Genomic DNA, 144,179 nt, shown 5'->3' on the forward strand with positions numbered 1-144,179 from the left:
CCTTGCCCAGGGCAGCAGCACTGCTGCCACTAGCCCAATAAAGGAGCTTTTTGCAACAAACGCCCTGTGCCCAGAGTCCTTCTGCAGCTGCTCTGCTAGCAGCCCTCAGCTGCCGACGGGGCAGAGCTCCTGCTTAGGAGGGCAGCCCGCAACCCATTGCCAGGGCTGCACTTGCCAGCAAAACCTTACTGAAGCTGCTCAGTAACAGCATGCTTCTTGCTGATGCTTGCCTCTTCCACGTTGGCGCTCATCATGAGGCCGTATGCAAAACCCGCTGGCTTTAAGACGCGCACCCTAGCTGCGCTGCCAGGACGCAATAGCAGGCAGCTGATGCCCTCCCGCCGGCACGCATGGCTACAGGGCTTGGTGACTCCTCCTCCTGGCGCTTCAGCTTGCTGCGCCTTGAGAGCTCCCTGCTCTCTTTTTAGGACTTACCTCTGCGTGCAGTCTAAACCTTGTCTGAATCCAGTCCTGGTCCCACTGAAGTTAAGGGGAGTTTTGTAACCAGTTTGACTAAGCCTTTGGATTTTATGCTACTGAGCACCTTCTCTTCTTAAGAAGGGAAGAGCTGTATTTTTTTTAAATGAAAACAGCTATTTTCACTTTCAGAAATGTATTGAAATAGTTGAAACGCATTGAATGATTTTCAAGAGGAAAATGTTCTTGATCTCCTTTAGAGATTTACCTTATTAGTGCTTTTTTGGGAATAACAAACTGTAACTGCTGGCTGGACAGGCTGGCTATTAGAGCCTTTTAGGCGAGAGGCTGAAATGGTGTTTTTCTGCTAAGAAAATATGACCAGAAGAAAAATTCTTAACTGTTTATTTTCTGTGCATCATTCTGTAAGACTTAAACATGCAAAATGATGTAAATTATTGTAGTCTTGTAGTCTAAGTTGTCAGTGTGACCAACTGTACATCCCGAAGTTCCAGTGTGTTACAAACAAAAGCAGGGACTGTGTTATCCTTCCGAAACATGGAGGCTTGTAAAGCTAATAAAGGATTTTTAAATGAGAAGCTGAAATTGCAACAATCCTGAATGATATTCAGGATCCTACACAAAGTGTGCTTTTATTACTCCCTAAAAAGGTCAGCTTTTTATGTGAAACGCGTTTGCCTTCAGCAACTCTGAGTTCTAACACTGAGTATTCCAGATGTGCAGGACTATGTCCTGTCATGCACGATTTCTGCACAGGGAAATGAGGATTGTCTCTTTAAAGCAGAGAGTATAACATGGTCCACATATTCCAGAAGCCCAGGGGCACAGGAAGCTGACGTCTACATGATGTTGCACTGGACCACACGTGTCCCTTGCACCCATATAATTCCTCATCAGCTTATACGAATCTGCAAAACATCTGCACCTTTCACCGCCGTACCCCCACGTTTCAGCTACCTAAAGTGGCAGAGGTATTGCAGAGATGTGTTCCCCCACTTCCCTTAACCGAGAGCTTTGCTCTCTTTCTTTGTAAGATATTTCTGTGCTTCTCCAGGAGCTGAACTAACAGCCCGGTGATTGATAGCAGCTAGTTATGATGTAACTCAGTTCGTGTGCAGTGCCACTTTGAGTGGTTAAAATACTGCCTTTTAAATACAGTGTAATCACTAATTCATCAAGGCCAACGCTCAGTTTTTCTGAGCAGCTTGTGAAGACACAAACTGCTTTTATAAATAATTCAGAGAGTTTGTTATTAGGTGCTTTTACCAGCTCTTTATATGTAAAAGTATGCACTTTTACAGACAGCTGCTAACACGGAGCAAAATGAATCTCTAATCAGGATGGTCTGTACATGCCCCCTTCTATAGGGATAGAGGGTTTTCTCTTTCTTTCTTTCTTTCTTTCTTTCTTTTTTTTTTAAGAAAAGCCCCAAGAACTGGGCAAGGGATGAGAAGAGAAAAAAATAAAGATGTTATTAGCAAGTTATCCGTAGCAGAGCCGTTCTGACAGGGCACTGCGAATGAACTCCCCCAGGATCACCCACTGCACCCACGTGGGGAAGTCACAGCGAGTCCGTCGTAACTAACATCACTCTCGCACGCTGCTGCCTTGTTCCAACAGAATTCATAACAATTTCTTACTTACTAAAACCTCCTCCAAGGCCTTTTGACAGGAAAGTTGGGGGTGGGGGGGGGGGAGAGCAGGGGGGAAGGACAGGAAATAAGCCAGAAGAGGAAAAAAAAAAATCCCTGCATCACTTTTTTCAGTCCTTTCGCAACTTTTTGCTTTGACAGCCTCATCCCAGCTTCGCCTGCACCACCGCTGGGAGCCCTGGCAGACATGCCCTTCTTGCTAGGGCGCTGCAGCCCTCCTTCCCAAATGCGTCCTAACACCAGCTCCAGCCAAGCACCAACTTGGGCTGCCGGTCGTGGCAAACGACCCCTCCTCATGGTTTCCTGGCACCGAGACTCCTCACCAACTTAACCTACAGGACCAAAGCTGACATGAAATGTAGGCTGGCCTGTTGTCATCATCTTTTAGTTTTAAAGAAAAAAAAAGAAAAAAAAAGTCAAGCCTTCACTTTGCCACAGGGAAATAAGAATTAAGTTGAGCCACAAATCAAGTGTATTTAGGCCCAGCGATTTACCCAATGGGCTAACACCCTCTGCACTGGACAGCAAATCTGAGAATTATATTTGCGGCACCCTTGAATGGTGAAAACAACCACCCCTTTGCCCCCACATCTGCTCGTTCAGGCAGGTTTCTGTGCAAGCACAAGAGGCAGCATCAGTGTGGTCTTCAGACCTCTTGGTTTCCTTGCTCTGTGCAGCCTAACAGCAGAGCCACCCTCTGGCCATGAGGCTTTCAAAAGCCCAGCCAAGGCACAGCCAAGGGAAGGACAGAGCTTCCCCGCTGCCACCCCTCTGGGAAGGGAAGAGCTGAGCAGCACGGGGCACATCCACAGCAGGGGAGGCTGCAAGCGAGCTAACCAGCTTACAGACGTAAGCGATGAAGTCGCTCAGCCTGGCTTGGTTTTCTTCAGCCTGTGCAAAACAGCTTGTCTTTGGCTCACTCACAGCGCAGGGTTGAACTCCACGCTCATTTCATGCTTCCTGTATCTCTGTGGTCTTAGCCCAGTCCTGGTGATCACCTTAGAGCACAACTGGTCATCTCTAGGAGCAAATCTTCGCTACTGTCCTTGGTTCACTTCCATGCAAGCAGGTGCTGTTCTTGCAGCAGCAATACCATTGGCAAGACAGTCTCAAAAAGCCCAATTCTGCTGCCAAGCTGCAATTTGTTTAATGTGAGCTAGTTAGACTGAGGTGACCTGGGTTTAGAGGTCTCTGTAGAGGGAAGAATCAAGGCTGGTATTTAAATATATGGAGTTTAAACTTTGGACCTTAACTCGGTAGAACTGATGTAATTGCACTGAACTGTGTAGAGCAAACTGGTTTACTTCGGAAAAACCCAGTCCGACACACGCTAGAAGTCCTGTGCCTTAATGGAGTGCCATGTAAAGTCATGTGAATTTAGGTGGTCAGCGGAAGAGCTCTACCTTTGAACCTCATACAGGTTACCAGGCAAGCACCTGGTGTAAAAGTCAGATCACTGAGAGTCTTTCACACCCTTAAGTGAAGGCTGAAGGCCACACTCACCCCAGTTCCCCGGATCCTCTGCGTTCCTGGGATGACACAGAGTTTAAAAGATTGCAAAGGATCTGGAAAAAGTCGAAAATAGAAAGAGATGAGAAAGGTTTGTGCCTGAACAAGTAGGTCTTTTCTTCTGTACTGGTTGAAAAGATGCCACACATGCACCTTGCAGAGAGGGGAAATTACTGTCCATGCCCATTATAGCCATTGCTATAACCTCTAAGGGCATGCACACCAGAGTCTGGTCACTCCAGCAAGCAATGCTAGCTGCCTGCTCAGGCATACAGACACACAGGGTCCCATGGGCAGGGACACGTCAACACATTTAAGACATGCAGGCAAAGTCCTAGGCAAGTCTCCTGAGATGATCTGCTGTGTGTTACTGTCTGCTACAGCAACTTGCTGCACATGCATGCCCCTTGAGATCGACTTTTCATTTCAGTGAAGAAGACTTCATGTTAACTCACTAATCTTATATGTACATTTACTGCTTTGCATTGCAGTAGGCACAGCTGTAACTCTGGCACTGGCCCAGGTCCTGTTCGTGAGAAGTCGCCAGGCTCCAAGAAAGTTGGAGCTCTTTTCATGCGCAGTAGCTGACAGTGATCTGGGCTACATCTTTCTGTGCTAACTGTTCCCAAATCTCGCTAGGAAGAGTGAGAGGATCCAGGAAAAGCACCTGGGCCCCAACCTCACCAGGACCTATTGGTATAGTTGCCTATTGGAATAGTGCTCTGAGTTTGAGAGTCCACAAAGGTAACAGTGCACAAGAAAGTAGCATTTGCATGGAGTTTGGGACAATGCCAGGTAGTGTCTGAGGAGCCTTCAGCCCAGGCTCAGCACGGGGGCCATCTGACCGTCTCAAAGCAGAAGTTCCCATTTCAGGTACAAGATTCAGTTTTTAAAGACAGCTCCAGACCTTTTTTTCTCCCTCTGGTCTGCTCTCCGAAGACTTGAGGGAAGAGGATGAGTTAGTGATGGCAGTAGCATATTGCATGATTTTGTCAGCAGCTGAAAACTTCTCCAAGCACAGAAAGATAATCTCCACTTAATATCTCCATGGTGCAGAGGGAACGGTGAACAGCATGTTTGCTTCTTGTGCCTGCGTGATGAAATGACTCTTCCCAGAGTCTGAGAGCGTGGCTACTTCAATCACACAGCAGGGAATATTCTCATCTAAGCCTGATGGCTGTAGTTTTCAAGGGGACATAAGTACCCCAAATCCATTCAATTTCACTGCACATCCTGAACCAAGGATTAGCACAGAGTTTTACTTGTTTGTCATAAGCATGGAGAGAGAGAGAGAGAGAGAGATAATGTCTCCCCAACTCTAGTATGCATTTAAAGTAGTTCTAAACAATTTGCACAGCTCCTAACATGGTTGCCAGAGGATGCTCACTACACAGAGACCCTGTATAATCCGGTTAAGGAAGAGAGGAAAGAGTAATATCCATGGGAATAAAATAGGTAGAACGGAGGTTGTTGCTGGTTTGGAGTACACTCCTGAGCAAATCTGGCTTGCAGAAAAAGTGCTGCTTACCAAGTAATTTCTGCATTGAGGAAAGCAGCAAATGACAAGTCAGAGGTGAGAATCAGATGATGTGTCTGGAAATAACATTGTCTTCCCGCTCAGGGCTCATGACTAAGCCAGTAGTTTGCAATGGAAAGATAACCTGTAGTCAGCTGGATGACCTGCTATGAGTTGTGGTGCACAGAGCACTGAAATGGATGTCTGCAGTGCTTTTCACCTTCCAGAAAGTTGAGTGAGGACAGGTCAGTTACCAGTCCTCATTTCTCTCCTTAATGCAGGCTGGATTTGGACAAAGGATTTAGAGGAAAGGACAGATTTTAAGGAGAGCTCGTTTCCCTTTGAGGATGGTGAGGAGCTCACCCTTCCCGCCTCGTTCCCTGAGAGAGGTGTCAAGCCTTCCTTTCCATGCCACTGTCCAGGACAAGAGGGACCTCTGCCCACTCCCTTTGGCTGAATTCGCCATGGGAATTATGGGAATTATTAATAGCCGGAGGCTAACACAGCGACAGCTGGAAAGTCTGCTGCTGTTCAAATAACAGCCTAAAGCCACAGTTTGCAGGTGGGATTGACAAGACTGCACACCATCTTCCCTAAAGTTCAGCTGAGACTATGTGGGAAAGAGTCACTGGTCGCTTTGATCCCCACCATATCAAGAGAGAAAATAAAGCGGTAGATTGCAAAGCACAGCTGGGGTGAGAGAGGATCGCATCTATATAGAAACCTAGACTTGTAGAATAATTCAGCTGGAAGGGATCTCCAGAGGTCACCTGGTCCAAACCCCCTGCTCACAGCAGGGACAACTCAGTTCGGTTGCTCCTTGTGCAGTGAGATGAGAAGATCTCCAAGGATGGAGATGCTACAGCCTTGCTGAACCCTTCTCTCGGGAGGTGAGCACCCTCCTGAGAAAAAAATTCTCCATTGGTCCCCTGGCAATGCCCCGTGTTGTGACTTGTGTCTGTTTGGCGCTGTCCCTGTGCACCTCCTGGAGGAGTCTGGCTCCATCATCTCAGTGCCCTCTCACACGGGAGCTGGAGAGAGCTAGGGGAGCTCCCCTTCACCTTCTCGTTCCCAGGCTAAAACCAAAAGCGTTTCTGTCTGCCTCTCCTTGGACATGCCGTGCTCCAGGCCCCTCCTCGTCTCCATGGCCTCAGCTAGACTCACTCCACGAGACAGTGTCTGCCTCCTGCTGCCCTGAGGAGCCCCAGTGGGACACATGACTCCAGAAGTGGGGGGGCTCAGTGGGGCTGAATATAGGTTGTCCGTAAAGGAGGTTGCTGCTTAGTGTTTTCTTCTCCTCTGAGACAGGAGGTTTGGGGTGAGGCGGGAAGCAGCCTAATGTAGGGGTTCATATTGAGTTTCAGAAAATTCATTCCATAATTCTTAGCCATCTTGTGCCCTTTTCGGAGAAGAAATTCCTCATCTTGAGCCTGCAGGGTGGTGAAACATGGCATGTGAGATGACGGATTATTTCTCCCTGAATATCGTGCCACTTTAGAAAAGTCATCAGCACACTCAAATCTAGCCTGAGGAGGAGCGGCTGGAACAATAGGAAGAGGAAATAAAGAATGAAAGAAATAGTTGTTAGGTGGTTTGCAGTTGTCCGAGTTTCAAGTTGAGAGCTTCAGAGCTGGCAAACAGGCAGCAACTTTGAATTAGACCCGTTCTTGTACAGGCATCACATACCATCGACAAAAGGGCCTAGGAATTTCAGGAAGTCAGAGACTCCTAGGCAACCCTGAAGGTGCTCCTCCAGGCGGGACAGAAGGAGTCCACATGCACGTGCACAGCCCAGACACACATGCTAGGAGCCAAATCACTGCACAGCTGTCACGGCTATCCATGTATTCCTAGGGCTCAGTTCCACTGTAGCCAGATAGAAAGCTAATTAAAAAAACCCTCTCCAAGGTCAAAATGTATCTATGAATTCTCAGAGAAACAAAAGCCTGGTTTGCCCTTGGATCCCGGAAAGCACATCTTGTAAACAAAGGAAGGGGCTTGCCAAATCACACAGCTAAAGCCGTCTCTCACTGCTGCAGATTCACTCCACTGCAGCAGATTTGGGGTTGAAGGAGCCACAGGATATCCAGGAAATTTTCAGTAGTCCACCCTAGCTAAGGCTAGGACTAGAAAGCATTATTCATGGTGCTTTCATGATTGCTTATTGAAAGCTTCAAGGTCCTCACAAACAACTGCGAAGCAGACCCTTGCCCTCCTCCCCAGTCCAGGCTCCTTCCGAGCTTTCCCATGGGCTTGATATTGGTGCTTGGGCTCATCCCTATGGGTTAAGTTGCCATGCAGTCGCTCTTCCCTGTTTCAGTTGGCAACACCTTCCCACCAAGCAGCTGTACGAGGTTTAGCCCAAGGGGGCTCTCACCCCCAGTGGGACCTTCCAGCTGATACCACAACACAAAGTTAAAGTATCTCACACATGCTAATTAATGGCAACTCCAGTCTAAAGAACTTGGTCAACGTATGCAAGGTACCCGGAATATCTGTGTCGATGGGAATTACAGCTAGGTTCTTCCAGCAGGCTTTCAAAGCTCAGGATTTATATTTCTGCACCAAATGAGGTTTTCTCCCGTTCTATCCTTCAACTCTGCCTTCAGCCGGTCGCTTCAAGGCAAAAGACATGCCTTTCTAAGGAAGCCAAGCAGCTACCCTGCAGCATACCCTCTGCAGCAGCGTTTTGTTCAAGGGCCAAGCTGACTGCCAGCCAGTAATGACACCAGCCTTTCGGGGACAGGAGGGCATGCAAGAGAGCAGGCCAGACAGCATGGGGCCATTTTTCACTTTTCAGGCTCATTCGGATCTCTTACAGCAGCAAATGTCTCACACGTGCAGACATCTGTTCCTGAATCACAAGATGACAGTTTTACTCCACCTGGACACTTGGGACACCAATTTTGTTTTGTTTGCACTGGCATAATTTCAGACTGTTATACTGGAGTTACCAAAGGTTTGATCCCAAGAGGCTAAAGTCAAGTCCAAATCAAGTTCTCCCATTGCCTGAAAGTGCCTTATTTTCACTGTGCTTCATTGCTCCTCTTGGTGAGGATCAGAGTCAGTCAGTCAATACCGGTTTGCCTGGCAGAGTACAGCAAGGAAAGCCATATGTTTCATACCCCCGCAGATTCCAGCAAAACCAGGACTCCAGGCTTGTACCTGAAGAAGAGGTAGTTGCTTCTGGCATCCTGAAAACAGGGGCAGATCAAAACTAACAAACACTCAGGCGTTATTAAGACCCCGTGACATTCAGAAACTGGGGGAAAAACAGCCCTTACTTCATGATACAGCTAATATTCAGCCACTAGATATGCACATAAGCTAATCTGCGCTGAATCAGCCAAAACAAAGCACTTCTCACAATTGTGAGTGCCCTGCGTCAGGTATCTGCAGACACTTGTTTGACTGGCCACAAGTCTAATTTGCTCCGAGCCAGCGATTTCACTCATCAAGACCATCTGAAAAGCAGCTTCCATTTTCAGAGTGAAATAAATTCAGACTCCCTGCTGGGAATTTTCACGCCTGTATTTAGACTTCCCCTTGTCATTGAAGACCTAGACTACTACAGCCGCAGACTTCTTAGAGAAGTCCCTTGATTGCAGTCACTTGTGCTGCCCAAAACCTCCGGATTGGCACCAGCCAGCCAGCAGCACAGCACCTGCCACGCAGACCAACAGCGCGTTAAGCCGGGCTCGGGAGAAGCTCAGCAGCGCTCCTTAAAACAGGGCTGAATGTGGTCCAGGGGAGTTTTAGGTAAGTTTTGCGCCCTGAGCAGGAAACCATTTCAGGTCTTGGGAAGGCGTCTATTCACATCTCCCAGCCCTCTCACCTTGCCCACGGGCAACAGCTGGGGCTCAGGTGACGCCGGAGAGGGCGGAAGGTGCCACCGACGAATGAAGAACATTTCATTCTGAGTACTGTTGCTGCTGAGGATGGCTGTGCAGAACAACTTGCAGGTGGACAAGGCTGCCCTTCCAGAGACAAAAATGCATCCTTCAGGAAGCAGCCAACTCCAGGACAACCACCGCTGCAGCTGACTGTCATGAAGAGGAGGGGGAAAGATCACTGCAACACCTTTGGACACACTGGCTGGTTGGTTTCTGCGACACGGCCGTTTGGAGCATTTTCACTCTGACCTGACATCTGCATCGCCCCGAGCTGTTCAACGCTATCACATCTGCCTCAGGAACATCACGTTGAGGCAAGGGTTTTGAGGCAAGGTCCCTCACCTGCGACTTGTGAAAAAAGGAATGGTTTTTTCTGCCTAGTAAAGGCAAGTCTGTGACGAAAGTATATTACCTAGGAGAACTGCGTTTGATTTTATGGTCTGTGCCATTTCATTTACTGCTCCTCCCCGCAAAATCCCAGCATAGCTGGCAAGGGTTGCTGTGACGTGTCTCAGCTAGGTGAGTCCCCCTCCGCTCCTCTGCTCCTCCATCTGCTGCTCCCATGCTGCTCTACGTCTAGTACTGTAGCACTTACACTCGTATTGTACGGAGCTAATGAAAAAAAGCAGTACACTAACAATACAGGTTTTTTCCCTTTCCGATTCTGTTCCAGAGCAATGAAGCAGTTTAGATAACTACTCTATATTGGAGAGGTATGCCAATGTTAGTAATAGCCTAACACACGTCTCTTCACCTCACACACATATCCTTGTCTTTAAAACACCTGCACCAAGCCAGCAGGAACCACTGAAAAAATAATCCGTTCTTTCACTATGTAATGGCCTACATTCTCTTCTTAGCACGTTGTCATGTGCCTCAAGTCTCTGAGTTGAAACCTTTTGTCACATACCCTTTAATACCCATTTCTACTAGGAGTCCTTTAACTGGTATAATCAAACAGAAATGGCCAATATCAGGAAGATTAGATACAATTTGCCTAGGAAAATATGGCATTTCTTAGATTTCTCTGGGTACCTAATGAGTTTTGAGCGTAAGACGCAGAAACAATCTGCACAGTGAGAACCAAAGATTAGAATCGAAGATTATGCAGAACGGAAGTAGATTAAAAAGAGGTTTTAAATGGGAGAAGTATTCAAATACCCAAACACACAAACATGCACCACACACACGGAGGCTTGAGGCAGCTGTTGCCGTGCCCTTGGTTCCCGTGCGAGTACTCTTCACCTAGTGTGATGGCATACGTTTTAAAGCCAAGGACGCTGAAAGAAATAATGCATTTGCAGCCCCAGACAAAAGCAACAACCCTGCACGTAAGAACAAAAGCAGATGGGACACATCTGTGTCTTTGGGGATTAAGTGACATATGGCAGTGAGATGCTTTACGTTCTCCGAAATCTGCAAAATACACAAACTAAGGTGAATGCTTTCTTATAGCTACCAAAGCAGTAAAGCACACCACGTTTTGGTAAGAGATACTGCAATTTCAACTATTAATGCTGATGAAGTTGCCTGTGAAATAACCTGCATTTTCAGTGATATTACCCCTGTTACTTCCCCCCATAATTGATTATTGCATATGCTGTTTATCTCTCTGTGACCATTCCACATGCATTCCCGAAGAAATAACTAAAATCCCTGTAAGAGTTCAGTGATAAGCTAAGCAGAGGTAAATAATAGAGGGTTAGTTACCTCATAAAAGTCTGCAGGTTTTTAGGAAAATATATGAGGTTCTAGGAGTTAGACAGCTCTGATGATACCCAAAGGTTTTCCTCATGCTTTTTTGCTGTGTAAATGTTCCAGTCATACTGAGATTGCAGGCATTCATTATACAACGAAACATAATAAGATCTATGAGTATAAGGACACTGGTTTTCAGAAAAGGCCAGAATTCCCCTCAATTTCCTTTAGGAAACAGTAATAAAAAAGAAAAGAGCAGCAGGAATGTGGCAAAAGAACAGTACAGAGAGAGAAACAAAGTATGCAGATGTGGTGGAGTATCTGCACAAAGTGCAAGGGGAGTGAATAAGTACCACAGCAATGATATCACAGGAACTGAGGAACACCATGAACAAGAGAAGGAATGATCAATAAGTACAGTTAATGTTGCTCAGAACATCTTGGGAATCCATGCCCTTCCACCCAACCCCCTGGTGACGTTTCCTTATTTAATAAATACTTGTGTGCAGCAAGCCATTTTGTGAGCCACACCAGTGACGCTCAGTCAAGGAGCAGACCACTTCTGGAACGAAACTGGGAAGCTGGCAAGAACTGGACTTTTGCCCCAGGGCCCAGGGAGGTTTTTATTAAAAAAAAAAAACAAAAAACAAAAAACAAACCAACAAAAAAAAACCGCCCCAAAATTGATTTTCAGCTGTGCCGCCAGATCAGATATCTGAGTCGCATCAAGATCATCATGCCTAAGCAAGCCACAAAGCATGCAGGCCAATTGAGACAGCTCTCCTCACCATCACTGGCGTCAGGGCATGGGGAGTTTGGTCCAGACTTGAGCTTGGGCATGCCCAGCTGCTGACTTGGAGCTGACATCAGCCAGCTCCAGCTTGACCTAATTAAACTGCACTGTCTCAGAGAATTCAAAACCCTTCATAGATAGCACGAAGGCTCAAAGTCACTGTGAAAAACTACCTGTGCAAGCCCCATCAGAGACACCTCTCTCCTTCTAGTTACTGATCCACACTTTACCCAAACAGCTGGATGCAAGTATTAACCTGCTTCCAGGTTTGCTCTAAGGAGGTCTCTGCAGCTCAGCTACCAAAGCTCTGCTGATTTTTTTTAAGACACAAAGATCCCATGTTTAACTCTTCCTCTCTTTGCCTAACCCTGGCTGGACATTGCAGCATGTCCGCATTTGACGAAGATGATGAAATCCCCTGTGCAGACCAGGCATGTGGAAGGAGAGACAGCCCAGACTGTAAGCTAACAGCAAGGTGGCTTGCTTTCTTTTCTGCCCAAATAATTCAAGACAGGCATGATGCAGGGGAATGAAGGAGGAGAAGGACAGCTATTCACAGGCGTGTAAAGCAGGAGATCTGCACCTCAGAAATAAGCCCACAGGGAAGCTGCCACCTCCTGCTTCCTTGTTACAAGTTCATCTTCCCTATCACAGGACTCCCTGATCCAGCAGAGGCCACAGCAGCATCCTCCCTGCGAAGTTCCCTGGTCTCACAGTAATACATTTGGAGGGGCCAAAATTTACCTGGTAGAGAGGAGAAAGTAGCATACTGCAATAGAGAAACAGTTCCTAGGAGGTTACCTTGCTGTGCTACTCACATCAACTCCGTGCTAGAAAGAAAGACACAATTCAATAATAGCACGTGTGCCCAAGAGATTTTGAGAGCAGTTTATCGATCATGTCGCTCAAACAGTGGGCATCACAGTGTGGGCTTCTTGCAGACTTCTTTGCGGGAGAGAGAGAAGAGATTCGAAGAGGTACCTAAGAAATCAGTCTGCTCCATGACTACCTCTACTGTTGATAAAGCTCTTCACACAGCTGTCTGGGGACCCCATTCCTGCCATGGATTAATTAATTGGCCTTGTGCCTTCCAGTTGTCTGCAAACTGTAGGAGCAGTTTAGGGGATCCACCACTCAGGTTAATCAGAGAGTAAAGCTGGAGGGACCTGATGCGCTGCCTATCTCAGGCCATTGCATGTCACCTAATCACCCCATAGCTAGTCCAGCAGCTTTTTGGTTTAAGCAAATTCTCAAGAAAGACATCCAGCAGCCCTGATGTGAGGACACCAAGATGGAGCAGCCCTTTTTCTAGATGTTTGCTACATTTTCTGCTAGAAATGAAATCTGTGCTTCATGTCCAGCTTCTTTTTTTTCTTTTTTTTTTTTTGATTTCAGCTCCGAGCCACAGATGGCTTTGATGCCCTTTCCACAAAAGTAGAGAGCCCTTTAGCATCCAAAGCACATTACTGCAGAGTCTGTCAATACTTGCTATTCTTCCCACTAGAAACAGAGCTCACCTCACTCTGTGACAGGAGGCCACTTTTGCACATGCTCATTACCTCTTAGACTTACTATAAGCAAACTCTCTGAGGATGCCCTCTGCCTTGGCACCACTGCAGCCATGCCGGCCATGTGTTATTCCGAGCACAGCTCCTTCCCCAGGCTCTCTCTGCCATCAGCAGGCTCATGCACCTTATGCTACCAGGTGTCCAAAAGGAGTACAGCAACAATCACCACCTTTGCCCAGAGAAAGATAACAGTAGGTAGAAGCCTTGATCAGACTAGATTTGTTCCTACTGAATGGCCTTCGCTGCTGTGATGTTCACAAGCATTATCCAAGAAAAAGATCTGTATTAACAGTCAGTTATTTCTTTATTTTAGGTAGAAGGTTACAGGATTGGGTTTCCACCCCGATGATGTTTTGCCAGGGGTCACTCTAGTTCTTCATCTTCTCTCTTTCAATTTCTCTTTACGTGCAACTTGTCAGACTTCAGTAAGCCAACGCTGATGAATCCCTCCACTGCAAGGCCAGGAACTCCAATGTGCAGAAGCACCAGAACTGAGGCGACTCCCATGGCATAAGGCTAGGAGACACCACCAAAAGAAAATTTTTACATAACCACAGATTGGCTGAGGTTGGAAGGCAATCCAAGGCTCTTCCAGAGATTGCCTAGTCCAAACGCCATGCTCCAAGCAGAGGCAGCACGAGCAGGTTGCCCAGGGCTGTGTCCAGTTGGATTTTGAATATCTCCAGGGATGGAGACCACAGAACCTCTCTGGACAACCTGTTTCAGTGTTTGATCACACCTACGATAAAAAAGCTTTCTTTTCCCTACGTTTAAATGGAATTTCTTGTGTTTTGATTCATGCCCATTGTCTCTTGTCACAAGCATCACTGAGAAGAGCCTTGTTCCATCTTCTTTATATTCCCCATCAGGTATTTATACACATGAATAAGTTCCCCCCTAGCCTTCTCTTCGCCAGCCTGAACAGTCCCAGCTCTTTCAGCCTCTCCTCATATGACAGATGCTCCAGTCTCTTCACCATTTTCATGGCCTGTCACTGTGCTTGCTCTGCTATGTCCGTATCTCTCCTGCGCTGAGGAGACCAGCACTGGACACAGTACTCCAGATACGGCCTCACCAGTGCTGAGTAGAGGAGAAGGATCACCTCCCTTGACCCGCCGGCAATGCTCTGCCTAATGCAGCCCAGGATGCCATAGACCTTCTTTGCCATGACTGCACATTGCTGGTGCATATTCAACTTGTTTTCCCACCGGGACTCCCAGGGGGGCCCCCAGCAAGTACTGGTGCCTGGGGTGATTTCTCCCCAGGTGCAGGACTCTGCACTTCCCTTTGCTGAACCGCATGAGGTTCCTCTCTGCCCATCTCTCCAGCCAGCTGAGGTCCCTCTGAACGGCAGCACAGCCCTCTGGCGTACCAGCCACTCCTCTGGGTTTTGTGCCATCTGCAAATATGCTGAGGGTGCCCTCCGTCCCATCATCCAGATCACTGATTAAGACGTTAAACAGTATTGCCTCTAGTATCAGCCCCTGGGGGACACCACTAGTGACTGGCCTCCAGCTGGGCTTTGTGCTGCTGCTCACAACCCTCTGAGCTTGGGAGTTAGCCAGTTTTCATTCCACCTCACCACTGTCCATACTTCATCTGTTTGTCAATGAGGATGTTACGGCAGACGCTGTCAAAAGCCTTACTAAAGTTAAGAGAAACAGCATCCACTCCTCTTCCCTGAATTTTTAATGAGATATAGTTTTTTTTTTCCTGCTGATTCAAAGCTAATTCAGCAATAAGGGGGGCACTGGCTGAAGCTGTGGGTCATAAGAGGCTCTCTGCTCCTCAGGGGCCTGCATCAAGCAAGCATTGCTTGCTAATGCCCACCAGCAGTTATTTGCAGGTAAAGACTCTCTCACAACAGACCTAGGCAGGTAAGTCTGGCATTGCTTTTGGGAGACTGACTTGGCAACCTTAAAAATTGGCTTCCAACTTCCAGCCTCGTTTAAAATTTCATATCAGGCACCAGGGAGCTCACAGTGCCAGGGACTGAGGTAGAGATTTCTGTGGCTGGGGGGCTGGCAGCAGTAATGCTTATCCTGTCGCTGCTCCCGAGAGGCCTCGGCTTCCCCATCACCAGCAAACACTCCACTTAGCACTCAGAGATGTAATGTCACAAAGCACTAGCACAGGCATTAGAGGGATAAAAAGCAGGAATCTCTCCGGAGTATGAAACACTAAGCATTTTAAGATTGAAAGAAGTTTATAAAAACACAGTTTTGACCTGTTGCCCTTCTCCATTCCTGCTCCAGAGCCACTGCAATGGGGATATAGCAGCCTGATTAGACAAGCGAAGCCTTTGCAACACCAACAGCTGCCCCGGCAATTTGCCAGGAGACCACAAAGGCTCCACCGCTTCTGAACCTACGCAATTTTGTAAACAAAACCAAAGAGCACACAAACATATGGCAACGAGCACCAGCTCAGCAGGCTCAGAACAGATCAGCTGGGCTATGTTAACAGTTGCAGATACAAGAGGTCACCAAGTAACAGGACCACGCTGCAGAAGGGAGAAGTGAAGAAGGGGTGGAGGACCGGGTGCAAACATCTCGTGCTGGGTTACTTCAGCTCGCAAGGTTTATCGGGGCAAGGGGCCCGGTTACAGCACGGCTGGAGCACACAGCGCAAAGTCAGCTGCCCGGGGTACACAGCAAACGGTTGTGCCCAAATCTCCCCCGTCAGCCCCCTGGGGTGGATGGTTTACTGCACATCGTCAGCGATGGTACCAGCTGCAGCGGCGACCTGAAGAGCCTGGCAAAGGGCACGTTTTGATAGTAAAAGCTGAGGTAGACTGTTTCAAAGGGAGGTTAAAGGTGAACACGACATGAGTGCTAAGGATGAGGGATGGTGCAGGCGGTCATCCTTTCCCTGAAGCACAGCAACGTGACATGGTGCAGGGAGAGAGAGGGCAGCGCGTTGGCTCAGAGCACGGGCCCTCTTTCCAAAGGAAAATGTGATGTGATCTTCACCGGTCTCCTTCCCACACAAGGACCTTGCAAGGGAGGCAGGGGGTTACATACTAAAATTATAACAGAGGATCTAAATAATTTCCTAGCAGGGAAGTTTGCCAGAGCTGGTGGAGTAGAGAAACTGTGGCCAGGGCTTGTCTTCAAAGAGAGTGAAAATGTTGGAGCAGCTCTGTTACATCTGCTTCTCTGGTTCTCCATGACCATATAATATATTATTCAAAGGCATAAAAGGCCCATGAAGATGACATGTTGGTATAACTCACCAAAATAAATAAAAATACCCTCCCTCCTTGCTAACTAGGCACCGTCATACTGGAAAGCCACAAAGATCCCTCCAGCATCAGGAACACTGAAGGGAACACTAATTAAAGACATTTATAAACTGAATGATATTATTAATTTTAAAAGGCGTCGCTGCTGTGGTGGAGAGCAGCCTGCCCCAGGCTTGCAGGGTTCGCTGAGCACATCAGGGGACCGGGGAAGGAGGAACTGGTTGTTACAGTTTGTGTGGATTGTCAAAAGCTATTCATCTCACCACTGTTAGAAGAGTCCCAGGGTCACTGTGAAAAGCTCTGCTCACGTGTTACAAAAAAGTCACACACAAGACTCTAGGAGCTGCAGTGCATTAAAAAAAGAAAAGAAAAAAAAGAAAAAAAAGCTTTGTTCCAAAGTAATAATAATACAAAGTGCAGATTCCTTGGCAGGGACAACTCAGGGAGTACACACTCGTGCTGGCAGGATGAATTTGGCCTCAGCGAACATGCAGCCTCTGAGCCTCACCCCGTTTGGTGCAGCTCTTAGGTAGAGCCCGGGTAGTCACAGCCCAGAGCATCTGCACCTGCACCCATTTTGGGGACAAACCCTTGCTTCCTGAACATGCACGGAGAAGGGCTCCAGGTACTAACAGGACCTGTCAGTGATGCTAGGTAAACACAGGGTATGTTCAGGTAATGACACCAGCTCCGGCTCCGTGGCAGCTGGTTTCTGGAAGCAGCAAATAAGAGCCCTCTGGCCGCTTTCCAAGAAGGTGCCCTTTGGCTTCAGAGCCTGGTCTCCCTGCACCATCAGCATGAGGGTTCCCGGTTGAGTCCAGTTTTTCTGTGTGGCTGACGCACGACAGAAAAGCTCTGTCAGCACCCCTATGGGCAGAATTACTAATCCTTACTTTTCAGGAAACCGGTTTCAAGTTAAAAAGACATTCAGAGACATTTTTTCAGGCAAACAAACAACATGGACTGTGTGACCATCTGAATGACAGATGTTTACCATCTTTCTTTTCCCTTAGTCTCTCAGCAGGGTGAAGGCCAGAGACGCTTGTACAGAGATCTGCTGAGAAACTACAGTCGTCTTGAACGACCTGTGGTGAACGACTCCCAACCTCTGGTAGTTGAACTTCAGCTTTCTTTGCTGCAGATAATTGATGTGGTAAGTCCCTGGCAGTTCTGCTCTCTATTGCACCCATTCGGCGTAACAAATCTCATCTCTGGTGTAAAGACCACGCGTTTCCTCTTGGCCAGACTATCAGAGAGAAAAGCAGACTGGATTTAGCCAAGCATCCTCCCTAAGCGCTAGAGTACGTGCTTTGACACTTTGGAGGAGTCAATATCCTTCTAAACTCAAAGCCATCTCTGATACAACATGAGCTGCAAGCAGATTAATTATGTAGTTTTTCCATTCATTTTAAACAGAAGAAAACCTCCAAACCATTTCAATAAATTAGAAGCTATGTGTTACTACAAATTAGTAATGGCATGTTATTCCTAGAACCGTCCAGGATGCAATAACTGGAGACTGCGTGCAGTCTGCAGAGCTACCAGCACTGCATTTGCACCTTTTCATTAGACATTACAATAGCGCTGTCCTCTTCATCCATCACACCTTTACCATGCACTGCGGTTGAAGGAGCCTGCCCTGAGATGAGGTTAGGAATCACAAGAGCGTGCACAGAGCAAAATCTGGAGGCACACCCTGACGATTGTCTTGACTGATGCCTCTGCAACATGCTTTTGCAGAACTGATGATCTGACCCAGGGAAAGTTTTAACACAGTGATCCAAGCCAGGATCCCCTTTTCATCACAAAGAGGATTTTATATGACAACTCATTATCTTTAATGGCATTTCATTCATTTCATTTCATTCAGTCTCACTGCCCAGGAGGGAAGAAGGAAGAGAGAGAATAACTTTCAAACTTTTGGACAGCTTCAACCCCATTTGACAGAGGACCCAAAGTTTTAAATTTCCTACAATCTTTCTGAAAGTCTGTAGGAGACCAGATGCTCTCCCCAGAGGGGAAAGCTGGCCCCTAAAAATGAAGCTCCCTAGCACTGGGTAGAGATGCCACGTGAGCACGAGTGGCAGGACCAGCTAGTTGTGGTTCTCCTGGCAGCAGGCAACAGCCACTCAGGCAGGACAAGAAGCTTTCTGCTTTGAAATATTAGATATCGCATGGAGCTGGAAGAGAGAAGAGTGCAGTAGTCCCAACCGAAGTCCCTCACATTCATGGCAGGAGCTCACAGTCCTCGACTTGAATGAAAGAACAAAGAAACCCCCCAGCCAATTTTAGGTAAATTTCACTGGGTCATTCCAGGGTTAGCAGAGGCTAATCTTAAATCTCAGCTCAAAAGGTCTTCCTCCAAACTCACTGTGGCATTTTCCTTTTTTGCTGTTATCTTCATGCAATAATTTGAGGGCTGGAGTAGTGTGGAGGGCTTTTTACCATTAGAAACGGGACTATGCATTTTCAAAGTCAGTTAGGAGGAGGAAAGAGCTACATAAAACCCACTTTGGGGGGGATGCTATGCTGGATCTACAGCTGGGTTTTCATGTTCCCGCATGAAATATTTCCTTTCAACAGACAGCATTTTTTAAGCTCTTTACCTCCTTTACGTCACGGTTGTCCGTTCCAAAGAATTAGATTTATCTTCTCCCTTTTGGTGATTCAGAGTAGGAAACAGGTCATCTAAATGGACATATGCACCTGCAACAATGCTTTGCTCCCCTCCACCTCTGCACACACCACGGATGCTAGAAGTTCATCAGCTCAAAGCGGTAATGACTCGTTCCAGACTCGTGGTCTTGCATACTGCGGTCATGGTGTCTTTAAAAGCCAGCTGGAGTAACCTGGGGTGTATATCTTACACTACGTAAAAAAAGGTGCTTCTCTCCTCAGGGCAGTGACAGAAAATCCTTTGTATATGGGCTAAACTACAGCTTCCTCCTTCATGCCATACAATAGTAGTTTAATAAGGAGCCCATACCAGGGACACTTCCAGTCCAGCACAGGTTGTTCAGCATCACCTGAGCTATATGGGCACATTTACAGGGGAAGTGTAGTGTCCTGGACAGCTATCTGGTCTGGTGTGGGACATATTTTAGTTTGAGGCTAACTGAAGGACGCGTTCCTCTCTCTGCACAGGGTGTTGCACGGGCTCTTTCTCCTTGTTGCCATCCCAGCAGGTGCACCATGCACCAACTCCAGCAGTGGAAATGTTGTTCAGGACATTCGAGCCAGCGCTGCTGGCAGTCAGTAATCTCTATTAGCTGACAGACGGGGAGGGAAACCAGACGGACAAATTTTCAGACAGACACAGATCTGAGGCAGGAGCAGCAGCCTGCGGGCTAAGTGTAGGTCGGGCAGAACTTTTCTGAATTTAACTTTATCAGAAGCAGGAACAAACAGAGTTATGATGAGGGTAATGGTTCAAAGTGGAAACAAACTGCTATTGCCTGTCTAAGGAGGCACCTTCTCCAGATCCTACCTGTGTTCCCCAGCACTGCAGGAAGTCATGCAACTGGGGAATATTTCCTGGTGGTGCCAAGGAGAGCGTTACCTTGCAGCACCACAACAGCACAGGGTGCTGGGCAAGGTCCCAACCTTATGGGACTTCACGCACCATGCTCCCTGGGGAAGGAAAAAAGAATGCCACACTGAGGGGAATACGGATATTAAGGTCTAAAGAAGACATGATATTGTACAACGTTACTGCTGGACTCACGGGAATGTTTTACAAGTACTCACCATGACAGGTGCGAAAAAGTGAGGCCTGGACTATTTCCCTGTGAGAGGAACCAATATAAAGAAGAAAAACGTAAAGAAAAAAAGCAGTCCCTGCTTGCACAGAGGGACTCACTCTTTTCTCTTCACACAAACAATCACTCTTTACTCTTGCCAAGGCCTGAAATCACATCTACCGTACACAAATCTAGGACAGGCTCCATGAAGTGGCTCCAAGAAGTCTGTTTCCTAACCATACTGTCTCATAACCTAATCAACTCTGAATTCATCTTCTGCAGCCAACCAGCTGAAAACAGCATTTATGACAATCCAGATTCCTTTTGCTGCACAGAGAGGGAAGGTACCTCTGAGGTCCCTGTAGTTTGCTGAATAGCAATATCTAGTGACATTACCTAAAATTCCACCTCCTCTTCTCCCCTCCATTCAAAGCAAATTTCCAAGCATGGCTTCCTTAGGTTACGTTTCCTGCTGGCACCTGCCTGTATTGGCCTGCATGGGATCCTTTTTTGCTTTTTAGTGCTCAAAGCCAGCCATCACACTCAAAACTTTGAGGAACAAGTTCTCTGCTTGTCAGATAGACCCTAGGCAAAAAGGGTAGATGAATGGTAGGTGTCATTAGAGGTAGAATTGTTTCCAAAATTGTCTTAATTCACAACTAGAGCCAAGACAGAGCTCTCACTTCCAGTAAGCTCAGGGAACAAATGAGCAGAAGGGGGGCCAGTATGACCAGCTCTGCCAGAACTCCCGTTTCCAATTCCTGCTAGATACCATGCTCCAGCTCTTGCTGGAGAGGTATGTTTTAGCCAAAGCGTGTGACAGTGTGAGACACTTGCATCCCATTGAATAGCCTTCATTGCTACAAGAACTCCTGCCAGGTCACAGAAGTGCAGAGGTGTGCTTTTTCCCCCCCATGCCTTAAGAAAGTATCTAGACAACGATCCTCCTTTTAAACCCCAGCGGCATATGGGAGCAGACACACAGAGAGCAGAAATGGCTTGTGGCAGTCACCCCACAGCAGGGCTCAGCGCAGTTTGCCTTGTCCTCTAAGCATAGGTCAGCTTTGTCTGGAGCTGTCTCACGCGTACACTGTTGCTGGGGGCCGTTTTTGCCTAAGGTTTGTGCCCTGCCCCTTCCTTGCCTGAGCAGGGATTTGCCTGGTGGTCCCTCCCAGAGAGCCCCATTGAGCCCTGATGGCCCCAGCAAGTGTGCAGCACCTCCAAGAGCACCAGGAATGGGACTCCTGTTCTTGCTTTGAGAGCCGAGCCAGGCCATCAGGCTGCAGTAGTCAAGAAACGAGGCATGACAGCAGGCCATTTTTCCTTGGTTCAGTGTGATAGCAGCCTGCTAGGTAGCAACCATTCGTCATCATGAATGATGGCTTGTTTGCTCCTCCTGACATTTGTAGGGGAGCTTATACGAATTGGTTTATATCCCTTATGTAGAATCACTAATGAGGAATTAAAAAAAAATACAGTTTTCATTTTCCAGCTTTCTTTCTTTTAGGGATATTATTCACTGTTACCTTTGGGTCAGTGCCTCAATAGACACCGCAACAACAGTCTTACTGCCCTTGATTCTCCGCAGGAGAAAGTTTGACTAGTTTTCAAGGCCACAAGTCTCCCCAAACTGCAAGCTTAAATCTACAAAGAGAAAAAAAAAAAGCCAACCAGCCAACCTACAGAAGAGTATCAAGAATAAAACCCCAGCCTGACTGTGAGTGTATCGCATGTTTTTAAAGACCCCTCTAAATAAAGAGCCTAATTTTAAGAAGATGGCTGCACCATGCTGCAGAGATAATAAATTCCTGAAAAGCCCTTTCCAAAAGCAAACACGTGGCTGAGGTTTCCAGTAATTGCTGCACTGTCAGTGTTGCAGAGACCATACTCTGACAAGCATGCTCGTTAGCCTGGTGCCCTCAGTGCTTGCAGAGTTCAGGGACGAGGGCAACGCCATCTCTGCCCAGCAGAGGTGGTGGCTCCAGGGCTTGCTGTGAGCCCAAGCACAGGTGACATCCCCCGCACCTCTGGCACCCGGCCCTTCACCCACGGCACCTCGGCACAAGCTGTGGCTGCCGGTGTCAAGAACAGCTCAGCCAGGCAGCGAATTCGGGCACAGGGTACCTTGGTGCCACCAGTGGCAGGAGCACCTCTGGTGCGGGAGCTGGACCTGCTCAGGGGTGGGAAATCTCCAAGGCTGAAAAGTGGGGTGGGCAGAAGGGAGAGCTGAGGGCACAACTGGGAGAGGAAGAGAGAAGTATTGGCCTGACAAAATCATAGCAAAAAGGGGGCTGAGAGAGGCGACAGGCATCAGCAGGCGTCCAAGCGGATGCAAAGAAAAGGATTCTGCAGGTGAAGAGGGGACTGCACAGAGCTTATTGCAACCCAGAAAGCCCCTGAGCAACCTGAAACTGATCCAGGAAACAGGAACCCGCCTGCAGAGACACCGCGGGTGAGGGGAGATTCATTCATAAACCCTTTCTATTTCTGTCCTCTCTCAGCTGGTCTCTTTGAGTTCTCTTTGGAAAGATTTATTCCAGTTTATATTCTATTGAGACCTGCTTCTTTGAGCTTGAAAGTCCTTTTGGTCTATTTTGCTCATGAGACGGAGGAGGCGTGGGCAGAGCCACCCCAGAGGTCAGGTTGTGCATCTCCCCTTGCACGGCTCAGTCCCGTAGCGCTCTTCTCCTTCCTGCTCACCTCCCACCCCGCTGTACCCCAGCGGGTGCCAGGCTGCCCAGGTACCTAACACACCATAGTCGTTCAGGCGCTTTTGTGGGAATTTCCTCCTGTTTCAGAGGGAATCACAACTACAAAAAGGGACTGCAAGTCCCCAGCGGGAAGCCACAAGAATACCAGGGGGAAAAAAAAAACAAAAACCAGCCACCCACAGTAGGTCATTTTGCACTTCCAGAAGCCCCAAACCCTCCCATTATTTTACTGTAGCAACAACCCCAAGGCAAATGCTATATCTGGAAAATTCAGCGTGCACTGTTTTGCTTTGATTACACAGTGGGTAACATGATTGCACATCCTACTGACACTGGGATTATCCCAGATGTGATCACGTGCTTGCAAACAATCCCATTTAAACTGCAGAATTTGTCTCTGTGGTGCGTCAAAGCTCTTGAAAGGTTTGGAAAGCGGCAAGACAAACTCACGGAAGAGTTGACTGGGACAATGCAGAGCAAAGATTCGATCTATCTCCTGAAAACCAAGTCTTTGCATTGCCGTACAGGGAATCCAGCAAAAAAGATCTGCGCGTACTTGCCCTAAGCACGCAGGTGCGGTCATTACTGTTTTAAGCAGACTACAAGGTTAGCTGGTCTGACCCAGTGCAGCAGCCTTTATCTTCTCTACCAAGAACTTACCAAACTGCTGGGTTCAAGCTTTAGCTCACACTGTTTCTCCCTAAATCGGAAGCTACAGCTCAGCCTTGCAGGGTTTTTTTTCTTTCTTTTCTTTTTCTAAGGAAGCGATTATTGGGGGGACCATTTTTCACAGCAGGCAGCTCTCTTCGTCAGAGGCGCCTCACTTTGCCCGCTGGGCTTCCCAGGCGATGTGCTGCTCGGTTAGCAGGACCCTCGACCCCAGCCCGGGAGAGCTGGCGAGCAGCAGCCTCTTGGCTGGAGCTTGCACGATTTGAACGAAATTTGCCAACGCCGAGGGCTGCCGGTCGGCAGGCTCTGTGCTGTGGGCTATGGGCCTGCCCTCTCCTCGAAGGCGAGCTTAAGAGAGAGGTGAAAAAGCAGGGGGAAGCGCAGGCCACACGCGTGGTGCACACAGCCCCGGTAGCCCCAGACCACCCAGACCATCGCTGAGAAAAGAGAGAGGTAGAGGGAGAGCGAGATGGAGAAGGGTCCTGTTAAATTCAGCTGACTTTGGAAAGAAACCCGGCCTGTTCATCGGAAAATGGGTTTATTCGTTACGGAAAACATTAATACAGAGCAGGCACTGGGATCTCTTTTCAAAGTGTGGCTGCAGCTGAGAGCTACTGTACCGCTGCTGGGTATGTTTACGTACAACATTCACCCTCAAAACGATCCTGTTCCCTAGCACACGGGTGTTTTAGGGATGGTATGGCATGTGAATTGAATGACCAAAAATTTCAAGGGTTAAATTTTTGGCTCTAATTCTCCGTTCCGTTCCTAAACTGGCTTTACAGCAGCTAGGTCATCCTCCCCGCCGCCCCCTCGCCCCTGTGTCCTCACGTGTCCAGATCTCTGCACTGGACATCATGCAGCAAGCCCATGTCAACACACAAGTGATTCGGAGAAACAAATATAAATATGCCAGTACACACATGCAGCCGTTCACGTATTATTCCCAATATAGCATCACTATTCACTAGATTAAACCATAATCCTTATAGTACATCCTGTACAAATCTTTTCTGGATTGATAACTTCCAAAACGTAAGCTTGACTACTTAAGATTGAAATACACAAAGCATGTGAAAGAGACATAATAATGCGAGGATTATTCTTATAGTTATTCTATATTTTATGTATTTTTAAAGTATTGATGAGTGACAGGGAGATAAAACGACTCTTTCAGCCCTTCTGGATTAAAAGTATCTTTCATCCCACCCCCACCCTCCGTGGATGCCCCTGCATTTATTTGTGGGTTTACTGAATAGCCTTGGAAGGTATGTTTGCTCTGTTCCTCCTGGTATGGAACCGCCTCTACCAAAACACATTTCTCTTTCCAGAAAGCTTTTCTCCACCAGGCATTGCGGTCTTATCCTGCTATAAAGCAAGAGCAAATTCGCTGAGACCAGAGCAATGAAACTGATGCAAACTGAGATAGGAACCGAGATGGGAATCAGGCTGAATATCATTACATATTCTGAAAATCAGTAATTAGTGATCACTAGAAATAGTTATTAAAATTTCAAGCAGAAAAATTACAGAAAGGTTGACAGACCAGTAGATTCATCAAAGTTAAATCCCAAACTCTCTCTCCCTCTCATAAAGTTCGCTTACTGTGACCGATTTGGAACTCTGGGAAAAAAAATTTAAACCAATTGGTCCCTTCATTAGCATGGAAGCAGCTTGAAAAATGGGAATGCTGGCGCTGACTGAGTCATGAATTATTATTTTGGCTGCCTTCCAAGTGTCAGTGTTATCAAATTTCAGACCCCCTAATAGCTACAATGTCTCAAAGAAAAGGTCACTGGAATTTTTAAATTTGTATGAAAATATATTTTTCCATTGCTGAATTCACTGAATGGTTTGTGTCGCCTAGAATATCCTGACTCAAAGCACTGGAGTCTAGCAAAGTCACAAAAAATTGGGAAGGACATCCTCACAGTGGGAAATGTCACGGGGTCCTGACAGCACACAGTGGCACCAGCCCTGGTGGTGGTATATAGATCCACATCTTCTCGGTGGTACCAACAGAGCATTGCGCAGGGATTCAGGAGGTGGCCGTGCCTTCCCTCCCTCCTTCCACAACGGGTTTTCTCTTGGCATTGGGGCAAGCAAGAGCATTGCCTTGGCAAAGAAAGGAGGTGCCCAGCCATGCATGCACACGGGGCAGCAAGGCGCATGTCCTTAAGCTGCTTCTGGTGAAGCTCTCTGTCCCCAGCACCCCAAAAACCTTCTAGGGTGGCTGAGGGTCCTTGCCCTGGCAAAGCCAAGCTGATGAGAAGTGAGCCTAATCCCGTGATCCCTGGCTGTCTGATGTTCTCAGGATGCCTGAAGGAATTTGAGAGGTGTTAATAATGCAAGTGATATGCACATACCAATCTGACTCAGTGTCGGTGAAGAGAGGAGGACTAACAAACGCGGTGTTAAAGAACCTTGGAAAGCTGAGGAGAACAAGGAAAAGTCACTTCTACTGGCTCTTTTAGAATGAAAGGCCTATGAATAACTCTGTTCAGGCTGATCACAGGCTTTAAAAGCTCACTGGAGTTTTGGGACAGGCCTATATCACACTACTTTGCTGTGCTGTCATAACAGTACATAAATGCAAGAAGAAAAAGCAAACCAATTGCAAGTAGACCAGGAGTTTGTCTTTGATAAGAACTCAGGGCTGACCTATTCAGGACCTTTCTTTGCCTTCCTCCCGGTGCTTTGCCTGTGATTTTGAATGCTGAGCAAAGCAATGAATAATGAATAACTTGGAATAACGATTTGAGTCTAGTCTTCTTTGTTGAAACACCTGCCAATTGTGCTCAAAACACATGGATGGCTATTTCAGGATGAGACCTTCACCCTGGAGAATATGCAAACCACCTACATGCTATGTGCAGATGACTTGTGACTTTAATAGAGGACTGAGTGATTTTGGACTGTGACATAACACCCCTTCCCCAAGGGTGCACGCCAATTCACCCAGGCAGTCGATTAGAGAGCAGCACTGGGCTGGAAAGCCTTGTGAGCCCTCTGCCCCAGCTTGTGAGGTTTCCTAAAGAAACTTACGTGAAGCAGCTGAACAATCTGGTGGCTTCACAGCTCTCCCCAGGACCCTGTACTGGTTTGGGGAGGAGGGATCCACTGAATTTGTGGGTCTCTCATGAAGGGCTGGAGGCCCAACAGACTCACAGCCAATGCTGGAGACTGTAATGTGATGTACTTCATATCAGTCTTGATCTGCAGGCACTGCTGAGCAGCTGCACCCCGGAAAAAGCCTGAGGATCCTGAGACGGGCACCCGCAGCCCTGTGCTGTAGCTGACGGTCATGTCACGTGTGCAGGGAGGAAGCAAGTCTGCGTGACGTGGCCTTTTTCACAACAGTACCAGTGAAGACTGGGAAGAGCAGGAGATAAGGGAGACGAGGCAAAAATCTGCAGGCTTGGCAGGCTCTGCGCTGTGACCCAGTGCAGAGGCCAAAGGCAGGTTGTGCTGTGTGAATGTGGATCACCCTTAGGTGAAAAGCACTTATGAGAAATTGCCTACAGCCCTTCATAGCAGAAAAAGCCCAAAGCAACAAAATGCGAAAAGTGGGAAGGAGTTGGTGTTCAGCCATGAGCTCTTAACTAGACCCCTTAACTTGACCAAACCAGCCCCTCCACATCTCTGTCCTGATGGGTACAGAAATACTCCACAGATATCAGTGGATGTTTGCTTATCCTTTTTTATGTCTGTATCTTTCCCAGTCCCTTTGCCTGCTCTCTAGGCTATCCCCTCTGATTCCCTTTTTCCTCCTGAAGGTGCTTTGTTAACGGTAGTGAGATGAAATGCTTTAACATCAGGTATCTCTTCAAAGTTGATGTTGCTATGGAAGCATGCATTCCAACTTTTTAGACTCTTTCAGGCAGCAAAGCCGTAAACATAAGAGTATTCATATTTAATGAGATCTCTGAAATATAAAGGCTGTCCAGCCATGCTGACTAACTGTTACCAGGGCAACCCAGGTTTTTCTGAAGATCTCTGGTTTTGTGGAACTTCAACCATACGACGCATTAAAGCTGAGTCGTCCCTAAATATTTAAGTCCTTTGGGTCAGGGGAATGTTTTAGTTGCTCAGCTCCAGGCTGTGGCCAGATGGGTGCTTCAGCAAAGGAAAGGACTGCATGATGCAGACACAGACTGATTCTGCAAGTATTTCAAAGCCTCACCCATTGCTTTTGATTTCCTTGAGCAAAATCCAGTGCAGAGACTAGTGTCTCTGCCAGCAAATCTTCCTGAGAGAAAACCTCCAGGTCAATGCAACCTCTCTCTTGTACAGCAGAAACCTTGAGATATCCCTTCTATATGTTCAGGCACATTGGTAGGGTAAAAAAAACAAATAAACAGAAAAGCAAAACGGAGTAACCACAGATGGCCTTTGGTGACCTATGATAGTCATCTGTCCAGTCTGGGACTTTTCAGCTGAATATCTTCCAATAAGTCGGTGACTAAGTCAGCTTCCAAGGCTATAGCTCTGCAAGAGGGCAAGGATTAATGATGTCGGTCAGTCACCTGTTCACAGGTCCCTTGTTACCGCGATGACACGTTACCATATGATGTGACTACTGAACCAGCAAGGGCTTTGTTTCTTTTTGTCCGTGTATTATGGACCCAGATATTTATGTGGCCAAGGGCAGTCGTATTTTATCTGGATGGTGGTGCAAGCAAGGGGAGAGTCCACTGGCAGAGCCTGGTGCAAAAGGAAGGTGGACCTGCGCACACTGTAAGCTTTGGACTGACAGTAGGGAAAATAGAACAAAACAAAAATATTCACATGTTCCAGCATGTGCACTGGCTTCTCAGCTGGAACAAGCCGGAGTAAGTTTCTTGCTCTCCATGGGTCAAGGGTGGCTGTAGGAATAGGCAGATGTCCAGGGCAGAGGATTAACTGGGGTGAGGATGGAGACAGAAAGGGGAGAAGGTGACCAAGATAAGGAAAGGAAGGATTTAGAGGACAACCGTTGCACTCGCTACTGACAACAGCACTAGCTTTTCCAGCTTTTGTAAATACCAGCAGCAAACTGATTCGTTTGGGCTGAACATTTACAGCCCGAGGGAACTGCCAGGGGAGTGCTGGGAAAGCGGCTCCGGGGAGCTTGTTGTCTCCAGTCTCCAGCCTCAGCTGGGATCCTGGCGGGGACGGCTGCATGCTGCAGTGAGGGGAGGGGTTGGAGAGGGCCTGCCCGACGCCGAGGGAAGATCATCCTGAAGCAAAGTGCGACAGAGAACTGGTAACAAAACACACAGTGCTGCGATTATTCAAGCTTTCTCCTGGGAAGAAAGGTATCCTGATGACTGACCTTAAATCCCTCCATATGAACCCAGGACACACAACGAGGGAACCTCCTCCAGTGCTTCCCAAGCTGGAAAATTAGCTTTTATCTAGGCAAAGCAGTACTTTTATCTAGGCAACCAGTGACTTCTTGGGACTGGGTAAGGCAGATCTGCTCTCAGGGTTGTCTGGAAGTACTTCTGTAAGAGACAAATACAGCCCACTAAGCTGCCCACATCATGCCCAGGTGTCTCAGAGATGCTGATGGCCCACAGCTCCTGATAAAGAGAGCAAGAACTGTGATTCCTCTGCAGCTCTGAAAAGGACAGGCAACCAGCCCCTTCCTTCCAGACCAAACCATTTCTTTACAGGATGCAAAGCTACATGGCTCAGTAAATCACCAAACCTCCAGAAATGAGAAGCTCCATAAGCACATGAGCCCTTAGAAGGCCCTTGCACTAGAAGGCAACGGATTTCCTTCTCTGTGAATCTCATATTTACTATCTTTAGCTATGCTAAAGGTCTTTAGCGCAGACCACAGACTTGGGAGAGTACAGTATAAAGTGTGCTTTGCTCTTCCTGCAAATCAGGCACTCCGGGCAAACTCAAATCCTTCACGGGAAAACTTTCTGTTTCACCTTAACCACCAATAGGAAGGACCCAGCAGGCTGCATCTGTGCTGTCATCTGTGTGTTGATTGGTGCTGAATATAGAAATAACATTTTCTGGGCCTTGCTGTCCGTAAAGCCAACTCCCTTTGAAAGCTCAGCAGCCTGCAGGCAGGAATGAGAATAGACTCTGGATAGCCATGAAAGCAGCCTGAAGTGACATTTCTTTCCCCGCAAGGCTGAGAAGATGTAAGAAGCCCAAAGCCCTGCTTAGACTTCGTGTTCTTGCTGACTGCTGTTATTAAAAGGAAGGCAGAAAGACCACGTAGGGCATGGCTACACTGCAGATAAACCTGTGGCAACCCTAATAGAAAAGTTCACCTTCGACTGCAAAACGTACCTAAGAAGCAGGACAAACATGGTGGGTCTGAGCACAATAGTGCTGTGACAAGGAGCCAAATAGTACCAAAGACAATGTGTTTAAGCTACCTGAAATATCCATATGCTCTGTAGTGACTGATGAATTGTTTGCAGTGAAAGCTGATTATCAGGGTCATTAGTTTCTGAGTTTGAGCAAGGAGCTCCTAGAAGTATAAAGGGTGAGCAGTTTAGGGCAATAGACTGTTTTGTGAACTACAGAAGACAGTCTTAGGTGTTTTTATTTGCAGGCATGGAATCTGTCAAGTATAAAATGCTTATGTGGGGTAAAAAAGGGGTTTTCCTTGGAAAACAGAGCCATGAGTAAAAGGCTGCTGACCAGAGGCCTCTCCACATGCAGGAAAGCCGTGAGCCTTCCAGGTGTACATTGCACTTTAATGGATCCCCCAGAGACTCTCAGGTAGCCAAAGAAAAGGGAAAGGTCCCCTCCTCCCCTTCCCCATGAGGTGCAGTGAAGCTGGGGAGAACCCTTCCTTTTGCAGACCTCAGAGAGAGGAAAGACCTAAGTGTCACAGCTCCTCTTTTGGGTCACCTGCGGCTCCAGCAAGCCAGGGAGCTACCTGGGAGGGAGCATGCCACAGACAAGCTTCATGCTCGTTCAGCAGTACCAATGATCCAGCGTCCTCCTTGTCAGGGAACTGGTAATTAAGAGGCTTCCCCAGACAGCTCTGCTTCATCCATTAGCCTTGGAGTCTGCAGTCATGCAGTGGTTTCTGCATGGCATGCACAAGAAGTAAACCCACAGGCCTCACAAAAGAAAACACTCATCCAGTGAAGGAGCTGAGTGAGAAATAAGGCAGTCTGCTTTTGAGCAGCTCACATCTTCCCTGGTGATTAATGGGTAGCTGCTTTGCCTATCTGCTGTGGGGGTAGCGCTGGAGGGGGAGAGAGAGGGGAGACCATGAATGCAGCTTGAGGTGGCTAGACCGACAATTTTTCCAAAATGAATAAAGCAGTTCTGGCTTCACTCCTTCTGTTAACCAGCAAATACTGCAAAAAGTAATATAATTAAAGGTCAGACCAATCCAAAAGCCCAGACTACTTCAGGGATGTAGTTTATCTTGTGCTTGTGGAGGCTAGGCTTTTTGGATGTTGAGCACTAATGAAGAGTACAGGCGGCATGGACTCTAGGGGAGCAGGACAGATGGTGGTGTAACATACAGCTTTGCATACAGGACTCTGGCAACCACATGTACACTTATTTTTTACATGTCTCCAGTAAGCTCAGTCAGCCTCTGCAAGCTCCAGAGTATCAGAAAGAGCCTCTGGAGCTCTTTGACTGTCTCTAGACTCTCAGATCCAGTCACCTACTGGGTCAAGGAAATGTCAGCCAGCTCTAGGAAGATCCCGCCAAAAATGGAGGCATGCCTTGAGCTGGGGCCAACAGGAATGGAGCCCACAGATACAACAGGCAGGCTGGTGTCCAAGCTCAAGTGGGTGCTCTAAGCACCCAGTAGCAGCAAACAGAGCTTGCTGGAGATACTACTGATCAAGAGCTAGTCTGGCAGTTGACTGAGACTTTGATAGCCCTACCTACCTGCAGGACTTGACAGATGCCTCTGAATATGACCGCAGAGCGCTTACATGCCCAGGGTGCTCTGTAGAGTTTAAATACCTGCCAGTCTTCAATGCAGTGTCTGCCACCTCAGACACTGCAGAGGACCAGATGTTCCTAAGAGCAAACACATACAGACTCAGAGGACTAGGGCAGCTAGGAACCAGCATGACAGGACGATCACCATATACCTCTGGAAAGTAACTTCATCAGGTGAAAGCCTGGACCCAAGGAAGTCAGAAGAGATCTTCCTAAGAAATTCTATAGGCCATTCATGTCTCGGTGAAGCTCTCTGCCTGACAGTTCTTCCTGTACTCCTGTTATGAGTGCTAGCTACTGCATCCGATTGGTGACTCCACTTGCGTGCACTGATATATTTTTGCATTGGAGCCTGAGGTTTGATTGCTGCAGCTCACAGTGTTTGCCACAGAGTTTCACAGCAGCTTTGTCTGGTGCTAAAACATAACTCTCTGCTTCAGTGATCTCTGCATCTTGCCTGTAATGAAACTAACCCCTCTGTTCTCCGCATGAGCTCTGTGTTTGATGCTTCTCTTTGGCTGCAGGAGAATGGGAAGAAAACAATGGAACATAAAGATTGTCTCTAATTAAAAAATAGTAGGTTTCAGGGGGCAAGAAGGTAGTTTATTCCAACGTATCGGTAGGAAGGGGAGTCAAGCCAGCGTGCAATGGGGTAGTGGTCTGAGGACCGCAGGTAGAAGGTATATGCCTTTGCTGTGGACAAGTGATTTCCTGCCTTAGCGGTGCCTTCCAGCAAGTGCCCAAGAGAGCTGAGCTGAGGTAGAGGTGGAAACTGCCTCTTTTTGGGCCTTTTAGCCAAGAATCCGGTTTTCCCAGAGTGTGGCTGCATTGACCAGGCCTGCCCCTAGCTGCGGCATCAGGCCCAAGCATGAGGATCCACTTCTGCCCAGACTGCATTTCTCTCTGGAGAGGGAAGTGGATCTCACCACATTAATCACATTGTCCCACCACAGTAGCTGGGCAAGGCTGCTGTTTCCGTCTCTGCTGCTGTGGTCACTCTCCACCTGCAGGCTGACGGCAACACAGCCAGGCCCCACAGCCATCCCCGCATCTTCCCCCAAACTGCTCTGAGACCGACGAGGTGAGGGCTTCTTCATTTCTGGCACCAGTCAGAGCCACTTCGCTGTAGCCTCCACATGCTGGTGTCTGAACCTTCAAAGCTCCTGCTCTGTACAGAGCCAAGGCGTCTACATGAGCTCCCATCAGACAGTGTTTGCAGTCTGCTGCCATATACTAGCTTTTGCCCAAGACCAGCCTTTCCTTTTCAGCATGAGCTAAGTTACATAATGCCGAGACTCTAAAGGAACAGCACCTTCAGCATCCTTTCATTATTGTTTTGCAGCCAAAACAGTGGAAACGCTCTCCTATTACTGTATGCTGCATAGTACTGGAAATCATCTTGTTTTGCCCATCTAATGAAAAAGAAAATCTTGTGCAGGAGTCTCCAGCAAAATAACAGCCATTATCTATTATTTTCACTTCTGATGTTGCTCAGTTACAACAAATGCAGGAGGTTTGTAGGATTTAAGGATCAAAGAGAGCAATAATTGTCTGGGTCATGTGGCACAATTCAGTGATTTTGCGCTGACCTCACAGTCTACTCAATAGAGTTTGCATGCATTTTCTCCAAGAATCAGGGTTTTGAAGGGAACAGAGCTGTGATGCGTCCACCTGTGATTAAACTGTATTTTGAGGCTCATCTCTTTTTCTCTTCTCTCCCCTTCTCCCTTTTGTTTAAAGGATGAGAAGAATCAGGTGTTGATCACAAATGCTTGGCTGCAGATGGTGAGTAACCCGTGTCAATAAAGAGCAAAAAACCTCCTTAACAGTAAGTCTGCCGCTGGCCCTGTGTGGTTACAAGTATGGTCTACTCTTGTGGGGGCATGAACTGATCTCCTGAGCGACTTATGCTCTGTAAAGACGTAACTCAGGAGCAAAAAGCTTGTGGGAGACTTGAATGACTGAGCTAATTCTGCTATGACATTAGCAGCCAAACATTGCATCATGTTAATGGGCACAGCAGAATGGGCTGCTTCTTCCTCAGCGATCTGCTGGGATTTGCAACAGAAATGAGCTTTCCTACTGCAAAAATCCAGAATTCAGACAATCCTGCAGGACTATAGGACTCTGGGTGTCCTGTCCCTAGGAGAGGCTGGCTATGGTTATAGCACCAGTGACTGTTTCCCTGGTAGCCCTGCCACAGAGGTTTGCTGCAAGTCACAAGGTTCAGCACAAAACTTGTACCTGTACCTTTCTTGAACTAAGTGTGTGTGTTGGTGTAGGGGGGAAGGGGGATCAGAAGCAAGCCCTTGAGATACAAAGTCCACTTGCTTGCCTGTCATAGCGAGGTGGTTATTAACCCCCCGTTCCCAAATCTTTGTAACAAATTGAATTATTTCCATCAGAGATTGCCAGACAGTGGTCCACATACCACTAATGATACCCAAGTTATTTCAGACCAGGTTGGTTCACCAGCCTACTACCAGAGTTTCTGTCAATCCATCAAGAAAAGGTTTGAAATATCTGTATTCAGGTCTTACGGTGGTGGGGTTAGACAGTAAATTACAATATAATGGCACACAACATCCAGTCATCACTTTGTAAATTCTTCAGGATACAGGCCAGCCTTCTTTAATTGTTAAAGCCTATCACTATAAGCTATGTAACTATTATCACATTACTGCATTACTATTGGTAACAGCCATTCTGTTCCCCTAATATTAAAAAATAGGTTAGAAGATTTTTCCCAGCTCATATATCTCATATATGTATTTTCCAACAGTACTGGGTTGATGTTTACCTGTCTTGGGATCAGTATGAATACCCAGGGGTGCAGAACTTGCGATTTCCAGCTGATCAGATTTGGGTGCCAGATATTCTTCTGTATAACAGATAAGCAGGATATGTGACAGCCTACAGAGACATGGAACTACAGCGCTAGATGCTGGAAATCAGCCACGCTCCACTAATACTCGGGCTTTTCCTACCTGGGGATTTTGCCTCCTTCTCTTGAAGCAATTAAAAGAAAAGAAAACAAGTGCCAGATAATAGTTTTTTTCTAATACCCAAACTAAATCTCCTTTGCTATAGTTTTGTGGATGTCTTCCTTCCATTTTCACAGTGGATACAGAGAACAACGAACCCATATTCTTCCTGTAATTACTGTGTCTCTCCTGGAAAATTATTATCATGTTTCTGCCTTAGTCTTCCTGCCTGGACTAAACAAGGCCAGTTTCTTTGTGCTTCCCTCATCATCCACATTTTCTAAATCTCTTTCCATTACCGCTGTTCTCCTCTAAACAGTCCAATTTGTTTTTTCGCCAAGATTGGATTCAGCACTCTAGCCGAGACTTCTGCAGTGTGCAATGGAGTGATATACTAATCTCCACACCTGCCCACACGTTTCCTTTAACATGTTCCTGAAGGAGGGTTTTCTGCTTGTATGCTCACTAACATCTAATTTCTGGGCTTATTTTTTGATCCATCATAAACTCCAGACCTTGTCCTTCAGACTTGCTGCCTTACCAGGTTTTCCTATGTCTGTCTGTCTCTGACAGTTTTAAGGGGAATACTTCACAGTCATCCGGATTGAATTTCATTCTGTTGGTCTCTCCAGTTTGCCAAGGTCCATTTTCTGTTCCAAGCCCTCACTCCAAGGTGTCTGAAGGAAACTTGCAGTCACCTGGAAATTGTATAACGGTTATTCTTTACGTCAGCTTTACTGCTCACCGTTCAGCTATGAGCCCATGATAACAACTCAGCGAGATTCAGTCTCTAACCAGCAGGCATTTAATCTGTTCCCTATTTCTTTAGTTTGTTTATAAGAACATTATGTGGCAAAGGCTTTCTGAAGTCCAGACATATCTCCTGCCTCCTCTTAATCAGTAAGTCAGTCCTGACAAAGAAGAAAATTAGTCTGATTTGATGCAACTGGCCCTTGACAAATCCATGCCAGCTGTTATCACCTTGTTATCTTTGAAGTTAGGCTGATGTGTCTATAACTTCACCCTTTAAAAAAGATCATCTGAATATTCTTTGATCATCTCAAGTTCACTACGCCCTTTCTTATTTTCCATGAGCTCTCACAGATAATTGTTAATGCTTCAGGGAGTATTTTGGCCAGTTCCTTCACTACTCCAGAGTAAATTTCATCAGCTGTGGCAATGGGAGTCTGTTGTATGCACACTTCTTTAACCTGTTCATCCCCTGTTCTGACGTGCACTCATGCCATTGTGTCTTGCCGCCTTTTATGTCTCTAGCTAGTTATCACCTCAGCTTTTTCAATTTTATGCCCATTTGTTTGTGCTGTTTCTTTTATGCTCATCTTGAGTCATGTGCTCTTTTCCCCATATTTTTGTGATTCGATTTTGTTTTTCAAGCCCACAGAAAGCTCCTGACAGAACTGTCATTGTGCTTCACTCTTTTACATTAGAGTAGCTTAGCACTGTGCCCTGAGTATAGTTTCCTTCTCCTACACTTCTTTTTCTCTTTAGGCCAGGAGCGTCTACACCAGCAGGCCATTTTCCGCTCACCAGCACAGTTTGCCTCACTTTCAGCCTGCCCCCATTACTGTCATGTGCAAGGACTCCTTGGACATGAATAAAGAGCAGGTCACAGGGGGAACAAAGGGTCCAAATTTTCCACGCTGCTGTGTGACATCTCCTGGGAGCCCCAGGAGTGGGCTACATCTATGCCCAGCCACGTGATGGACTCATGTCTGGCTGTGACACAGGATGTGCCCAGTAAAACGTTGGAGTCATGCTCAAACATGACCGACCTGCATATAGCCGTGATAAGCAAGGGGCTACTGTGTAAAGCCTTTTTACAGGCTATAGGAATGCTCTGCATTTAACCTCTTCCCAAGAGACCCTCTGGAGCGAGCCCCCACGCTTGCTCCCTTGAAGATGGCTTCTTTACCTCAGAATTGCTGGAATCTAAAGAAATGTTTTTTCTTGGTCCCTTTCACCTGGTTTCTGCTCTTACAGTCTCAGTCAGTCTCCCCATATAAGCCCCAGATCCAAAACAACTTCTTGCCAGTGCTTTCATCCATTGCGTGAAGCAAAGTGCTGGCCCCACGCATCCTGAAAGACTGCAGGACTGTTCCCGCAGACCTGGGTAACAAATAGCTTAATTTACACTGTGAGCTGCCCGATTCTGACAGAAGTCCCAGAAAAGATTCGTCCTCCCGACTGTCTGGTCTTTGGAGACTCCTGGCGGGACACTACCCCCGCTCCCTTCCCTTCTGCCTTTGCCCTGAGACATCACCAGCTCTGCCTCTCCCTTCCTCAAGGACGTTAGGGCAAGCATCCAGTGTACCCAGGCACAGGCCAACAACGTCTATGAGAAGGTGAGCTACTGATGGGGGTGGGCCCTTTGCCTAGGCGTAAGACAGCCCTTAATTCAGACATCCTGTACATTAAATTCTGACAAAAGAGTATTGTTCTGTTGAGAGCTACTACATCCAAAGTCATACGTCTGTTGGCTCTCTCTTGGTTTTGTTTTGTTCTCATTGTGTTGCAGCGCTGATGAAAGATTTGATGCAACATTTCACACAAATGTGCTGGTGAATTACTCTGGATCCTGTCAATATATTCCTCCAGGTATGCAGAACACGTTTGTTTGCTTTAAATCAATGTGTATCTTTGAATAATTACAAACAGTTTTCCTTTATGAATGAAATCCAAGCATTTGGAAGCAGTCTGTGGGTAGAAATTTTGCAAGCCATCTATTATGGGACAGGCCTGCTGAAGTGATTTAGGTCCGTTATTAGTGGCAGATTTCCACTTCATAAACGAATAAATGTATTTCCTGAGCAGTTTGCTTCCAACATTCAGAGCCCAGCAGAGGTACCATCTAAAGCAAGGTGGTGTGCACCCTCACGGCACATTATCACAGGGGGAGGTTTTACGTGCAACCCGGTTAGCTCTTTCTTGCGAGTGAAGAGAGCTGTGACTACAGGATGAGTCACAGGAGCAGCACTGCTCTCCCACCAAAGCCCTCTGTGTACTGCAGTCTTAGGCTGAGCCCAGTCCAGAGCTGGCCAGACTCTGGTCCTCGCCTGCTTTCCAGGCATATTGCTGACTCCAGTGCTCGCAGGGTCCTGGCAGGTGTGACCTACCAGCAAACACCCAGGCTATTCCCACAGTTGCTTGCTGTGGTGGACAAGAAACACCCAAGCTTTTTGAGGTAGCTGTTGGCAGACCGACTCCAAGCATATCCACAGGTTCATTGGTGATCCCTATCCCTGAGATGACTTAAAGCACTCATGTGGTTTCTCTGGGACAGATCTGCGGGTAAGGCTGTTCTCCAGGGAGCAAAAGACAACATCAAAAAGTTGGCATTCACCAGGGCAGAGCCTTTTCCATCCCCACAGGGTCTGTTTAGGTAGATCATGCAGGTGGTGCCTGTATTAGGCAGATCTGGTGCCCTGCTAGTCTCTTTTCTGTCGATGGAGTAGGAGAAGCGGTACCACGTATGCAGACTGCATCCAGAGTGAGCTGCAAACTCCATGGTGGAGAACTGCTTACTTAAGACCCCAAGGAAAGAGAAGCTAAGGAATAAGCAGTAAAGGAAATCTGTTATGCAAAGCACAGGAAATCTTTACTTACAAGAATTTAACTGCTGGTAAAATAATTTGTCCAATCCATTTTTGAAGGAAAATGTTCATCATCAGCCTACTTAACAGCACCAAGAGCTCGCAGAAGCAGCTAGATTAACTGAGACATGGGAAAATACTGCAGAAGGGAAAAGAGTGTTCCCAAAGCTTCATGAAAGTTTTATTTCCCTTGACTCCAAGAGGAGGCTGTACTCACTGTTGCTGTCCATTAGAGAAACAAGCTCCAGTACATATGGCTAGGCGGAGAAGCGGAGATGACGGACAAGAATGGGACAGCAGTCTGTTGTTAAGGAAGGGAGCGGAGCCGAGATTCATGAGAAAATGGGAGAAAAGACTCCCTGTAGCCAGTCCAAAAAGGGCCATGACAGCAGGAGGGAAACCCGCCTGAGAATAAAGGAATAAACCAAAGGAATCCAGCCACCCCAGAACAGCACTGTTTGTGCAGGGAAGTGATCATGAACGACATCCTCAGCCTTTGCAACAGTAGACGGAGACAATAACAAAGGACCTCTGCTTTGGAGATTTAATTTTCAAAAGGCACAGCTTGAGCACTTACTGAGGAGCACGAAACTCTGTTCAGTTATATGACTTAAAAGTGGGATTCACATTAGTTGGTGTTTTAGGGAGCAGGCAGAAACAGTTATTCCAAACAGGTAGGGTCAGCTCGGCATTTGAGATAATTTTCTGATGAAGCAGAACTGCCTCTTCTCTGAGCTTGGCAAGGCATGGTGAGCATGTGAGGTGAGGTGAAGGCTGCGGAGCAGCAGGCTCACGAGTGAACCAGACACATCCAGAGTTAAAACAAAGGCCCAGATTAGCGTGTAGAAGATAAAGGCCGCCAGTGAGCAAGGTTTAGCATAAAAACATATGTTCAAAGGGATTGTAGGTCTAATTCAGGGCTTTTGTGCGTGTCAGAAATTGAGCAAGCCTTAAGGAGGAACCCCTTTAGAAAGCCTGTCCAGGTACACCCAGCAGCACCACCTGGACACCCATGTACTCTGTACCCCTACCCTGTCCTCCCCATTTGATGGGCTGCACCCTGCACACATTTGATTCCACGTATTTCTATCTACAGGCATTTTGAAGAGCACGTGTTACATTGACGTCCGCTGGTTCCCTTTTGATGTGCAGAGGTGTGATTTGAAGTTTGGCTCCTGGACCCACAGTGGCTGGTTACTTGATCTGCAGATGCTTGAGGCTGATATTTCTAACTACATTTCAAATGGAGAATGGGATTTAGTGGGTAAATTGACGGGCTAAAATCTTCCATAGTCTAATTTTCAAAGGCAAAACCCAAGTACAGAGAAATGAGCAATCCAATTGGGAAGTTTGAAATACAGGTGTTAAACGCTCTTATGTAAAAGTCAGCAAAAAAAAAAAAAAAAAAAACACTGATCAGAGAGAATTTTTCAAACACATTCATTCAAATGTGTCTGAAAACACTGTGTTCTGCAGCAGCAGCATGAAGCTCAGGGGAACCTGTACGTAAATGGAATCTGTTGGTCCTGATGTGTTTGAGCAGTTTGTCAGTACTAAATTTGGATCTGTGTCTCATACAGACACACTGAGCATAATGTCACATCTATTCTAGCACATCAGCCAAAAACTGGTTGGGTTTAAAAACACTATTTCAGCGAAATTGGAATGAGCTTTTACAGAAATGAATTCCTCTCGCCCAGAAAATGATCAAAGTGTCTATCAGTTCCTGCAAATAACTGCAGCTCAAGATATCTCTGTTCTCTTCTGTGCTTCAGAAGACACCTGTGTTTTTAAAAAGAGGATCCTATGCCCAGAATTAGTTATTCAGAGCTAGCTCCTAGTGCCTTATTATGAACTCACTGACGTAAGTCTAAATCAGAAGCAATGCTATGGAAATCAACAGAGCTTAGACCACCCTACAGAGAACTCAGAGACAGGATCTTTCATCTGCTAGTCCAAACGCGTAGTCAAGGAGACCTCCTAAAATCAGTCCATTTCAGAGCAGTCCTGGCTTTCACATACTCCTTTATAGTGGCTATTTCTGTCCGGTAGCTTTGTGTATCTGATGAAGAGACTGGCTTTTGATTTATCTGTCTTCCTCCCAGATAAGGCACGGACAGAGCTGACCCTTAACTAGCCCATACAACTACAGTGATAGTTAACACCATAAGCCAGCCACGGCCATATCCTTTATGGAGCTTTTGCCACGCTCCTGCCAGAACAAACACGCCATAGCATCTTCTGTCATGTGGGCAGAAACAAAAAGGAGGTAAGCAATGGTGGCAGGAAAGGTACAAGATGCTGAGCTCTTCCAACTTCCCCTGACATTTCCTGTGCTGCTGCTGTCCCTGCCAAGCAGAGTCTTAGATGTCCCTGCCAAGCAGGGTCTTCTGCAACCTGGTCACTTTGGCCAATCCACAGTACAGCTGTGCTGGACAGCTATGTTTCTTAACCCTCAGAGGTGACAGACTTTAAGCTTAACTCGACACCCCTTTTGAAAACGGAAGTCATATCATATTTGTTTTTCCTGATGAAACAAAGCAAGTACTATATAAGAGAATGACAGAAAAATAACCACTAGCGGCACCTGTCCTGCAGAAAATCTGCTGCATGGGCTAGTGAATATGACATCCTCCCTTTGTCACCATTTGCTTTCTGCAGGGAGGCAGAAGGTATGTTTTGCTGCATTATCCTTTGGCTACTGTTTGCAAATCTTTCCTTGTTGGGACTGGGATGGTCAGAACTGTGTTTATTCAGCCCAAATGAGTCTCTGTGGCTAAGCCAGGTTCTGAGTACTCAAAAGGCATGAAAAAAACCCTCAGAAAATGCAGAAGCAGGATTAGGAACAGCAGGAATCTTGCACAGCTGCCTCAGAGGTTGCTGAAGACACTGACATACTAAGAGTTACAACAGCTGGTTTAACCCTGTAGTGATGTATTTCAGCTTTCAAACAACTTCGAGCTGAGGAAAAAAAACATACTTTGTCCCTTCTGCCCCTTAATCTGTTCACCATGTTTTCATCCTTGTGGCCATAGTGTTAGAAAATGACTTTTGCCTGGTGACAGCCTTAGGGGTTTCTCTTCTCCCTTCTCAGTTGCCACAAGACACTTCAAAGCACTCCTGGGTCTGATATTTGGAAGTATTGAGCAGTAAGAGACCCCACGGAGGTTGGGGTGGGGAGAAATCCCTTCCATTTCCCTCAGACTGAACCTCAGGAGTCAGACGAGATGCCCGCTCAGGTCTGAACCTAGACTGTCTGGAGGTAGTTGTAGCGTGCTCACACCCCTACACTAGATCCTCTGTGAGGGAACAACTGGTTCAGTGGTCAAGACAGGGCTCAGTTTGTCTCCTTTTTCTCACCCCATTGCTGGCTTAAGACTTAAAGCGAAAAATACTGAAGCACCAAGGTGGCTGTTGCTGCCTGTGCCAGGAACATCCTCCGTAGGGCTGGATCTGTTTGTGGTCAGGATAGACCACGTGGTCCCTGGAGGTCCTTCAGCTCCAGTGAGAGACCATGTGATTAGAGGTGCCATAAACCATCATGTGCTTGGCCCCTTTCCAGGGATACCTCTCCCCACTGCTCTGATCTCCCCTCTCTACAGGTGTCCCAGGAAAGAGGAACGAGATGTATTATGAATGCTGTAAAGAACCATATCCAGATGTGACATATACCGTCACCACGCGCCGACGCACACTCTACTATGGCTTGAACCTGCTGATTCCATGCGTTCTGATATCTGCCTTGGCATTGCTTGTTTTCCTCTTGCCAGCTGATTCAGGAGAGAAGATTTCTTTAGGTAAGTGCTAAAAAATTCATTTCCTTTCTAAGTCTTCTCCATAAAATGGGAAATAAATGGTGCTTGATAAAAAAGATTTCCCTGGAGGAGCAACTGAAGCACTTGTTTGGTTGGAGAAACCAGGGTAACAGCTTTCTGTAAGACATTCACACATACTGTGCTACGTACTTCTACTGACATCATCCTTTTGATTTTATCCTGGGATGAGGCAAAACTTTTCACTGGCACAGGCAGCAACGATAATACTCTCTCCCCTGTCGCTCTTTTCCTTAGTGCATCTCAATGCATTTCACAGCTGATTAGCTCCATTTTTCAGCTAGGATGTACTAAGTTACGGAGAGGTGGAGTGGCTCTCTGAAGGGTCACGAGCAGCAGTGACTGGGCATTGGATTCTCATCTTCCAGGTCCTCAAGTCCCCAAACCACCAAGCTATGAGTTCCCCATAAATGCAAAGAAGTGACAGTCAAAGAAGAGTTAAATGTGATTTACTATTATATGTGCTTCCAAGAGTAGAAGACAGGGGAAAGCAGGAAACACACAAAACTGGCCCAGGTGAGATCTTAATTTTTATATTGTGCACAAAACTGGTCAGGGCAAAGACATTCAGAAAGGAACAAGTGCACTGAGGGTCCGTAGAGCAATTGGAAAACTGAGCGGCCTGGCTTCCATGAAGCAAAACAAGAACTAAGGGGAATAGGACTGCTGTCTATAAAGAAGAGGGGGAAGTCAAGAAAAAGAATTATTTGAGCTAAAAGGCGATGCTGACACAAAAAATAGGGCATAATGTTCGTGCAGGCTGTGAAACAGAAGGTGATTTCTCAGCACCAGAACGGCGAGTTTTTGCAACAGCCTTTCCAGAGGGAGCAAATAAACAAAGAGCTACGTTTAAATCAGGTTGCAGCTGTACGGAGGGCATTATACAATGAGCAACAGCCAAAGATTACTTGTGACTGTGAAGTCTCTGGAAGCTCTTAAAAACTGGCTGGGCTTTGCTTGAGCCCAGTTTTGCAAGAACAGCACAGTTTACAAGTTCTGCAAGCTTCATTTCATTCAGCAGCAAAGACTTCTCCATCACTTTAAGAGGAACAAGGTTTTGGGAGTAATTGAGACAAGGGGAAAGAGAGCGGCTAAAGATGCATCCAAAGATACTCTCACTTGGCAGAAGCTCTCATTTGTCTTGACAAGCACAAAGCCATGCATTTGGCTTAGCTGTAGATCAGGACAAGGTTATATTTATCAGCACAGACATCGTAAGAGGAGCTGCAGAGATCACGTTCCTCATCCTTCCTCTCTATTTTCATTCCCTGCAGGTATCACTGTCCTGCTGTCCCTGACTGTATTCATGCTGCTCGTGGCTGAGATCATGCCTGCAACTTCTGACTCAGTCCCACTGATAGGTAGGTTGCTTTTGTCGCTCTGTGCACACCCTATGATACTTCCTAAGAGCTGTGCAAAGCCGGTTTGAGGACTGAATCTTTTTTTTAATAGAGTTTTGCATTTCAGCAGTGTCAGGAGAAAATCTTTGTCTGGGCCTTCACTGTTTGTGCATATGAAGAGAGCCTACATGAGGGTTGCAAAGGGGCTTTGAAAACATCAGATAAGCTGGTAACTGCAAGGTGCAGGGGACATAGGACTAACACAAAACCTGGAGGTTTAGGTGGGCAAAGCTGAAGACCCAGCACCTTCAGGGCACAGGCACGGAGTGAATACTGGAATAATACTCAGCCCTGGCTCTGGATTCGTTGCGCCTGGCTGTAAAGTTGCTTTGGCAGCTTTTTGAATGAAGCGGGTCCCACACAGAGCTTTTGAAAATCTCAGTGTTGCTGGCTGGAAAAAATTCTTTCCTTGCCCACATGACCTGCCTTCCCTCCTTTTATGCATCTCTCCCTGCCAGTTCTCCTCCTCCTCTCTTCTGTCTACCCCAAGAGCAATTCAAGAGATTGCAGTCGAAATTCAAATACATCACTGGTGTGGTGGTGATTTCTAACATTTGATGAAAGCTATTGACCAGATTATCTTCTTGGTGACTTCCACTGTAACTACCCTGGAAGACAATATAAGAAATCCAAGCTTATGCCATATAAGCCTTTTTATTATAGCCTAAGAGGTAGTCATGGAAACATCTAAAAGACCTTACCTGGACTCAGAATGGTGGATTATTACTTTTATTTTTACCGTGGTGGTATCAGAAGGCTCCAGGTGAAGGCCCATAATACCAAGTGCTGAACACACACATGCCCACACAGTAAAGAACTGTGTTTGCCCCAGAAAGCTTGCAGATTGAGCAGATAAAGCAGACATGGATGGGAAGGGTAGAGAAGGAGCTGGAAGAAATATCATTCTTCCCTTTTTCTAGACAAGGAATGAAGCTGTGAAGGATTAAATGATTTTCCCAAAGTCATACGGGAAAGACAGAGTGCTCTAATCATGTGCTTCATTAGTTTGTTCTTTCTGGAGGGTCAGATAATGAGGCAGATGAGGGATTCACTCTTGTTCCACAAGATAAACTGAGGCATCAGGAGAGACTGATTGCCTGTTATGGGGCTGTCATACCAATAAGCTGGCCCACAAAGATGCTGGCTGGGTATTATGAACACTGCCAGGCACAGTGAAAATGCAGGTCTTGCTTTCATGTTGTTTTTGAGGTTCAGTGTGATACAAACTGCAGAAGGGGAAGGTCACTTCTGTGTGCAATACATACACAGCTCTGCAAGTCCACAGCAGCACGACAGGAGCAAGGAGAGATCTCAGGCTGCGGTCCCATCGGCGATGCACGTCAATGACTCCAGCCTCTGCCACATGAAATTCCTGAAACTGCTGTCTGAGAAGGATAGGGAGAAGTGAAAGGACCAAGGCAGGTCGGACTGCCAGCAGCTGCAGGTGACTCCCCACCTCTTCTGGCCTGAGGATGCCCAAACCCTTCAGAGTTGGGACAGCTAAACAGGGGAGAAGGGGAAGGCCAAGCGGCAAGATGTGATCAGTAAAGGCACAGGCCTGTACGCTGCCTTCGTGTTGCTTGCAAGTGGGGCTGAGTGCAGAGCCTGAATTAGCATTGGCATATTCTTTAAGGAGAAGCCACAGATAAGCATGTCATGTTGGCGGGAGCAAAGCCAAGGATGACGGTCTTTTTCATCAGGACTAAGGGGGCCTGCGCTTGAACTGGGGAAAGCATCATTCCCTGGCCTCATAGCAGGGTAAGGAAAGTAAACCTGTTCTGGTTTGAAGAGTAAGCAAGAATGAACATCATAGGAAAAACTAGGACCTGAAAAATTATATTATCTCCTGAGCTAATGCCAATATTTTTGTTCAAATCATGACTAAGATACACACAGAGGACAGTAGAAATAAAAAATATATATATTCAACAATATATCTAGGTGCCGATGGAGGGTGTGCTTCATCATTGTGTAACTAAGGCCTAGCATGAGGCATACCACAAAAAGAGCAAAATGACATTTAGTCGCACAACCTCATTATCTAACTTCAGGGAGTTAGATAGACCTAACAGTCGGGAAGGATGGTGACTCACAGGGCTATGCAGCATGCCCCTAAGCAAGAGTTTCTGAAAGCCTCCAAATAAATTGGGCACCTTGCTGAAAGTCAGCATGACACTTTTACCAAGTAAGATGGGCTTCCAAAAAGCTAACAAGGCCCCTGCCATACATGTATCTAGGACTCTACAGGGGCAGCTACAGTTTCAGAGAAACTTGCTGTGTGGGGAGGAGAGACAAGGCATCTGACAGATTTTTACATAATTTTGCTTCACAAAATATGTAACAAAAGCCAGCTGGAATTACTAAACGGATACACTTGCCTATGTCCAGTGCAGTAGCTTTAATTAGACCAATTCCTCCTAATACATACTAGAGACGATAAAAAGATTTGGACCAAAAAAAGCTATGAAGAGTTATGTATTATTACAGATTTTCATGCTGGAATAACAAGTTTCAGCAAATTACTACCTAATCTATTGCAGATGTGTGGACATCAAATATCAGCAGGGTGGTGGGGAGGTCTATTGGGTCAAGTCCCCTTCTCCAGGTGACTGTTGGCTGCTCAAGTATTAGGACCTCTCACACCTTTTCATCATTTTTGGATCACAAAGCCAAGAATATGATAAGGGACTCTCTTCTCACCACTAGTGTATTAAATATGCCTTCTTGGCAGCCTGTATTATTGCAAGTTTTTTCATAATTCAGAAATAATTGGAGCATATCAAATGTATTAGAAATGCACCTATCAAAGTTGTCATGTAGGTCAAAGACAGTTTGTTCCTTTCATCTGTTCATTAAACAAATTTCACACTGTAAAACACTGTAAAAGAAAAATTATAATACATGGATGGTCTATTAGACCCTGGAGACTGACTTGAGCTATCCAGAAAAGGGATGTCTAAAGCAATCCCCTGGCTACTCTCACCTGATGCTCTCCTGTTACAGCCCAAAAGCACACTGAGCCTTGACTGGGGTCCACTGTGCAACCAGGCAGTCTGGGCTGGTGTGCTCTGAAACTTGGCAATCCCCCTTTAATGGGAGCTCCTACTTCACAGGATCACAAGATAACTCATGTTGGAAGGGATCAGGGGAGGTGTCTAGCCCAAACCCTGCTCAGGGCAGGGTCAGCCATGGGGTCAGACCAGGTTGCTCAGGGTTATTTCCAGTCAAGACATTGTCCCCTTTCATTTTATTATAGAAGACAATCAAGTTGGTCAGGTCTGATTTATCCTTGATAATTCCTGGCTGACTGTTCCCAGTTACCCATCTTCTGCCTTAAGTGCCCAGAAATGTTCTCCAGGGACTCGCTCCCTGATTTTCCCAGGGATCGAAGGGAGGCTGACCTGCTTGTAGGTCCCCAGATTGTTCCTTTGGCTTTTCCCAAAGGTGGGTGCAACAACTGCCTTTCTCCAGTTCTCAGGGATCTTCCCCAGTCTCTGTGGCCTTGCAAGGATACCAGCCAGCCCTCTCAGCACCCGTGGTGCAGCCTGTCTGGTCCCACGGACTTGTAGGGGTTGTATGGGTTGAGACCTGACAAGTAATCCCTGACTTGATCCTAATCCACCGCTGGTAGTTCTCTTTCTCCTTGAACTCTGTCTGTAAGCACAGAGACCTGGGAGACCTTGACAGTGAAGAATGAGACGAAGACAGCACTGAGCACCTTGGCCTTATTTCTGTCTGCTCTCACTAAATCATCCACCCCATTCACCAGTGGGCCCATGTTTTCCTTTTTGAGCTTTTTGATGTTATTGTAGCAGTAGAAGCTCTTCTTGTTGCCCTTGATGTCCCTCGGCAATCTCAGCTGCTGAGCTTTAACTTTCCTAACACCAGTCCTGCACGCCCAGACAATGTTCCTAAATTCCTCCTTTGCAGTCTATCCCTACTTTCACCCCCATCCCCCATATGCTGCCTTTTCGCATTGGAGCTCTGCCATGAGTTCCCTGCTTAGCCATGCTGGTCTCCTGATGTGTCTGCTTGTTTCTATGAGTAGCGAGAAAGATCTTTCTTGCACCTGGAGACTGTTGTCCTTAAAGCCCTGGCAGCTTTCCTGAGCTGCTTTAGCCTTCAGAGCTGCCTCCTATGGGATCCCACTTAGCAAATCCCTGAAAAAAGTGAAATCTTCTCACCTGAAGTCCAGGGTATTTACTTTGCTGCCTTTCTCCCTCAATCCTATCAGGATCTTGAACTCTATTATTTCACTGTCACTACAGCCCAGGCTGCCACCAGTTATCATGTCCCCAGCCAGTTCGTCCTCGGTAGTATTAGCAGATCCAGCTGTGCACTAGTTCTGGTTGACCCATCTTGTTCCTCCATCCAGAAGCTACTCCTGGCACTCTCCAGAAATCCTCTTGACAGCTTGCATTCCACTCAGCTGCTCTCTCAGCAGATGACAGGGAAGTCCAGGTCACCTGTGAGAACCAGGGTCTGCAACACAGAGGTATCCCTGCGTTGCCTAAAAAGGACCCCATCCACTTGCCCACAGTGATCAGGTGGTCTGTAACAGGCTCCCACCACAGTGCCACCCTCACTGGCCTCTCATCTGACCCCAACCCACAAGCTTTCCACCAGCTGTCACCTGTCCCGTAGATACCCACCATAGGAGCTGCTCCTGCATGTAGAGGGCAATGCACATCGTCTTCCCTGAAGGGCTTGTACCTCTCCATCAGAGGACTCCAGCAGTGTGAGCGTCTGGTGATCTCCACGTCTCAGTTATCCCAGTTATGCTGAATTTTTGTGACTGTACACAGGACTCCAGTTGCTCCTGCCTGTTTCCCAGGCTGTGCGAATTTGTGCACACACTCTGGAGGTGGGCCCCCTCCGCTCTATGCTACCATTGCTGAGGCCTTTCTTGTTCAGCCCTCCGTGCACCATTTTCCTTCCACCCCTCTCCACTATTCCCCCACTTAGATGTGGGTTGTCATCTCTGTCCCAGAGCGTGCTTAGTTTAAATCCCTACTCCTAACTCCTAGCTCTACTCCAGACACCAGCCCAGACAAACAGGGCAAGACCGCTTGCCCATTTGGCTGCTGGATCTAAATAGCCCTTGTTCAGCAAGTACTCACTGTTGGGCTGTATGGTATAGACAGACCTTGAGCTCTGAAAGCCTTTTCCCTACTCCAATGGGGAAGCGCAGAATAATCTTCCCACAATGATATTGCAGGCGATCCCAGAAGGGGTATAGCAGGTAATAATTGCAGTTCTTCAGCATGATCCAATTCCAGCTGAAAATCCCTAGGGAGGAAGTGGTGGACCCTTGGACAGCTTGTTCAGTTCTTGGAGAATCGCCATGATTAGCACCAGGTTACAGGAATAAATGAATCTTCTAAAGCATGCGGTTTAAAAAGGATGCAAGCAATTCGATCCTGAAATAGAAAGACCAACTGCTGGACTGCAGGAGAAGTCACTGTTGCTCGTCTTCATGTCTGTGGGAGCAGAGATGCTCTGACCCGTACACTCTGAAAAATCTGCTTTGTATTGTTAGGATTTGGGTTTTTTAAAATTAAACGTGCATCCACAGCCACCTGGACCCATATGAATAGTCCCACCTTTTGCCAGTCCAACAACACTGGTCCCTAACATGCTGTATATCTTACTTTTCTCTGCCTTTTGGCCTCAGTTTTAACTATTTAACCATGAGAACGTGAGAAATTCTCAGAGCTGCTGCTTGCAGTCACTCTGTTAAGGGGGCACAGGAAAGCTGCTCTGATATAACATGAGGAAAAGAACCGGCTTCTCATGTCTGATCTGTTTGCAAAGAAATGAGGAAATGGTATCTTGATTCTTCTTAACTGAGGCTAGTCTCTCTTGACCTCGACTAATATTTACAATAAATGAGGCACTTTCCAGCCTAAGTAAGCACAGGGAAGCAGGTGGGGCAGGATGCCTGCTTTTTCCTGTTGTAACCTGTCTGCAAAATATCTCCCTCCCTTCCTTGGCACATCCTTTGTACTCTGTTCATAAAGCTGCCCGGAGTGGACTTTCTCTTCCCCCACCACGTGCAACTTCTCACATGATGGACTCCGGTTTTCTAAGCAGCCCAATAGATGCTGTGTTAATACACAATAACAACAAGCAGACTTTTTTCATCTGTAAAGAGCAAGTGGCAAAGCTTGGCCTAGAAATCAGAGGCAGGTTGCTCAATGCCTTTTAACACTGGGACTCTTCTGCTTCAACACACTGCAGGGTGATGTGTACTGAAGCTTTTTCCTCCCCAGTGAGCCAGGCCCTTTCTGTGCCAAGAAATGTTCCAGCTAGGAGTCTGGGTGACTGCATTTGTCCCCCTGCTCCTCTTCTCCAGAAATTTCCCCCTGTTTGGGGGAACAAGATATTTCCAGAGCCCACTTTTCAGCAGCATTGCAAATGTGCCACACAAGGCATTGAGATCTTTCAAAAATTAAAGGGCTGCTCTTCTGCAAACTCATCCGTGATGCTGAAGAAAGGAAAAGTCCAGGAACCAGAGCAAGGATGCCTCTGCTTATGTTTAAAAAATTAAACACCCATAGCAACAGAAACCAGCTCAGTCATTTGGATCGAGAGTATTTACGTCCCATGGCATTCACAAACACAACGGTTCGGCCAGAATTCAACACAAGTTGACTATACGAGCAAGGCTTGCTTCACTGCTGGGCCCTGGAGGTCCCTCCTGGCACTGAAAGCTCTGGACTGTGGCTCCTGAACAGACTTTCAGACCATGATTACATGGCAGCAACTGTGTCCTAAACTTACGCACCCCGGGAACGGCTTCATCCTGCCTCACCGGCAGCGTGTCTGGCTGCACTCATGATTGGACCTACTTTTAATTTCTCTCTTTAAAAAAGTTTTTATAAAGAGCCTGTGTAGCTAGACAGCTGGAGATCATCTCATGAGGAAAAAACACAGAGAAATGCACAGAACTCCAGACGTGTTACACACCTGAAATTACTGGGCTGGCTGCACTATCACTGGGTGAAATCCTAAAGCCTGTGTCATACAGCTCAGGTGTATGGTAACAACTGCCCTTTACGTTTCTATAAGCCTATTAACTTACAGACAGATTTGTCTCTCACTTGAAAAGCCAGCAATTCCATGGAGATAGCCTGCTCCTAATACATAGTACACTTGTGCACCAGCTGAGAGCATTATATGAGGAGGGAGATCCATGTGGATGTGTAACAATCCCAGTTCAGTGACCAAACTGAAATTACACAATAACATAATGAAATAGAGTTTCTGTAGAAGTTCTGGATCTGTCCATTCAAACTAGAGGGTCATGTAATTCATCTGGGAACTACATCTGAGACATCCAGTCATAAACTGCAAGGGCTTTTTTATTTTGATAAAGACAGCATGAAACATATAAACAGTACTGGATAATCAAGTCCATTTTGGCTAATGGTTTTGTGACCATCTCTGAAGAAAGGATCAATCCATTCCTTAGGCAATAGGCATACGCCTGAATTCTCTTTTCTAAAGAGCATCGTGCCTCCCTATTTGCAGACTCCATATCCCTGACCTCTTTCATTAAACTCTATCATTCATTTGAAAGCAACCTTGCAATTAAGGGTAGCAAATCATGCATTAAGAAGTAACTAGGAAGGAAGCTTCCCCAGATCAAGACAGATTCCTAACTGTAACTCTGCCCCTTCACAATTATCCTTTAAGTAGAGCCTCCTTAAGATTATACAGCTGGTGGGCATGCTTACGCACTTCCAACAGTACCTGATAAAGCAATCACCAGGATCTCATTAATCTTGCATTGCTATAGGCATGTTTTCAAGAATCAATGTCTCAGGATGGGCTGCTGGGTTGGACTCACGGACTAAATACCTTAAAAAATTCAGCTCCTAATGTAATGTTTAGTTACCTAGCAAAAATCAACCCGTTTTTCAGAAAGACAGATCAATCCACAGCCCATTGTAGTCAGGTATGGCCAAAAGCAATGGCCCTGGAAAATTCAAGGCAATGCAGTTATGGGCATAGCTGGCACTGCTTCCCCACCCTCATATTCTGCTGCCTGCGATATCATCTCAGGGGCAAAAACACTTTGGGCCACACGGCATGGCATGGAAAAGGTTCAGAGGGCTCCGCTCTTCCTTCCTGCTCTGTGATCCTGGTTGCTTCCAGCCTCAGATGATTCAGCCTATTTCAGATGTTTTATTCTTAAAGAAACACCACCAAATCCCTGCCTGGCCCGAGTCAGGGCAGGTTTGCCTCTCCTCCCAGCGCAGCGTGACACGGGCTCTGGGATCCCCGTCCACCCTCCTGCATCCACCTTGACTGCATCTCCACTTTAGCAGTCCCATGACTGCAAGAAAAGGGCGATAGAGTGCAGAAGTGACCCTAAAATGTTTACTTAGCGAACCTCGCCTGGCTGTTTCTTCCTCTCGTCTTGATCCAAAGCTCACTGCAGACCACGAGTCCTTCAGATCAGGCCCCAGGTGGCAGAGAAAGTACAGCCACACAGCGAAACAGCCAGGAGCACCCGCAGCAGGCAGATTCCAGCTTGCGGCCAAGGCTACAGCAAGCTGAGAGCTGGCTGCTCTCCCTCCACCCCAGCCGGTGCTCACAGGAAGTATTGCTTTCAAAGTACTTTGTCAGATCAGATAAGGCATGCTTCTGCCCATAAGCCAAATCCTAAATTGAAATGTTCAGACCTCTCAAACCAGTCAGATGATTTGTTTCTCCCACAAACACTCTTCTGGCCCGGATCTTCAAGGCGTCCTGCTGAACATGGGAAGTGCTCGACCATTTTGGATTTACCATGCGCTATATCTCAGTGCAGAATGCCTGTGGGGAAGACAAATGATTTTTTTTTTTTCCTCCCACATACCCAAGTAAACGCCAAGGCAGTGCAAATCATTATTTCCTGCCAGCTCTCTTCAGAATAGTACCATCACTTTTGGGTCTAGAACCTGTATTTTGCTCTAAAAGGTGTTTTATTGCAGAAAGTGTGGACCACTTGAAAAATGGTATGTTCACAGAGTGTATGAAAAACAAAACTTGGGACTCATAAGTACAAGGAACTGTCACTTCCTCAGTCCATATTAACATCCACACGATGCTTGATGCCTTGGCTGGACATATCAAATGCCATGCAATAAAATTGAGTTATCGTCGCCTCTAGGTAATATAAACTGCATTTCCCTCTGTCCCCTTCTTTCACTGTGCTCACCTGCTTGCCTGTTCTTAATGCACAATAAGTACTTGCTACTCAGGGCTCTACTAGCCTAACATATTTACAGCCTTGTCTCCTTCTTGCTCCTCTTTACCATGCTTATTTTATTTCAGTAAAGAAGAAGGGTGTAAGCTGTGAATAAATATGTTTGCACCAGATGCTCGGGGTGATTTCTTGCAGTTCAGTCATACAGCAAACAAGGCTGCAAATTGCTGAGACAAGGAAGCAGCACAGTGCTTTAACAGCTCCAAGAATTACAGATTGTTCTAAGTTAAGAGCAGAAGCCATTAGTGGTTCTGACTAGATGGAGAAAACGAGATTAATCTCCTATGACATTTTCTGTCATGTGCCTGTATCTCTTCAGCTGCTGCCACTCTAGCATCTGCCCTTTCATTTTTCTCTGTCTCTTTTTGATTTTGCTGAGTGCTTTCCCCCCCGCCCTTCGATGCTCCTGCCTGGCAGCTTGCTGACTCCAGGCCTCTGCTCAGCTTCTTCCATGCAATGGAAATTCTCAGTCTCAGCAGCTCTTCGCAGTTTTGGGCTCCGTGGTCAATGGTGCTGTTCCCAAAGTCTCAAGCTTTGCAACTTTCTTTATGAAAAAAATACAGCTGTTCTTTTTCTCAAATACCTTGTTCTACTCCTCAAAAGCGTGTGGGAGAAGAGCTTGAAAACACTGACCCTATGCCCTCTACAAGTATCATAACCAAAAGGTAAACACAGAGTCTAATCCTTAGATTTCTCACTCTCTGAAGACATTTTCTGTTTATGAGGCATCAGCTCACAGTTCAGGAACATGACGATGCTCTTTGCTCTCTAACATCAGTGAGAGGTAATGGATGACACATGGTGGCCCAGCTAGAGCAGATCTCATCAGTAATGGACATAATTTTCCTGCCCACATCCTTTTCCTTGTTTCTTTGCTCTCTGTGTACAAGGGTAAATCAGCTAGGAAGGGAATCCCTCCTTCACCTTTCGGTGCCCTGGTCTCTGAGAAACTCTGCACAAATGGTGGGCCATCAGCTGTTGTGTACTGGGACCCTGTCTGCCTGGCACTGGCCCCAGTCTCTGCCATAGGAGGAGAGAAACAGGACGGCTGGAAGCCCCTGGGATGGTCTCTGAGGTCTCCTGAGTCCTCCACAGGCTGCAACTTATGAACTGGAAGCATTTCCAGAGGTGCAGTGGTGCACAGCTCATTTGGTGCATGTTTTGAGACATTTCTCCCATTTCCTGAGAGTTCAGTGGAGGCATTCAACACCAAATGGTTGACATGACCTGACTAGTAGCAGCTGTAAACCACTCCAGCATTTCAGGTGCAGTTACTGACGCTTTCTGCGGAGAAGGAACACAGACTCCAGTGGGATGCATCCAGTTCAACCACTGTGAATACCTGAGTATGACATTCCCCTTCCTCCTCCTCCATTTCATAATAAAATCAGGACTGTAACTTGCCGCAGTGGGGAAGCTCTGTCTTTCCATGATTAACTGGGTTAATAAATCTGGATAATACACTGATTTTCCTGTCAGTATTCAGTAATAATTTTAACAAAGCAACGCATCACTCTGGGATCTTCTTGCCTTTCTTAGGGTTTCTGTTTTATTTTCTTTGTTCTATTAATTAGTCTTAAAGTTAAAGTTAATCCAGTTCCACTCCAAAACATTTCTAAAATAATCTTAAGGTGCTTCCCTGATGCTGGGTGCTGTCACAGAATGTCCTAAAATGGTGCTGGAAACTCCTGAAGTTTTGGATTGCAAGTCAAGGCCATCCTTTTGATACAGGTTTTACTCTTTAATGTCAGAGGATGTCTGCAAGAACAAATAGCTATTGTCATCGCTGATCATTTAAAAAGACTTACTGGGTCTCTGTGGCTGTGTCAGATCAGTATTTGTTGTGATTACAGCACCTGGTCATCTTCTAATGGTGCTGAGACTGAGCCTGACAGCTCCCGATGTTAAAGCAGCTGTCCAGGTAGCGTGTTACATCATGCCTCCTCTGGCAAAGAGAGGGAAGAAAATCAACAATGAAAGAGCAGACACCTCATGCCTGAAAGAGATCAGCTCCTGTGCACGAGCAGCAGCTGTTTCATTGACACATGACTGCTGAAGAAAGCAGCATGCAGCTTTGAAGTCACATGAAGAACAGCTAATAGCGACCAGTGCAGACCTCCGCATCCCTGGGGAGCATCGCTATGCAAGGCAGGAGCGTACGGGGGCTCCAAACGCTGGTGTCCCAGTCCCTTTTCCTGCCCTGTGGCAGCTGTCCAGGACAGAAGAAGAAAATGGGAGCAGTTCTCTTCCAGAGCATGGTAATCGCATCCCAGCTCTGCCTCAGAGCAACTCACAGCCAGCACCCAGGCCCACGCTCTTCCCAGTGCACTCTGGACTGGGCTGGCTGCTCCTTCACTGGGGGCTGACACTGCCTGTGGCTGGGACATTTATTAAAGCCTCCACGCAGACCCATTTAGCCTAGAAAAGATCTTGGTAACCAGGAGCTCCAGGGTAAGATAAGACAATAACATGCTCAGTGACAGATATTGAGTATTCTCCTCGAGGTGTTTAAATGAAATGGGCTGAGCTTCTTTGTAAAATCAGGTTCACATTTGCCCGCTGCTGACAGATACACTTGGAAGGGAGAGACTTTGTGGGAGTCTCAAAGCCCTAATTGCACCTGTGCTGTGGGCTTTAGGATGGACTCTGAAATACTGGGGCAGGGGGGAGGGAAGAGGACAATCCTGTGGCTGGATTGCAGCTGTTGAAGCTCAGTTCTTACTCTGTTGCTTGTTCCCTGTACCACATCTGACGATCAGCATCTCTGTTCCTGTGGCTGTGCTTGGCAATATCAAGAGAAGCCCAGGAGTGGAGTTGGTTGATCATGTGGGGCCAAAGTAGGGTGAGTGGAGATGGCAGTGCCATGGCTCCAAGGAAAGTGGTACCTACGTGCCTTGCAGGTTGGTCCTCTCAGCAGCTCTGCTCACAGGGTTGCTGGAGGAGGATAAGAGAGCAGTGGTCATGGCAGAGGGGGTGGTGGAGGTGACAAGGGACCGCGGCCCTTGAAGCTTTCGTCAAATGATGGGTTTGATCTGGCTGGGGTGAGGGCTAAAGACTGCCAGGGACAGAGGTGCCAGGCCAGCAGACTGGAGGAGGATTAAGCCACGCTCTTGGGGAGGTGTGTGAGAGACAGCACGAGAGTCTTTCCCACCAGAGCTCTCTTGAGAGCTGCAGGAGGAAAATATTCTTCTGCTGCAGGGAAAGAGGAGATGTAGGATTAAGCCATGGAAGGGAAGACCAGGAAATATTTGAGGGGGTAAAGCTACTGTTTCAGAGTCAGCATCAGTTTGCCTCACTCCTGAACCTGCTCAGGACTGGAGGTTTTCCGTCCCTTACAGGTGAACTGTCACTGATCCCAGGCCTGGCTCGGTCTCAGCCACCCCTGCCCGTGGCTCTGCCCTGACGCAGGATCCGTAATGCGAGCACAGAGCCGTGTTTTGGAACCAAGAGACCCATGGGCAGAAGCTCTAGTAATTACTTTATCAACAGTGGCTCTCAGGTCCACCCTATCTTGCCACAGGAGAGTGGGCAGCAGCCTCATCATATCTCCTCCTAGCTGGACTACCTGCCAGTTTTCATTTCACAGATACACTTGTGACTTTTTATCGCCTGAAACTGATAACACAGCTGAAGCACCATGCCCTCTGTTCTCCATCCTTACTCTCCGACTTAAAACTTAACAGTACCTTGGCCAGAAGGACCCAAATAGAAATGCAAGTGATGCACACCCAGCCATTTCTTCCTTGCCCACCATCAGGCAAGAACAGATAGCATTTTTCTTTATGGCACCACAGGTCCCCTACAGTTGCCAGTCTCGGCTTGAGAGAACTGTTTTCCCTGTTTACTCCAGACCTCCATAGCAATTTCCTGCCCTCTGTTCTTGGGATTACAGCACAAGAAACTAAGAATGTGAATTCCTCAGCTAATCCTTGGCTGGGATTTTCAAGAGTCAGGTAATACCAAGTTCCTTTCAAATTCAACTGAGAGGTTAATTTTCCAAGGGTCTATGAAAAATCCTAACCAAAGCCATTTTTAATTGGTCACTTCAGGCCTGGAAGTCTTATTGGTGGCATCTAAATGCATAGAATTTGCTGCAGGGTTTAGTGACTTATGGCACTAATTATTCTAGTGGTGTCAACATGCCTGTATTCCTATTATATGACTCATTTTGGAGTCAGATCAGCCACCTTCTCTGAAACCTGAGTTCATGGTTTGTTCTGTTTTTGCACCACCGTTGCCTTTATTCTTTCATGAGTAAGTGTAACAGAGATCTTTCAATTCACCTTGCCCTCAGGAGTATTCTTCTAGTCCAGCTGCATAATTCATTTTGCCGTGGAAAGCTATGCCTGCCTCTTGAAGCAATTCTAGCGTTGGTTTCAGGAAGGCATCAGAACCTCATTATTATGAATATGCTCTTTGCCGCTAAGGCAACGAAAAGAGGTGTTAGGAAACTGAGCCTGGCACAGAACTTGCCTTGGAGTCCTTATTAAAATCCTTGACTTTTCCTGCAAGCTTCGGCAGGGAGGGGTGGGCATAGGAAGAGGTTATAAGCTCTGGCAGTGTCACGCGTTGCCCCACGTTGCTCCCTGTTATCTGACTGTCACCCTCCCTAGTATTTTGCCATAGCAAACGTCACTAGCTCTGTGGGCATTTCTTTTTCACACTCCAGTGCCTCAACCTAACTCCCGGCATGAGGAGGCTGTGCTGGGCCTTAGACTGGTTTCAGGTCCCTGCTCTGGCTTCAAGGATCTCGATTTCTGTCCTGTGTGGCAGGCTTAGATTTAGCAGTAAGGCGGAAGCACAGCTAGGAGCCAGAGGAGGTGGGCTTGAGGGCTGAGGAGGGTGCTGAAGAAGATGCCTAACCCCTGTGGGCAGTGATGGGGAGAACAGGCAAGAAATGGTGCCGTGGTCACACTTTGCTGAGGGGTCCAGTGACCCAACGAACAAAGCATGTGCCTTTGGCACTGCTGCCGGTACCACCAGGAGGCTCCCAGGACCGGGGCCTCGTGACCAGCATCCTCATCAGCTCCACAGGCACCATGCCGTCCCTGCAGCGGGAATAAAAGCAAAGCAAATACGCCTTTCACTGGTTCTAGCCCTCCCCTAGGTGGAGGCGAAAGGGCTGAGCAGATGTACTGAAAACCGCAAAGGCCTCAAGCAGTGTATAGTGTGGATGGCCAGAGGAGAGGATGTTTGGATGTGACACAGGACTGCTCTCAGGGCCTGGCTGAGGAATGTTATTTGCCTTTTCTTTTTTTCCTCTCCTAACCAAATCCTCCTTTCAATTGCAGCTCAATATTTCGCAAGCATCATGGTCATCGTTGGTCTGTCTGTGGTGGTAACGGTGCTGGTTTTACAGTTTCACCATCATGACCCTCAAGCAGGAAAGATGCCCAAATGGGTAAGCAGCTTTGGCGGTAAATATTCAACAACCTGCTAAAAAAAAAATTACAATTTATAGTGAACTAATGAGGGGCAGAAGTTGTTCTCAATTAATCCCAAGTGCCAGCTACAGACAGTATGTGTGACACTGCTGTGTTTGCTGCCAGCGTAAAAGAACGAATATACTAAATTTGGGTTTCCATTAAAACCAGCATATATTATCTGGGTTTTCTCTTTAAACTTAAACCAGGAGACAGCTTACTCTGCACCCACTTTGCAAGTGCTGACCCCAAAGGCAACAGCCTTGATTTCTTATCCAGCAGTCGCTGGTGCTGATAAAACTTGGCGTTTCAAAGCACTAAGCAAACACCTACTAGTCTCTGCTGGGCAGTTTGTCCGGCATGTTGCCTTGTAGAGATTTATACTGCAGTCACTGGCAGAGCTGTAATCTCCCAAAACAAGGACAGGAGGTCCAGAATTCAACACTGGAGGCAGTCTGCATTTCCACTCTTGCAACTGTCCCAGCTGTGAATGGCTCTCTGAGTTGCTGGAAGACAGTACCCACCACCGCAGGGCACCAAGGGTCCTGGATATCAACTCAGCTGTGCTTCTTGCAGCTTGCAGGGTGGCTGACTGCTTTTCTGCATCATCAGCAGATGGAGTCAGGCTCAGTCTGGGCTCAGTCTGGCTGTGCTGAGGGACCCCTGGACTTTGCTGGGAAATCTGCCCTCTGCTGAAACCATATCCACTTGTCTGCCTGGAGAAACAATTTTGTCTGCTGGCATCTGATGACTTCTCAGTGCCATAGTCTGTGGACACTCTTTTCTCTACAACAGAAGAGTCTGTTACGCCAGTGAGGTCCAGTACCAGCCCCAGTTAGCTTTCAGGAGGAATGTGTTTATTTTAGATTTTCATGTTAAAAACAAAAGCATACTTTTTTCTCTCTCACCTTCCCAAGAATGGGTTTTAGAATAAGCAGGGAACACATTGCTGCTACAAAAGGAAAAGTAATGAAAGCTAAAGCAGATACCAATAGTCGCAGTCATCTGCTCACCCTGGTTTCTAAGAAGTCTGCTTTTGCAGCGTCCTCTATTATCTCATTCACTTTATTTGTCATGCTGGCCAATTATCGTGATGTGATGTGAAATTTCACATGGCTACCAATGTCAGCTTGAGAAACAGAACTGATTTCTAGTTTATCTTCTCTAAAAATAAGTTGCAGAGTCAATGCAAATTAAAAAAAATAGATCAGTAGATATTAAGCATACCTAACAATCACTTCTTAAAAAGCTGTATAAATTAAGATCAGCTTAGTTTCAAGACAGCACAGCAGGTGAATTCTAGACGAACCTCTATGTCAGCAAGACTTGAGGACACCAGTCTGGATAAACATGCTTCAGATGTCCAAATGGATAGAGTATGCAGCAGCACAACAGCCCCTTGGGCAATTGTACTGTGTCTTCTGCCTTCTGAGGAGTCTGGGCATGGGCTGAGGTGTCCTGTTAAATATGCTCACAGACCCTGCCAGTCAATTCTTGCTCCTTGCCAGCCCATCAAGATACTCTCTGAGGCCACGTCAAATATTTTTGCTAAGGAAACTTCACTATGATGATGAGACATTAGAGGAAATTATCATTCGTGATTCTTTTTGAAGTTTCCTGGGAAAGAGGACAAGCCTAAGAGAACAGTTCTGCAAAGCCCTGTAACAACTGAATGTTACATGTTAAGACAGGACTTCTATAGCTGCTTCTACAGTACGTCCAGATTTAGCATTAGGCCTAACCAGACACATGAAACCAGCCCATTACCACACGAATCATCCATTCTGCAAGACAAAGCAAGCCCTGAAGAACTGTGCTCTTCTGTAACAAGCTATCAGACCTGGCTTGTTGCTCACTCTCTCAAACCTCAGAACACAGAAATGGCATATCTGAAAACTATTGGACAAAGGATTTTCTTCTTTCATATCGGTCATCTGGAGCTCCCCGGAGCTCCTGCAAGACTTGGAGCAACCCGACACACTCCCATTCACATCCTGGAGAGCTGAGAGGACTTCCCTCCCAATGAGTGAATCCAAGGGACCCATAGCGAAAAATGCAGTAACAAATTAAACAAGGGTTGAGCAATCACGGGATCTGGAGAACATCCATTTCCCCGTAATATGTTTGGGAGAGGTACACACTTCGGTCCACTTCTGGAGCAGTTGTAGAAAGAGTGGATTTTCTTTTGCCATTGGCAAGAAAATTTGTAGGAACATACTTGGCAAGAGATTCCTGGCTAGATGTAGAGCAAAATAGGGATTGGTTGTGGGAAGAAATGAATGGAAGTATCTAGACCTGTGTATTGAAGCATGCTGCTGGGAACTTGTTCCCCCAGCACAGACCTGCTGCTGTTTCACTCAGAACCACAGAATCACAGAATGGTTGAGGTTGGAATGGACCTCTGGAGATCATCTAATTCAACCTCCCTGCTCAAGCAGGGTCACCTAGAGCATGTTGCCCATGAGCATATCCAGATGGCTTTTGAATATCTCCATGGAAGGGGGCTCCACAACCTCTCTGGGCAACCTGGTCCAGTGCTCTGTCACCCTCACAGAGAAGAAGTTTTTCCTCATGTTCACATGGAACTGTCTGCATTTCAGTTTGTGCCTGCTGCCTCGTGTCCTGTCACTGGGCACCACTGAAAAGAGTCTGGTCCCATCATCTTGACACCCTCCCTTCAGATACTTGTACACATTGATAAGATCCCCCCTCAGTCTTCTCTCCTCCAGGCTGAACAGGCCCAGCTCTCTCAGCCTTTCCTCATATGAGAGATGCTCCAGTCCCTTACTCATCTTAGTAGCCCTTTGCTGGACTTGCTCCAGTAGTGCCATGTCTCTCACATTGGGAAGCCCAGAACTGGACACAGCACTCCAGATGTGGCCTCACCAGGGCTGAGTAGAGGGGGAGGATCACTTCCCTTGACCTGCTGGCAACACTCTTCCTGATGCACCCCAGGACACCACTGGCCTTCTTGGCCACAAGGGCACATTGCTGCCTCATGCTTAACTTGGTGTCCACCAGCACTCCCAGGTCCTTCTCCGCAGAGCTGCTTTCCAGCAGGTCAACCTCCAGCCTGTACTTGTGACTGGCATTATTCCTCCCTAGGTGCAGGACCCTGCACTTCCCTTGGTTGAACTTCATGAGGTTCCTCTCTGCCCAGCTCTCCAGCCTGTCCAGGTCTCTCTCAATGGCAGCACAGCCCTCTGGCGTATCAGCCACTCCTCCCGGTTTTGTATCGTCAGCAAACTTGCTGAGGGTGCACTCTGTCCCTTCATCCAAGTCATTGATGAATAATGATGAATATATTGATGAATAAAACTCCCATACGGTCTGTATTTGACAACGTCTGGACAAAGAATGACAAGGTAGAAACTACAGATAAGAAAGACCTATCTGAGTACTCTGGGTTCTTGCCACAGACCTGCTGAGGTCCACTATTTTTTGGCTGAAAACGTTGTGTGCAGGGGGTCGTCATCCTTGAACAACAAGGTTCAATGGCCTGCCAGCTGAACTGCCATACACTTAAAAAAAATTACTATCAGAAGCAAAGACTGTAGAAGGCATTACTGGAGAGTGCAGATGATATACTGTGACAGCTGTAGCACAGGCAAGCAGGCAGGGCTGAGCGATCTCAAGACAAAAGGGGCAAATGCCAGTTGTGTGGGAAGAGGCTGGCAGCCCAAGAGCGGTCAGTACACAAGTTCTCTGCAAGTCATAGCCATTGCTCAGTCATTAGGATTTATGGCACAATCCCCATTGATTTTTTCCTGCCAGCATCTTTCCGGGCCCGTTTACCTTTTTTTTCAGAGACATCCATACAGCTTTTTGCTGAATAAAAACAGGAACCTATTAAGATGGCTATCTGCAGAGAGGAGGAAATTGCTTACCTGAAATTTGTTCTCTGCAATCCCAGTCTCAGCAGATCCTCCTAGAACTACTCACTCCCCACACACCCCTCCCCCTGGCAGAGCCAGACATCCAGGCATTGCAAGGCTCTACCCCTAATTAATTGTTAGGGGATGTTTTTCCACCTTTGATGGAATTGGCTGCTGGAGCGAGTTCCAGGGGAAGGCGTGGGCTTTCCTTGGGAGCACCTGCAAGGTAGAGGCAGAAGCCCTCCGGCTCTCTGCTGTGCCTACATCAGGTTGTTTAGTTTCAGGCTTCCCTTTGGATATAATCCTGGGCTGGCTGATGCCGTCGGGCTGGGGCGTGCAGGTTTGCCGGGGAGCTGGTGCTCCTCACAGAGCGCTGTAGCTACAACCTTGTCCGTGGGCTAAGCGGTGGGCAGGGGTTCACACCCGGGCTGTTTCTAGACAACCTCAACCAATTGGCATGCCAGGAAGAGACTGATGCCTGAACGTCTGTGCTTTCTAGGAAATATGGCATTAGTCCAAACACATGAAAAGCTGCGGTGTTGTCTTGCATGTATTTAATTGTCTGTAGGAAATGGGCTTGTCTGTATCTGAAATTATAAATGTAAATTCTCCAAAGAATAAGCACACCATCTTGAAAGAAAAAGTAACATTTCTGCAGAACAGAGCTTTTCCCCTTACATCTCCTTGAAGACCCAGGGCAGACATATCAACATTTTCTAATAAAGTTTGCCTGGCCTAGTATTTTGGAATTTCACATTATGTGAGAATGAATTTCTCTCTACCCTTGCCACTGACACTGCTGAAATATTGTCAGCAATTAAAGCCTTTATATTGTTCCATGATAATATGCAATCATTGTGTCCATAAGCAGTCAGAGGACATTTTAATTAAGGAAGTTCAATTAAATCCAGGATGGATTTTTTAACCTGCTACATTATAGTTTTGTGTTTGTCTGTGGTGACCAGAGAGGAAATAATGAAACATTTAAAGCCACCAATGAAAGCAGAATAATTTGAAACTCAGGAAAATAGCTTTTCAGGGTGAGGAATAAAAGATTCATTAGAGGGAGTGAAGCAGAATGGCCCACAGGGCTGCGAGCCAGAAGAACTCTCACTGTAAAACTTAAAAATTGTATTACCATCTTCCACTCGTCTTGGCTTTGGGGTTTTACTATTATCACTCCCTGCTGCGGTAATTAGCGTCTCCTCCTTTCTGAAATTACGCTTGTCATTACAGCAGCCACGCAAAGCGCGAGCTGTAATTCGCCCACCTGCGCATCTGCCCTGTGCAAACGCAGGAGATGACTCCACCTGTATCTGAAACCACCCTACGGACGAGGGGTGGCCCTGAGGCATACAGGGCCAAACCGACAGGAGCAGCATCCTTCAGGCGGTCCTGGGCACAGGGGTGAAACCAGAGGTCAGTTCTGCTTTTTCTGCAAGCAGAGCGAACCAGTAATTGAAGAGGCCGCCTATCTTCCAAGAGTGACTCTCACCAGCTCCTTGCGAATGTCCGTTCCTCTATACATACTACTTGAAGGACTCTACGGTTACAAGATTTTACTGATTGAGTTTGCTGCTGTCTGCCTTCCACAGCAATCAGTACTAAAAATGGGAAATCTGGCAGGCTCAGAGTTCAGACAAGGGATCTGAAGATCAGTTCACAGGGAAAAAAATGCTGGATGTACCCTCCTGAGTTAGCTCACCTGACAGCCTTAATAGGAAATATTTGCCCCACAAACGTCCATAGGCAGGCTAGAAAGCTCTCGCGAACTGTCGGAGCAGTTTTATACCAGAGCATGAGGAAACGACAGCTGATAATAGCAACATTCAGATTTCGAACTGCCCAATTTAACTGATCAGCTGCTGTTGTTTTGAGAGAAGGCCTGCTGTGTTATGTGGCTGAACTCTTCACCAAGGATTAAAACAGGATTGCAACAGCTTTCAAGTAAAACAACACAAGGCTGTTTATATAGACTTAAACAGCAGGGGTTGCGGGGAGGGTATATGCTAAAAACTTCAGTTAGTCTGTCCTATAGTCTAATTCAGCACAATCTAAACATTTGCCCCCCAAATCTTTAAGAGTATCTCTCTCCATATTAACTGAGAAATGGTTGTAAAAGAATGCAGCCAACTTTGTGCCTTCCGCTCAACCACAGAGATCCAGGATTGTTTGCAAAATAGGGGAGTTCGAGAATTGTTCTGTGAAGTGAAGATCTTAAATCTCCTTTGCTCTCTAAGCTGGGTGGACATGGAACACCTGTATGTTCAAAACATGTCTGAAAAATGTCGTTTTTGGGAAGGGCCCAGATCCTGAAAAACTCCACTTAAAATCAGATAGTTGGAGAACATAGCAAACAGCCAGGCTTTCTAATTGAACGTAAGGACTGATGACAGTAGCCACCAAATGCTTCAGAAACAGTACATTAAAATGCTCAAAGGCTCCCTTTATTCATATTCTGATCACTCTCTTTCAGGTCCGTGTCATCCTGCTGAACTGGTGCGCTTGGTTTCTGCGAATGAAGAAACCTGGGGAAAACATAAGGCCCCTCTCTTGCAAATACAGCTATCCCAAGCACCCTCTGAGCGTCAACAGCGCTGAGTTGAACGTCCTGCCCGGGCACCAGTCCAGCAACGGCAACGTGGTCTACAGCTACCACGCCATGGAGAGCCCACGCTGCCGCCAGAGCAACGATCTGGGTAGCAAGAGCGGAAAGGTTACTTGCCCCTCGCCAGAGGATATCGAGCTCGCTCAGAAGAAAGCTTTCGTGGATCACCTCCCAGTGATCGTGAAGATCCTGGAGGAGGTTCAGTTCATCGCAACGCGCTTCAGAAAACAAGATGAGGGTGAGGAAATCTGCAGCGAGTGGAAGTTTGCAGCTGCTGTTATAGACAGATTGTGCCTGGTTGCATTTACCCTTTTTGCCATCATCTGCACATTTACAATACTCATGTCTGCTCCAAATTTCATAGAAGCTGTTTCAAAGGATTTTGCATGAGGCTTTCAAAGATGAAAACAGTAAGGAGAAAGGTAATTTAAAAGTCAAGGTTTCCAGTAATTTTGCTAGGTAATTTAACTCAAAAGAGAGAAGTGTACTTTTCTGTGCTAACATACGCAGAAGGAACCGAAATTAGTTTCAAGAGCTAATTTATTCCTGATGTTTGTGACTGTAATTACTGAATAGCACACATGTTGAGTATACGTGTTGTTATTTATTTCTTAGACTACTTCTACATGTAATTATGTCATGATCTTGTGACCATCAGATAGACAAGATAGACAAGAATTCCAATCTACAATATATTTGTTACAAGCTAACACTAGTATCAATACATTACAAAGCATCTGTGAACCTTTAGCTATTTTTATGTGGCTCGCTATAAGCTCTTCAGTACTTTACTGTTTTCAGTATCTTTATGTTTTGGGGATTTTTTGTGGCTCTGATACTCACTTCTCAGGTTTGACAGATATCTCTTCGCAGTCTTATGACGCTGTATTGCATTTAACAAAATAAACTGTCATCGTGTTAGCTCTTACTAGTGCAGTGACCGGAATGTTTTCTCAGTGAATATGTTAGCAGAATGTATTTTTGCCAGAATGTAACTTTTTAGTTTTCATGTAGGAAATATTGGTTGTTGAGGAATGAAAGAAAATTCATCCTCCAAAATGGCAATCACACGTACTGTTAATGGCGCCTCCTTAGCTCTCCTGCTGCATCACCGTTGCTGTCCTGTTCTAGCTCTGCTTAATATGAAACATCTCTGATCTCTTGGATCACAGCTGCCAAACTAATAATGATGCATTCTGTGTAACTAGGGCAAAAATCTTGGTTCCACACAGCCTGTAGAATTTTTGTCACTGATTTCACTGGGGCCAGATTTCACATTTAGAGTCCACAGCTTACACAACAGCACTGAAGTAGGGTTTTTTTTGTGCTAAATTCTGTTAGCATAGTCCACTTTCAAACTTGGACAATGTGGCTTGGTTAAAAGAGTTGTGTAAAAGAATATTTTTGTTTTGGTAAATTTTAATGTAGCAATATTTAATCTCCATTTGTACCATTTTGTTGTCCACAAATACAGTAATGTAATGTCTATATATTAATAAACAATAATCCTATTATGCCACTTCCCTGGAAGAGAATGTCAGAAAAGCCCCCTTCTCAAAAGCACCTCCTTTCCATTAACTATGCGAGTGGAAACCACACCTTTCTCAGTGTGATTTTATTTTGCCAGCTGATCACAACAGACCTACAAAAGGCTGTGATGTGAGGTAGGCATCTTTCCTCTCTGGGTATCACAGCACATTTCTGAAAGTCTTCTAAAAGAAAACACCACCACCTTATCTTCTCTGACTGTCTTCCAGCTTGATTTTCTTCCAGTCAGTGCTAATGTACCAAAATTAATGTTTCCCGTATCTGCTTGATGGATCCCTCCCATCATCACTCCTGGAGAGGAAGAAGCAGATCATGGAGCTATTATTTACGGGAAAGCATTTTCATTTAAAAAGTGATGGTGAAGCTGGTAGCTCCACAGCCTGAAGAACCAAGCAGCTGTTTCTTTTAGGAGAAGCTGTGGGAGCTTTTTCGCTATTGCTCTTCGTTAGGAGGTGGTGGGTCCCTTTAGAGAGAGACTTCACTATAATGAACCTTACCTCTACAGCTTTGAGATCAGATCATCACACTAGTGTTTCCTACTTGAAGTTATGTCCAGAAAGCACCCGAAAGCTCTTGGTAGTCCTGACTATAGTGACCTGTTTTGTATTTATCATAGCTTTTGTGCTCTGCGCTACTTGTTATTTCTTCAGTTCAGCTCAAAGTGGCAACAGTAAAAGACCACCATAACGAATATTCATTGTATTTTTTTCTGAGAGACCTTGCTGCCCATCTCAGTGTGCTAGTGCTCTAGGTAGCTTTTGCTGCACCAGCAGCAGAAAACTGCCAGGAGCTCTGCTTCTGTCCCTTGCCCATTTTGCTGCTTCTGCTCATGGAGCTGGCCTTGCCGAGGTGCAGGATGCAATTCAAGAGCGGTTTGCCCTACACAAACTCTCAACTGAGCTGCAGGACTGCTCTGGGGGCTCAGGTCAGTGATCAGCAGGCTCCGCTCCTGGGACGCAGCAGAAGTGCTCACTCTAAATTATTGCTTTGGTTATGGGGACAACAGATGTAGAAAATGTCTAAATATCCATTTATTTCTGCAGTTTGTGATGCAGGCTGCTATATGACCTTTAGAACGCTTGCTCAAGGACCACTAATATTTTTGCTTGAAAGTCTCCATTTTTGAAAGTAGTCTCCAGTGACAGGATAAAAGGATAAAAGCTAATGTTAAACCATACAGTCACAGTAACTTAACATCCTAATGCAAAGCATGTTTCTTTACATGAAACACAGTTATTATATGAGAGTATTTTTAACTGGAGCAGGGATGCATAAATCTTAGGACCAGAAGGATGACAGAAACTGTCCAAAAACAACAATGGAAAAATAACCTCAATCAAATATTTAGTTTATGAAGTCCAGTAAAACTAAAAATTCCATTTACAGATTACCATTTTTTACTTCTATGCCACCAAGGGATGGGTCCTCTCTTATAGAGCTATCCTAAGACTCAAATTGTGTTAATGCTATGCAGTTCACAAAACCTTGTACTGGACTGAAATTGCGTTCTGGTTACTTGTTCAACTGGCAAAGCGAGGCAGATCCTTTTGACATCTGGTAGTCACTTGGCCTTTTGGAAGGTAATAACACTGCTACCACAAAAATTCTGGAATGACCTAGTTTGGAGTGAAAGAGGAAAAACGGCCACTGTACAGACAGAACAGTGCAGAATAAAGCCCCGATGCATTCAGGGCTTTCCCGAGAACCGCAGCGCAATTGGAAAGGCTGATGCGTCATCCCACATATATACCAAATCGCAGCCTTTTGTCACACCACTAGTTAGTGTCACACAACGTCTGTCAAGGTATTGCGTAATTCCAAAAGACAGAAAGTTTCCAAAAACAATCAGAACGGCCAAATGGCAGCAATGAACTAACCCACAACATCCGTCTTTTACAAAATCCGTGCACTTAAGCAGACGTTCCGTTAAGAGTCATGGCCATCTTATCCTCCGCAGGCAATGTGAACATCCTAGTAAAAATCCCGGTACTCTCTCTCTTGCTGAGGAGCGCCGTATTTCCCGGGAGGCACGTCAGATCTCTGGTGTGGAGGTATTCAGCGTGGGCTGTCGGCACCCTGCCCCTGCAGATTTTTGTTGAATGTAGAAAATTGGTGAAGAACTTCCTAAATAAAATATAGTTACAAAACTGATCTCATAGGCTTGTCTGACAAAAAGAAAATACTTTGGGAAGACCAATGTTTAAATGAAGGTAAATGCAAATACAATGATAATGTACAAGGAGGACATAATACTAGAAAAAAAAACCAAGCAGTCATTCCCACGGTAAACTCTAAAAAGAGCTGTTTTTGCACAAAAGAGGACTTTCAAAGATTAGCATCTGCAGGATGCACAGTTATTTCATACAATCATTATATCTTTTTTAAAAAATTCATTTATCAGGGAAAGCAGGATCTAAATTTCAGACCAAGGACAGGAATACAGCAGTATGGTTTTGGTAGTATCTGTTTATATAGAAAATCAGTTTTGTCAAAATAATTTGCATGGTTGTGCAATAGACAAAGAATGAATGTATACACAGTATAATACAGTGAAGACATGTCCACAGAATTCTAATCAAAGTAAAATTTAAGGCCATATTTGTGGCATTCTCTCCTTTTACTAACATTGCACTCCGAACATTTCAAGGTACAACCATGACTTTTATTCAATGATAGAACATGCGTAATGAAAGGAAGGAGCACTTGGGAATCACAGTATCCTCTAACTGCCCACAATACATCAAGGCATAAAATAAATTTAAAATAAAGTAAAGATGCATATTCAGCTATTTCTGCAAGAATCAGTTATTTTTCAGTTAAAAGCCAACAAATAACACCCTTTCTCAGAACCTCCCCCCCCCCCCCCCGGCCAAAATAATGTTACCTTGTAATATTTTGTGTAACTTCTGAAAACAGGAAATCAGGATCTAAGGTATTTCAGGCCGAGATTTCTGAGATCTATGAAGTACAGAGTTACAATACACATAGATGGAACCATAACTCTGCCCTCTTTCAGTAAGTCCTCAAAGCAACTATAATACCGTTTCCATCCTTTTAAACAAGTGTTCTGCTTGGCCCATAGGTCCATGCTAAGGACTACATTGAATACTACAGTAAAATTAAACCACGTTTACACTCATTTGTACTTAAAAACACACTTCTGTCTAACACAAACTTTCTTTTATCATCCAATAAATTTGGGGGTTCCACTTTTTTTCCACCTTGCTGCTGACCAGACCCCTGTGCACCTCCCAGTACAGCTCATGTGGAAAAGGTCTGCAGATTTTCCTCAGTTGCGCACAGCAGAGTTTCATCAAACCCAGGGTTAAAGGAAAAGCATAAAGCCTCAGTGCGTTCGTCATGTGGTAATTAAGTTTTGTCCCCGAATTATTTGCTTAGAACAAATCATTTCAGGGAAAACAGATCCTAAAACTGGAAATTGTCTGCACCCTTCTCTGTGCTTCTGGAAAGCCTAATGACTTGCATCTGTAAACATCCCGTGAACCACTACCCTGTCGGCAGGAGGTGGCAGCTGACAAGAACATCAGAAAGTGAAAACAGTGGCTAAAATGTCACAGATCAGAAAAACTTCTGCTCAACATGAAATACTTAGGTTCATCAAAGCAGAGAACAAGCCAAAGGCCGAGGAAATCCTAAAAGTAGACTGTTTAGAATTTTTCTAAATTTCATTTGTGTTAAAAAAATTCTGATGAAAAGCCTTCCATGTTTTTTACCAGCTCTAAAGAAGATACACATCCTGAAGTTAAGAATATATTTTTTATTGATTAGTATTGTAAGCTTTATTTTGTTTAGAATAAATTACTTTTTGATATAAAGACTCTTTCTTCTGTCAGTAATAAATGCCAAAAGTACCTCCAAACCCAGACACCATTCTTGTCCAAACTGGCATATTTTTAATGCTTCGGTAATGTGTGCTTGGTCTTGATATACCGGGAAGACTTTGCAGCTAAAATGAAGCTCATGAATTGGCAGGTTGTAACTTTTGAGGATGATTTTGAGGATTTAGAGTCCCTAGTTAAAAATAATTAAAAAAAAACATTTTAAACACAAATTAAAAGAGAATTTAGCTGGATTTTACAGGTTTTATAATTAAGGTTGATTTACAATTTTCCATCTAAATGGTTATTTTGTGAAAAAGAAAGTTTCTAAAAATGTAATCTCTATTAGAGTTATTTCGATTTCATGCAAACTTTTCAAATTTCCACAGGGAAATCAAAACAAAATAGCACAGATATAATTGCAGCTCAATCTAACTCTGACTGAAGTGGATTGGTTTGCTGAACTGACTGACAAATTTTTGGAGTTTAGCATTAAAATGTGCTTTCAAGGGGATCCCCAAGAGAGCTGTGGTGTGAGAGTGCGATCGTTGCTTTGGCAGCTAGTACCCCTCATGCTGTGCAATGCGCACGTGCGTCCAACCGAACTGCAGGGCGCATGACAAGAATCAAGACCACTGATTCATCATAGGAACTTAGTCTTTCCTAACCTACATAGAAAAATTGGGATAACAGAATGGGAAATTAAACAGCAACTCCCTGGAGGCAACCTATGGCCCCACACTGGAAGAGGGAATTAAACGCTAAACTTCAATTTTGCCAGGTGACATTTTTCAGAACTTTATGATCAGTGCAGTGTTCTGTTACGCCAACCTTGTATCTTGCACAAGCGTTACCGCACTTGATATTGCCATGGGAAGGAAAACCTGGTTTCATGTATCACTAAAACCCCCAAACTGGTACATCAGGTCAGATCAAAAATCCATCTGGCACTTCATCTTAACTTTGACAGAGATCACACATAATTGTTCAAGAAGGAGTCTGGTAAACAGGCATGCCTGGAATGATCCCTCTCCTTGTACATCCTCCTAGCCTAAAACAATAATTGATATAAAGTGTACCTGCACTTAGATCTCCGTATTTAATAGATAGTACTGGAACAAGCCAAAGATTATACTGTGGCATCACGATTAGCTCGGATTAGTGCATGAAACGTACTGAATTCTGGCAGCATATCATTTTGCACACAGTTACAACAAACCCTGCAGCTTTAGTGACAGAAATGGAGATAGAGAATTCTCAAACATGACTATAACCAATGCTACTCTGCAATAAACAAAGACAACAGTTGTTGTGCTTTCAACAACGTTTACTGACTAGGATGATCATCATGCTCCTTGCAGGCTCTCTTTGGCTACTTAGTCTAATGCAACCAATTATAGTTATTTACACAGACTTTCTCTGCTTGCTGATACTTTATTCAAATACTACTGGGATTCTGCTGGAGAGGAAAACAGATGAGGCAAGGCTCTCTTGCAACCTTGGCTGCATGCCAGCGAGGGGAGACTTGGCTGTTGTGGGTGGCTCTTCTTTCTGAAGGGTGAGGCATGCAAAGACCACTGCTGTCTGCATGTCTCAGCTAAGGAAGGTGAAAGAAGAACCAAAAGAAAGGGATAGGAAAAACTGCAGATGCATATTTTTCCTGTGAAAATGCTCCTCTTAATTTCTGTGCAAAAAAACAAGGCTTCTTTCTTAATATTTTTGTTCAATAGAATAGTGGTACAAAATAGTCTTCACATCTCTGAAGAGTCTGCTACACCAGAAGGAGGATCCAAAACCCCAGCTGTTGGTTTTCTAGTATTATTTTCCTTAGGTAGGGGCAGTGAAAAAGAAGTATCCCATCAAAAGAACAATGCAGACACATAGCACCACGACCTGGTAACTCTGTGGCAAACAAATACGCTTCCACATAGAGTCTTTTTTTGTTTTTTTTTCCTTTTCACCCATCAGAAATCCAAGTGGGAAAAGGAAATCTGATATCCTGAAAGACCTTGGCTAACCTCTTTTGATCCAAGACTAAAACCAGAATATTTTTGTGAATGTTATTTATGAAGTTTAACAGAGTCTAGCCAAATCTTATTCTCCTAACTTAGAAGTCAATGACTAAATTCAGCCCAGCTGAAGAACTTCCTAAATGGCCATAGTGCACTGGGTGACCTCCAGCTGGGTATCAAGTCTCTGAGAGGATCAGTAATGATCTGAATATGACCTTAAACTGCATTTTAGGGGTTTCCTTAGCTGAAATTTGTGTCCACAGCTTTGCAACTAATAGTCCTTAATGAATTAACAGGCCTCACAAAATGTATTGAGAAGTACTGTGGATACAAAACATGTTTATGGGTAATGTGATCAGCTTTGCATGTGACCAGAGCGTTTCTGTATTTGGTTTTCTTAGCAGTCTAAATCCTAAACACCTTGACTTCACTAGGAAATTAGAGAAAAGGTATGAAGTTTTTTGCTAGTTCTGGAAGCCTCCAGCTTTATAATTATGCGCAAAACCCAGCTAAATTTTCGTTGCTGAAAAGCGAGCCCACTCTTAAGTAGCACAGGCACATAACAATAAGCAGAATAAAGTGGAAGAGGCCAAAGAGAAGTTCCTACATCAGTGGCAGGGAGGAGAGCATCCTGAGAAGAAGTCAAGATCTTAGGACTATGTAGCATCCAAAATCTCAAATACTCGCTCAGCTCCAAACCAAACCTTTGAAATTCCCTGTCTCTCAAAGTCCCTTGGCTATCTTTGAAGATACTGTCACTAGACACTGCTGCCCTACCAAACTTTCTGCTAAATGCCTGCTGCTACTGATCTTAACCTGAATGTGCTTTGGGATTAAATGACCCAGCATACTCTAGTGCAAACAGATTTAACATCTGCAGAACGACTACCAGAGTTTCAGGTTCTCAGTAGGGGCTGAAAGGCAAGTGCTGCGTGCGGGAGCGAAGAGGGCTGTAATGAGGCTTAGGGCTCCCTAACTGTCCTAAAGTGACTTCAGTTAAAAACGGAGTGCTGCTGCCAGAAACAGGCTAGACAACGTGCCTAGGAAAGTACCATTAAGTATCAGTACACCCTACTGAGACGTTGTGCTGGACACGACCAGGAGTCCCAGACGGATCAGGACAACGACCTGATTTCAGAAATCTGTGCAGTGAAAAGTCCTGGGGGGCTCCAGCCGTGGAGGCAGTGGCTGCACCATTTCAAATGTGCCACAAGACTCATTCTTCAGCACCACCTTACCGTTGCCCAGAAGTACGGTGCCCTTGCTATGAAGTACCTTTCCCTTGAAGAATACCAGCAGATTGAAACCAAGTGTCCAGAAACGAACTTGACCAACATAACGGTAATAACTAATAGCAGACTTTTCAGCAGCTGTGCTGTGTGAAATTTACATTTTAATTCCCAATGACCTTTGGAGAAGGGATTACGCAGTAAATTCAGGCCAAATGCTTCCTTCACATCTCTAAGTAACTCCCACAGCTACAACTGAGAAGGACCAAGTTCAGCATGAAATTCCCTTATCCTTAACTAAAAAAAGCAGGATATTTACATCTACAAAGACTATCCTAAGGACAAGATCTTTTACCCTGCTTCCTAAAAGCTTCGGAGAAGGATATGTTGCATTGGCCCACAGAGCAGGACCTTGATGGTTTAGAAAACTACTGTAGATTTTCTCCATCTCCTCTGACATCACCAAAAAAACAGCAATAGCTTTTTTGAGTGTTTCCAGAGTCTCTAAACTCAAAAATTAAAAAAAAGTCACAGAATCAAAGTGAACCACACACACCTTATTCATAGCTTCTTTTTGTAAAGGTTGCTTCTAGTGGATAAGAATAACATGCTTTTCATGTAAAAAAGAGTTTTGACTTTAGGTATTGGGGTATTTGCTGGAGGATGAGTTGGCATGGCAAGAAACAGCCAGATTCACTTCATCATGGGCAACAAAGACCGCCAAGTTAAAACCTGGGTTTTTAGGGAGCGAAATGGCTGAAAAGGAGCCTCTGCATAGCACTGAAGACCCCTGTGAACCTTGCAGAGTCCACAAGGCAGAGAGTAGGAGGCCTGTTTGGCAGGAGATGTGTCTGCCACAAAGTTCCTGGGGATGCAGGTCGTGAGGAAAGAGTCACCGAGCTTCCAAAACTGGATGAGACAGAAAATCAGCAGTACATCCGCCCACCTTTTTTCTTCTGTGGCTGCTGGAAGAGAAAAGCAGTAGGCATTGCAGATGGTCAGTTTCAGACAGTAACAGCTGTATTTGTTATTTTTTACAGTTTTTAATGCAAAAATACCATATAGTGACTTTTGTCATTACTTTTGATATTAATTTTGGACACGTGCTTCCTTCCCACAGACATGTCAAGAGAACCTGGCTTTTATCTCGCTGACTGACCATCAAAAACCAATTCTAGCTTTTTGTGTTCAGTGACTGTGCATTTTCTACCATATATTAGTAAAATGTTCTTGGCAGAATGACAAGGGGGTTTGCTGTCAGACAGCCTGTATAGTCCCTCTTAGCTGAAATATTTTTCCAGATGTCACAGCTGAAGTCTATCTAATGGAATTCCCAAACAGATAAACATAAAAAAATAAAAGTAGGTGTCACAACCACCTGCTTGGGGTTCAGGGTTCATTATGTGCAGCATTCTGTGATGCTATTCACCAGTTTCAAAGGATAGAGAGCAAATAGCTTATTACATCTTTTCAGGGGTTCAGCATGTTAACTCCCTTGCAAATACTCCCTGTTGTGTTCCTGACGTTCTCCTCTGCATCTGGAGGAAACCTCACTCACAGCTCCGCATTATCCTGAGTGCAGAGCTAAGGTGCTGGCAGGTGCCTGGCAGGGGAGCCCTAATGTGCTGCGCAGTGAACATCATAAGGACAGGGGCACATCTACTGAATATTTAGGAGCAAACGTTGGACTGAGTCGTTCACTTTGCTCACAAAACTCTGCACCCATTGAGGCAGTGATAAGCTCTCTTGGCTGACATCAGAGTTTGTCCATAACCAAGCTTGACACCAGTATCACCAAGTGTCTGCAAATTTTTTGAGGAGGAAAGGCGAGATCTTCCTGACAGGAAAATCCATTAAGAAGCTACATGTCTCTAGAAAGGGTGAGCTGTGATTAAATCTGTTTTCCCATTCAGCCGTCCTGCTTACCCCTTCACTGAGTTTATGAAATATTCTCAGGAGTAAGTCTAATGAAGACCAGGGGTGGCTCTAATTTTTTTTAAGCTGGGTGCGGGATTCCCCTTCCCACATCATGCACAAAGAAAGGTAGTGCACAAGTAGGGCATATTTCTTCTGTGATTGCAGCACAGGATTTGGGGCTGGCATGTATGCTGCTATGTCCGTACTTAGCATGAAGAAAGTAACTCAGAAAGACTCTAGCAAGGTGACCCTTGGTAAAGTACTGATGTGGACAGACCCATCTGCCCCCAGAGCCACCTGATACAGACTGATTAATATCAATAAGCCTTCTATTCAGTGATAGACAATACAAGAAAACTGCAGCTAAGAAATCTGCAAAAAATTGGCATATACTGGATGGTCAAAAAACAGTCAGATGGCCAAGAAATTGTAGGTCCAGACTGTCCTTTTCCCAGCTGAAGTAACTGGTGCTGAAGTAATGAAAATCATGAGTAGGCTCTCTTGAGCTGTACTGTCTCAGAGAAGGAGGACATAGACAAAGCTCAGGCTCCAGACTGTAAGTGGTCCCTGCAGATCTTGAAGGCAGATCTAAAGCTTTGCAAGTCTAGCATGTGTCACCAGGGCGTCTTCAAGGCTAACAACAATCTTTCTTGCTGCTGGCTGATGTTCCAGGTAAGCACAAAAGCAGAAATCCCAGAGGAGCAAGCAAAGTAATTTCAAGCTCCTTGGCTTTCCCAACAGGGTCTTCTCTGACTGCCAGGCTAAACAGGAACTGTCCTTCCCCTCTGATTCCCCCACCACCTGCAGATGCCAGCTTTTCAGGGCTGCTGTTGCTGGCCTCCAGAAAAGGGAAGGGCAGTCGATAGCTGCTGACTCCTCTCTGCTGCATCTGAAGATTTTGCATGGAAGATAGGTGCTACATCCACGGATTTGATGCTTTTGGCTGCTCCTGCATAGTACAACAGTGGAGAGGGTAAATACAAGGTAAAGGGAGACAGTGCTGTCTATGCTCAAGGCAGAATCAGACCTTATCTCAGCAAAAACAATATACTACAAGTGTTACTTTTGCTTACTGACTGAAGTAAGGACAAAAAAGTGAGTGACTTGCACAGTGAAAAACTCTTAAGCTCGTAATATCAGCTAGTTTATACCTGTACTTTTCAGTTATAAGAAATCTTAATGGCACATCTTCTCTGTGATTACTACTGATTGTGCAGATGTAGTGAAAACTTGATGGTTTTAGTGTTTATAAGCAGCATAGCTAAAGCGGCCTTGAGATCAAGGACTAGCTCCCAAAGCATAAATGTACCCTGAGTGAAAGGTGAGTCCTTGCTTTTCTTCCTCATGGGTGTCAAAAGTGTGATTTCAAATGGGGACCCTCAGGTCAGATGTCTACATTTACACTTCAGCACCTAAATGCAGATGTGCTTGTTATGAACTGTCCGCAGAACCCTTGCTTTCCACAGATCTAAACTAATGCTGCAAGTAGTTGGGCCTCCAAAACTTGTGCTAGGATCCAATTTACAGGTCTGCACAGATATATTCATCTTGCTTTTGCAACAGCAACTTATGGACCCAGTGCAAGCTCACACTAATAAAATTAACCTGGTCCATCCAGTGAGTCACTGCAAAGCACAAATGAAGCGATAGCTGCGTGGTTTGCAAGCAGCAGGCTGAAAGCTTGCTGCACTCATGGAGACGGGATGAAGGACCTCTTGGGCACAGCAATCAGGCACAGAAGCTGCCAAGAGAATGAGTTCGAATGACTGCCAGTAGCAGAAAGCTGTGTATAATGGCAAAATAATATAAAAGTGTCTTCCTCATTCAGTTTTACTTTTCATATATTTGAAAGTCATATTAAAAGCAACAAATACTCAAATACTCAAAGGACTTCTCTTCAAGAGATGAGTTAAAACGACTGGCTCACAGTTCAGATTTTCATTTTGGTGTAGTATGAATTTCTAAAATAATGTTTTAGGGAAAATGATTAACTTTTTGATGAAGGGCAAATAGGCATAAGCAAATTTCACAGGTCATTATTTGCAATTCAAAACCAGGATTTGCCAAATATTATCTTCGGAGTATGACGCCTCCACCAACTCTGCCACCCAATGCAGAATGAGCTAGTTTAGTGCCATACTTTTAGTAGTTTAAGCAGACTATTGAACCTGTTGCTGCCCAAGCACAGTAGTTAGTGTCTAGTTGTCCTTTGTCATCCTTGATGAAAAGACTTTCTGAAGCAAGTTCCATATCCAGTTTTCCTATTTACTTTTCGGAAAGATTTATGACTAATTTACTATAAAAAAGCATTTATCTGTGCTCTCAGGACACTGGTGTCACTATTGGCCTTGAAAAGAAGAAAGGAAGGGTCCACTCACTAGCAAACTGTAAGCTTCCCAGTTTGATTAATGCCCAGGTTAACATGGGCTGGGATATCCCTCATGGACTTGCAGGAAAAATTTGATGTTCTTTTCCAGGCAGACTACCTGCATACAGTAGGGACTTGGTTCCCATGAGGCTACCCAAAACTATATTGTTGTAAGGAGGAAAAATCTCCCTTGAGAGGTAGAGGTCTCTCTCATATCATGTACAATTAGACAAAAAGGCCCCAAACCAGACCTCTCAGCCTGTGTCAGCCAGCTCATGGAATTATACCAATTTGCATCAGTGGATGACCTGGCCATTCTTGGTCTGCATTTAACGCTTTACGTGTTATACTGTAAGCATGAAAATAGTTTACTAACTAGAGAACTGGCATAAATAATTTCCTTTAAAAATACAAGACATCTATGAGAGAGCAAGGGTACCTAAAGGAGTCTTAAAAGCTTCATCACAGTCTAAGTAGAAAGCACTGAACTATTAAGATTACACTCTTTCAAACATATTACAAAACAGGAACAAATTAAACACCTTCAAAATGGTGGTGAAGCCAATAATTGTATTGCCATAGGCAAGAGTGGCAAGGTGTTTATGAGAAATATGTGACATGAGAGTGACTGTACCTGACTTGTTTCTGTATTGACTGCACAGAAGTTCCTGCCTGGGGAAAGAGAGCAGCATTTTAGATGGATCTGAAGTGATTAGAAAAATCTATCTTGACCAAATAAATTTTCATGACAAGGTACTGTAGCAATAATACACATCCTTTGTCGCACTAAGGGAAATTTCATTCCTTTCCGGTGAACAGATTTAATTACATATTCCTTTATCTCTTATTTTCATTTATTTTCTGGAAGAAAATTTTAACCTTCAGTTTATCTAAGATGCATAAACCTCACAGCAGTTTACGTGCTCACCCAGCAATCAGGATTACTTGGGTAAAATGTTCCTCGATTTTGCCAGCATCCACTCCCACTGAGTTCAGTGAGAAGTTTTGCAAGCACTGTTGTTCCCCGCCTGGCTTGAATGCAGAACTGAGGCTTTTACCAGCGTACCATAAAATGTGCTTTTTTCTCTCTGGCCCCAGGAGTCAGCTCCCACTTCTCTCTTCCCATACAATTAGCGGGCCCACCCAAAAATGGCTTCTGGAGCTCAGAAGAGATTGGAAGATCTCAGCTGGACCCCAGAGAAGGGGTTCAGCCCCGAGCTAACCATATTTTTCACTGACTTTCTTTTCCAAAGAACCGCGTTCTTGAATACAAGGACACTTCCCTGACTAAGCAAACTGAGGAAATCCCCAAAGCAGGTGCTTAATGAACTGAATGTAACTCACATTTGAACACCCTGCTGATGCTCCCCTGAGCTGTGCTCTGCTGCTGATTACATCCTCCCCATCGTGCCTCCAAGCACAGCAGGACAACAGGAACCACCACGCTGGGTTATCCCACCACCCTGCCTAGCCAGATATCCTGATTACAACATTGGTGGGAGTGGGGTGCTTTGAAAGGGGCTTTCAGAGCTATAATTTGTTCCAATAACATAGCTTCAATCATCGTCCCAAACACTGATGGCTACTTAGAGGTCAGGACTGTTACTCCCAAATGTTCATGCTATGTGGTAGCTGCTGATGTTTAGTAGAAAAATATTTTGTTTAAATGAAAACATCTGGCTGTTTTCATTACTCTTGCCTGATTTACAGTCACCGGCCAAAATACCTTTGGGAAGATTTTCAGAAACACAAATGAGAATTTGCTTCCCAAAGATTCTTTATGCAACAGCTTCCATGGGCTGGCTGTCAATTATGGTCGGTTTTCTCCCTTTTTAGCATTTGAAGTACAGAAAAAAAAAAAGAGCATTAAAAGCTTCTGCTAACATATAATTACATGTATATCTACTGTTTCATTGTGAAAATCTGGCATAACCACAAATACACTTTTCCTAGAAGTGGGTTCATTGAAGACTGAACCAATTTTTACTCTTTTTAACCACCAAACACTATCATATAGAAAAATAGCACTAAGAACGACATAAGTAACAATGTCATATCAGGGACTTTGGACAAGATGGTGCTAGCAAACCCTTGAAAAATTTCATCACTGCTTTTTCCTGATCCTTGTGCTATTGATCATGGCTGCCCCTGAAGCATTGTCGTAATTGAAGTATTTGTCTCTTTATGCTGAAAAGAGCGGGGAGTGAATAGAAAAACAGGGCTTCTTTAAAACACTTTCCACTGCAAGTCTCTTCTTTTCTTCTTTCTTCTTTGTTGACAGAAAGTACTTTCCAGTACTAGGGATGATGGTCTTATTTAAATGGCTCACTTCAAAATTTGGTTCAGCTTTAACTTTCTACTTGCTCACAGTTATTGTACTACGGAAGAGGTTTCAGTGACCATGGAATGTGTATTTTAAGTATTGCATTTAGTACAAAAATAACTTCCAAGAAATAAATACATGTCATAAATTTTGTTCTGAGGCATTTATATACACATATTTTTAATTCTGCACAGCACCTATTAGTCTGAATAGAATTCTAGACCAGGAATATTATTTAAATTCAAGATAAATGTTTAAAGTTGGATTAGAGTGTATATTAATAGTTTATGAAGATCATTCTAAAGACAATTTTCACTGTTTCCTACATAAAGAAGCTTATTCTTCTCAATATGTTTCTAAATTTGCCATTAAATTCCTTACATATATTACTGAATAAAACTTTAAACATAAGGAAATGAGCTACAATTTTAATGCTTTTACTTAATTATCTTAGTACTGGATGTTATGAAATCCTTGTTTCAATCCCTGAGGAACAAAGCTTATTAAAAATTGCGTAGTTTATCTTTGCTATTTTCTAGGAGGTGCGACATCCTCCTTTATTGTATTAGGACTTGAGTTTACTGCTCTAGTAGTCTATTTTTTATAATTAATATTATACTACAGACACAAGTGGAAACTTTTTTCCTTAACCGAAAGCTATGATGTAAGTAAATTGATGAGGTTCAAAAAGTGCTTCTAAAAGCTGAAGTTGATACCATCTTCAAAAAGGTATTGATACACGTTTTGATGCTTAATTGTTTGAGAATAGAAACAGAGAATTAGAAATAGTGTAGAAACTGGCAGCTAAGCAGTAAAAGTGTGATGTGTAGGTCAGGTTTTCCAAAATGAGACAGGGAATATGGGCATACACGTACTTTTAAACTTCTGGGTGGTCATTACTGAACATGCAGAAGCGGCCTGAGAAACCACCCAGAACCATTTTCCTATGTGTTTGGCATTGTGCTAGCAACCTGAAGGGCTTTCAAATTGAATAGACATAGGAAGAGAAGAAAGAAGCATTTCATTCGCATTCTGCAAACAGGAAGCAAAGATAAAGAGAGATCAAATGACTTGCCCCTGCCTACCCAGGGGATCTGTGGCTCAGTCAAGAACTGAACAAAGTCACTGCAGCTCTCCTCCAAAATCTCAAGCATTTTCCTTCCTGTATGCACATAGGTAAGTCTGTTTTGAAAGTCTCAAACTTATTTACCGTGTTGGTAAGCACATAATATTATTATTTTGGTTCAGCTGCTATAAACGACCTGCTTAAGAAGATTTCAGAGGATTACTGGGGTCCCTCTAGGAAAAATGAATGTGATTTAACTAATACAATACCGAGAACTTGGACATGAACAGCTTCTTAGTATTCCTTTAAAGTACTCCTCTGTGTAGTCAGAAAGTAGAAGACCATTAGCCCACAAAAAATGATTGATTTGTGCAAAGCCATGTGTATTTTATATGTTAGTATATAACATATACTTTATAAGTAAGAGTAAGCAATTAATTAAAATACTATGTAATAGGAAATGTGTTAAAGAAAACATCCTGGAATCCTCTGCGCTACAGCCATGTGGGAAAAGCTAAATATAATGAATAGCATAGCCTTTCCTCCTTGTTATTTCTGCTTAACAAACTGTGATTGCTAAATCAAATTTGCCCTCTAAGCTACAAGGTATAATTCATTTAACACAAAAAAAGCAGAGATGTGTTTAAGAAAAAAACCCACAAACCTGAAATACTAAATTGGCTTTTCCATGCATTCCAAAGATTTCCGGATCATCAGTCAGAGGAAAGTTTTCCATATATCCTTTAAAATCTTGCAAACTGTCAGACATAGAAACAAAATATATACCTGTTACACAAATATATATATGCTGAACATAGTAAAATGTGTTCTTGTGACTTAAATGGATGAAAATGAAGAATTGGGCTATACATATTACATACCGTGACTATAATATAATGGTGCGCAGGAGACGTGGTTTCAGCAGCCAAGCCAGACAACAGAGTTCCCACCTCGACCATCTCTGACTGCTCATTCTCTCCCTCTTCTTGAGTCTTCCCATACCACAGTTTGCTGCTTTATCTGTTGTGCCAGTACAGCTGCGCTACAATTAAAGCATGGACTCCTAAAAAAAAAAAAAAAAAAAAAGGCACCAGCTCTCCAGGCAGTAAGCAGCAGTGTTTCAGCGATGGCTACACAAGCACCTGGGCCATCCCTGCAGCCGGCATTCCTGTTAGCAGATATCGCCATGGGCCGGGCAGAGAGCTGCTGGCAGGAAGCAGCACAGCTCTCCCCAAACCCTCCATAACCTTCATGATCCAGAAGTCCTGTTTTCATGTTCTGGCCATGTTTTTCAGGCAGGGAAAGTCAATAACGTGCAGTGACTGCAGCTCAGCCCTAGGCAGTGGGATCCACCTCAGCTGCCTGTTGAACAGGGTGGTTTATATCATGCTGGTGTTTTGTGGGGCCCTGACACTCTGGAGCTATCATTGCTCTCCAAAGTTGGCCAAGCCTAAAGAATGTATTGAACTGGCAGGAGAATTCAGGGAATTCTCGAACCTTTTAGGAATATGTAAATTGTTATAGTTGTGCTAAATGTAGCAGGATCTCTACGATGTGAACAGAATGCATAATAGTATACAGTCATCTCTTTAGCACCCTATTCATAAAGCCTAAAGATGTGTTAACTTGCTTCAGCAAACCAGCTCAGCTAGAACCTCTCTGATCTGGAAAGTTACTCTGTAAAATTATCAGTGAAGTCTCATACCACTCCCATATCCTTGAGAGCTTGCTAGAAGAGACATTCTCACCGTGTTCTGAAATGAAGGTTTTTGTTCCCATTCTCGACTCCACAGCTGAAGAATGCAATCCCACAGTGCAGGTGAGCCAAATTCACCATTTGCTATCACTGAAAAGGAAAGGGCTCACTTATTCCTCCTCCACTCCCTGACACGAAGAAAGAGTTAGGTAGAACAGTCAGATCTGTTTAGCTATATGCAGAAAATACTTTAGAAAATGACATTGAAAGAATCTACAAGCAAGATTTGCAATACAAGATTACTAAATATTGCAGAGTTTAACTCAAGAGTGCCTCCTTACAGCTCTGCCTATTGATCAGAAAGCTTTGTGCGTGGGAATGGAGAGACGCTGCCACTACTGTTCACTGAGAGGGAAATAAGAGTTTTCGCCATAAATACATATAAAGACTCGCACTGAATTTTAGCATATTTCTTACATGCATGGAATGAGGTGGACCCTAACGAAAGTTTACCGTTTCTGTGCATTGCACAAAATACACATGAAAATATACAATCATTCATATTTGTGGTAGACAAATATACTACCAGAGACTGAATACATTCTTCTGCTCAGATTTTCATCCAAGTAAAAGAAATTCATCCTTACTTGGAAATATATTTACATGATTCTGAATATTTATAGTCCTCTTTCAATGTGATGGGGCAAAAAGAAATCTCTTTAAGACTATGCAGACATCTCTGACCCCAGCTATCAGTAAATCATGCTTCACAGGTAATTTCATCTACAATATTGACATATTAATACTGAACATTAGAAATCACAAAGAAGTAATATTTTATTATTTCCAAATCTCTAGTCTCTAGAGCCTAGAACAGAATGATTTTTGTTGTTGTGTACATTGAAATGGGAGTGTTTATGTATCATAATCTGCTCCTTTTAGTTGTTAAGTAAGAAATAGTAAAAAGTAGTACTAGCATGTATCTATGTCAAGCAGTAAAAATCAGGAAAATACTGAATTTTCAACATCATACGTAAGCAATTACATACCTGATTTGACTATGGTCATTGCTGCAGGTGTAAATATGCATAATGTACTGCATATCCTTTGCCTAATTAGCCATCTGCACGAACAACTAATCTCACCCACCTCTATGCACAAGTGCTATAATTGCTGTGTAAACAGAGTAACAGCACATGTAAACCAAACAATTGTCCTCACACTTTACACTTGTAATTTCAACCTCTGGTCCTTAGTGCGATCATCAAAATTCTTTAACCGTTTTTGTCCTAATCTCAGGTAATGAGCATAGAGAAAAGCATTTCAAAGGCAATGCAGCAATACTAGTTTTTTACTAGTAGATATATAAGATTTATAGATGGCAGATGTATAAAGCTTATAAAACGAATACTACATTCATGGCAGTTTAATTACGTATGCGTACCTGAAAGGACTCTGTCAAAGAGGCCGAAAAGGATTTCCATTTATCTTGCCAAATTAAAAGCAGAGAACTTTTCAGGGAAAAGAGAAAAACTGAAACAGGTATTTTTCTGTGCTCTGACTTTTACGTCAAAGTGCAAATGTCCGTCTGCGACACAGCAGTAAGCAAAAAGGAACGGCTAATGAAGAAGTGAATAGCAGGAGGCTAAAAGCGCGTTACATCTCCTAAACTTGACAGAATTAATCTATTTTTAAGACCAGTGCTAGAAGCAGAATGAAAACCAAGCCAAGGAAATCCTCGTGTGGCTTGCAGTGAATGAAGAAGCAGGCGCTTTGCAGAGTTTGTCTTCGGGGGCGGATGTGTCTGCTGCGTCGGAGTTGGCTCCGCGCTGCCTCCTGGGCTTGCCGTCCCACCCAGCCACTGGTCCCGGTGGCGTGACTGGCTGCTGTTGCTTTTGGAGCCTGGCACTTACCGTAAAAGCAGATTGACAGAGTTTATGTTCTTATGGATTGAGCATATCTTTGAAATCCTTGGGCAATGCCTAAGAACAAACGCTGTCCTTTTTCTCTAAGATATCTTAGGAGATGGGATTACAGAACACCAAGGTAACGTGACTGGCTATTTAATGCTAAGTTATATTTCAGAAGGGAAAGCTATAGACTGAAAGGAAAAGGAGAGAAAAAGAAGAAAGAGTGCTAGCATTTAAAATTTGAACTGAGGCAACAATTCATTCTGCACAGAGAAAATCATTAGAAAAATCAAATATTCTTGCATTCACCCTCTCTAATACAGCAAGAAAGAATGTCTAATATAATAAGAAAGAATGTCAAAGGCAGCCGGAGCTTGGGGGAATATTGTATGAATTTGGTCCCATGCAGCTTTTAAGTAACCTTTGCATTGTTGATGTTAAACTAAAATCAGTCATCTGCAAACAACCATTTACTAGATGCTGATGGATGAACATTTCTTTACAACTCTCATGGACAGAGTATTTTGAGGTACAGTTTTCAGAACAAAAAAGATTTCACTTAGGAGAGATGCTTGAAAGCTCTTGTTTTTATTTCAGCAAATTTATAGGAGTTTTCAACTTCAGCTTGGCAAAACAGTTCAGAATAACAGGCCTATTTTTCATTTGTATTGCAGAATAATTTTTTAGTGTACACAGAAAGGAGCTAATAAAAAATATTTAAGACTGGGCAGACAGAGAACCTTAAGTGTCATATTTCTGTATCTACCTTGTAAGGTATTTTTGTTATGATAAAAGCAATTTCAGTACAATGGAATACCGGAGATAAATTACAGGGCTTCTGATAAGTACAAGATTGTATAGAAAGCTATAAAACATGGCAAAGAAGATTTGCACACCGTCTTTTCATACTTCAACAGAAATCCAGGAGACGTGTTAGAGTAAAAGATCTGGCTCACCAGACAAATGTGCATTGCCCGTAGTCTTTACAACTGTGTTTCTGTCTGTTATAATAAACTCCATTTTGAAGAAATGCCCTTTATAAAATATTTTATTCCCTTTATACCACACACTACTCTCCTCTTATCACATACCACCACTTTTGTTTCCTGTATAGATAATAATACAACCCCAAATCTATTAATTACAGCTAATCAGGATGGTATAAACAAGTGAAACATAAGGGGGCACCAAAGAGAGGATTTGATAGCACATTCGCTATTTTATAAGTTAATAAATAACAGCAATGTGAAAAGATTGACTGTTTTCTCCATTGTTAAGGAAGAGCTTGAAAACCTTTATCTCACTGGGTGATATACAAAAGCTTATAAAATAATGTCAAAGGAAGTATAACAGTGGCTAAAAATGTGGCCTGCAGTGAATTGTACAACTGACAAGGGAGAAAAAAATCCTTTTACACACTCAGCAAAGCTCCATAGTGAATAAAAATGAAAGTGTAAAAAGTAGGTTTGTATTAGAAAAAAAACATTCTGCAAACCAATGGTGAATTGATTAATAACAACTGGAGGGATAATTTTGAACGAATTATGAATAATGAAAGCTGAGAGAGAAATTAGGAACAAGAACGCTGAAAAGAGGTATAGGTGATTCCTGCAAATGGAAGAGTTTGCAGGAACGCTTATTAAAATAAGAAGGCAAAACAGCCTTTGGCCAGGTAAGATGTCAGGAGATGCGCTGAAGGTTGGTGAAGAAACAGTGTCAAGCATTTCATCAATTCTACAGTGCTTTTCGAGTGGGAAAAATTGGGGGTGAATGGGGTGAAGGCTTTGAGACGTCTGTTTCTGAACACGTAGGAGGTATCATAATGAACATTAATTATCATTCAGGGAAGGTACGACCTCAGACTATTCAGAAATTGTTAAAAATGTTCTCAGTGGAACTGCTGAAATTCAAAAGGGCTGAAGGGTTTCATCCTGGGCCATGAGCACCTTAAACGCACTATACACTCCTGCTGGGAAAATTCACAGGCAGAAGGCTGCAGCTGGTTAATGCTACGGCACACCTGACAAAGGCACACAAATATGAACTTAGAAAGCTGGACTAATGTAGTGGAAGAATAGATCCATCTTTGCCCTGGTACGTAAGACAAAAAGCAGTGTCCATGTCAGAAGTACATGGGGCTACACTAGAAACTGTACAGTAAATGAAGATATATTCTTGAAGTCAGCAATGACTCCTTCTGTAGTTTTCATGAATGTTGTGAGAGGGATTACCGTTACCCGGAGGTACGAGTTTCCCTTGTCATTGCTATTACAGGTGGAAGCTGTGAGTGTTACAGAGGAATTTCGTAGATGAGCAATGCAATTTTGAGCAGGGTGAAGTTGGTGTGAATGTTGGCAGTTATGAAGACTATGATAGCTGGGGGAAGTAACACCCTACCAATCCTAAAGCAGAATATAGGAAAGGTGTTTAGAAGAGCTAGGAAATGTAATAACTTTGCAGAAGTGACTGCTGCATTATTAGAACCTTCTTCAGTGACTTGCAGCACCAGATTTGACTGAGTGGTTACAGATTTTTTTCTGGAGTGAAAAGATGATGAAACACGTTGTGCAAATCTGTACTTTGGCTCTGTCTTAGAACATGGAACAGCTGCTTGGTCATCCATGGGGGAAAAAAAAATTAGTATTTTCTCCACTACAGACAAGGAAGTGTTGAGGCACACAAATATGTGGCTAGCACTTCACTGCCAGCAAATGCAGCGGGGGAAGGAAGCGAGGTGGCTGTGGGTTGCTCTGGCTGCAGTGGGTTCAGCACAGGTCTGAGGTTCTGAGGTTGATGATCCGAGAGGATTAGCTCAGACTAGACCTTTAACTTTAAAGCAGATAATCATGGACACCAGCATGCCAGTACTGTACCTGTTATGTACATGAGGTCATCGCAAAGTATCTCTCCTTCTTGACAATAAAGGTCTAAATTCACCATCACTGTCATTAAGTTCAAAGGAGATGTTCCAACCAAGAGGTCCAGACTTCTTCCTCGCCTTGAATATTTACTGTAAAATGTAGTAAGTTGTTCTGTGGATTTGTTTCCGTGCAACAATTCTAAAAGCATATAGTGACAAGAAGACAGATTATGCCTTGTCCCCTAAGCCAGAAAGTGGTATATCTGATGACCTCTTCACGTGCAGAAGCTGAAGACACTGGTGCTCAGAAAATTTCCTCTGAATTACACATCCCCATTCAGTCTTGATAAAGCTAAAGCTGACAGTTCACCACCAGGAAAACTGCAACACCTGCTTAAATGCAGCAACTGAACTCTGGAGCCCTCAAATCTTTACCTGCTCTTGTGCATCAATAGCTAAGTTATGAATTTTGGTCACTGGGACTGGATTCTGAGACAATCTTTGAGGATTCTTAATAATTGATTTTTCGCATAATTTTGCATCGTTGTTGAAAAAATTTCTGTAAATCTATATCATACATTTTTTTTCAAAATACATTCTTTAATTCATGAGTAATCATTCATAAATAATCTGACAGCAGTAACCTTCCTAAGAAAACATACAAAAATTCAGAAAGGAAACATATTTTTGCTTTGGGCTTTTAAAGGCTTCAGTACAGTGAGTTAAGCAATGGGAAATGTTTTGAAAGAAAGAACAAAATTTAGGCTGAAGACAAGGTTTTTTAGTATTTATTTTCTGTCTTAAAACTGGCATTTTAGTTTAGTGAGATTTCATTACATCACTGAAGAAATATAATTTTGTAACTATGAGAATGATTATATACGATGCCAGTATAGGATGAACCTTAGTAAAACTACATTTGATTCTTTCACAAGAAAAATCCTGCTGGCTTTAATGGAAATTTTTATAAGTGATGACTTACCGCAAAGTCAGTAAAGGCACATTTGTTAAATTCTTATTTATACAATACTTTCAACAACCAAGATGAAAACAGAATAATTAGAGAAACTTATGTGACCGTGTGTTCACTCACAATCCGTCAGCTCAAACCTGAAATATGAAGTTACTCATTGAACTGCTTGCAAACACAGGAGTGACATTTTCCATGCACGAAATGTTTGTACTGACAAAAGTTGCAGGAGATAAGCTTACATTCCTCTAATTTATATGAAACAGATGCTAAAAGTTAGCTTTAAGTTGGAACAAGCAAGTGGTAAGTTTTGCATGGACCTTTCTGACGAATCATAATTAATCCAACTGATGAGAAGCTTTGTAGTAACAAAATAAATACAGTTCTGATTCTTTTAAATTAATGGCTAAATAAGCTTTGCAGAAAATGCTCTGAAACACTTATTAAAGAAATATCCTCAAAATGTAATGCAGACACAACAACTATTTTGTATAATTGCTTTTCAGTTTCTCTTCTATGCACCCCAGTACCACCAGATATACCTGGATGACAGCATGAAAGAAGCAAATCCAAAAATGATTTTTCTCCATGTTTTGTCAAGGATATTTTCTCCAAAAAATGTAGCGGTCATCTCTGCGAATGCTTGCTTGCTGTTTGCACAAAGTTCTTTTAGAGATTCGTTAATTACCTGAATTAAAAAAAAAAAAAGCCCACACTGCTAGTTATATACTTAGATCTGCTTTCTGTTTTTTGCTGCAGTGCTGTGAAGTTAACAGATAGAGTCTACCGGCATGTAAACTGTATTTTCCACATGGAAGAAATTAATCTACAAGAAGCTTTAGTTTTTGTCAGATGAACACACTGATTATATAACCAAAGAAACTTGGGGAAATGAAAAAAATAGTGAAATATGAATATGAAAATGAAGAACAATGAAAATTATAAAAAATGGACTTGCAAAAATGATTATAAATGTGCAATAGATTAGCCGGAAGGTGACTGAGTACACTGTATTGCAGTTTAACTGCTTTATTTAGATATTAAAAAATCCCATTTTTGAGTGCTGGTTAAGCAGCAGTTTCTGATACTCGTGACCAGTCAGGAGAGGCCAGTATCTTGATTAAAATAATAAGGGTTACAAAGATAAGCATGCACAATAAGTGTGAAGAAAGAGTACAGTACCATGGAGATCACATTTGCTCCTCAGAATATTCTTCCAGGTTCCCATGATTTGTGGCTTATGATTTCTTAAACCAGAGGTGGTTTTGTAAATGGACATTTTTAGGCAGGAATTTGTGCAATTGCTTTTTGAAGCCATGTATACTTTTAGCCTTTATAATGTTACGAGATAAGAACCTCCATTGCCTTTTGTTTGGAATTTGCCAGCTGCTAGCTTAATGTGAGGTCCATACGCCGTTTTGGGGGGAAGAGTATTCCTCACTTCATGCACTCCACTATTTCTATTATGATTCTCATGATTCTCCTGATTTTCTCATGATAACCCCTGTTATTTCCTTCTCAGCCATCTCTTCCATGATGAAGCTTCTTAGTCTATTTAATTATCCCACATAAAAGATGTAAGAAATGTTACATTTCACAGAAATGTAAGCCACAACACTGACATCTCCTTCATGAATAGCAGTTAAGATCAGACTGCTTTATAGTTAAAGTCACGATTTTTTCCCATGTGCATTACTTTATATTTATCTATATAGATTTGCGCCTGCCATTCTATTACCCGCTGGGCTGCATGAGATTCTTCAGCGGTTCAGTTCGCTTTTGGTTTTAGTTCTCTGAATACCTTCAGTAATGTTACCTCATTGATGATCCCTTTTACAGAACATTTACAGGTGTATTAAACAGCACAGAATGCAGCAAAGAGATCCACGGGATTTTACGAGTGATCTCTCATCACTACGAATACTCACCATTTACTTCTGCCCTTGGTGTCCAGCCTTCAACCAAGTGCAGACATTCTTACTCTCTTACTCACTGGAAAATTTCTTTCTTTGCAGCTCTTGAGTGGAAGACTTTGCCAAATATTCTGAATTACAGTCCAACTGCTCTTGTTCACCTGCTGACTCTTTCAAAGATCTCCCCTGACTTCTCTTCACAAAAGCCACCATGACTCTTCCGCACCAGACTCTATTTACCCATTTTTCCACTAATTTTATTCCTCAGAATAATTTCTTCAAATTCTCTCCATATGAGCATCAAAAATTGACCCGTATTTCTCCCAAACTCCCCTTGAATCCTTTTAGAAATTGGAATCACGCTTGCCACACACCAAATTGCTGATACCAAGGCAGTTCAAAGTGAGCCATTAACACAAGAGTGAGTGGTTCAGCTATTTCATCCTTGACTTCCTCTACAATATTTGGGTGAACACTATCTATCCTTGCTACTCGTGACTGTCAAGTATACCAGCGTGATCTATCCACATCACTTCTGCCAATATTACTGTTCGAGACAGATCACCTCATGCAACTGCAGAAGAGGTTTCGCGGTGGGAACTGCTCAGCATTTATCCACCATAAACAGAAATGCAAAATCCATTTTCTTTTTCCTGTCATGGCTTTATCTCTTCTTTTATCCTTTTATATCTGTTGGACTAAGTTGTCGGTTTCTGGCGCCTGATGCATTTGTAAAAGGATTTATTAGTAATTTTTGCGCCTTTGCAACTTATTCTGTGGTACCTGGTCTGCGAAAAGCAAAGGCTGATAGAGGTCATTCCCTTTGTTTATTCTGCATTTCCTCGGAATATGCACTTCCACTCCATAGATTGGATGCTGGTGGCTGCTAAATAGTTGTATTTACTGGTACCAGCATATAAAGGAGACAAAGAATCTGGGAAATGTAGTGACTTGTTGAGACTTTGGATTCCTCAAGTCTTCACTGCCAGCAATGCTATCAGTCAGTTAATTCTGTTCATGTATTTGGTGAATAGGCTCTAGAATAGCTTTTTTTTATTAGAATAGTGCGTCACAAAAAAAGGAAAAAGAACCAAAGACACAAACATTCCAGTGTGAAATCAATACACACATCCAGTGTGAATCCAATGCAATCAATATCCAAAAGTATATTAATTAGATAAGACACTGCAAATATTTGAATTGGAAGATTCTATGATGAATTTGTTTTGTATTTTTGTTGTGTATTTGCCAAATGTATTACCTTGGCAGGGTTTTGAAGCACAGTGACAGACAATTTTTCACAAGTCATAGAACTTAGAGTCAAAAGTTCTCATGAACAAAAATATCTGAAAAACAAATAGCGTGGATATTTATTGCTCTCTTGTTAAGTTCAGTTTAGTAACTAACCAAATTTTAAGCAACATGCTGTTATGAAATTTACTTTATTAAATGATTATAGTACTTCAGTAAGATATAGTAATTTCTCTGCTTGAGATCTGGAAGGGAGAAAGAGCAGTATTGTAATTGCACTTTGAAATGACACTTTGGATTGATTCAAGCTCCAGGGGAAATAACAAAGGATACAAAGAAACGGAGAAAACCTGGGGGAGAAGACAGGAATTAAATCTAAAATCAGGAAACAATTAGTCAGAATAACAAAGACGGTAAATAGGGGCTGTATGTATAAGTAGCATAAACAATCTTCCTTTTGTACGTGACTATATCACCACAGCTTGAATACTGACATCCCTTTTAGATGTCACTGAAGGTTAAAAAAAAATTGAAGAGAGTGCAAAAATATGCACATAATAACAAAAGAGATTTGGATGTATAAGCAAGATGAGCTTGTGAGAGCAGGCAAAACAGCACTTGCTACAGTAGTGACAAATGAGTACTGGCAGAAGAATGGATTTTGCAAAAATGACAATTTGGTATTTGTGAAGTAAGCCTTCCTATATTTCAGTTCCTCATCTTCAAAATGGGATAAAATTTCCTAGCTTTTCAGTGCCTTACCATTCATTCTTTAATAAAAGAACCACAGGTACGTGAAGTGGTAAATCCTTAAAAAAGGTAAAAATGGCAATGAGCCAAAGGCCTCTACAGTGTGGGTGATAGTTTGCATAACAATATAGCAAACAATAGCAAATTCTTAATTCTAAAGCATCTTTTTCTACATTGCATACTATAAATAACACCTGCAAAAGCACAACTCTGATCTGGCACCAACTTCTTGAAAACATATTGTACTGCAGAATGAAAATTATATACTTGGCTCTGTAAAACTTTTTACAAGCTCTTCCAGAGCTAACATCCATGAAACTGCTAGGTGACAGTTTTGCAGAAATACCCAATTTCCCAGTTTTACTGCATCCTTTATCATCTTTTCTGCAATAGATCCTTGGCCTTGCCCTGGTGAAACTGATTCCACTCTGAAATACAGAGTAAATTTTGTAAGTATTCTTTTGAAGTATAATTTAATATGCAGGCACTTTTTAAATGGTAGAAGCTTTGGGATTTGCTAGTTTAAAAAAAAGCATTGACCAAAATTTTTGAGTTTAAGTGTTGAAATCAGGTTTCTTAGTCTCATATTTAGTCCCAAAATGAAAACGACTTAATTTTCTGAAGAGCTAATTGTCACTGAATCTATAAGCTCATCTTCTTACCTGTATTGGTATAAAGGCCAGAAACCACTGCATTGTTAGGCATTTAATTGTCATATGTTTGCTTAGGAGTACAGTTGGAAAACTTTCACTATTAATACAAATATAAAGAAGTACAAAGCACACATGAGCTGGAGTAGGAAGTAAATATCTACAGTTATATTATGCAGACAGACTGAATCTCAGCTTCATCTAAGTCAACAGTAAAATCTCGTCAGTTGTTATGGGGCTACGATTTTGTGTACAGGCAACTTGTTGTATTATATAATTTAACGGCATAAAGATAGGTCTACAAGAGACTGGTATTTCAAAAGGGCCTACAGTAATTCTTTCTCAAATAAGCCTAAGGAATTTATTACCCAGCTATGCAGATATGCACAGCCAAATGGCATGTGCAATGAGACAGTGTAATCCATACTGTCCTGAATATCCTTGCTCTTTTGCAAACTGCCAAAAAGCTCCTGTTAGCTCAGAGCCTGTGTTTAAGAGAAACAGTAGCAGCGCTGAGGCAGATATGTCTTGAAACAGGGTTCCAAAGTCAAGTGGGTTTCATAGGGAACTTTGGGTCCCTATGAATCGTTTTCCAAGACACTCTATTACTAACTTGTTAAGTGCAGATACCACCTGAAGATATAAAGACGTAGCAATGCATGTATATGCAAAAGCACAGAGAAGCGTGCGCTATACATCAGCAGCAACTCCAGGCCACTGCTGCTCGTACAATATCTGACACAATCAGACCCCTCCTATTCTTCCATAGGGATACAAATAATAAAAATTCACTAATGAAAGAAATATCAGTCTCCTAGGGGACTCATCTGAAAATTTTTGATATTTAGAAGCAACTGCCTCCCTGTAACCACAAGCAGAAGTAAGAGCTCTCTGCAAGCTACTAAATCTAAGAAGCTTAATATTACGCTTGGACCACTTGCAAAAACTGGAGTCAGCTTCTAGAAGTCAGAACATTTCCTTAACACATGATCAAATGGCAACAGACCAGTCTTTCCAAGTATTCTCAAAATTCCCACCTCATTCACAGCAAAAGACTGTAAATGGCACTAGCAGCATTTGAACCTGCAAAAAGCCCAATCACGTCCCTGCACAGAAAGTACAGGCAGGAAGCAGGCTACAGACGCACACTGCTTCGTACCAGCCATGAAGCCTCAGCCTAGTCCAGCCCTCCCCTCCACCCAACTTGAGCTGCCTGGTGGGGAGCTGGTGTTTGCACTGCCTACGTCAGCACCCGGAAATGACTCCTCTCACAGAGAATTCTTGCCATTTTAGAGCACCTGGGACACAAACCTTTTCTTCCATATAGCTCTTCACCACAATTTCTGAAGCATGGTCAGTCTTGTGTCCCTGGGAGCTTTTGTTACGTTTTCAGTTTTTTTCTTACTCATTTTGCTCCCCGTTCATCTAAAGGAGATATGAACCAGATTGTCATCTGATTCAGGGCCCTTTGCTGCTTTCTGCTACCGGAAATCTTGTGTGGGGGACAGCGTGCTCCAACAGGCTTCATGGGTCCAGGCCACAAACACTGTTATGGGACTGAGCTGAACAGAAGGAACAGGAAAGTACGGGAAGGGGGAGGAGGCGAGAAGCCCTCGCCTTGCTTTTCCTATTGATCCTCTTGAGGCAGAGGAGGAGGCTCAGACTGTCCCAGCAAAGTGTACAGCAAGAGCCTTACACCCAGGTGGAGAAAATAAAGAGAAATACTTGTTACTACACCACCTACAGACAGAGCTGAGCTGCTGCTTTTGAAGCGGCAAGAATAGATTCAATGAAATGAAGCAGTATCGGCACAAAAAAAATCCACTTTGAAACAGTGGATTGGTGGTCATGAAAGAGTCTTTCCAGTGTAACGTCTAACTTTGCTTGTTACCTAATTTAATGAATCACAGAATCACAGAATCGCTGAGGTTGGAAGGGACCTCTGGAGATCATCTAGTCCAACCCCCCTGCTCAAGCAGAGTCACCTAGAGCACATTGCACAGGATCGCATCCAGGCAGGTCCTGAATACCTCCAGAGAAGGAGACTCCACCACCTCTCTGGGCAACCTGGTCCAGTGCTCTGTCACCCTCACAGAGAAGAAGTTTTTCCTCATGTTCACATGGAACTGTCTCCATTTCAGTTTGTGCCTGCTGCCTCGTGTCCTGTCACTGGGCACCACTGAAAAGAGTCTGGTCCCATCATCTTGACACCCTCCCTTCAGATACTTGTACACGTTGATAAGATCTCCTCTCAGCCTTCTCTTCTCCAAGCTAAACAGGCCCAACTCTCTCAGTCTTTCCTCATAAGAGAGATGTTCTAGTCCCCTAATCATCTTTGTAGCCCTTCGCTGCACTTGCTCCAGTAGTGCCACATCCCTCTTGTACTGGGGAGCCCAGAACTGCACACAGCACTCCAGATGTGGCCTCACCAGGGCTGAGTAGAGGGGGAGAATCACCTCCCTCGACCTGCTGGCAACACTCTTCCTGATGCACCCCAGGATACCATTGGCCTTCTTGGCCACAAGGGCACATTGCTGCCTCATGCTTAACTTGGTGTCCACCAGCACTCCCAGGTCCTTCTCCACGGAGCTGCTTTCCAGCAGGTCAACCCCCAGCCTGTACTGGTGCATGGGGTTATTCCTCCCTAGGTGCAGGACCCTGCACTTCCCTTGGTTGCACTTCATGAGGTTCCTCTCTGCCCATCTCTCCAGCCTGTCCAGGTCCCTCTGAATGGCAGCACAGCCCTCTGGCGTAGCAGCCACTCCTCCCAGTCTTGGATCATCAGCAAACTTGCTGAGGGTGCGCTCTGTCCCTTCATCCAGGTCATTGATGAAGAAGTTGAACAGTACTGGACCCAGTCCTGACCCCTGGGGGACACCGCTAGCTACAGGCCTCCAACTAGACTCTGCGCCGCTGATCACAACTCTCTGAGCTCTGCCGTTCAGCCAGTTCTCAATCCACCTCACTGTCCACTCATCTAAACCACACTTCCCGAGCTTCCCTATGAGGATGTTATGGGAGACAGTGTTGAAAGCCTTGCTGAAGTCAAGGTAGATGACATCCACTGCTCTCCCCTCATCTTCCCAGGCAGTCATTCCATCAGAGAAGGCTATCAGATTGGTTAAGCATGATTTCCCCTTGGGGAAGCCATGCTGACTACTCCTGATCACCTTCTTTTCCTCCACATGCTTGGAGATGGCCTCCAGGATGAGCTGCTCCATCACAATTCCAGGGATGGAGGTGAAGCTGACTGGCCTGTAGTTCCCTGGGTGCTCCTTCTAGCCCTTTTTGAAGACTGGGGTGACATTGGCTTTCTTCCAGTCTTCAGGCACCTCTCCTGGTCTCCATGACCTTTCAAAGATGATGGAGAGCGGCCTAGCAATAATGTCCGCCAGCTCCCTCAGCACTCGTGGGTGCATCCCATCGGGGACCATGGATTTGTGGGTGTCAAGTTTGCTTAAATGATCTCTAACCTGATTCTCCTTGACCAAGGGAAAGTCTTCCTTTCTCCAGACTTTCTCTCTTGCCTCCTGAGGGCTGGCCTGAGCAGTAAAGACTGAAGCAAAGAAGGCATTCAGTATCTCGGCCTTCTCTGCATCCTTCGTCACCAGGGCACCCACTCCATTCAGCAGCGGGCCCACATTTTCCCTAGTCTTCCTCTTGCTGCTGATGTATTTGAAGAAGCCCTTCTTGTTGTCCTTGACATCTCTAGCCAGATTTAATTCCAAACGGGCCTTAGCCTTCCTCGTCGCATCCCTGTGTAATCTGACAACGTTCCTGTATTCCTCCCAAGTGGCCTGTCCCTCTTTCCACTTTCTGTATACTTCCTTCTTCTGGCTGAGTTTTGCCAGGAGCTCCTTGCTCATCCGTGCAGGTCTCCTACCTCCTTTGCTTGACTTCCTACTCATAGGGATGCACCGCTCTTGAGCCTGGAGGAAGTGATGTTTGAATATTAACCGGCTCTCTTGAACACTCCTTCCTTCTAGGGCCCTAACCCATGGGATTCCTCCAAGTAGGTCCCTGAAGAGGCCAAAGTTTGCTCTCCTAAACTCCAGGGTTGCGATCCTACTTAGTGCCCTGCCTCTTCCTCGCAGGTTCCTGAACTCCACCGTCTCATGGTCACTGCAGCCAAGCCTGTCCCCAACCTTCATATCTTCCACCAGACCTTCTTTGTTTGTTAGTATGAGGTCCAGCAGCACACCTCTCCTTGTTGGCTCCTCCACCACCTGTGTCAAGAAGTCGTCACCAATGCTCTGCAGGAACCTCCGGGACTGTTTGTGCCTGGCTGTGTTATCTCTCCAGCAGATATCAGGGTGGCTGAAGACCCCCATGAGAACCAAGGCCCAGGATCGTGAGGCTACTTCCAGCTGACTGGTAGGTCACAGATATGGAAATTATGTCCTTTTGAATTCCATTGAGAGCTGGGAGTGCTTCTCCAAAATCATAGCACATAAACCACATGGTGTCTTGAAGGCATGGAACATTAGCCTTAACAGGATGTTGCTAGTGAGTAGAGGAAAATAAAATTATGAGAAGAAGGTAAGAAAAACTCAGGAAACTTATGACTTTGAGTAGGCAAGATACAAGAGCTATAAAACAAACAACATTGTGCTATTCATAGCATAGGATTAATAGCATGGAATAGGATGAATAGCATCCTATTTCAGAAAGGCATTTAAGCATATTCTTAAATTAACCTCTGCTCAAGAGACCATTTAAGCATATCTATAAACATTTTCTTAAACTCCACTGACATGTTGAAGTGCTAATCTGAATATACTTTTCCTGGACTCAGGCCAATACACAGCAAATAGCTTAAAATCACTCATGCCTTAGAGGATACCACATCTTGAAATATATTAATTGTGGTCACGTCTATCAATATTTTAAAGGCTAAAATCTAGAAAACAACCCTCTTTCCCCTATATACAAGTACTACTGTAAACCTCAAATATTAATCTCTTATGTTTTCTTTGACAAGAATCTATTCCCATAAAGGTGCCTGATCGAAGCCAGCAGATCCCTGGAGGAAGAAATTTCATTCTGCATCTGTAAGGGCTCCTCTCTGTCACAGGATTTCAGTGCACAGCATGAAGCTATCCATGAGCTGTGTCACTCAAAAAGGCCTCGAGAAACATTGGTGTGTGTTGCATAGAGAGTCTGACTAAGCAGAATTGCCAAATGCTGCTCCAAATTATCATTCTTTTCAGAAGTCTCAAAAGTTTTATTAAATAGCTGCAAGAAGAAGAGATGAGTTTTAGATGAGTTCATTAACTTAATAATAGCAAAATTCAGGGCTCATTTTGGGGTCTAGTCAATAGATTGACTAGAATCACTGTTCTCACTTGATTTCATATGATGGATTACAGCTTAAACTAAAGATCATGTATGTCCTCACAAATTCCCTCTAGTGACTCCCTTACTCTCTGCAGAAGCAGTAGTGCATTAGATGCCAAACTCTTGCAAGAAAAGCATTAAGAAGACAACATGACAAGGAAATTAACTTGTTTTACTATGATGGGGACAGCTGCAAGGTTGTGTATGTCTGTTTTTGTTTTGATGGGGATGACTTGCTACCACACCAGAGAGAAACGCTGTGAAACGCTGTGAAATGCTCTGTGGAAGAGCAGGGATCCATGAACCTCTATGGTAGAGCCACACATGAGCAAGAGTTGTGTCCTGTCTGGGTCTCAGGTTCAACACAGGAAAATCAGAGCAGAAGGACCTTGTCTCTTCCACAGTTTTTGTTTGACCTTGGAGAAAGTTGGTTTAGTTAAATATTGCTTGATCCTTGGTTGCTTAAATTCAGCCACCTCACAGTATAAATGACCTGATTTTATTAGGTGATGAATATTAATCAGGGATTGCAATAGGTGGTGTAAGTAACTTGCAGAATTTCTGTCACTGGAGATTTTATATAACAGCTTAAGCAAACGCCTGTTAGGAGACACCTAGGCATTGCTGACCCTGCTGTGGAACAGGGAGGTGCACTCAACTTCCAGACCTGTTTTCTAAGATTTATTTAAGTACATTCACCCTAAAAGGACATCGACATCTACATATGCTTTGGAAATGAGGCAATCTTTCTCTGCCACCTAAACGTGAGACTCAGTATCAAATGTGCACTTGGAATAATGCATAAATGTTTTTATGACTTTACAGATTGCTATGAAATCCTTGCAATGCATTTACAAATAGAATGAATGCTCTCATTAGGTATAAAAGAAAGTAATTTTGGTCTACATTTCAGTGGAAATTCAAAAGGTGCATAACAATCCCGTCTTTTGAGAAATACTTTTAACATTTTTCCTACCAATATTCTAGTTTGTGAGTGTTAAACTGTAAGTGTATAGTTTATAAATATTATAAATTTATAAATATTATACTATATAATATTATATAGTGCACATTAGACATATATGAATAATACAAAATGGTATTTTCTTAAAAGATATATTCAACTAGCCTACTTAAAATACTTCAAAGAAAACTGATTCATGGGACTTCTCTCTGACAGACTTGCAATTACAAAGTACATGACAGATCCTTGAGTAGCAACAGGTTGGTACTTTTCATGAGCAGTTTTTATTTTCTCTTCACTTGCTTCTGCTTCTTGCAGCCTTGTTGTAATGGCGCCTAAAAGAAAAACATTTTTAATAGCATTTTTGATCAGCATTTCTGCAACCGGGAACTCAATACTGGCAACAATGAAGAAAACTTCTTTCAGTCAAGGCGCCAGTGGTTGCAAGGACAGCTGCTCTGGGGCTTAACTCTTTGGTGATATGTAGATGCTATCTCATCCTGAAGGGGACATTACTCCATTTCAAGAGCTATATAGCAGTTCTGTTTGCCACAGACAGGAAGCTCAACATTGAGAGATACTTCTGGTCTAACATACTGTGTGCTTTAACACAGAATAAAAATATAAACCTAAACCCTAGAAGAACTGTGCAGCATTTTGTGACTTTACTCCCAAGAAAAGGGAGTACATTACACAGACACTATCCCAGAAGATCATGAAAACTGAGTCTGACTCTTGGATTAAGAATTCTGGCTAGAAAAAAGGAAAGCGTACAGTATGTTCGGAATGTTTGGAAAATAGTTAATTGATGACTGTTATTCAAGCAAAACAACTTGTAATCTTTGTTTTCTGAGTGGTGCGGAGATCTCAAGGTTTTTGTCACAGCAGAGGGGCAGCCTAAGTTCTCAAGGATTTTAGGAATGCAAATGTCAGTTGAATTATGCCAGGTTATACCAGCTGAGAAATGCTTTCCATGGAGAAGTCTGCTCACAGCTGTATGCAAATAACTGTATAAGTGATTTTCTGAGAGAGAGAAAGGTACTTAATTCTTTAGGGCTCCCTTAGTTATGTGGAGACCACATACAAGATGTCTTTCTTTCATAGTTGGGATGATGTATTTTACAATGCAGACCTTGGTCTGTTAAGATGTAGGTCACTGTAAGAATTTTACAACAAAAAGAATACAGCTGTATATGATGAGTATCACAATAGTTTCACATTTACCCTTATTTTGACAAAAGCCCTGTTTGACCAATAAAATGCAGCTGATTGCGAACAAGCATGGCAAGCATAATACTTACTAAGCCAAATGGGGCCACAGAGTAAACATTGCCATTAATAGAGATAAATAAATAATGTAAAATTGCAAGTTAGATGATAGAATGACAATACAGAAAGTTTTCATTTTCTAACAGGCTCTAGACAATTATTCTTTTCTCTGGTCCAAGGTGAAGTTGTCCTGCTGCCTATTACAAGCTTCTGCAGGTACTGACAAATACTGATTTCAATAACAACCACTGGAACAAAGTTTTTTAAACCTTGAATATTAAAATGGCTTGAAAACACTAATAAAATACACCATTGGGAAGACTCGTGAGTAATTCGTTTCATTTTTTTAAAACAGTTTTATTCTAGTTTAGGCTATTTCAGTATTAATCCAGATTTTCAAAAGCTGGATGCTACTTAAATTAATCTGTAGAAGTAATTCTATCCAGGTGAAGCATAAAACCAAAAATCTTTCTGCAACATCCTGCACAGATTTATGCCAGTCATTTCTTCTGGTGTCTTGCAGGGAACTGCAAGCATGTTTCCCGCCTTTGCTTCCTGCAGTGTGCTGATGAGTTCTTCACTCTCCAAGACATTTTCCTGAGAAGCAAGTAACGCTCTGAGACTTTTGTTTCCAATGGCCATCATCTGCTTTTTTAATCAGCACTGATGCACACAGTGAGGTGAAGTCTTTGATCTTCATGCTTTGGTTTCTCCAGGCACACAACGTCACCGGCAAAGATTTGAATTTCCGGTTGGCTGCTCTGTCACTTGTGCCCATTGCTCTTCCCTCACTTTGTTCAGCGCTCCAGCAGTTCCTGCTCATTCCCATAAGAACTAAGCCAGATTCTGGTTCGCCTCTCCCCCGTTTTGCGCATCTTCAGTGGCATGAAGGCGCTGCTCCAATAAATAAAGGTGGACTCTTCAAGGGGCAGAGGGATGAGTACCCGACAGGCAAGGTGAGGGACCATGTCCTCAGTGTCCAAATTAGAGGCTTGGTTCTTGGGGTAGGGGAAATCTGGTCAGAGGTGCTGACCCTTCTTTGGCTGATCTACATAATATCGGGGCTTGTAAGGGCTCCTGTCTTGACCGAGTCTCTGCTTCCCCTTTCAGCCCACATGATAAACACAGATGAGCTGGGGAGATGAAGTTCTGCATCTTCAAGAAACTACACGGGTTCTGAAACCTTAAAATAGCCAAGGATTCAGACAGCAAAGTCTTCTTTAGCTTCTTGGAGGGAGTCCACAAAAGCAGATACTAAAATATCACATTTGGCTAATTGTTACACCTAGCTGATATAAATTATGAGGTAATTACAATGTTTCCCCTGTTTATGGCTAGGAACAGGGCAACCTTTGCAGGTGCACAGGGAACACAAACTAGAGCACAGATCCAGAAAGGACATTCAATATATATTTAAAAACAACTACAGGACTACTCCCATTTTTTTCCAGGAGTTTAACAAGTATGTTAACAAGTATGCATAAAGTTAAGAAAATTTTTACCTCATGAACTGAGGGCTTTAGAGATTATGTATGAAAGACTAACACTTTCTGTTAATCCCATGTTATTGTTACAAATGTATTTGATATTGTGATATTAAAAAGTAAGATGTAAGTGACACATTTTAAAAATAAGTAGTATGAATTTAAAGTGATGAAATACTCTTCAAATCACCTAATATAGGCCTTATATTATGAGGTGAGAGTCTTGCGCTATTATAACACTGACTGAGGACAATCTCCTTCCATCTTCTTCTGTGATGAACACATATTTAGGACATATCCTTTATTATATATGTGTAACAATATTGACTGCACAAGGTCTGGAGAAACCAGATGGTGTTTGGAGCAACCAGTTGGAGAGGCCCCTGCTGTGAGTAGGGGCCTGGACGAGATGACCCTTGCAGGTCCTCAGCACAGCGGGTCCTGTTTGTTCCACACTCTTCAAACTAAGTCCAGTTCTCCTGAAGTTGAACTGTCAGCAGTTCATCATCATCATTAAACACAGTGGTGGAAAATATCTACACGTTCAGAGTTGTAGAAAAACACTTTAAGAGGAAGAAATAAAGGTTCTTGAGGTTGTTAATATTTCTCGTGAGCTGGCAGTTCATGTCTTTTTTTATACTGTGTCGAATTAAATTCAAAAAGAACTACTGGAACGGTTTGAAAGCCACAGATCTCATCACTCAGTCTTCTAGGCCAGATCTGGTTACAGTGAAACTGATTATAGTAACTTGAATGCACCCTTGTATCACCTGAGATAATTTCGAAACTTCCTCCCTGCTGAGTAATGCAAGCAAACAGTGATTAATTATGGTAATTATAAATGAGTGCTACATGCAGTAAGAGTTTTAGTTGAGAAGGGATTTTCCATCTTAACTAAAAGTAGAAAATTTCATAACATATTCACAATTTTTCATTTAGTTTGAAATTTCATGTGCTTATTTCTTTCCAAAAATAAACTGGCGAAGTTCAAAGAAACCTTTGAAGTAACACAAAGTCAGAAAAGCAAATCTATGTTTAAAATAAGTCAAATGCATCTCTAAGTAAACTCACAGAAAGAGGATAAAGGGAATTGCTTAGAAATAAACCTGTTTAACTCCTGGATTCTTGCACTGCTAACCATACTTTCTAAGCATTCTTGCTGAATTCTTTCTCTAACTGTCAGTATAACATTTCCTGTAACAGATACTTTTATTTTTCATTTATTTAAAGAACTAAGAATTCTTTCTCTTTCCTCATTCTTTATGTTTCCTCTGTTTGTAATTTAAAATGTATAAAAAAGGTTCGCAGTAACATGGATCAGCAGAATCAGAAAGACCTCCATGTCCTTTTAATAAAGACAGATGAAAATGATGAGACCAGGAAACATTCAAGGACCAATACCACATGATACCTCAGGAAAGTAGTGTGGATTTGGTAAGTCAGATGTGATGTAGAAACTGAAGTTTTAACCATAATCAGCATCAGAATCTCCAAAGCGATTCCAATCGCCAAAGCAATTACAAATCTGCAAAACTTTTTCAATGTGAAATAAAAGTCAGTATTATAAAAAGAGGTTTAAAGGCAGGTTAAACTTTAGAAATAGAACTTGGTTAAAGTTTAAACTTCGTTAAACTTTAGAAATAGAAAGCAAGTCAAAACGGAAATGCAAGAAAAGAAGAGTTGTTGTTAAAACAAAATTAATTTAACACAGTTCTCTACACAGTAAAAATAATATCTTCATGTTCCCCTATTCTTTTCTGTATTTTAACTCTACTTTAGCCCTTCTGCATTTTTCATAGAATGGTCTACATGTTAACAAAAGAAATTATCCTTGGATTAAACACATTGTGTTGTGTAAGTAGGAAACACTATCCACAGAGAGGAGAAAGAATTCTTTACTAACTTGACACTGAAAGATAAAGCAAGGTATTCATCCCTTGGGGACTTAGACCAAAAGTAATTCAAACACCTACTATGCAGAGAAATATTCATGCTGAAGTTAATAGAATAGGTAGGTGCTAAAAATTCTGTATATATTTAGGTCTTTGCTGGAGTAGGATTATTTTCCCAGTTGCATAATTCCAAAGTGCAATTTTAACGCTGACCCTTATGAGGCAGGGATTTAAAGAAAGTCTGAAGATGAAGAGAAAATACACACTATGGGCCTGAGGCATTGGCAGTCTGACCACATGAAGCAGCAAAGCAGCCTCTGGCCAAAGAAAGACACAGGTTGGGAAGAAGGCATGCAAGAAGGAGGCGAGAGCAAGTGCATGATGCTCCCCTTAGGCACCTGGTGCCTAGGACAGCCCGGAGCGGAACTCATGCTCTTCCACCACGTGTCCAGGAGGTGGCATCAGGAGCACAACAATCAGCTCTGGCTTCTAGCAGAATGGAGTGTCTCTGTGCTGAAGATGTCAGGCCCGGCACATTGGAAGAGCCAGGAAAAGGAAGCCCTTCAAGGCAGGATGAGTGAAGCTGTAGTAGAAGAGGCCCCTAATGCTCACCTTGCACTCACTGTCTGCACAGAGCTAGGCTAGGGAGGGAGGAGAGGCTTGTGCTTGCAGAGCGGGGACTTCTTCCCCACACACTGCAGGGATCAAAGCCACAAAGTGTTCTCCAGAGGCTCCAAAAGCACCACAGTCTGCCACACCACTTGGCTCCTTTGCCAGGAGCTGTCATGTTCAGCTACCCTCTCAGCAACGGACACCTCCAAAATCAGAAAGAAAGCCTTTGGATCCTCAGAGGGATTTCTCTCCCTGAACTGTCAGCTTGTGAAAGGACACCCACAGCTGGCAATAGGGGCTGTGGCTGAAAATGCAGTACCAAGAGTGGAGTTAGGTGCCAGCCTGGCATCAGCGCCGTCCTCTGAGTTCTCCCTAGCCCTCATGTCATGGGCAGAGAAGCTGCTTGGCAAGAGAAAGGAAAAGAAAACTGCTGGGAGGGCAACAGAAACGCCAAAGCATAGCTCCTGCTCTTTTGCGAACACGCAAGAAGTGCTGACTCCGTCAGCCTCTTGCTCTTGGCTTAGGTGCTCCTAGCAAAAGGCTCCAAAGGAACCCCTCCGTGCTAGCAAGGGCAATCGGGCCTGTCTTTACGTTGCCCCTGGCCAAAGGCTCCTCCTTGGTGCTTGGAAGACACTTTGGAGGCCAGCCGCCTGACTTAGCAACGATTGACCTTCCCTTGCTCAGGCGAGGACATGCTTGGGCAGCTCCTGTTTTTCTCTTGCCAGGGCTGAGAGCTCTGGGCTGCTTCTGCCGCCTTGGCAAGGGCAGCCCGGGGCACTGTGTGCTGCTGCTGCGCGGGCTTGGGGTGCCTTGTGGGGCCCTGTGGTGCCTTGTGGGGCGGGGGCCACGGCTGGGGTTGTGGCTGCCCAGGGCAGGTGTGCGGCAGCGCCACAGGGCTGGCGACGACGGCCAGGGCTGGCCGCTGGCCCTGCACAGGGGCTGCCAGCGCCCCCGACACAGCACAGAGCACGAGTCACAAAGGCAGGGGGCTGTCACCGCGGCGCCCGCAGGCGCTGGTCCCGCAGCGCGGCCGCCCCCACGGCAGTGCAGCCTGGGACAGCGCCGGCTGCAGCAGCCTCGGCAAGGTGAGTGGCGCGGGGGGCGAGGCTGGGCTGCACGAGGGCCGGGCCACCAGCGCCAGCCCCGCGGCTTCCTCGCACGCCCGCCCGCCCGCCCGCAAGGGCCGAGCTGTGCACAGCAGTGCCTTGGGCTGGCCACGGGGCCGCCTTGGCAGCTGCTCGCACAAGTGCTGCCGGCTCCTGCTGCCAAGCTGCCTGCTCTCTCGCAGCCAGCCCCGCTCACTCGCTGCTCTCCCATCTCCTACAGGCCATGGCTGTGTGTCTTGTTCTCGTCCTGGCTGTGCTGGGCATCGTCCAGCACCCGCTCAAGGTCAGTGACCAGGTGGATCTGGGCACGCAGGAGCGGGTGCAGCGGCGCGTGCAGCACCTGAGGCACGAGATGGCTCGGCTGCAGCAAGAGGTTGAGCACCTCATGCAGCAGCAGCAGCAGAGCAACGTCAGCAAGGAGGAGCTGGTCTTTGCTGCCTGCGCCTGGTGGCGGCTCTGGCAGCCTGCGGGAGCCCTTGTGCTGCTCTTGGGGCACCGCTGGCTGGCCAGGAAGCGCCACGGGCAGTCGGAGAGCAGGAGCCAGCCGAGCACCTCCCGCAGCAAGCAAGAGGAGGAGAAGGAGGACCGCGCAGAGCAATGCGGGCATCCGGGCAGGTTTCTGCAGCAGCACCTCCAGTGGCCGGCGCAGGACTCGGCCAACACCTGGAAGGTGGTGGAGGAGCTGGTGGGCGACCTGCTCGCGGCCTGCCAAGTGCTCACCTGCCAGTCATTCTTCCCACGGCTGGCACCAGGCATCCGCGTGGGCAGGGCCTGTGCAGGCTGGAGCCCTTGCCAGCACAACAACAGCTACAGCCTGCTGGTGCCCCTGAGGCCACCACCCGGGCATGCCTTTCACCTGGAGGTGGCCGGCGCCCCGCAGCACGGCCGCGTCCGCGTGGAGCTGCAGTGCATGTGCCCCAGGCAGCGGGTGCTGGGCGACGTGCTGTGCTTCCTGCACCAGCCCCAGGCACAGCTGGCCACAAAGCAGGGCCCCTGCCTCCTACGCACCCTCTGCACCCACTCCTACCTCAATGTGCAGAAAACCGCACGCTGGTTCCAGCAAGTCGTGCAAAAAGCCTGGCGCCTTTTGCCTCCATCCCACCACTGCCAGCTCGTGGTGCTGCCCTCCTCCTGCACCTGCAAGCTCCAGCTGGCAAACGCCTCCGGGAGCACCCTGCTTGTCGACATCATCTTTGGCGTGCAGCAAGGCAACTTGAGCATCTTCTGGCCAGCCAGCGGGCCCAGGCTGGCCTCTCCAGAAGTACAGCGCTGTTGGAGAAGCTCACTGTGCCACGCATGCCCTGCAGGGCACACGCCACCTCCAGCGTCTGCACCGCCTCTCCTCTCTTCTCCACGCATCGCTGCTTTCCCCCTTCCGCTTGAAGGAGCTGGAGATACACCTCTGCAGGCTCCTGCATCTGCGGCAGCATCTCTCTGAGATCCCCGCATGCCTGCATCGCTGCCTGCTGGACACATGCCTCCATTGCTTGTCGTCTTTCTTTGCCCATTTCCCTTGCTGGTGCCTGGTGACTTCATGCTCTTGCCCTGCATGCCCCGCAACAAGGAGGGCCTTCTCTGCTCCTGCTGCACAGGTTGACCAGGAGCCAGCAAGGTGCCCTTGCACCTAGCAAGGCCAACAGCAGCTCCTCATGCATGAGGAGCAGCGTAGTCAGCAGGTCAAGCAAGGGCATCCTTACCCTCTGCTCAGCACTGGCCTGGCCCCATCTGCGCTGCCGTGTGCAGTGCTGGACTCCCCAGCGCAACAGAGACATGCACTGACTGCAGGAAGGGCAGCGCGGGGCCCACATCTTCAAGGGCCTGCAGTGTCTCTCATAGCAGCAGAGGCTCGGAGAGCTTTCCCTGCTCAGCTCAGCCGGGAGAAGAGATGGTGCAGCAAGGCACCGGATGCCTGCGTCTAAATACCTGATGGGGGCACAGGAAGGAAGACGGAGCTGAAAAATATTAGAGCGTTTCAAGAGAATTTTGAGCAACGCTGGATCAAGAAGAAGTGTACTCTAAAGCTTTATCTAAAGAGCAGCCGCTTCCAGCCTGCTTAGCCACCTCCTCCTGTACCTGCAACGTCTTTTCCACACATGCAGTCATCAGGAATGAACCCAGATTCAGCCAGAGCAGTCTCACAAGCACCTCTTACAACAGCTTTTGCAAGATCCCTGAATTCCAATAGACAGATCGTCCAACTCAAAAACAAGAATGCACTGTGCAACTACGACAGCAAAACACTAACAGAATACATAGGAAACTCCAGAGCTTTGAAGCAATGACAACTCGTTATCTCCTACAGTTGTGTCAGCTGGGAATCTGCATCCTTTCAGGATGTATGTGTAACCTTTTTCAACATGACAAAGCTGCATGTCACTCATTTGGTAACACGTGTTTTGAATGTTAAGCAGTGCTGGTCACGAGGACCGACAAACAATAAATGTAACGTCTCAAGATAAAGGTGCACATCTAGAAATATGCCCTTTTTTTTTTTTTAAAAAAAAAAGGTAGATTAACCTTTAGGAAACAAACATATCTGTATCTGTTTTTACAAAACCTACATGACCAGATTAATAGGTTCTCCTTCTTTTGAAGAAGCAGCAAATAGTGCGTTAAGGATGAAAAGGGTCTCCTGCAAAGCTTTACACAGCCACTAATTTTCTTGATACGGACATTTGTCCTCCGTTAACATATGGCTTCCATTTCCCAAAGATGGCAAACACAGAAACCTTGGAAATTCTTTTATGATACCAATACTCTTGTATCCACTGAGGTAAAGGGAGGAATTTAACTTCGCCACTGCATGTGTGGATAACTCCTTTCAAACTAACAGTACAGTAGCTTTTTGTCTTGATGCAGTCATAGCCAATGACTCCAAAACAAACATAGAGTTTTCCTAACAGGACACGTGCCTTTCACTAAACATGCAAGAGAGGTTATATAAGCTATACATGAAAATTATATTCACACTGTACATACGAAAAAGGTGAAATATAAGTGTACGTAACATATCTTTGTGCCCTGCCCTCTCTCCCTAACAGCAAGATTTTAGATTTAATCACCTTAGATTTAGCAAATTAGTATTTGTCCACAAACATACACACTCAGGGAAATGACCAGATAAGTTGTGCAGAATGCAGGAAAGAATCTATTAAGAAAAGGGATATATGGATCAATGTAGGATACAGCTCTCAATGGAGACGTTAGAATGACATGAGCGTGTAGCTAACAAATGCCGTATCCCCCGTAGTTATTGAAGTCTGATCACTGTTCATGGCCATCAATTATTAGAGCTCTTCTCTCTCTTTCTCCTGATGATCTGTAGTCTTGGGACCCTCCGTTTCACCCTCCGTCCTGCCCCCATCATCAAATTTCACAGCTCTCCCTTCCTTCAGAATAAATATTCTCTCCATCTCTGGTTACCTCCCATATCTTTCTTCAAAATTGTCAAAGGGGAACTTAATTCTTTCACATCAAAATCCCTCATTCTGTATTCCTTACTTGCAGCAAAACTATGCTGAACTCACACAGATACTGGGAATCCAGCATGGTTAATGATTTGATTCAAGTATGTCACCTGCTCTTCTCTTGAAGCTTCTGGAAGCTCACTGAAAGGAGCAGAATGGGCCAGCAGTTCCAAAGGAGCAGGCCATTTTCTTGTACCAGCTGATGCCTGCAGGAACCCACAAGCTAAGAGCTGCTTTTCTTCTGATATAGGTATTCAGTCTGCTTACAATGCTGATACACTTTTAGTGCGGGCTAGAGGAAAGAAAAGATGGTCTCCTGGCACCATCTCCATCCTTTGTGCTGGCAGACCCCTCTATTGGAAGGGCCTGTAGGAATTTTAGCGGCATGTGACCACAACCCATGTTCCGTGGAGCACTACAGGACTAGATCTACAGCGACAATTCAAAATTCTGAGCCACTAAAGAGACTGCTGCTTTACGTAAGCGAGGAATGAGCAGAAAGATTTGGGGAACGGCAAGGGCAAAGGAGACTGTTTTTGTAAAAGTTAAAAACAAAGTAGTCCAAAATGAAACCCCCAGATGATCAGTTTTTTAAATAGACACGCTCTCCCTTGGAAAGCTTAAAAACAACTGCTTCACGGTTGTGCTAAACGATGGAAAATCGGGAAGAGAAAACAAAAGGAAGAAAACAGCCTATCTTATTATCCCATTGAAGGAGAGACAGTTAAGAAGCATTATAAATGGCGGAAACACAAGGAGCTGCAATTGATACTGACAGCCTCAGTCAATGTTGTTTAACTCTTCCACTGTAAAGGTTTCTTTTCAGTAACTCATAACTTTACCATTTTACTTGTTTGACAAAAATCTTTTCCTTGGAGATATCTAAAGCTGAGGTAACACCGTGTGAGTACTGCTGCGAGTGCGAGTCCAGTAAGGCTCGGGTATCAGTAGCAGCAAGATCCAAATTCAGAATGAAAAATAAGAAGTTAAAGCAAACACTGCGACAGTCAATCCTTGCTAACTGCTGACCTCCTACGGCTGAATTTCTAATGCCACTCCTTTAGACACTGTATTAGCAAGTACAGTATGTCTACGCTATGCTGTTGTCAGAGTATCGCCTACATTGTCTCTTTGCCCTAGGTAAAACTATTTGTGAAAACTTCCATTGAAAACAGGTCATCTGTTTCCAAGGACACATGAAGCTATCAAGAGCCAGGCTAGGGAAAAAAAAAAAGAAAAGAAAAGAAAAGACATGGTTCTTCAGCTATGAAGAAGCAGATCTGTGGAAATCCTGGCCAGAACACGTTGCAGACACTAGAAGTTGGCCAGGGTTGAAGTGGAAGTTGAACAGGCATGTGGAAGAGAAATCCATGACGTTACTAAGAACGTAAAACCCACATCCGATTCAGGAAGAAAGCCCCCAAGCTAAGAACTGCTGGCAGCTGGGAGAGAGAGTATTACCGGGAAGTATCATATAGGCTTGGCCTACTCTTACCAAGATGTTCTATCAGGTCACATCTGGAAGACTGCAATTAAGTACAAAAGGCCAGGTCTGCACTCTACTGCTGTGCCATTAGCCTCAGAGCAGCTTTAGAGCCTAGTTGCAGAAGTCTTACACAGGTTTCTGCAATGCCCAGAGCTACCAAGGGCAGACGACCCCGATCGCTTTCCTTTCCCCTTACAGCACAACATTTTGACAGTGTTTTCTTCTCATTAGCCTATACACTGCCAGGTGCTGTGAATTCTTGAGCAGGCTGCCTTAGCCGATTCTCAGCCCCTCAGCACAGCTGAAACAGCTTGAAGTGTCAGTAACAAGGTCTATAGACCTGAGGACTATAATATTGCACATTGGAGACACCCTTAATGGGTCACAATGACCTTCAGAATAAAAGAGCATGCTGAACGCCTCCGCTACTCTGATCTCTTAAACCCCTAGGCAGCACCGATTCAGAAACCCAGACTTCTAGTTCCGAGCACTGGACTCACAAACAGCAAGAGCTCCAAATTTCTAGCTTGCTGTCTCTTCCTTGTTCTGCATCATGCACAAATTCCAGAGCAGTAGAGTTTGGTGCTGTTTGGGAGCCAAACAAACCGGCCTTTCCCTCGGTCTGCGGGCATTACTGACTGTACCAAGCAGCTCCCCATTTGTATGTCTGCCACTTCTGCTGTTCTCCCTGTTGGGTGGCAGTGAGAGCTTCTTGGACATTGTTAACAACAAGTTAAATATACCTAGCTTTTGAAGAAAAAAAATAATGAAGGTTTGTCATCTCAAAATCTAATCTGTACAATTTTAAATGCCTAGATACTAAGTATCTCACAGAAAAAAATAAACTACATCAGCAGAAACAACATTAAAGCACACACACATTGCTGACATTCCTTTCCTTGTTAGGCATACATTGAATAACAATAATTCTCAAAGATTACGAGAATCTGTTTGGCTAAGAGATGTATGAACTTGTCCCCATAAAATAGAAGGCAACATGCCTGTGAAGAGGAGGGGAATCTTGTACCCGTAATTTTCAAAATGTTTCCTCTCTTCCAAAATCTTTCAAGGCACGCATGCTCTATCTTACTGCATAACTCTAGCACTTTTGCTGCTAAATTTTACAGCTGTTGAAAGCCATTTTTTTCTTCTTCTCTCTTCAAGCAGATGAAGCACAGGATTGCAGGTTCTCCAAATCTGGCTCTTTGGACTACAGCGAAGTCCCTCACTGTCAAGTCCAGAGAAAACGGAATGACCTGGCAGAGATGTCTGCCAAATCAGTCAGTCTTGATTAACAGATCATGAATATTACTCTGCTCAGGACATCTTGCTGAAGGTGAGATGACTTGCAACAGTCAGTAAACGCTGCGTGAAAGACAGAACATTCAGCCTGGGGAACAGGAGCAGCTAAAAATCGGGAGGAGGGAGGCCAGTTCCCTACATATGCAAGGCAGAGGAGATGACAGGAGAGGGCAGAGGCTGGGGAGGGGTGGGGGGGGGAGAAGACGCCCCGGCCGGGGACGCCGCGCTCCAGGCACCGGCGCTCCGGGCTCCCGCCCGCCGGACCGTTGCCCAGCAACGGGCGCCCAGACCTGCCTGACAGGGCTCGCGCGGCGGCGTGTCGCCTACCACCTCCCCCCCGCCCCGAGCCCCGCGCGCGCCTTTCTCCTCAGCCAATGGGAGCCTCTGGGGCTGCCGGGCAACAAGCCCCGCCCCGCAAGCGCCTGAGGAGAAAGAGCAGCGGTGCGAAAGCGCGGGCGGTGCCGTTGGCGCCTGAAATGGCAGGTGGTGCGCGCCGCCGGCCTGAAATGGCGGGTGGCAGCGCAGGCTGCAGCAGCCTCGGCAAGGTGAGTGGCGCGGGGGGCGAGGCTGGGCTGCACGAGGGCCGGGCCACCAGCGCCAGCCCCGCGGCTTCCTAGCACGCCCGCCCGCCTGCCCGCAAGGGCCGAGCTGTGCACAGCAGCGCCTTGGGCCGGCCACGGGGCCGCCTTGGCAGCTGCTCGCACAAGTGCTGCCGGCTCCTGCTGCCAAGCTGCCTGCTCTCTCGCAGCCAGCCCCGCTCACTCGCTGCTCTCCCATCTCCTACAGGCCATGGCTGTGTGTCTTGTTCTCGTCCTGGCTGTGCTGGGCATCGTCCAGCGCCCGCTCCAGGTCAGTGACCAGGTGGATCTGGGCACGCAGGAGCGGGTGCAGCGGCGCGTGCAGCACCTGAGGCACGAGATGGCTCGGCTGCAGCAAGACGTTGAGCACCTCATGCAGCAGCAGCAGCAGAGCAATGTCAGCCAGGAGGAGCGCATCTTTGCTACCTGCGCCTGGTGGCAGCTCTGGCAGCCTGCGGGAGCCCTTGTGCTGCTCTTGGGGCACCGCTGGCTGGCCAGGAAGCGCCACGGGCAGTCGGAAAGCAGGAGCCAGCCGAGCACCTCCCGCAGCAAGCAAGAGGAGGAAAAGGAGGACCGCGCAGAGCAATGCGGGCATCCGGGCAGGTTTCTGCAGCAGCACCTCCAGTGGCCGGCGCAGGACTCGGCCAACACCTGGAAGGTGGTGGAGGAGCTGGTGGGCGACCTGCTCGCGGCCTGCCAAGTGCTCACCTGCCAGTCTTTCTTCCCACGCCTGGCTCCAGGCATCCGCGTGGGCAGGGCCTGTGCAGGCTGGAGCCCTTGCCAGCACAACAACAGCTACAGGCTGCTGGTGCCCCTGAGGCCACCACCCGGGCATGCCTTCCACCTGGAGGTGGCCAGCGCCCCGCAGCAATCACCGTGGCACAGCCGCGTCTGCGCAGAGCTGCAGTGCACATACACCGGGCAGCAGGTGCTGGGCGACGTGCTGTGCTTCCTGCACCAGCGCCAGGCACAGCTGGCCACAAAGCAGGGTCCCTGAATCCAGATTCAGTCAGAGAAATGTCACAAGCTCTTCTTACAATATCTTTTGCAAGATCCCTGAATTCCAATAGGCAGATTGTCCAACTCAAAAACAATAATGCACTGTGCAGCTATGATATCAAAACACTAACAGAATACGTAGGAAACTCCAGAGCTTTGAAGCAATGACTGTCACCGAAATCAGGAATAAAACTCCTTAACACCAATGTAGTATTAAGAAGCAGGCGTTCTCTTTATTATGGCGCCGGATGCACGGGGAATCGCTCCGCCCAGTGTGCATGCCCCAGTCGCATCATCCAAAGTTCATATTGCTCTGTCACATACATATGCATTAGATTTCCTGGAATGAGTATACATATTCATTCTATTTCCTGGAACTAATTATCATATCTTCATAGCCATTACGCATGCGGTCTGAGTCTCCGGGGGGCTTCTGTTGGGGTCTCTGGTGCAGCTGCACACATAGGACAGAGTGTAAAGGAAAACCTTCGTCCTTCCGGTATGACAGGTTTATTTCTTAATTTTAATTTTCTCTCTCTTTTCCGACGTGGTCGTCCTGATGGAGGTGGTTGTACCACTCTAAAGAGGGGCATTAACAGACCTAGCTAACAAGGTCCATACCATCCTCCAGGTAGCCAGCTGTATGCTTTTTTCCACAGATCCAATATGTGCCATTAACGTGGCCTTCCCAGATGGTTGATTTGTTTGCAGTTGCCTCCCAGGCTTGATTTGAATACCACCAGGTGAGGTTACCTCCCACCGTACCGTTTGGGTGCTGTAAGGGAAGAGCGACATTGCGGGAAGGGGTTAGGTAATATCTGCACTTCCTTTCTCCTGCCTTGAACCCACCCGTTTTGTTCATTTTGTAACAAAGAAAGCCGTCCTCCACGTAACCTAATTTTATAGCTTCAGGTTTAGGTTTATTTCCACTATCATTCGGTAGAGATGGCTGTTTCGGCCACTCAGCCGACACCATGCTATTATTAGTTTCAGCAGTAGAGTTGGCGGCTAGGGAGTCCGCGTAGGTATAGCTTGTTGCTTTTCATCGTGCCTGATTATTCCAATTGTGTAAAACACAATATTCTGACCATGCTAGAGGGGTGGGTTTAAAAGGAAATCCTGTTCCCCCCAACATTACCTGCGAACATATCCAGCAGTTTGCCACGTTGCATTTCTCTGCCGATCATATTTTTGCCTCCTCGTAAAGATTTTCATGGTTCGTTCCCTGATTGACTGAGCAGTCAGTTAATGTCATGGCTACGCCAGCTGAAATACTAATAATCTGTTGATTAGTTCTCATGCTGGATTAATTAATCAACTCTTAATTTTCTGATTTTAAAAAAAGCAAAAAAACTCGACAAATAACTCAGCAACACTGCCGGGTTCCGGGTTTCCGATTATTTTCTGCATTCTTATTTGAAGAGGATTTTTATCCGATGGAATGACTTTCCACTGAGGTTCTTTTGGCAGTGATGCTGGCTTAACTCGAGTGTAATGAATGCAAGGTTCGATTCCTTCCGCCTTGAGTGCGGTGTAAGTTGTCAGGAGTACCTGAAAGGGTCCCTTCCACCTCTCCTGTAAAGGTTCGGAGTTCCACGTTTTTATGTACACGAAATCTCCGGGCTGACACTGATGAACAGGAGTGTCCAGCGTGAGTGGTCCTGTCAAAACAATAGGCCGTCGGAGAGCCGCAAGGGCTTTCCCTAAAGAAGTCAGATATACCTTTAAATCTGTTTCTCCTTTTACACGGATCTCCCCTGGAATCAGCGGCACTTGGTATGGTTTCCCATATAATACCTCATAAGGACTAATCTTACTCCTAGAGCTTGGCTGTCTTCTGATTCTCAAAAGAGCCAGTGGAAGGGCCTGTGGCCATCTTACAGAAGTTTCTTGACATATTTTACTAGTCTGCTGCTTTAAAGTTTGATTCATTCTTTCTACCTTCCCACTCGACTGAGGCCTCCATGGGGTATGTAAATCCCACTCGATACCAAGAATTTTACTTAGCTGTTGGACTATATCTGCCACAAAATGCGGGCCCCGATCAGAGGACATTCCTATCGGTACCCCGAATCTTGGTATTATTTCTTTGAGCAATAGTTTAGTCACTTGCCTAGCTTTGTTGGTGCGACAGGGAGAAGCTTCCGGCCATCCCGAGAAGGTGTCAGCCAATACCAGGAGATATCTATAAGCGTTTTGCCTTGGTAATTCAGAAAAATCCATTTGCCAGTAATCTCCGGGGGAGCTTCCTTGCTTAGTGGTCCCCGGGGGCGGTCTTTTCCTGTTCGTAGGATTAATGTTTAAACAAACACAGGGCACTTTGCCATTACAGACTTTACTGTTCCAGTCATTCCTACACATATAATCGAATTCTGAAGACTAGAAATCATAGCCTCACTACCCCAGCGTGTTTCTTCGTGTTTCTTCTGCACAATTTCGGTCATTATCTGCGGTGGAACAATGACCTGTTTTGTAGGAGTTATTAACCAACCCTCTCCGTTTGGGGTTGCCTTTAACAGTAATGCTGATTGTTGATCTGCCTCACTGTAATTAGGACCAATGCAAGGATGCCTTGTCCAGCTGCCTCTTTGGCAGTTTTATCAGCTAATTGATTACCCACATTTACTGTGGTTTCTCCAGATTGGTGTGCCTTGCAATGCATTATTGCCACTTCCTCAGGTTTTTGAACATTCTGTAGAAGTTGGAGAATTTCTTCCTTGTATTTAATAGGTGATGCTCGAGCCATCAGCAATCCTCTCTCCTTCCAGATAGCCCCATGTGCATGGACTATCCCAAATGCATACTTTGAGTCAGTCCATATATTTACCTTTTTCCCTTCAGCTATCTTCAGGGCTTGTCCCAATGCTATCAATTCCGCCTTCTGGGCTGACGTGTTAGTGGGTAGGGCCCCAGCCTCTCTTGCCCATGTAGTTGCAACCACTGCATATCCTGCCCTCTGTTTCCCATCTCGTACAAAGCTGCTACCATCTGTAAACAGTTCCAGCTCAAGATTAGTTAACGGTTCATCTCTTGGATCTTGTCTGCTTGAATATACGTGTCCGATGGTTTGCAGACAATCATGGTGCAAGGGTTCGGGGTCCCTTACTTCTGAGTTCAGAAACATCACCGGGTTGATTGCTGTGGTGGTTTTGGGTTCCACATCGTCCTGTTCCAACAAGATAACTTGATATTTGAGCATACGGCTTGGAGACAGCCAATGTGCCCCCTTTTGTTCTAAGGCAGAAATCACCCTATGCGGAACATACGCTATGATTCTTTGTGCTATTGTTAATTTTCTAGCTTCTTGGATTAAAAGAACAGTTGCGGCTGCAGCATGCAAACACCCTGGCCATCCTTTACGCACACTGTCCAATAGTTTGGAGAAATATCCCACAGCTCTTCTCCACATTCCCAGTTTCTGAGTCAGCACACCCAGGGCGAGATGTTGTCGTTCGTGGACAAATAGCTCAAAGGGTTTAGACAAATGGGGCAGTCCCGATGCAGGTGCTGACATCAGAGCCTTTTTAAAATCCCTAAAAGCTGCTTGGCATTTGGGGGTCCATAGGAGGAAGTTCTCGTCTGACCCCGTCAAAATTTCATAAAGGAATTTTACTAATAGCCCGTTGTTGGGAATCCACAGTCTGCACCACCCGGCCATACCCAAGAATGCCCTCAGCTCTCGTGCAGTTCTTGCTTCTGCAGTTTGGCAGATGGCTTCTTTTCTGTCGGCTCCCAGTCTCCGCGGTCCTTGTGAAATCTCGAGACCTGAATAAATCACAGTGTCTTTCCCTACCTGAGCCTTCCTTTTGCATACACGATGTCCTCTTTGTCCTGGGAAATTCAACAGGCTTGTGCTCATCTGTAGACCCTCTCCCCTAGTCTCCGCAGCCAACAAAACGTCCTCTGCATCCTGCAGTACTGTTCCTTCCAGGTTTTCCCTTTTCCATGATCCCAGCTCCTTGGCCAATTGATTGCCAAATATTGTTGGACTGTTTCTGAGCCCCTGAGGTAACACCGTCCGGGTAAGCTGTGTTTTGCGTCTGGTGGTGGGGCTTTCCCATTCAAAGGCGAATATTGCCTGACTGTCTTTGTCTAGAGGTAGGCAGAAAAAGGCCTCTCCTGGAGATCAAGTACAGGAAACCATTTATGCTTCTCCTTCAGGCATGTCAGCAAGGTATATGGGTTAGCCACTACTGGGTGAACATCTCGAACAATCCGATTCACGGCTCTTAAATCCTGAAGCCACCTATATTCCTTGCCATTTTGTTTCTTTACTGATAATATTGGGCTGTTAGATTCTGATTCACGCTCTATCAATAACCCCTCATTCAAAAATTTAGTTATTAATTCTTCCAGCCCTTTTCTAGCCTCCCGCTGAATAGGATACTGCTTTTGTCTTACCGGTTTAGTCCCAGATTTTAGAACAGCCTTCAGCGGTTTTGCCAATTTAGACCGACCTGGAATTCCGCTAGCCCATACAACTGGTATTACTGCATCTTCTACTTCGGCAGGAATCTCTTCCTCTGGTTTCTGCGTGTTCTGTAACATAAAAATTCTCGCTTCCACAGCTTTTGCTTCAGGTATTAGTAGCTGCACCTCTCCATTCTTAAAGGTCATCTGCACGTTCAACTTATTCAATAAATCCCTTCCCATCGAGGGTATCGGACATTCAGGCATATATAAAAATGGATGAGTCACCCATTGTTTTCCCAATGTAAATTTTAAGGGCTGCAAAAAGGGCCGCTTCTCTCGTTTCCCTGTAGCACCAGCAACGCTTACAGTCTCACGGCTAAAGTTTCCTTTACGAGTATTAAGTCCTGTATCAACTAAAAATTCTACTTCATCATTTCCCAGCCTTAGTGTAACCCGGGGTTCGGCTGGGGATGATTCGCCGGTGCCCTTCAGGATTCATCGTTTAATGTCATTAGTCGGATGGCTTGCAGGGCTGGGTCTAAGTTCCCAGCCTGAGCACATTCCCTTTTCCAGTGCCCCCTTTCTTTGCAGATTGCGCACTGATCTTTCGCGAGAGGGGGTTGCGCAAAAGCAGGTGACGTTCCCGTTCCCTTATTTCCTTTCACGCCTCCGTAACCCCCTCCTGTGCCTTCCCTTTCTCTATAGGCTCCTCCAGGAGCCCTGGTTAAAGCAGCAATCAATCTCCCTTCTCTTCGGGTTTCCCTTCGAACCCGTCGCATCTCTTTTTCCTTCTGCCTATCATTAAAAGCCGTCCATGCCACTTCTAACATTTTCCCTAAATCTTTTGAATCCATCTCTTCTCATTTCTGAAGTTTTTTCTTTCTTATGTCTGGGGCTGATTGTCCCATAAAAACTGAAGCTAGCTGCTGGGCTTCCTCTGCTTTTTCAGGATCCAGGCTGGTATCTTTCCTGGCAGTAGCCTTTAATCGTTCCGTAAAAGCAGACGGGGATTCGTTTGGCTCTTGTCTGACCTCATATAGCTTAGACCAGTTAGCCGCTTTTGGCATGGCATGTCTTATGCCAAACAGTATCCATCTCTGATATCTTGTTAAGAGTCCCCGGGGTCCCGGCTGGTTAGGATCCCACCCTGGGTCTGCAGCAGGAGAATTCTGGTCTATCATTCCCGGCAAATCCCCACCAGCATGCGCTCCTTCCACTTGTTTCCGAGCAGTGTTTAATACCATCTTCTTTTCAGTATCGTCTAGCAGTGTGTCTAATATTACCCGTAAATCATTCCAGTCTGGATCCTGGGTCCTAATTATAGTTTCAAACACTTTAGCCACTCTCTCTGGATCCTCCCTATAGTTCCCTGCTATTTCCTTCCAGGACCTTAAATCCGTTTAACTGTTACTGGTCCATTATTTCCAACCGCCTGCCGAAGGGGAGCCTGCAAAACCTCCCCCGCTTCCCCTTGTCGCCCTCTTGTTCTCCCCGCAATCGGGCTAAATCCTTCTGTCCCTCTAAATCGTCCTCCCTGTTCATAATTCCCCTCCCCTGGTCCCTCTGCACCTCCAGCTCCACCGAGATCCTCGGAATCGCCCCGCCCCAGCCTCTGTCGGGGAGCGACCATCAATTCCAAATCTTCTTCCTCCTCCCGTCCACACTTCAAACACCTTTTTCCAATACTACAAGCGGAACAACACCTTTTCAGATTTCGACCCTTCCCCTCTTTCTCTAGTGCTACTACCACTGGATCCCTTGCAATCATCCCACAATCTTTCTGCCACTCAGGGTGCTGTGCTCCCTTAATGCGAAAAACAAATCTACATACATTACTTCATCCCATTTTCCCAGCCTTCTGCAAAACAACGTATTTCCTGCAATAGCAGCTGCTAGCAGAGAAGCCTGTAACCTTCGATCCTTCCGTTTCTCTTTCAACTTTTCTCTCTTCTCTACTTCCTCCCTATTGTTATATGCTATTTCTATTAATTGTGAAATCAACGTACCTCCTACCCCATCCACTTTCTGTAGCTTTCTCCCAATGTCTGGTGCTGAGTGCCCGATGAACAACATATTAAGCGTTTTCCTGTTGGCTTCATCCTCCGGATCCAAATCAGTCCATTTCCTAGCACTTTCACAAAGTCTTTCATAGAATGATGAGGGGTCTTCATCGCCCCCTTGCCTTACTTCATACAACTTCTACTAACATTTGCACTTCCTCTGGTTCCTCAAACTGTCTAAAACAACCTCTCCCAATATCACGGGCAGAATAACGTTCCGGTCTCCGTTTCTTCTGCGCCTTATTAGCCATTAGAATCATTATCCATCAGTTTACATCGTATGTACAGTATGCATATAATTTTTAGGTATAGCTTGTAGAACATCTATTGGAGAGAAGTGGAGAAAAGCTTTCTGGAAAGAGAAACGTGTTTTGGTAGAGGCGGTTCCATACCAGGAGGAACAGAGCAAACATACCTTCCAAGGCTATTCAGTAAACCCACAAATAAATGCAGGGGCATCCATGGAGGGTGGGGGTGGGATGAAAGATCCTTTTAATCCAGAGGGGCTGAAAGAGTCGTTTTATCTCCCTGTCACTCATCAATACTTTAAAAATACATAAAATATAGAATAACTGTAAGAATAATCCTCGCATTATTATGTCTCTTTCACATGCTTTGTGTATTTCAATCTTAAGCAGTCAAGCTTACGTTTTGGAAGTTATCAATCCAGAAAAGATTTGTACAGGATGTACTATAAGGATTATGGTTTAATCTAGTGAATAGTGATGCTATATTGGGAATAATACGTGAACGGCTGCATGTGTGTACTGGCATATTTATATTTGTTTCTCCGAATCGCTTGTGTGTTGACATGGGCTTGCTGCATGATGTCCAGTGCAGAGATCTGGACACGTGAGGACACAGGGGCGAGGGGGCGGCGGGGAGGATGACCTAGCTGCTGTAAAGCCAGTTTAGGAACGGAACGGAGAATTAGAGCCAAAAATTTAACCCTTGAAATTTTTGGTCATTCAATTCACATGCCATACCATCCCTAAAACACCCGTGTGCTAGGGAACAGGATCGTTTTGAGGGTGAATGTTGTACGTAAACATACCCAGCAGCGGTACAGTAGCTCTCAGCTGCAGCCACACTTTGAAAAGAGATCCCAGTGCCTGCTCTGTATTAATGTTTTCCGTAACGAATAAACCCATTTTCCGATGAACAGGCCGGGTTTCTTTCCAAAGTCAGCTGAATTTAACAGGACCCTTCTCCATCTCGCTCTCCCTCTACCTCTCTCTTTTCTCAGCGATGGTCTGGGTGGTCTGGGGCTACCGGGGCTGTGTGCACCACGCGTGTGGCCTGCGCTTCCCCCTGCTTTTTCACCTCTCTCTTAAGCTCGCCTTCGAGGAGAGGGCAGGCCCATAGCCCACAGCACAGAGCCTGCCGACCGGCAGCCCTCGGCGTTGGCAAATTTCGTTCAAATCGTGCAAGCTCCAGCCAAGAGGCTGCTGCTCGCCAGCTCTCCCGGGCTGGGGTCGAGGGTCCTGCTAACCGAGCAGCACATCGCCTGGGAAGCCCAGCGGGCAAAGTGAGGCGCCTCTGACGAAGAGAGCTGCCTGCTGTGAAAAATGGTCCCCCCAATAATCGCTTCCTTAGAAAAAGAAAAGAAAGAAAAAAAACCCTGCAAGGCTGAGCTGTAGCTTCCGATTTAGGGAGAAACAGTGTGAGCTAAAGCTTGAACCCAGCAGTTTGGTAAGTTCTTGGTAGAGAAGATAAAGGCTGCTGCACTGGGTCAGACCAGCTAACCTTGTAGTCTGCTTAAAACAGTAATGACCGCACCTGCGTGCTTAGGGCAAGTACGCGCAGATCTTTTTTGCTGGATTCCCCGTACGGCAATGCAAAGACTTGGTTTTCAGGAGATAGATCGAATCTTTGCTCTGCATTGTCCCAGTCAACTCTTCCGTGAGTTTGTCTTGCCGCTTTCCAAACCTTTCAAGAGCTTTGATGCACCACAGAGACAAATTCTGCAGTTTAAATGGGATTGTTTGCAAGCATGTGATCACATCTGGGATAATCCCAGTGTCAGTAGGATGTGCAATCATGTTACCCACTGTGTAATCAAAGCAAAACAGTGCACGCTGAATTTTCCAGATATAGCATTTGCCTTGGGGTTGTTGCTACAGTAAAATAATGGGAGGGTTTGGGGCTTCTGGAAGTGCAAAATGACCTACTGTGGGTGGCTGGTTTTTGTTTTTTTTTTCCCCCTGGTATTCTTGTGGCTTCCCGCTGGGGACTTGCAGTCCCTTTTTGTAGTTGTGATTCCCTCTGAAACAGGAGGAAATTCCCACAAAAGCGCCTGAACAACTATGGTGTGTTAGGTACCTGGGCAGCCCGGCACCCGCTGGGGTACAGCGGGGTGGGAGGTGAGCAGGAAGGAGAAGAGCGCTACGGGACTGAGCCGTGCAAGGGGAGATGCACAACCTGACCTCTGGGGTGGCTCTGCCCACGCCTCCTCCGTCTCATGAGCAAAATAGACCAAAAGGACTTTCAAGCTCAAAGAAGCAGGTCTCAATAGAATATAAACTGGAATAAATCTTTCCAAAGAGAACTCAAAGAGACCAGCTGAGAGAGGACAGAAATAGAAAGGGTTTATGAATGAATCTCCTCTCACCCGCGGTGTCTCTGCAGGCGGGTTCCTGTTTCCTGGATCAGTTTCAGGTTGCTCAGGGGCTTTCTGGGTTGCAATAAGCTCTGTGCAGTCCCCTCTTCACCTGCAGAATCCTTTTCTTTGCATCCGCTTGGACGCCTGCTGATGCCTGTCGCCTCTCTCAGCCCCCTTTTTGCTATGATTTTGTCAGGCCAATACTTCTCTCTTCCTCTCCCAGTTGTGCCCTCAGCTCTCCCTTCTGCCCACCCCACTTTTCAGCCTTGGAGATTTCCCACCCCTGAGCAGGTCCAGCTCCCGCACCAGAGGTGCTCCTGCCACTGGTGGCACCAAGGTACCCTGTGCCCGAATTCGCTGCCTGGCTGAGCGGTTCTTGACACCGGCAGCCACAGCTTGTGCCGAGGTGCCGTGGGTGAAGGGCCGGGTGCCAGAGGTGCGGGGGATGTCACCTGTGCTTGGGCTCACAGCAAGCCCTGGAGCCACCACCTCTGCTGGGCAGAGATGGCGTTGCCCTCGTCCCTGAACTCTGCAAGCACTGAGGGCACCAGGCTAACGAGCATGCTTGTCAGAGTATGGTCTCTGCAACACTGACAGTGCAGCAATTACTGGAAACCTCAGCCACGTGTTTGCTTTTGGAAAGGGCTTTTCAGGAATTTATTATCTCTGCAGCATGGTGCAGCCATCTTCTTAAAATTAGGCTCTTTATTTAGAGGGGTCTTTAAAAACATGCGATACACTCACAGTCAGGCTGGGGTTTTATTCTTGATACTCTTCTGTAGGTTGGCTGGTTGGCTTTTTTTTTTTCTCTTTGTAGATTTAAGCTTGCAGTTTGGGGAGACTTGTGGCCTTGAAAACTAGTCAAACTTTCTCCTGCGGAGAATCAAGGGCAGTAAGACTGTTGTTGCGGTGTCTATTGAGGCACTGACCCAAAGGTAACAGTGAATAATATCCCTAAAAGAAAGAAAGCTGGAAAATGAAAACTGTATTTTTTTTTAATTCCTCATTAGTGATTCTACATAAGGGATATAAACCAATTCGGATAAGCTCCCCTACAAATGTCAGGAGGAGCAAACAAGCCATCATTCATGACGACGAATGGTTGCTACCTAGCAGGCTGCTATCACACTGAGCCAAGGAAAAATGGCCTGCTGTCATGCCTCGTTTCTTGACTACTCCAGCCTGATGGCCTGGCTCGGCTCTCAAAGCAAGAACAGGAGTCCCATTCCTGGTGCTCTTGGAGGCGCTGCACACTTGCTGGGGCCATCAGGGCTCAATGGGGCTCTCTGGGAGGGACCACCAGGCAAATCCCTGCTCAGGCAAGGAAGGGGCAGGGCACAAACCTTAGGCAAAAACGGCCCCCAGCAACAGTGTACGCGTGAGACAGCTCCAGACAAAGCTGACCTATGCTTAGAGGACAAGGCAAACTGCGCTGAGCCCTGCTGTGGGGTGACTGCCACAAGCCATTTCTGCTCTCTGTGTGTCTGCTCCCATATGCCGCTGGGGTTTAAAAGGAGGATCGTTGTCTAGATACTTTCTTAAGGCATGGGGGGGAAAAAGCACACCTCTGCACTTCTGTGACCTGGCAGGAGTTCTTGTAGCAATGAAGGCTATTCAATGGGATGCAAGTGTCTCACACTGTCACACGCTTTGGCTAAAACATACCTCTCCAGCAAGAGCTGGAGCATGGTATCTAGCAGGAATTGGAAACGGGAGTTCTGGCAGAGCTGATCATACTGGCCCCCCTTCTGCTCATTTGTTCCCTGAGCTTACTGGAAGTGAGAGCTCTGTCTTGGCTCTAGTTGTGAATTAAGACAATTTTGGAAACAATTCTACCTCTAATGACACCTACCATTCATCTACCCTTTTTGCCTAGGGTCTATCTGACAAGCAGAGAACTTGTTCCTCAAAGTTTTGAGTGTGATGGCTGGCTTTGAGCACTAAAAAGCAAAAAAGGATCCCATGCAGGCCAATATAGGCAGGTGCCAGCAGGAAACGTAACCTAAGGAAGCCATGCTTGGAAATTTGCTTTGAATGGAGGGGAGAAGAGGAGGTGGAATTTTAGGTAATGTCACTAGATATTGCTATTCAGCAAACTACAGGGACCTCAGAGGTACCTTCCCTCTCTGTGCAGCAAAAGGAATCTGGATTGTCATAAATGCTGTTTTCAGCTGGTTGGCTGCAGAAGATGAATTCAGAGTTGATTAGGTTATGAGACAGTATGCTTAGGAAACAGACTTCATGGAGCCACTTCATGGAGCCTGTCCTAGATTTGTGTACGGTAGATGTGATTTCAGACTTTGGCAAGAGTAAAGAGTGATTGTTTGTGTGAAGAGAAAAGAGTGAGTCCCTCTGTGCAAGCAGGGACTGCTTTTTTTCTTTACGTTTTTCTTCTTTATATTGGTTCCTCTCACAGGGAAATAGTCCAGGCCTCACTTTTTCGCACCTGTCATGGTGAGTACTTGTAAAACATTCCCGTGAGTCCAGCAGTAACGTTGTACAATATCATGTCTTCTTTAGACCTTAATATCCATATTCCCCTCAGTGTGGCATTCTTTTTTCCTTCCCCAGGGAGCATGGTGCGTGAAGTCCCATAAGGTTGGGACCTTGCCCAGCACCCTGTGCTGTTGTGGTGCTGCAAGGTAACGCTCTCCTTGGCACCACCAGGAAATATTCCCCAGTTGCATGACTTCCTGCAGTGCTGGGGAACACAGGTAGGATCTGGAGAAGGTGCCTCCTTAGACAGGCAATAGCAGTTTGTTTCCACATTGAACCATTACCCTCATCATAACTCTGTTTGTTCCTGCTTCTGATAAAGTTAAATTCAGAAAAGTTCTGCCCAACCTACACTTAGCCCGCAGGCTGCTGCTCCTGCCTCAGATCTGTGTCTGTCTGAAAATTTGTCCGTCTGGTTTCCCTCCCCGTCTGTCAGCTAATAGAGATTACTGACTGCCAGCAGCGCTGGCTCGAATGTCCTGAACAACATTTCCACTGCTGGAGTTGGTGCATGGTGCACCTGCTGGGATGGCAACAAGGAGAAAGAGCCCGTGCAACACCCTGTGCAGAGAGAGGAACGCGTCCTTCAGTTAGCCTCAAACTAAAATATGTCCCACACCAGACCAGATAGCTGTCCAGGACACTACACTTCCCCTGTAAATGTGCCCATATAGCTCAGGTGATGCTGAACAACCTGTGCTGGACTGGAAGTGTCCCTGGTATGGGCTCCTTATTAAACTACTATTGTATGGCATGAAGGAGGAAGCTGTAGTTTAGCCCATATACAAAGGATTTTCTGTCACTGCCCTGAGGAGAGAAGCACCTTTTTTTACGTAGTGTAAGATATACACCCCAGGTTACTCCAGCTGGCTTTTAAAGACACCATGACCGCAGTATGCAAGACCACGAGTCTGGAACGAGTCATTACCGCTTTGAGCTGATGAACTTCTAGCATCCGTGGTGTGTGCAGAGGTGGAGGGGAGCAAAGCATTGTTGCAGGTGCATATGTCCATTTAGATGACCTGTTTCCTACTCTGAATCACCAAAAGGGAGAAGATAAATCTAATTCTTTGGAACGGACAACCGTGACGTAAAGGAGGTAAAGAGCTTAAAAAATGCTGTCTGTTGAAAGGAAATATTTCATGCGGGAACATGAAAACCCAGCTGTAGATCCAGCATAGCATCCCCCCCAAAGTGGGTTTTATGTAGCTCTTTCCTCCTCCTAACTGACTTTGAAAATGCATAGTCCCGTTTCTAATGGTAAAAAGCCCTCCACACTACTCCAGCCCTCAAATTATTGCATGAAGATAACAGCAAAAAAGGAAAATGCCACAGTGAGTTTGGAGGAAGACCTTCTGAGCTGAGATTTAAGATTAGCCTCTGCTAACCCTGGAATGACCCAGTGAAATTTACCTAAAATTGGCTGGGGGGTTTCTTTGTTCTTTCATTCAAGTCGAGGACTGTGAGCTCCTGCCATGAATGTGAGGGACTTCGGTTGGGACTACTGCACTCTTCTCTCTTCCAGCTCCATGCGATATCTAATATTTCAAAGCAGAAAGCTTCTTGTCCTGCCTGAGTGGCTGTTGCCTGCTGCCAGGAGAACCACAACTAGCTGGTCCTGCCACTCGTGCTCACGTGGCATCTCTACCCAGTGCTAGGGAGCTTCATTTTTAGGGGCCAGCTTTCCCCTCTGGGGAGAGCATCTGGTCTCCTACAGACTTTCAGAAAGATTGTAGGAAATTTAAAACTTTGGGTCCTCTGTCAAATGGGGTTGAAGCTGTCCAAAAGTTTGAAAGTTATTCTCTCTCTTCCTTCTTCCCTCCTGGGCAGTGAGACTGAATGAAATGAAATGAATGAAATGCCATTAAAGATAATGAGTTGTCATATAAAATCCTCTTTGTGATGAAAAGGGGATCCTGGCTTGGATCACTGTGTTAAAACTTTCCCTGGGTCAGATCATCAGTTCTGCAAAAGCATGTTGCAGAGGCATCAGTCAAGACAATCGTCAGGGTGTGCCTCCAGATTTTGCTCTGTGCACGCTCTTGTGATTCCTAACCTCATCTCAGGGCAGGCTCCTTCAACCGCAGTGCATGGTAAAGGTGTGATGGATGAAGAGGACAGCGCTATTGTAATGTCTAATGAAAAGGTGCAAATGCAGTGCTGGTAGCTCTGCAGACTGCACGCAGTCTCCAGTTATTGCATCCTGGATGGTTCTAGGAATAACATGCCATTACTAATTTGTAGTAACACATAGCTTCTAATTTATTGAAATGGTTTGGAGGTTTTCTTCTGTTTAAAATGAATGGAAAAACTACATAATTAATCTGCTTGCAGCTCATGTTGTATCAGAGATGGCTTTGAGTTTAGAAGGATATTCACTCCTCCAAAGTGTCAAAGCACGTACTCTAGTGCTTAGGGAGGATGCTTGGCTAAATCCAGTCTGCTTTTCTCTCTGATAGTCTGGCCAAGAGGAAACGCGTGGTCTTTACACCAGAGATGAGATTTGTTACGCCGAATGGGTGCAATAGAGAGCGGAACTGCCAGGGACTTACCACATCAATTATCTGCAGCAAAGAAAGCTGAAGCTCAACTACCAGAGGTTGGGAGTCGTTCACCACAGGTCGTTCAAGACGACTGTAGTTTCTCAGCAGATCTCTGTACAAGCGTCTCTGGCCTTCACCCTGCTGAGAGACTAAGGGAAAAGAAAGATGGTAAACATCTGTCATTCAGATGGTCGCACAGTCCATGTTGTTTGTTTGCCTGAAAAAATGTCTCTGAATGTCTTTTTAACTTGAAACCGGTTTCCTGAAAAGTAAGGATCTCTAATTCTGCCCATAGGGGTGCTGACAGAGCTTTTCTGTCGTGCGTCAGCCACACAGAAAAACTGGACTCAACCGGGAACCCTCCTGCTGATGGTGCAGGGAGACCAGGCTCTGAAGCCAAAGGGCACCTTCTTGGAAAGCGGCCAGAGGGCTCTTATTTGCTGCTTCCAGAAACCAGCTGCCACGGAGCCGGAGCTGGTGTCATTACCTGAACATACCCTGTGTTTACCTAGCATCACTGACAGGTCCTGTTAGTACCTGGAGCCCTTCTCCGTGCATGTTCAGGAAGCAAGGGTTTGTCCCCAAAATGGGTGCAGGTGCAGATGCTCTGGGCTGTGACTACCCGGGCTCTACCTAAGAGCTGCACCAAATGGGGTGAGGCTCAGAGGCTGCATGTTCGCTGAGGCCAAATTCATCCTGCCAGCACGAGTGTGTACTCCCTGAGTTGTCCCTGCCAAGGAATCTGCACTTTGTATTATTATTACTTTGGAACAAAGCTTTTTTTTCTTTTTTTTCTTTTCTTTTTTTAATGCACTGCAGCTCCTAGAGTCTTGTGTGTGACTTTTTTGTAACACGTGAGCAGAGCTTTTCACAGTGACCCTGGGACTCTTCTAACAGTGGTGAGATGAATAGCTTTTGACAATCCACACAAACTGTAACAACCAGTTCCTCCTTCCCCGGTCCCCTGATGTGCTCAGCGAACCCTGCAAGCCTGGGGCAGGCTGCTCTCCACCACAGCAGCGACGCCTTTTAAAATTAATAATATCATTCAGTTTATAAATGTCTTTAATTAGTGTTCCCTTCAGTGTTCCTGATGCTGGAGGGATCTTTGTGGCTTTCCAGTATGACGGTGCCTAGTTAGCAAGGAGGGAGGGTATTTTTATTTATTTTGGTGAGTTATACCAACATGTCATCTTCATGGGCCTTTTATGCCTTTGAATAATATATTATATGGTCATGGAGAACCAGAGAAGCAGATGTAACAGAGCTGCTCCAACATTTTCACTCTCTTTGAAGACAAGCCCTGGCCACAGTTTCTCTACTCCACCAGCTCTGGCAAACTTCCCTGCTAGGAAATTATTTAGATCCTCTGTTATAATTTTAGTATGTAACCCCCTGCCTCCCTTGCAAGGTCCTTGTGTGGGAAGGAGACCGGTGAAGATCACATCACATTTTCCTTTGGAAAGAGGGCCCGTGCTCCGAGCCAACGCGCTGCCCTCTCTCTCCCTGCAGCATGTCACGTTGCTGTGCTTCAGGGAAAGGATGACCACCTGCACCATGCCTCATCCTTAGCACTCCTGTCGTGTTCACCTTTAACCTCCCTTTGAAACAGTCTACCTCAGCTTTTACTATCAAAACGTGCCCTTTGCCAGGCTCTTCAGGTCGCCGCTGCAGCTGGTACCATCGCTGACGATGTGCAGTAAACCATCCACCCCAGGGGGCTGACGGGGGAGATTTGGGCACAACCCTTTGCTGTGTACCCCGGGCAGCTGACTTTGCGCTGTGTGCTCCAGCCGTGCTGTAACCGGGCCCCTTGCCCCGATAAACCTTGCGAGCTGAAGTAACCCAGCACGAGATGTTTGCACCCGGTCCTCCACCCCTTCTTCACTTCTCCCTTCTGCAGCGTGGTCCTGTTACTTGGTGACCTCTTGTATCTGCAACTGTTAACATAGCCCAGCTGATCTGTTCTGAGCCTGCTGAGCTGGTGCTCGTTGCCATATGTTTGTGTGCTCTTTGGTTTTGTTTACAAAATTGCGTAGGTTCAGAAGCGGTGGAGCCTTTGTGGTCTCCTGGCAAATTGCCGGGGCGGCTGTTGGTGTTGCAAAGGCTTCGCTTGTCTAATCAGGCTGCTATATCCCCATTGCAGTGGCTCTGGAGCAGGAATGGAGAAGGGCAACAGGTCAAAACTGTGTTTTTATAAACTTCTTTCAATCTTAAAATGCTTAGTGTTTCATACTCCGGAGAGATTCCTGCTTTTTATCCCTCTAATGCCTGTGCTAGTGCTTTGTGACATTACATCTCTGAGTGCTAAGTGGAGTGTTTGCTGGTGATGGGGAAGCCGAGGCCTCTCGGGAGCAGCGACAGGATAAGCATTACTGCTGCCAACCCCCCAGCCACAGAAATCTCTACCTCAGTCCCTGGCACTGTGAGCTCCCTGGTGCCTGATATGAAATTTTAAACGAGGCTGGAAGTTGGAAGCCAATTTTTAAGGTTGCCAAGTCAGTCTCCCAAAAGCAATGCCAGACTTACCTGCCTAGGTCTGTTGTGAGAGAGTCTTTACCTGCAAATAACTGCTGGTGGGCATTAGCAAGCAATGCTTGCTTGATGCAGGCCCCTGAGGAGCAGAGAGCCTCTTATGACCCACAGCTTCAGCCAGTGCCCCCCTTATTGCTGAATTAGCTTTGAATCAGCAGGAAAAAAAAAAAAACTATATCTCATTAAAAATTCAGGGAAGAGGAGTGGATGCTGTTTCTCTTAACGTTAGTAAGGCTTTTGACAGTGTCTGCCGTAACATCCTCATTGACAAAGAGATGAAGTATGGACAGTGGTGAGGTGGAATGAAAACTGGCTAACTCCCAAGCTCAGAGGGTTGTGAGCAGCAGCACAAAGCCCAGCTGGAGGCCAGTCACTAGTGGTGTCCCCCAGGGGCTGATACTAGAGGCAATACTGTTTAACGTCTTAATCAGTGATCTGGATGATGGGACGGAGGGCACCCTCAGCATATTTGCAGATGGCACAAAACCCAGAGGAGTGGCTGGTACACCAGAGGGCTGTGCTGCCGTTCAGAGGGACCTCAGCTGGCTGGAGAGATGGGCAGAGAGGAACCTCATGCGGTTCAGCAAAGGGAAGTGCAGAGTCCTGCACCTGGGGAGAAATCACCCCATGCACCAGTACTTGCTGGGGGCCCCCCTGGGAGTCCTGGTGGGAAAACAAGTTGAATATGCACCAGCAATGTGCAGTCATGGCAAAGAAGGTCTATGGCATCCTGGGCTGCATTAGGCAGAGCATTGCCGGCGGGTCAAGGGAGGTGATCCTTCTCCTCTACTCAGCACTGGTGAGGCCGTATCTGGAGTACTGTGTCCAGTGCTGGTCTCCCCAGTGCAGGAGAGATATGGACATAGCAGAGCAAGCACAGTGACAGGCCATGAAAATGGTGAAGAGGCTGGAGCATCTGTCATATGAGGAGAGGCTGAAAGAGCTGGGACTGTTCAGCCTGGCGAAGAGAAGGCTAGGGGGGAACTTATTCATGTGTATAAATACCTGATGGGGAATATAAAGAAGATGGAACAAGGCTCTTCTCAGTGATGCTTGTGACAAGAGACAATGGGCATGAATCAAAACACAAGAAATTCCATTTAAACGTAGGGAAAAGAAAGCTTTTTTATCGTAGGTGTGATCAAACACTGAAACAGGTTGTCCAGAGAGGTTCTGTGGTCTCCATCCCTGGAGATATTCAAAATCCAACTGGACACAGCCCTGGGCAACCTGCTCGTGCTGCCTCTGCTTGGAGCATGGCGTTTGGACTAGGCAATCTCTGGAAGAGCCTTGGATTGCCTTCCAACCTCAGCCAATCTGTGGTTATGTAAAAATTTTCTTTTGATGGTGTCTCCTAGCCTTATGCCATGGGAGTCGCCTCAGTTCTGGTGCTTCTGCACATTGGAGTTCCTGGCCTTGCAGTGGAGGGATTCATCAGCGTTGGCTTACTGAAGTCTGACAAGTTGCACATAAAGAGAAATTGAAAGAGAGAAGATGAAGAACTAGAGTGACCCCTGGCAAAACATCATCGGGGTGGAAACCCAATCCTGTAACCTTCTATCTAAAATAAAGAAATAACTGACTGTTAATACAGATCTTTTTCTTGGATAATGCTTGTGAACATCACAGCAGCGAAGGCCATTCAGTAGGAACAAATCTAGTCTGATCAAGGCTTCTACCTACTGTTATCTTTCTCTGGGCAAAGGTGGTGATTGTTGCTGTACTCCTTTTGGACACCTGGTAGCATAAGGTGCATGAGCCTGCTGATGGCAGAGAGAGCCTGGGGAAGGAGCTGTGCTCGGAATAACACATGGCCGGCATGGCTGCAGTGGTGCCAAGGCAGAGGGCATCCTCAGAGAGTTTGCTTATAGTAAGTCTAAGAGGTAATGAGCATGTGCAAAAGTGGCCTCCTGTCACAGAGTGAGGTGAGCTCTGTTTCTAGTGGGAAGAATAGCAAGTATTGACAGACTCTGCAGTAATGTGCTTTGGATGCTAAAGGGCTCTCTACTTTTGTGGAAAGGGCATCAAAGCCATCTGTGGCTCGGAGCTGAAATCAAAAAAAAAAAAAGAAAAAAAAGAAGCTGGACATGAAGCACAGATTTCATTTCTAGCAGAAAATGTAGCAAACATCTAGAAAAAGGGCTGCTCCATCTTGGTGTCCTCACATCAGGGCTGCTGGATGTCTTTCTTGAGAATTTGCTTAAACCAAAAAGCTGCTGGACTAGCTATGGGGTGATTAGGTGACATGCAATGGCCTGAGATAGGCAGCGCATCAGGTCCCTCCAGCTTTACTCTCTGATTAACCTGAGTGGTGGATCCCCTAAACTGCTCCTACAGTTTGCAGACACCTGGAAGGCACAAGGCCAATTAATTAATCCATGGCAGGAATGGGGTCCCCAGACAGCTGTGTGAAGGGCTTTATGAACAGTAGAGGTAGTCATGGAGCAGACTGATTTCTTAGGTACCTCTTTGAATCTCTTCTCTCTCTCCTGCAAAGAAGTCTGCAAGAAGCCCACACTGTGATGCCCACTGTTTGAGCGACATGATCGATAAACTGCTCTCAAAATCTCTTGGGCACACATGCTCTTATTGAATTGTGTCTTTCTTTCTAGCACGGAGTTGATGTGAGTAGCACAGCAAGGTAACCTCCTAGGAACTGTTTCTCTATTGCAGTATGCTACCTTCTCCTCTCTACCAGGTAAATTTTGGCCCCTCCAAATGTATTACTGTGAGACCAGGGAACTTCGCAGGGAGGATGCTGCTGTGGCCTCTGCTGGATCAGGGAGTCCTGTGATAGGGAAGATGAACTTGTAACAAGGAAGCAGGAGGTGGCAGCTTCCCTGTGGGCTTATTTCTGAGGTGCAGATCTCCTGCTTTACACGCCTGTGAATAGCTGTCCTTCTCCTCCTTCATTCCCCTGCATCATGCCTGTCTTGAATTATTTGGGCAGAAAAGAAAGCAAGCCACCTTGCTGTTAGCTTACAGTCTGGGCTGTCTCTCCTTCCACATGCCTGGTCTGCACAGGGGATTTCATCATCTTCGTCAAATGCGGACATGCTGCAATGTCCAGCCAGGGTTAGGCAAAGAGAGGAAGAGTTAAACATGGGATCTTTGTGTCTTAAAAAAAATCAGCAGAGCTTTGGTAGCTGAGCTGCAGAGAGCTCCTTAGAGCAAACCTGGAAGCAGGTTAATACTTGCATCCAGCTGTTTGGGTAAAGTGTGGATCAGTAACTAGAAGGAGAGAGGTGTCTCTGATGGGGCTTGCACAGGTAGTTTTTCACAGTGACTTTGAGCCTTCGTGCTATCTATGAAGGGTTTTGAATTCTCTGAGACAGTGCAGTTTAATTAGGTCAAGCTGGAGCTGGCTGATGTCAGCTCCAAGTCAGCAGCTGGGCATGCCCAAGCTCAAGTCTGGACCAAACTCCCCATGCCCTGACGCCAGTGATGGTGAGGAGAGCTGTCTCAATTGGCCTGCATGCTTTGTGGCTTGCTTAGGCATGATGATCTTGATGCGACTCAGATATCTGATCTGGCGGCACAGCTGAAAATCAATTTTGGGGCGGTTTTTTTTTGTTGGTTTGTTTTTTGTTTTTTGTTTTTTTTTTTTAATAAAAACCTCCCTGGGCCCTGGGGCAAAAGTCCAGTTCTTGCCAGCTTCCCAGTTTCGTTCCAGAAGTGGTCTGCTCCTTGACTGAGCGTCACTGGTGTGGCTCACAAAATGGCTTGCTGCACACAAGTATTTATTAAATAAGGCAACGTCACCAGGGGGTTGGGTGGAAGGGCATGGATTCCCAAGATGTTCTGAGCAACATTAACTGTACTTATTGATCATTCCTTCTCTTGTTCATGGTGTTCCTCAGTTCCTGTGATATCATTGCTGTGGTACTTATTCACTCCCCTTGCACTTTGTGCAGATACTCCACCACATCTGCATACTTTGTTTCTCTCTCTGTACTGTTCTTTTGCCACATTCCTGCTGCTCTTTTCTTTTTTATTACTGTTTCCTAAAGGAAATTGAGGGGAATTCTGGCCTTTTCTGAAAACCAGTGTCCTTATACTCATAGATCTTATTATGTTTCGTTGTATAATGAATGCCTGCAATCTCAGTATGACTGGAACATTTACACAGCAAAAAAGCATGAGGAAAACCTTTGGGTATCAGAGCTGTCTAACTCCTAGAGCCTCATATATTTTCCTAAAAACCTGCAGACTTTTATGAGGTAACTAACCCTCTATTATTTACCTCTGCTTAGCTTATCACTGAACTCTTACAGGGATTTTAGTTATTTCTTCGGGAATGCATGTGGAATGGTCACAGAGAGATAAACAGCATATGCAATAATCAATTATGGGGGGAAGTAACAGGGGTAATATCACTGAAAATGCAGGTTATTTCACAGGCAACTTCATCAGCATTAATAGTTGAAATTGCAGTATCTCTTACCAAAACGTGGCGTGCTTTACTGCTTTGGTAGCTATAAGAAAGCATTCACCTTAGTTTGTGTATTTTGCAGATTTCGGAGAACGTAAAGCGTCTCACTGCCATATGTCACTTAATCCCCAAAGACACAGATGTGTCCCATCTGCTTTTGTTCTTACGTGCAGGGTTGTTGCTTTTGTCTGGGGCTGCAAATGCATTATTTCTTTCAGCGTCCTTGGCTTTAAAACGTATGCCATCACACTAGGTGAAGAGTACTCGCACGGGAACCAAGGGCACGGCAACAGCTGCCTCAAGCCTCCGTGTGTGTGATGCATGTTTGTGTGTTTGTGTATTTGAATACTTCTCCCATTTAAAACCTCTTTTTAATCTACTTCCCTTCTGCATAATCTTCGATTCTAATCTTTGGTTCTCACTGTGCAGATTGTTTCTGCGTCTTACGCTCAAAACTCATTAGGTACCCAGAGAAATCTAAGAAATGCCATATTTTCCTAGGCAAATTGTATCTAATCTTCCTGATATTGGCCATTTCTGTTTGATTATACCAGTTAAAGGACTCCTAGTAGAAATGGGTATTAAAGGGTATGTGACAAAAGGTTTCAACTCAGAGACTTGAGGCACATGACAACGTGCTAAGAAGAGAATGTAGGCCATTACATAGTGAAAGAACGGATTATTTTTTCAGTGGTTCCTGCTGGCTTGGTGCAGGTGTTTTAAAGACAAGGATATATGTGTGAGGTGAAGAGACGTGTGTTAGGCTATTACCAACATTGGCATACCTCTCCAATGTAGAGTAGTTATCTAAACTGCTTCATTGCTCTGGAACAGAATCGGAAAGGGAAAAAACCTGTATTGTTAGTGTACTGCTTTTTTTCATTAGCTCCATACAATACGAGTGTAAGTGCTACAGTACTAGATGTAGAGCAGCATGGGAGCAGCAGATGGAGGAGCAGAGGAGCGGAGGGGGACTCACCTAGCTGAGACACGTCACAGCAACCCTTGCCAGCTATGCTGGGATTTTGCGGGGAGGAGCAGTAAATGAAATGGCACAGACCATAAAATCAAACGCAGTTCTCCTAGGTAATATACTTTCGTCACAGACTTGCCTTTACTAGGCAGAAAAAACCATTCCTTTTTTCACAAGTCGCAGGTGAGGGACCTTGCCTCAAAACCCTTGCCTCAGTGTGATGTTCCTGAGGCAGATGTGATAGCGTTGAACAGCTCGGGGCGATGCAGATGACAGGTCAGAGTGAAAATGCTCCAAACGGCCGTGTCGCAGAAACCAACCAGCCAGTGTGTCCAAAGGTGTTGCAGTGATCTTTCCCCCTCCTCTTCATGACAGTCAGCTGCAGCGGTGGTTGTCCTGGAGTTGGCTGCTTCCTGAAGGATGCATTTTTGTCTCTGGAAGGGCAGCCTTGTCCACCTGCAAGTTGTTCTGCACAGCCATCCTCAGCAGCAACAGTACTCAGAATGAAATGTTCTTCATTCGTCGGTGGCACCTTCCGCCCTCTTCGGCGTCACCTGAGCCCCAGCTGTTGCCCGTGGGCAAGGTGAGAGGGCTGGGAGATGTGAATAGACGCCTTCCCAAGACCTGAAATGGTTTCCTGCTCAGGGCGCAAAACTTACCTAAAACTCCCCTGGACCACATTCAGCCCTGTTTTAAGGAGCGCTGCTGAGCTTCTCCCGAGCCCGGCTTAACGCGCTGTTGGCCTGCGTGGCAGGTGCTGTGCTGCTGGCTGGCTGGTGCCAATCCGGAGGTTTTGGGCAACTATACCAATAGGTCCTGGTGAGGTTGGGGCCCAGGTGCTTTTCCTGGATCCTCTCACTCTTCCTAGTGAGATTTGGGAACAGTTAGCACAGAAAGATGTAGCCCAGATCACTGTCAGCTACTGCGCATGAAAAGAGCTCCAACTTTCTTGGAGCCTGGCGACTTCTCACAAACAGGACCTGGGCCAGTGCCAGAGTTACAGCTGTGCCTACTGCAATGCAAAGCAGTAAATGTACATATAAGATTAGTGAGTTAACATGAAGTCTTCTTCACTGAAATGAAAAGTCGATCTCAAGGGGCATGCATGTGCAGCAAGTTGCTGTAGCAGACAGTAACACACAGCAGATCGTCTCAGGAGACTTGCCTAGGACTTTGCCTGCATGTCTTAAATGTGTTGACGTGTCCCTGCCCATGGGACCCTGTGTGTCTGTATGCCTGAGCAGGCAGCTAGCATTGCTTGCTGGAGTGACCAGACTCTGGTGTGCATGCCCTTAGAGGTTATAGCAATGGCTATAATGGGCATGGACAGTAATTTCCCCTCTCTGCAAGGTGCATGTGTGGCATCTTTTCAACCAGTACAGAAGAAAAGACCTACTTGTTCAGGCACAAACCTTTCTCATCTCTTTCTATTTTCGACTTTTTCCAGATCCTTTGCAATCTTTTAAACTCTGTGTCATCCCAGGAACGCAGAGGATCCGGGGAACTGGGGTGAGTGTGGCCTTCAGCCTTCACTTAAGGGTGTGAAAGACTCTCAGTGATCTGACTTTTACACCAGGTGCTTGCCTGGTAACCTGTATGAGGTTCAAAGGTAGAGCTCTTCCGCTGACCACCTAAATTCACATGACTTTACATGGCACTCCATTAAGGCACAGGACTTCTAGCATGTGTCGGACTGGGTTTTTCCGAAGTAAACCAGTTTGCTCTACACAGTTCAGTGCAATTACATCAGTTCTACCGAGTTAAGGTCCAAAGTTTAAACTCCATATATTTAAATACCAGCCTTGATTCTTCCCTCTACAGAGACCTCTAAACCCAGGTCACCTCAGTCTAACTAGCTCACATTAAACAAATTGCAGCTTGGCAGCAGAATTGGGCTTTTTGAGACTGTCTTGCCAATGGTATTGCTGCTGCAAGAACAGCACCTGCTTGCATGGAAGTGAACCAAGGACAGTAGCGAAGATTTGCTCCTAGAGATGACCAGCTGTGCTCTAAGGTGATCACCAGGACTGGGCTAAGACCACAGAGATACAGGAAGCATGAAATGAGCGTGGAGTTCAACCCTGCGCTGTGAGTGAGCCAAAGACGAGCTGTTTTGCACAGGCTGAAGAAAACCAAGCCAGGTTGAGCGACTTCATCGCTTACGTCTGTAAGCTGGTTAGCTCGCTTGCAGCCTCGCCTGCTGTGGATGTGCCCCGTGCTGCTCAGCTCTTCCCTTCCCAGAGGGGTGGCAGCGGGGAAGCTCTGTCCTTCCCTTGGCTGTGCCTTGGCTGGGCTTTTGAAAGCCTCATGGCCAGAGGGTGGCTCTGCTGCTGGGCTGCACAGAGCAAGGAAACCAAGAGGTCTGAAGACCACACTGATGCTGCCTCTTGTGCTTGCACAGAAACCTGCCTGAACGAGCAGATGTGGGGGCAAAGGGGTGGTTGTTTTCACCATTCAAGGGTGCCGCAAATATAATTCTCAGATTTGCTGTCCAGTGCAGAGGGTGTTAGCCCATTGGGTAAATCGCTGGGCCTAAATACACTTGATTTGTGGCTCAACTTAATTCTTATTTCCCTGTGGCAAAGTGAAGGCTTGACTTTTTTTTTCTTTTTTTTTCTTTTTTTTTCTTTAAAACTAAAAGATGATGACAACAGGCCAGCCTACATTTCATGTCAGCTTTGGTCCTGTAGGTTAAGTTGGTGAGGAGTCTCGGTGCCAGGAAACCATGAGGAGGGGTCGTTTGCCACGACCGGCAGCCCAAGTTGGTGCTTGGCTGGAGCTGGTGTTAGGACGCATTTGGGAAGGAGGGCTGCAGCGCCCTAGCAAGAAGGGCATGTCTGCCAGGGCTCCCAGCGGTGGTGCAAGCGAAGCTGGGATGAGGCTGTCAAAGCAAAAAGTTGCAAAAGGACTGAAAAAAGTGATGCAGGGATTTTTTTTTTTTCTCTTCTGGCTTATTTCCTGTCCTTCCCCCCTGCTCTCCCCCCCCCACCCCCAACTTTCCTGTCAAAAGGCCTTGGAGGAGGTTTTAGTAAGTAAGAAATTGTTATGAATTCTGTTGGAACAAGGCAGCAGCGTGCGAGAGTGATGTTAGTTACGACGGACTCGCTGTGACTTCCCCACGTGGGTGCAGTGGGTGATCCTGGGGGAGTTCATTCGCAGTGCCCTGTCAGAACGGCTCTGCTACGGATAACTTGCTAATAACATCTTTATTTTTTTCTCTTCTCATCCCTTGACCAGTTCTTGGGGCTTTTCTTAAAAAAAAAAAAGAAAGAAAGAAAGAAAGAACCCTCTATCCCTATAGAAGGGGGCATGTACAGACCATCCTGATTAGAGATTCATTTTGCTCCGTGTTAGCAGCTGTCTGTAAAAGTGCATACTTTTACATATAAACAGCTGGTAAAAGCACCTAATAACAAACTGTCTGAATTATTTATAAAAGCAGTTTGTGTCTTCACAAGCTGCTCAGAAAAACTGAGCGTTGGCCTTGATGAATTAGTGATTACACTGTATTTAAAAGGCAGTATTTTAACCACTCAAAGTGGCACTGCACACGAACTGAGTTACATCATAACTAGCTGCTATCAATCACCGGGCTGTTAGTTCAGCTCCTGGAGAAGCACAGAAATATCTTACAAAGAAAGAGAGCAAAGCTCTCGGTTAAGGGAAGTGGGGGAACACATCTCTGCAATACCTCTGCCACTTTAGGTAGCTGAAAAGTGGGGGTACAGCGGTGAAAGGTGCAGATGTTTTGCAGATTCATATAAGCTGATGAGGAATTATATGGGTGCAAGGGACACGTGTGGTTCAGTGCAACATCGTGTAGACGTCAGCTTCCTGTGCCCCTGGGCTTCTGGAATATGTGGACCATGTTATACTCTCTGCTTTAAAGAGACAATCCTCATTTCCCTGTGCAGAAATCGTGCATGACAGGACATAGTCCTGCACATCTGGAATACTCAGTGTTAGAACTCAGAGTTGCTGAAGGCAAACGCGTTTCACATAAAAAGCTGACCTTTTTAGGGAGTAATAAAAGCACACTTTGTGTAGGATCCTGAATATCATTCAGGATTGTTGCAATTTCAGCTTCTCATTTAAAAATCCTTTATTAGCTTTACAAGCCTCCATGTTTCGGAAGGATAACACAGTCCCTGCTTTTGTTTGTAACACACTGGAACTTCGGGATGTACAGTTGGTCACACTGACAACTTAGACTACAAGACTACAATAATTTACATCATTTTGCATGTTTAAGTCTTACAGAATGATGCACAGAAAATAAACAGTTAAGAATTTTTCTTCTGGTCATATTTTCTTAGCAGAAAAACACCATTTCAGCCTCTCGCCTAAAAGGCTCTAATAGCCAGCCTGTCCAGCCAGCAGTTACAGTTTGTTATTCCCAAAAAAGCACTAATAAGGTAAATCTCTAAAGGAGATCAAGAACATTTTCCTCTTGAAAATCATTCAATGCGTTTCAACCATTTCAATACATTTCTGAAAGTGAAAATAGCTGTTTTCATTTAAAAAAAATACAGCTCTTCCCTTCTTAAGAAGAGAAGGTGCTCAGTAGCATAAAATCCAAAGGCTTAGTCAAACTGGTTACAAAACTCCCCTTAACTTCAGTGGGACCAGGACTGGATTCAGACAAGGTTTAGACTGCACGCAGAGGTAAGTCCTAAAAAGAGAGCAGGGAGCTCTCAAGGCGCAGCAAGCTGAAGCGCCAGGAGGAGGAGTCACCAAGCCCTGTAGCCATGCGTGCCGGCGGGAGGGCATCAGCTGCCTGCTATTGCGTCCTGGCAGCGCAGCTAGGGTGCGCGTCTTAAAGCCAGCGGGTTTTGCATACGGCCTCATGATGAGCGCCAACGTGGAAGAGGCAAGCATCAGCAAGAAGCATGCTGTTACTGAGCAGCTTCAGTAAGGTTTTGCTGGCAAGTGCAGCCCTGGCAATGGGTTGCGGGCTGCCCTGCTAAGCAGGAGCTCTGCCCCGTCGGCAGCTGAGGGCTGCTAGCAGAGCAGCTGCAGAAAGACTCTGGGCACAGGGCGTTTGTTGCAAAAAGCTCCTTTATTGGGCTAGTGGCAGCAGTGCTGCTGCCCTGGGCAAGGGAGTTTCTGGCTGCAGGGCTCTGGATGCTCGGTGGCTGGCGGCGTGAAGCCTGCCACTGCATCTCTGGGCAGGAAGACCTCTTTCAGCATGCTTAGTGCAAGAGGCTGCTGAGGGGTCCCTGCAGGTGCCCGGCGTCGCAGAGCCAGCACCTCGGCGACCGCCACAGGCACCCTCCTGTTGCCTGAGTGGAAGCCATGGAGGCATGTGTCCAGCAGGCAGCGATGCAGGCATGCGGGGATCTCAGAGAGGTGCTGCCGCAGAGGCAGGAGCCTGCAGAGGTGTATCTCCAGCTGTTTCAAGCGGAAGGGGGAAAGCAGCGATGCGTGGAGGAGAGAGGTGAGGCGGTGCAGACGCTGGAGGTGGCGTGTGCCCTGCAGGGCATGCGTGGCACAGTGCACTTCTGCAGCAGCGCTGTACTTCTGGAGAGGCCAGCCCGGGCTCGCTGGCTGGCCAGAAAATGCCCAGGTTGCCTTGCTGCATGCCAAAGAGGATGTTGATGAGCAGGGTGCTCTCGGAGGCGTTTGCCAGCTGGAGCTTGCAGGTGCGGGAGGAGGGCAGCACCATGAGCTGGCAGCAAAGACCAGCTCCTCCTGGCTGACGTTGCTCTGCTGCTGCATGAGGTGCTCAACCTCTTGCTGCAGCCGAGCCATCTCGTGCCTCAGGTGCTGCACGCGCCGCTGCACCCGCTCCTGCGTGCCCAGATCCACCTGGTCACTGACCTTGAGCGGGTGCTGGACGATGCCCAGCACAGCCAGGACGAGAACAAGACACACAGCCATGGCCTGTAGGAGATGGGAGAGCAGCGAGTGAGCGGGGCTGGCTGCGAGAGAGCAGGCAGCTTGGCAGCAGGAGCCGGCAGCACTTGTGCGAGCAGCTGCCAAGGCGGCCCCGTGGCCGGCCAAAATTTGATGATGGGGGCAGGATGGAGGGTGAAACGGAGGGTCCCAAGACTACACATCAGCAGGAGAAAGAGAGAGAAGAGCTCTAATCATTTATGGCCATGAACACTGATCAGACTTCAATAACTACAGGGGATACTGCATTTGTTCTGTAGGCGCCCGTGTCAGTGGATCAGCTGACTGCATCCCAGTTGAGTGGATCAGCTGGTGTACGTGTTTCTCCCTGAGTTCATCAAAAGAGCGTGACTGTCTCCCAGAGTTAGACCAACATGGGGGGAAGCGTATACGTGGCTCAGCCCAACGTAGAGTATAAAACGTGAACAACTCGCAGAGGAATTTTGACGAGAGCAACGGGCTTGAGCTGGCTTCAACCCACGTCGTCCTTCCCAGGGACTGGGGACACGCAGCGTCATGACGGTGAACATATTATAGAGACTGGTAATGGGAATCCCATTAGCATATTGCAATTGCTATATTTTGCTAAGTGTAGCTTACACTTGTATGGTGATTTCAGTAGCTTGCTTTATCACTCTGCTAAATCAAAAATCCCAGGTGGCATCAAATTTCTTCAACAAAATAAATTTTGATATTAAACATTACACTCTGCATGTGTGGAATATCTAGAAGAACTTGGCCAGAGGGTATCGGACTCTGACACTTGGATTGCTTTGCATGACTCCCGCTGTGCATAAGCCGTCAATTCAATAGGATACGTTCAACCTGAAATACGTTATTTTTTAAGTCGCATGTTCTCTTTCTACATCTTAGTTTGTGTGTTGCAGTTCTTAATCTCAAGCACTGCTGTCCACCCTGGAGCTAACTGCCTTGCTAAAAATGACATAAAACTTGGTGTGTGGTTTATTGCTCGGTTACTCTCCTCATATCTTATTTTAGCTCTATGAGCTAGCTAGGATTATGGAAATACTGTGTATTGGAAAAGATTTTGGACATAGCCGTAGTAGAATAGGAAGAAAAAGCCAGAACTACAGTCTTCAGAGAGAACCCAAGGCTTGTTATTGCTTAAAGAAATTTGTAGCTCTTTCAGGACTTCAGAAGCACAAGGCCCAATGAAATCGTTTTTTTAATGAAACCTGGCCACAGATTGCTTTATATATTGGTCCAAACCTGCCCAAGCGTATGGACAGAAAGATTAAAGGAAACCTGGAAAACAAAGGAAACAGATAAAAGCATAGAGGAGAAAATCGGGCCAGTTTATACTGTCCTAGTGGCAGTATGTACTTTCTAGGCCTTTTGTTCTCTGGCTCCTTAAGCTGCAGCGCTACAGATTTCAGCCATGGCCTTGTTTGTGTGGTAGAGAGGCTTTCTGTCTACGGAAAATTGCAGTTGTGGTCTAATGTTTTGGGGAAAGACTGTTAGCCAGGTTTCTTCCAGCTGTTGGTGGGATCTCTGTGACGTTGTGCCTTCGGAGCTTTTTCTTCTGCTTTAAAGAAAATTAAGGGAAATGCTATATTCTTCCTAGACCTTTCTGTCAGAAGTCAGAGGAAAAATGCTTCCTCCCTTTCGTCCACTGTATATGACCGCTAAAACAAAATGAACCAAGCGGTCTCTCTTCAGGTTTGTCAGCTGGCAGAAGAGCCCTGTAGTCAGCAGATGTACTTCTGGCGTAAGCCTGCAATCTCGGCACAAACTGCGATTCTAGAGAATAGAGTCATTGCCCATACTAACAGGAAAGGACAGAAACTCAACGTTGTAGAGTGTTACAAACGTGTGAAAATAGTACTACTATTGCCTCACCCAAGTTGCCTCATCTGACAAATCCAGGCTTATTCCAAATTAGTGATATCCGCAGACATTGTGTCCTAACCTGCCTCTCTTATGCTGTCTCTTGAAGAGTTACAGTGGTGACCTACCGGAGTGGAAAGCCTGCTTGAAACCTGAGGGCTGAGAAGATGATTAAATCTAAAATCTTGCTGTTAGGGAGAGAGGGCAGGGCACAAAGATATGTTACGTACACTTATATTTCACCTTTTTCGTAAGTACAGTATGTATATAATTTTTATATGTAGCTTATAGAACATCTACTGCATGTTTAATGAATGGCACGTGTCCTATTAGGAAAACTTCATGTTTGTTTTGGAGTCACTGGCTATGACTGCATCAAAAAGACAAAAAACTACTGTGCTATTAGTTTGAAAGGACTTATCCACACATTCAGTGGCAAAGTTAAATTGCTCCCTTTAACTCACTGGACACAAGAGTATTGGTATCATAAAAGAATTACCAAGATTTCTGTGTTTGCCATCTTTGGGAAATGGAAGCCATATGTTAACGGAGGACAAATGTCCGTATCAAGAAAATTAGTGGCTGTGTAAAGCTTTGCAGGAGACCCTTTTCATCCTTAACGCACTATTTGGTGCTTCTTCAAAAGATGGTATTTCAGAAGAAGTAGAACCTATTAATCTGGTCATGTAGGTTTTGTAAAAACAGATGCGGATATGTTTGTTTCCTGAAAGCTAATCTAACCTTTTTTCTAAAAAAACAACAAAAAAAGGGGGGGCATATTTCTAAATGTGTACCTTTATCTTGAAAGATTACATTTATTGCTTGGCAGTCCTTGTGACCAGCACTGCTTAACATTCAAAATATGTGTTACCAAATCAGTGACATGCAGCTTTGTCGTGTTGAAAAAGGTTACACATACATCCTGAAAGAATGCAGATGCCCAGTTGACACAACTGTAGGAGATAACGAGTTGTCATTGCTTCAAAGCTCTGGAGTTTCCTATGTATTCTGTTAGTGTTTTGCTGTCGTAGTTGCACAGTGCATTCTTGTTTTTGAGTTGGACGATCTGTCTATTGGAATTCAGGGATCTTGCAAAAGCTGTTGTAAGAGGTGCTTGTGAGACTGCTCTGGCTGAATCTGGATTCATTCCTGATGACTGCATGTGTGGAAAAGACGTTGCAGGTACAGGAGGAGGCTAAAGAGGCTGCAAGTGGCTGCTCTTTAGATAAAGCTTTAG

General features: G+C 45.4%; 1 protein-coding gene across 1 annotated transcript; it reads left to right on the plus strand.

The window, feature by feature from the left end:
* The first annotated feature begins 12,397 nt into the window (after positions 1–12,397).
* On the plus strand, positions 12,398–64,737 carry LOC136995363 (neuronal acetylcholine receptor subunit alpha-7-like). Its single transcript, XM_067315986.1, has 10 exons — positions 12,398–12,476; positions 17,325–17,464; positions 33,098–33,142; positions 34,140–34,246; positions 36,875–36,957; positions 39,049–39,216; positions 41,555–41,749; positions 43,060–43,146; positions 57,733–57,842; positions 64,216–64,737. Exons 1-10 carry the CDS (start codon positions 12,398–12,400, stop codon positions 64,735–64,737), a joined length of 1,536 nt encoding a protein of 511 aa, XP_067172087.1.
* Positions 64,738–144,179: the final 79,442 nt, after the last annotated feature.

Source organism: Apteryx mantelli, chromosome Z (genome assembly GCF_036417845.1).
Source record: "Apteryx mantelli isolate bAptMan1 chromosome Z, bAptMan1.hap1, whole genome shotgun sequence".
In the NCBI taxonomy this organism is placed as follows: domain Eukaryota; kingdom Metazoa; phylum Chordata; class Aves; order Apterygiformes; family Apterygidae; genus Apteryx; species Apteryx mantelli.

Bases quoted from the DNA above. Each gene is read 5' to 3' on its own strand.
- LOC136995363 (XM_067315986.1), top strand. From the start codon at position 12,398: ATGTCGCTCAAACAGTGGGCATCACAGTGTGGGCTTCTTGCAGACTTC. The intron at 33,143-34,139 runs GTGAGTAACCCG...ATTTTCCAACAG, and splicing joins CAAATGCTTGGCTGCAGATG to TACTGGGTTGATGTTTACCT. The intron at 41,750-43,059 runs GTAAGTGCTAAA...CATTCCCTGCAG, and splicing joins AGGAGAGAAGATTTCTTTAG to GTATCACTGTCCTGCTGTCC.